General features: G+C 47.6%; 1 protein-coding gene and 1 pseudogene across 1 annotated transcript; both read left to right on the top strand.

Moving 5' to 3' along the window:
• The first annotated feature begins 44828 nt into the window (after positions 1–44828).
• Positions 44829–49618, top strand: LOC134052760 (EF-hand and coiled-coil domain-containing protein 1-like; annotated as a pseudogene).
• A 22983-nt stretch (positions 49619–72601) lies between these two features.
• Positions 72602–110769, top strand: LOC134052759 (uncharacterized). Its single transcript, XM_062507392.1, has 6 exons — positions 72602–72779; positions 104805–104936; positions 107657–109467; positions 109573–109691; positions 109850–109905; positions 110522–110769. The coding sequence occupies exons 1-6, from the start codon at positions 72602–72604 to the stop codon at positions 110767–110769; spliced, it is 2544 nt and encodes an 847-aa protein (XP_062363376.1).
• The last annotated feature ends 33410 nt before the right edge of the window (positions 110770–144179 follow it).

Genomic DNA, 144179 nt, shown 5'->3' with positions numbered 1-144179 from the left:
GTGACAAGGGGGAGGGGACGGGAGGGAAGAGGGAAACCCCGCGAGATTCAAACAGCCAGAAGAGGAAGTGGAAGGCTGGGCCTCGGCCCACTTCCCCAGCGGAGTTCGGACGAGAAGGACGATCGCCGCCTCTCCTCCATCTCCGCCATCCCAGCGTCGGGAAACCACTATTGGACCCTGCCCTGCTGCCTTCTCGCTGTGAACTACCACCATCCAGCATTCTGCTGAGCACTGGGACCGACACCGTGAGCGGAGGGCTCTCTCCGTCTCTCTCTCTCTCCCCCTGGGACAGCGCTGCCATCACCCCCAGCCCTCCTGCGGCTCTGCAGGACCCGCCCGCCCCCAGCATCGGGAACTGCAGCTCAGGCAAAAGGTGCCTGCAGCCAAAAAACACTGGGACTGAGTTACTGTTCTGTTTGTGGGTAATTTCATAGCTGTTGTTGTTCTTGTTTGTCTTGTTAGATACACTAGTAAAGAACTGTTATTCCTACCCCCATATCTTTGCCTGAGAGCTCTCTTAATTCCAAAATTATAATAATGGGAAGAATCACGTTTTTTTCAGTCCAAGGGGAAGCTTCTGCTTTCCTTAGCAAACACCTGTCTTTCAAGCCAGGACACTCTGGATGCCAAGGACAGCATAATATTGTTGTTAATTCTGCTTTGTCTTCTCTGCACAGCCTTCACAGCCTGCAACATGCTTAGAAACAAAACACTACACGGTATAGTGCAGCGTATTCTTGAGGAAGAGGAAAAAAGAAACAAATCTACTGCGTCCATGTCTGCACAGACTGTCACAAAGGAGAAAAGAGCCTAAAGAAAAGCAACAGCATCTGTCTCTACGCAGACTTTTATCCAGGAAGAAGGAACCAAAAGTGCCATCAGCATCTCCACACAAACTGTCACCAAACCAGAACAGCCCAGACCAGTAGCAGTTGCCCCCGTTCAGAAGAAGAAATCAAAGAGCAAATCAGTTCGCATAGTCACTGATGACGACGTGGCAGGACCTTTGCACCCAGCAGAAGAGACAGAGCCAGAAATCATCACTCGCTGTCTATCCCTGGGTGAGCTGCGTGACCTGCGGAGGGAATTCACCCGCCAGGCAAACGAGTCCATCCTGACCTGGCTGCTCCGCATCTGGGACGCTGCAGCCAATGACACAGTTCTGGATGGAATTGAGGCCAGGCAACTGGGATCTCTGTCCCGGGATGTGGTCATTGACCAGGGGATCGGGAAAACCCAAGAAACCCTCAGCCTCTGGCGGTGACTGCTGACAAGTGTGAAGGACAGATACCTTTGTAAAGAAGATCTCCAGGCGCACCAAGGAAAATGGAGCACAATGGAACAAGGTATCCGATGCCTGAGGGAATTGGCTGTGCTGGAGATCATTTTCTCAGAAGATGAGAGATTTCCTAAGAGCCCAGACTGTGTCCGGTGCACATCACAGATGTGGTTGAGATTCGCACGGCTTGGACCAGAGATATACTCCCGTTACCTGGCAACGCTGCAATGGAGGGAAGGTGAGGACATGGTAGGCGTCTTGGCCAATAAACTAAGAATTTATGAGGACACTGTCACTGCCCCATTTCGTACCCATGTCTCAACCATGGAAACAAGTTGAGCAAGTCCGGAGCTTGATTGAAGAGGGCCATCAGAAACTAAAAAAAGAACTTAAGGCAGAAAACTACCAGATCTCACCAGAACCAACAAGAGTCTCTGCCATTAGGAGCCGGTGTTTCCCAGCCAGGGAGAAAGGACACACTCCACGAGGTAACCTCTGGTTTTTCCTTCAGGAGCATGCAGAAGACATGAGGAAGTGGGATAGAAAACCCACCTCCTCCTTAGCAGCCCGGGTACGTGAACTGAAAAGAGGGACACCCAACACGAGAAGCTCATCTAGAGTCAACGCTGCTCCAGTCTCTCGTGCACAGAACTCCAAACAGTATCAGAACGATGATATGACTGATCCTCTTGAAGGGACCTCAAGAACCTATTTACAGGAAGAGAGCAACGTGTACCAAGACCAGGAATAGAGGAGCCCTGCCTCTAGCCAGGTAGAGGAGAGGGACAATCGGATCTACTGGACTGTGTGGATCCGATGGCCTGGCACACCCAACCCACAAAAACATAAGGCTTTGGTTGACACCGGTGCCCAATGTACCCTGATGCCATCAAGGTATGTAGGAGAAGAGTCAATCTCTATTTCTGGGGTAACAGGAGTATCCCAGCAGCTGACTGTAGTAGAAGCTGAAGTGAGTTTAACTGGGAAAGGGTGGCAGAAACACCCCATCGTGACTGGCCCAGAGGCCCCATGCATCCTCGGCATAGACTATCTTCGAAATGGGTATTTCAAAGACCCAAAGGGATATCGCTGGGCTTTTGGGGTAGCTTCTGTAGAGACAGAAGACATCAGAAAACTGAATACCTTACCTAGTCTCTCAGATGACCCCTCTGCTGTGGGACTACTGAGAGTTGAAGAGCAACGGGTACCAATCGCCACAACAACAGTACACCGTCAGCAATACCGTACCGACAGAGACTCTGTGACTCCCATCCTTGAGATGATTCGTAAACTGGAAAGCCACGGGCTGGTCAGCAAAACCCACTCACCCTTCAACAGCCCCATCTGGCCTGTGCGCAAGTCTGATGGAGAATGGAGATTGACTGTGGACTATCGTGCATTGAATGAAGTGACTCCACTGCTAAGCGCTGCTGTGCCGGACATGCTGGAACTCCAGTACGAGCTGGAGTCCAAGGCAGCAAAGTGGTACGCCACCATTGACATTGCCAATGCATTTTTTCTCCATTCCTCTGGCAGCAGAGTGCAGGCCTCAGTTTGCTTTCACCTGGAGGGGCGTGCAGTACACCGGGAACCGACTGCCCCAGGGGTGGAAACACAGCCCCACCATCTGCCATGGACTGATCCAGGCTGCACTGGAAAAGGGTGAAGCTCCAGAACATTTGCAATACATCGATGACATCATTGTGTGGGGGAACACGGCAATGGAAGTATTTGAGAAAGGAGAAAAGATCATCCAGATTCTGCTGGGAGCTGGTTTTGCCATCAAGAGGAGCAAAGTCAAAGGTCCTGCCCGAGAGATCCAGTTCCTGGGAGTAAAGTGGCAAGACGGGCGGCGCCAAATCCCCACTGAGGTCATCAATAAGATCACCGCGATGTCTCCACCAACCAACAAGAAGGAAACACAAGCTTTCCTAAGTGCCATAGGCTTTTGGAGAATGCACATTCCTGAGTACAGCCAGATTGTCAGCCCTCTCTACCTGGTCACCCGGAAGAAGAACAAATTCCACTGGGGCCCTGAGCAGCAGCAAGCCTTTGCCCAAATCAAGCAGGAGATCGCTCATGCTGTAGCCCTCGGCCCAGTCAGGACGGGACCAGAGGTGAAGAATGTGCTCTACTCTGCAGCTGGAAATCATGGTCTATCCTGGAGCCTTTGGCAGAAGGTACCTGGTGAGACTCAGGGTCGACCACTGGGATTCTGGAGCAGAAGCTACAAAGGGTCTGAAAACAACTACACTCCCACAGAGAAAGAAATTTTGGCTGCCTATGAAGGAGTTCAAGCTGCCTCAGAGGTGATTGGCACAGAAGCACAGCTCCTCCTGGCACCCCGACTACCAGTGCTGGGCTGGATGTTCAAGGGAAAGGTTCCTTCTACACATCATGCCACTGACACCACATGGAGTAAATGGATTGCCCTCCTGACTCAGCGCGCCCGTATTGGAAACCCGAATCGCCCTGGGATTCTGGAAATAATTACAAACTGGCCTGAAGGTGAGACTTTTGGGCTATCTTCTGAAGAAGAGGAGCAAGTGGCATGTGCTGAGGAAGCCCCACCATATAATGAGTTACCGGAGACTGAAAGACGATATGCCTTCTTCAATGATGGTTCCTGCCGAGTTGTAGGCACTAACCGAAAATGGAAAGCTGCATTATGGAGCCCCACACAACAAGTTGCATAAGCTACCGAGGGACAAGGTGGATCGAGTCAGGTTGCAGAGTTAAAAGCCATCCAGCTGGCTTTGGATATTGCTGAATGGGAGAAGTGGTCAAAGCTCTATCTCTACACTGACTCATGGATGGTAGCTAATGCTCTGTGGGGATGGTTGGATCGCTGGAAAAAGGCCAACTGGCAGTGCAGAAGGAAACCCATCTGGGCTGCTGAGATTTGGCAGGACATTGCCCAAAGATGGGATTTGGGAGTGTCGTTGTTCAGATTGAGGGGGGATGAACCCCCAAAATACCGGTGGGTGTTTGAGGGTCCCCATTAGGGAAAAAATAAGGTGGGGGAGGTCCCAAACTAGGGGGGGTAGACGAACCCTCCAGCAGCGAGGAGGGGATGGGCCCCCAAAATACTGTGGGCGGGGCATTCCCATCGGTGGCTTCACCCCCAAAATCCTGGGGAGATCCGAAAGCCCTCCCTTAAAATAACCCCACCCCAGAGACCCCCGGGAACCCCCCGCGACGGCTCCAGGTTCGTTAATTATGGATGAGCTTTAACTGGCCTCTGGATCCAGGCAAACACCGAGAGAAGTGGGGGGAGCAGATACTCAAAAAATGGGGGCGCACCCCAAAAATGAGGGGGGGCGGGGAATAAAGGGGTAGTCGGGGAGACTCGAACCCTAGACCTCCGATCTCCCCGCCGCGCGCGGCTTCCGCCGTTCCCGGAGCACGCTAGCACGTTTCTACCGCTCTCGCCAGTTTCCGTCCACATTCACCGCTCCACCGTAAAGGTCGTGTTTTACGGATACCGCAATATGATTGGTTCGCTGAGATTAGTGGGCAGGCTTCCTGGCAGAGCCGCTCTACAATTGGCTGGCGGATGCCTCCCACCTTCGCCCCGCCTCCCTCTGAATCGCTGCGGGAGGAGGGCGGGACAAACGGGGATTCTCCGCGCCTTGATTGGTTAAAATGCTGAGGGCGCCTCTCTCTGATTGGCTGCAGACTGAACTTCGCTCTCTGATTGGCTGGTGCTCTCTGAGGGCTCTGCCGGGCCGCAGCCCCCGCCCGGAGCGTTGTGGGTGAAGCGACGGGGCGGGGGGGGAAGGACGAGAGACCGCCCCCGCCAGGGACACCTCGGTGAGTGCGGGACCCCCGGAGGCCCGGGGACCAGCGCGGCCAAGTGGGCAGAGGGGCCGCTGGAGGGGTATGGGGCTGGGGGTGGGGGGAGAACGGCGGGGTCTCGTGAGGGGGTGGGTGGGGGGGGGGCTGTGGGGGCTGAGGGGCCTTGGGGAACTTGGGGGGGGTTTGGAGGGGTCTTGTGAGGAGATTTGGGGGGGATCTGAGGAGTTTTGTGAGAGGTTTCGGGGGGGCTGAGGGGATTTGGGGGGGTCTGAGGAGTTTTGTGAGGGGATTTGGGGGGATCTGAGGAGTTTTGTGAGGGGATTTGGTGGGACTGAGAGGATCTGGGGGGATCAGAGTTTTGTGAGGGAATTTGAAGGGTTTAGGGGATTTAGGGAGCCTGGTGAGGATTTGAGGGGATCTGAGGAGTTTTGTGAGAGGTTTTGGGGGAGCTGAGTGGATCTGGGGGGATCTGAGGAGTTTTGTGAGGAGATTTGGGGGGACTGAGGGGATTTGGGGGGATCTGAGGAGTTTTGTGAGGGGATTTGGGGGGACTGAGAGGATCTGGAGGGATCAGAGTTTTGTGAGGGGATTTGGAGGGTTTAGGGGATTTAGGGAGCCTGGTGAGGATTTGGGGGGATCTGAGGAGTTTTGTGAGGGGATTTTGTGGTGCTGAGAGGATTTGAGGGGATCTGAGGAGTTTTGTGAGGGGTTTTGGGGGGCATGAGGGGATTTGGGGGATCTGAGGAGTTTTATGAGGGAGTTTTGTGGTGCTGAGAGGATTTGGGGAGATCTGAGGAGTTTTATGAGGGGATTTGGGGGTGCTCAGAGGATCTGGGGGCATTTTAGGAGATTTTTGAGGGCTTTGGGGGGGGAATCTGAGGTAATTTGGAGGGATCTAAGGAGATTTGGGGGGATCTGAGGAGATTTGTCAGGAGTTTTGGAGGATCTGAGGAGTTTTCTGAGGGGATTTGGGGGGATCTGAAGAGTTTTAGGGGATCTGAGAAGTTTTGTGAGGGTATTAGGGGGGACTGAGAGGATCTGGGAGGATCAGAGTTTTGTGAGGGGATTTGGGGGGATCTGAGGAATTTTGTGAGGGGATTTGGGTGGGCCTGAGGGGTCTTTTGAGGGCTTTGAGGGGTTTAATGGGGGGATCTGAGGAGTTTTGGGGCATTTGAGGATTTTAGAGGGTCTTTGGGGAAGTCTGAGGGTTTTTGGGGGGATCTCGGTGGGGTTTTTTGGGGCTCTGAAGGATTTTTGGTGCTTTATTTTTGGGGTCTCAGGGAGTTTTGAGCAGTTTTGGGGGGCTCTGAGCACTCCCAGATGAGCTCTGAGTAGATTTTGGAGGGGTTCAGTGAAATTTTTGAGGGTTCCAGAGGGTCTTGTGAGCTCTGATGGAATTTTGGGGTCTGTGAGGGCTTTTTTGAGGGGGACTCTGAGGAATTTTTGGCATCAAAGTGGGGTTTTTAGGGTCTTTTTGTGATGCCTTAAGGGGTTTTGGGGTGTCTCAGAGCTTTTTTTGGGTTCTCCGAGGAGGTTTCTTTGGGTCTGGTGGGGATTATTGGCGAGTTTGAGGTGGTTTTGGTGTGTTTTGGGGGTTTTGGGGCTCTTTTTGTGGGGTCTGAGAGGTTTTTGTGGGGTCTCTGAGGAGTTTTTGGGGGAATTTGAGGAGATTTTGGTGCCTTTTGGTGTGTTTGGGCTCTTTTTATGGGGTCTGAGGGGCTTCTGGGTCCCTGAGATTTTTTCCGTGGGGACTCTGAGGGGTTTCTTGAAGAGTCTTGAGTAGTTTCTTGGTGTCTGTGTGGGGATTTTTGGGGTCTCTGAGGATTTTTTTGGGGTCTTTGAGGAGTTTTTTTGGGAAGTCTGAGGTGTTTTTGGGCTCTTTTCTGGGGTATGAGAGCTTTTTGTGGGGTCTCTCAGGGGGTTTTTGGGGTCTGTGTGAGGATTTTTGGGGTCTCTGAGGAGTTTTTTGGGAGTTTTAGGAGATTTTGGTGCCTTTTGGGTTTTTTTTTACCCAATTCCTGAACCACCTCCGGGTGGAATTTTTTGTTGTTTGGTCTCCGGGCTCCTTCTCCTCCCTCTGCAATTCCCACCTTGGGTTTTAATCGGAATTTTTAGGGCATTTTGTGCCTTTCTCCTCCCCATCCCCTTAAAATCCCCGGAATTCCCACACAGATTTAACCCCTCTCTCCTCTCCCTTCTCTTTTTTTTCCAGCCTGCCATTCCCAGGGAATTTTTGACCTTTTCGAGGTGAATTCCATGAACTATTAATCAACTCCAATTAAAGAATTCCCCATTTATTTTTCCACTCCCAAAACCCCCAGCTCCCCTTTTATTCTCATTTTTAATTTTTATTCCCATTTTTTTTCTCCACCCTTTAATTCTCATTTTTCCAATACAAAAATTCCCTTTTTTTTATTCCCCCTGCCCCAAACAAAATTTTGGGGATTTCAGCTTCTTTTTTTTTTTTTCCCAAAAATTCCCATTTTTTTATGGATTTGGGATCCCTTTATCCCATTTTTTATTAATTTCTTTTTTTAAAGGATATTCCAGAGGTTTTTGAGGATATTCCATTTTTTGGGGGGACATTCCTGGTTTTTTGGGGATGATCTGGAAGATTTTCAGGATATTTATTTATTTTGATTCAGGATATTTTTATTTATTCCCATGGATTTTTGGGATAATTATTTATTTTTGGAATATTCCAGAGTTTTTATTTTTTTAAGTTCTTCCACAGATTTTTAGGGATATTCCACTTTTTTTTTTAATTATTCCAGACTTTTTAATTACATTTATTTATTTTGGGGATATTCCAGGTTGGTTTCTTTCCTAAATATTCCATTTTTTTTTAGGATATTCCCAAGGTTTTTAAAGATATTTCTTTATCTTTGAGATATTCCAGGAAGGTTTTTTGGGAATATTCCAGAGTTTTTTTTTAGGATACTAATTTTATTTTTTTTAATATTCCAGGATATTTTGGGGGATATTCCAGGTTGGTTTTTTTTAATATTCCAGGGGGTTTTCTTGGGAATTTTTTGGGGATATTCCAGGGTTTTCTGGGGACATTCCAAGGATTTCTTTTAGGGATATTCCTGATGTTTTTAGGGATTTTTTTTTTTTGAGGAGGGTGCGGGGGGGGGGGGGAGGGATATTTTAGGTTTTTTTTTTTTATTCCATAGATTTTTTTTTTTTTTTTTGCGGGGATATTCCAGGCTTTTTTGGGAAATATTCCCGAGGTTTTTTAGGGATATTTATTTATTTATTGGAATATTGATTTATTTCTGGGTATATTTATTTATTTATGGGAATATTGATTTATTTATTGGAATATTCCTAAGGTTTTTTTGGGATATTTATTTATTTGCTGGAATATTTATTTATTTCTGGGAATATTTATTTATTCATTGGAATATTTATTTATTTCTGGGGATATTCCCGAGGTGTTTTTAGGGATATTTATTTATTTTTGGGATGTTTTGGGATTTTTGGGAAACATTCCCGAGGTTTTTCCTTCCCTGGGATCTAATCCCTACCTCCTCCCCCATCCACGGAATTCCAGGAATTCCTTAATTAATGAATCCTAATTAACCCTAGATCCCTGTTAATTATTCCTGCTTTTCCAGGCTCCAAAATCCCAGTTTTTTGGGGGGAATATCCGAAAGTTTTCCTTAAAAAAAAGATTTTTTTTTTTCTGTTGCTCCTTTGTCTGGTTCATCCCAGGGAAATTCCTTAATTAATTACTCCTGATTATTCCTAATTAACCCTGGATCCCTGTGAATTAATCCTGGCTCCCAAATCCCCAGTTTTTTGGGAATTTTCCAGCATTTTTCCATAGGGGAAAAGAAAAAAAAAAAGAAGACCATTCCCCTATTTTTTTTTCCTTGCTCCACTGTTAAATCCATCCCTAAATAATTAATCCTAATTAACCCTGGATCTCTGTTAATTAATCCTGGTTTTTCCTGCCTCCCAAATCCCCAGTTTTTGGGGATTTTCCCATCATTTTTCCATTAAAAAATGGAATTTTCCCCTCTCCTTTGTCTCCTCCCTTTGTTTTTCCAAGCGAATGACATCCAGGAATGACAGCTGGGAATTATGGGAATTCAATCCGGGAATGAGGCTTGGAAGTCAGTCTGGGAATGAAATCTGGGAATTCTGGGAATTCAGGCCGGGAATGACATCTGGGAATGAAATCTGGGAATGAACAGGATGGTGCAGGTCTTCATGGAGAGTAGGAATGAAATGTGGGAATTCAGGGAATGAAATCCGGGAATTCTGGGAATAAAATCTAGGAATTCTGGGGATGGGCAGGGGAGTGCAGGCTTTCATGGAGGGTGGGAATGAAATCTGGGAATTCTGAGAATAAAATCAGAGAATTCTGGGAATGGACAGGGTGTTGCAGGCTTTCATGGAGGGTGGGAATTCTGGGAATTAAATCTGGGAATAACATCTGGGAATAAAATCCAGGAAATAAACCTGGGAATTCTGGGAATTCAAGGCGGGAATGGACAGGGCAGTGCAGGCCTTTGTGGAGGGTGGGAATAACATCTGGGAATAAAATCTGTGAATTATTTGAATAAAATCCAGGAATTCTGAGGATGGACAGGGTGGTGCAGGCCTTCATGGAGGGTGGGAATGAAATTTGGGAATAAAATCTGGGAATTCTGGGAATGCTGGGAGGGGACCAGCGATGCAGGCTTTCATGGAGGGTCAGCAATTCTGGGAATAAAATGTGGGAATTAAATCTGGGAATATAATCTGGGAATAAAATGTGGGAATTAAATCTGGGAATTCTGGGAATGAAATCTGGGAATGGACAGGGTGGTGCAGGCCTTCATGGAGGGTGGGACAGAAATCCAGGAATTCTGAGAGGGAATTTTGGAATTCTGGGGAATTCTGAGAGGGAATTTGGGAATTCTGGGATTTGCAGAGGGAGTTTTGGGATTTGGGCTGGAATTTTTTGGGATTGGGGAGGATTTGGGTTGAAATTTGGGTAAATTTTGGGGTTTGGGCTAGAATTTGGGGAATTTTTAGGAGGGAATTTTTGGGATTTGGGCTGGAATTTTTGGGAATGGGGAGGATTTGGGTTGGAATTTGGGGAATTTTGGGATTTGGGAGGATTTGGGTTGGAATTTGGGAGATTTTTGGGATTTGGGTTGGAATTCTTGGGACTGGGGAGGACTGGGTTGGAATTTGGGGAATTTTTGGGATTGGGGAACATTGGAGGAGATTTGAAATGGAATTTTTGGGATGGAATTTAAGGAATTCTCCATTTCCCCCTCCTCATTCCCAACTTTTCCCAATTTTTTTTTTCCCCGGAAATACCAGTGAGGTGTTCAAGGAGGAAAAAAGAGGTAATTCCCAAAAAAACTCCCCAAAATCCCATTCCCTGAGGAACTAACCGTGGAATTTCAGGATCCACAGGAATCCCAGCAGAACCAACATTCCCAAAATTCCAGGGCCTGGAATTTCCATGGACTTTTCACATCCAGGGCTTGTTTTATTCCTGGGATCATCCAGCTTTAAATCCCAAAATTCCCAGTGGGAATCCCACATAAAAATGGAAAATTTCCCAATTTTTCCCCAATTAAAGCAAAAATTTTTCTATTTTTTTCCCCAGTAAATATGGATTTTGTCCCAATTTTTTTCCCATTTTCCCCCCAATTTTTTCCCAATTAAAATATGGATTTTCCCCATTTTTTTCCCAATTATTTCAATTTTTTCCCAATCAAAATCTGAATTTTACCCATATTTCCCCCTTTTCCTTCCCAATTAAAATTTGGATTTTGCCCATTTTTTTCTCCCAATTATTTTCCCTATTTTTTTTTCCAGTAATAATCTGGATTTTGCCCATTTCCCCCCCCAATTATTTCCCCTTTTTTCCCAATTAAAATGTGGATTTTCCCTATTTTTCCCCCATTTCTTCCCATTTTTTCCTGGTTAAAATCTGGATTTTTTGCTATTTTTTCTCTGAAATTTTCCCTGTTTCCCCCCATTTTTCCAAATTAAAATCTAGATTCCCCCCATTTTTCCCCAATTTTTTCCCCAAGGTTTTTCCCCAAGTTTTCCCCCAGTTTTCCCCAACATTTTCCAAATTGTTTTCCCAATCCTTCCCCATTTTTCCCATTTTCCCCCCATGTTTCCTATTTTTCCCCATTATTTTACATTTTTTCCCTTTCTTTTCCCATTTTTTCTGTTTTTTTCCCCTTTTTCCCTCCATTTTTTCCTATTTTCCCCATTTTTCCCCTTCACCCCCTTTTTCCCTTATCTCTCCTTTTTTTCTTGTTTCCTCATTTCACCAATTTCCCCCACTTTTTCCATTTCTTCCCTTGTTTCCCTTTTCCCCCCATTTCTTACCTTTTCCCATTTCCCCTCCATTTTCTTCCCATTTTCCCATTTTTCCCAATTTTATTTTTCCCATTTCTCCCCCCATTGTTTCAAATTTTCCCCCATTTCCCCCCTTTTTCCCCATTTCTTCCCATTTTCCTCTATTTTTTCCAATTTTTCCATTTTCCCATTCCCCCCCCATTTTCCTTTTTCCCATTTCCCCCAATTTTTTCCCAACTTTTTCCCCATTTTTTTCCCAATTTTTTACCCATCTCCCCATTTTTCCTAATTTTTCCCCCAAATTTTTCCCAATATTTTTCCCAATTCTTCCCCATTTTCCCCCATTTTTTCCCATTTGTTTTCCTTTCCCATTTTCCCTTTTTTTCCCGTTCCCCCATTTCCCCATTTTCCCCATTTTTCCCCTATTACCCACAAGAAGAAGAAAAAAGCCCAGCCCGGCCCCTCCCCCCGCTTCCGGAAATCTAGTAAAAGTTGGGAGGGGAGAAAAGCGGGGAGGGGGATGGGCAGTTGCCACAGCAACCACGGCGGGCGGGAATCGCTGGGAACGCCGCGAGAGCCCGGAGCAGGTCGGGAGGAAATCCGGGAATTGCGGGGGGAAATCTGGGAAAAACGGGAATTACGGGTGAAAATCTGGGAATTTGGGGATTTCGAGAAAAAATAAGGGAATTTGGGGAAAATTTGGGGATTTGGGGGGGAAAAAATCTGGGAATTCATTAAAAAATCTGGGGATTTGGGGTAAAAATCCAGGAATTTGGGGGTTTGGGAGAAAAATGGGAATTCCAGAAAAAATCTGGGGATTTGGGTAAAAATCTGGGGATTTGGGTAAAAATCTGGGGATTTGGGTAAAAAATCTGGGAATTAGGGGGAAAAATCTAGGAAAAGAGTTAGAGAATTTAGACAGCTTGGCTCAGTATTGCTGTGTAGAAACAGAAGAATATCTCTTCTGATTTTTCTCTCATCTTTCTTGCATAGCTGTTTTTGTATTCCTGACTTGTGTTCACATCGGGGCCGTGTGGCTTGGAGCTCAGGAGCTGGATCTGTTACTTAGCCGCATCAGATTGCTCTGCACTGGTGCAGGAGATGAACTACAGGCTGACTTGGGAGCTCAGAAACAAGAAGAAGCTCTTTTGTCTCTCTGCAAAACGATTTGGCTCCATCCGGGCATTAATTCAGGGAACTAACACTTCATTTTTAATGTTCTGTGCTCTGCCATCATCGCTGTGAGCCCTGAAAGCCTCCTGAGCTGTTCTCATACAGACCTAACTTGTTTGGTCAAAAGAAAAAAAAAAAATCTTATTTTTGTTTGTTAAAAAAAATGCTATTACTGTGTGCAAACTCAGGGAGAATATTTTATTCAACACCTCTCATTAAAGGGACATTAAAGCTCCATTTTCCTTTTTCTTGAACAGTCTGAGACACATTATTACTTTATATCATTTTTCTAACAGGCGTTTTTAACTTTTTGAAGAGCCAGAAAGACTGTGCCTATGTGTGTCACTAATATCCATCCTCTCTCCAATGTAGGATGGAAAAAAGCCTGCAGAGCTTCCTGCAAGGGGCTGTAAGTGCAAATCAAGAGGAGCCAGAGGTTTAGTTGCTACGAATTACCATTTCTTAAAAGAACCCTATGGATTTCATTATATGAAAACCAGTATGAATACGAGACAACTCAGGCATCGTGATGGTCTCCTTGGGTTTAAAAAGCTTTAATGGCCTTAAAAGACATATCACACCTGGTTTGTTCTTATTACCCTTTCATTAAATTAAAAAATTAAAAATAAAAAAAGCCCTGATCCATCACTGCTGCTGTGATGTGTGACAAAAGCCCATCTTCCCGCCACTTGGAACAGGTGAGAGATGGAACTAAATCCCAAGGGATTTTCTGCTCCCTGACTGTTAGTTTTATTGGGCGTTCTCTGCCAAATCTGGTCAGTTGTTCTTGAACGTGGCCATGAGGGGAGATGAACAGGCTAGTCCAGATAGGCAAGCATGAAGTGCCAGAAGTAGAACCTTTGAAATGTAAAGTGGGATTTATTCAACTGACTCACAAGTGAGTGCTGTGCCCGGGTCCTCTGTACAAATCCTGGGCAGGGAGAAGCCAGGACTGCACATTCCTAGTGATATGAATTCAGTTTTGGGGAGGTTAAATAAAAATGAGATGCCAGTGAGGGAATGGCTTCTACATGTAAATATTTTTGTCCTAAAGGAGCCCTGCCCAGTTTGACTGCTGCCCAGTGCTGCTCCCTGACTGCACGCTCTCTTGGTGAGCCTCTGTCCTGCTGGCCGTGCCTTTTCTGTCCCCATCCCTGTGCCGCTCCTTGCCCGTCTTTGATTTCCTGAGCACGGGCCGTGGTCGATTCCTCTCTTGGTCCTGGTTTCCCTTTTTGTCTCTGTGTCCCTCCGTCCTTGCTATGTGTTTGGGACTCTGTCTTTTTGTCTGTCCTCGTGCCTCACTCATGTTCCTGTTCTATTCCCTGTGGTTCTGTGGTGCTCCCCGTGCCATTGTTTCCTATGGGATCCTTGTGTCCCGTTCACTGTCCCTGTTCTTTTTTAATCCCTCTCTCATGCTGTCCGTCCCTATTTTTTTGTTTTTGTTTTTTAATTTTTTTTCCTGTCATCCTGCACCCTGATCTTAATTTCCTTCCTGTGTCCTCTCTGCTGCCACTCTCTGCCCTGTGCCGCCTGTGTCTGCAGGGCTGGATAGGAACTTCATCCTTTCTGGGGGCTTCCCCCCCTTCCTTGTGCCAGCAGGGTCCCTTTTTGGGGGCATGTACATGTGGAAAGGGTTCCAGTAAAGTGCTGTACTGCTGTCCAGGGAAGCTGGAGTGGTTCTGTGCCTCCTTTGGGGGTGAAGAAAAAAGGCTGAGGGGGAGGGGATGGAGACTCGAGGACTCTGATGTGGTTTGGGGCAGCCCGAGGTCCCTGGTAGAGGGAGCCACGCTGCGGTGCAGGAGCAGGGGAGTAGGGAATGGTGAGGTCATGCTGGGTGCGGTCTCCCAGAGGGACCCACGGGTGCCAGGACATTCAAAAGGAGGGGTGGGTGCAGAATACATGAAAAACAGAAATATAAAAAAGACCTAAATCTAGGTTAAAAGAAGTGTTTGATTGTTATTTATTTGGTTAGAGGCAGGGTTTTATATAGATAATTTAAATATAAAATACACAGAATAGAATAGAAAAATTTTTAAAATATTTGTATAAATATAAAATATAAACAAGTCACAAATCTATATCTAATATATACTATATAATATAAATGCAAATATCAAAATATATAATGTATAAATATAAGTTATAAAAGGTGAAAATAGAAATCCTATAGTATCCCTAACCTTCAAAGAACTGGCTGTTCTGAATGCGAACTATCATTCCTAGATGAAACAAATGAAGTCCACACTGCCCAGGTCTAAGAAAAGGCATGGGAATTTAATGAAAATATTAATTCTACATATGTAACATGACCTCAAGAGCAATTATCACATAATGCAAGATGCAAGGTTTCAGCAAGGTGTTTGAATTCCTAGCTTTATTAGTGAAACTGGTTTATAAAAGAGGAGATAATGTCAACTTTTATGTTGGTCATTATCTAGTCAATAATCAAGGGAACTTACAGTGATTTTTATTGTACAGTTCTATTTCTTAACTTATTGATTTGTAATACTTTGAAGAAAAGACTACTCCTTTCTCCATCTATTATCATGAAGGTGATATATTAAATCTCACGAGTATTTAGAAGCAGGTCATAATTCATTCTGTAGCAAATGGGTAAACGAAAGTGGACATATTCAGTCTCTCTAGAAAAACAATCTTGTGCTTAGTAAATAGTCCTCCTGAAAAATTCCTTTTTGAAACTCTTTTGGGTTTTTTAAGCCTTTCCATTAGATGACAAATTTTCCTTTTTCTTACCTAAACGACTCTAGCTGTAGTGATTTTCCCCTCCTCTCCAAAGTGGTAGTTCAGTAACCCCTTTTTTTTACTTTCTGAGGTGTAGCAGAAGAAAAACAGACAGCAAGAAGAAAGCAGGTTCTTTTCCAGGATGCTGAAGACTCTTAAGTGGAGGATAAAGGAGTCTGTCAGAAAGAATTCTTTCATATCAATACCACAGTCCTCTTGAGTATGCAAGAAAGAAAAGAAACCAGGGAGCTTGATAATAATTCCTTGTATCTAGCTCTCTGCTGACACGTCTGAGGCAGGACTCACCAGCAGGCAGCGTTTGCACCCTCTGGTGCCTCCTCTGCACTGTTGAGACGTGTGCACAGCAGCTCTGGGAAGGAAACGTCACTGCACAGGGCTTTTTGGCTTTTCACCTTTATGAAATGATGCTTTGGGTAAGTAAACTGCAGCACCTAGGACACTCCTCTTCTGAGGATGAAGCAGCAGCTACGTCTCTTCTTGTTTCCAGCAGATGAAGAGTTGCCATGGAATAACTTATACGGCAGTAAGTCTTTTGGCTTACTTTTAGCTTACACAGTCTTTTAGCTGTACTTAGCTGTTGCTACAGCAGACTTTTCCCATGGTACGATGACATACCTAATGTTCTGGAAAACAATGATCCCTCAGGTGGGACTTACCAGCCAAGGGACCTTTCAGATGCGACCTCCTAGCCGCCAATACCTCGGAAAGAATTCCAGAGTTCTTTGTCTCACGGCAAATTACGCGACAAGCGCCACGGATGGAGGCACTTCAAGTGGTCTGCAGTACAAGGGCGACACCAGGCGGTCGCCGCCGGCACACAGCGAGTACTGCCCGCTCCTTGGATTTCCTGTCCTGTAACAAAAGGATTGCAAAAAATCACTGATCTTCCACTGACAATGGAAAGCGCCTAAGACCCTTAAGTTTAGAAAAGGAAACTGCCCTCGGGGATAATGAAGTTAAGCACCTATTTAAAGACATAAGAACAAGCAGAACCTGTTGAAGCTATCAAGCCTGAGACCTGGTACACAAACGCTAAGCCAGATATTTTACACTAATTATTTTTTGGTTCCCACGTCACTTGAGGACTTTATCCTCTTTCAGAATTTAAGATTGGTTTCTATGCATTGATCTTCGTTTACATAGACAACAGCAGGTAGTATTTACTAACATGCAAACACTTCCTTCTCTAGCCAGCAACTAGTCTCAGGCTGGGGACACTTCTGAGCAGCTGGCTGTGATACCTGGGCCACTTAATGTGAAGCATTATTCACATGAGTTTGCCAGCTCTCCCGGCAACTCCGCAGAAGGTTTTCCTTGGCACAGTTTCCACACAGCCAATACTAATAAGGGGCAACACTTGTGCTGAAGCCATGACAGCCAGTGGTTCAAGCTCAACCCACTTGTCTATATTGCATGAGAGATCTGTGAGGTGCAAGATGGACCACATTGCATAGTTTGCAGTTAATAACAGGATGGATCACAGCCTGAAATAATCAGTTTAGATGTAGAATTCTCTTCACCAAGATGGATGTGTATAGTTGTTGCTTGAGAGGTGAGCCTAAACCTGACAAAGTTCAACTGACTGACTCCTGAAATTCCACCAATTCCATCACTCCAATGAAACAAATCTCTTGGTGGCCTGAAACAGGATAGTGGGTACGAAGCAAAGCTTTTGTTCTGTTTGAACATCCCCTAGCAGCTAAGATGTATGAATTAACAAATGAGAATCCCAGACAGCAAAGACATGGAAAATTAGGCCTAAGAGCAGAAGCCAGAGTATATGTGGGGAGACCTAAAGGTAGCCAACCACTTTCTTAAGTGACCAGCTAGGAAAGATGCAGAATGACAATTTCCAAGACTCCATGGTGTAAAGAAAAAGACAAATGTCTTTCTACTGCAAAATAAGAGCAGGGTGAGAGGGCAAGAATAGCATCTAATAGGAAGGAAAGTAGGTCCTGGCACAGCTTAGCAAGAGAAGCTAAGAAGCTAAGCTGTCCTAGAGTGGGCTTTACATGAGATGGTTGCCCAATTTGTCAAAGTGTCCAAGGACGGAATGGAGAGACGCCACAGCAAACTAACAAAGAACATAGTTATTAGAAAGTAGAAGTAAAAGCCAGCGGACAAGAAGTCAAAGCAACTGCAGGGCAGTACCTTCCGGCTTTGCCCACATAAGTCACATCAGACTACCCCGATTACTGTGTCCTTTCCCTATCCACTGCAACGGCCGAGGTGTTCTCTGCATCTTGGAGCCTAAAGGCAGAGCAATTCCACGTAAGGTTGGAAAATTGGAATTGATTGCAGTAAAGCTAGCTGCTGTTCAACTGCACCTTACCACTTGCCACTCACTTCTAGCCCGTACGATGCACAGAGCAGCCCTTAGTGCTGCAGATTCGCTGGCTGCTGTCTGTGCCTATCTCCTCTGTCCTTCTGGCAGAGGCAAAGCGCCATCTACTTCGCGCACAGAGCACGCTGGTCCTGGGTTTCCCTTCTGCTGCAACAATCCCGCGACATGCGCTTTTCTCCTGAACCCTCATTTCCGGTCCCTTCTGCCTTTTTTGTCGCCTGAATGGAGACGGACATCTTCTTGGCTGCACCTCGCGTAGAACAACTGTGCCTATCCCGTAAGCTTCTGGGAGCTTTCGAATAAAACCTGTCTTGTCGCACCACATTGAAGGGGCAGCTGTCTTTTTTCTGCCACCGGCAAAGCACCCCCACATCGCCCCGCTCATCACACGCCTCTTTTCAGCTTGGCGTACCATGGCGCTGAATACAGCCTCGACAAAGACTAAGCACCCCAGAGAGTTGTCTGGCAGAGAAAAATGTTCCAGCACAGAAATTTGTCCTGCAATGTTCGCTCTTCTTTTCCCACATGCTGATGCTCTGCTGAATGATTTGACAATGGAACGACTAAGCCAGCAAGTAGTGGTCACCAACAACTTATCGCTGAGCAAGAAGAATATAGAACATTTGAACGCTGCCAAGCAAAAAGCACAACAGTGGCCTTAAAAGTGAGGAGAGAGCATGCATGAAGAACAGTAGATCTGTTTAGTGCCCTCCGTGCAGAAAAATGGCAAAGCTAAATGCCGTACCCGAGCTTCACTTCTCGCTGGATCACGGAAAGCCAAGAATGAAGCGGCAGAACACAGCCTTGGTTTCAGCAGCCTCCGGGAGTGCAAAAGTGCAGCAATAGCTCTGTCAAAGCAGAACTGAGCTGAGAATGCTCTCGAAGCTTGGAAAAGTAAGGCGCAGACGTTGACCAGCTCTGCCCATGGCCACAGGCTGCTTCTTCCACCTTCACTGTGGCAGTGCTTTTGCGGAACAGAGACGGCATTCTTCATGTGTGTTCTCCAAGCAGCTCTGAAACACAGCCTAGCATGCTACCTCGCTGAAGCTCGCTTTCTCCCAGCAGGCGTGCTGCGCCGCCTACATTCTGCACTCTCGCAGTCCAAGTTACCAGCTTTCAGCAGCTGCTGTCCAAGCAAGGAAGCACAGGAAGTCAAAGCCAGTAGGGGGGCAGTGCCTTCCTGCTTTGCCTGCCAAAGCGGTGTCACACTCCCACAGATAGTGTGTCCTTTCCCTCTGCACTGCGTCTGCCGACGAGCTCTCTGCATCTCGGAGCATAAGGGCAAAGGACAATGTTTTCCACAGCGGGGTAGAAATGGCATTGCTAGCAGGAAAGCTAGATGCCTTGGAACTGTCCCGTTACCCCTTCGCACTCACTTCAGGCTCATACGCTGAGCAGAACAGCCTGTTGTTCTGCGGCTTCGCTGGCTGTCATTCATGCCCAGCCGCGTTTTCCTTCCGAAGGAGGCAAAGCGCCGTCTACTTCTCGCACCGAGCACACTGCTCCCCGTGGCTTTCGCATCTGCCGCAACAAGCTCGCTACGCGCACTTTTCTTCTCAACCCTGTGTACCATGGCATTCTGCCTTTCTTGTCTCGTGAATGGAGACGGAAAGCTTCTCGGCTTCAACTCGCCTAGAACAACTGCGGCTACGCATTAAGGTCGCCTGGAGCGTCCTGCTGCAACTTGCCTACTCGCACCACATTCACGGGGCAGCCGTCTTTCTTCGGCCACCTGCCAAGTGGCCCCATATCGCCGCGCTCGTTGCACTCCGCTTGTCAGATTGGCTTACCACGGCACTGATTTCAGCCTGGCTAAATACTAGCGCTCCGGAGAGCTGTCTCGCAGACAATAATGTTCCAGCACAGAAATTTGTCCTGCAATGTTCCCTCCGCTTTTCCCATATTGTTTTGCTTGGATGAATGCCTTGACCGTGGAAGGACTAAGCCAGCAAGTATTCCTCGCTGGCTACCTCTCGCTAAGCAAGAGGTACGTGGACCCTTTGAGCGCTGCCAAGCAAAAAGCAGAGCAGTGACCATAAAAGCGAAGAAGAGAGCATGCACGAAGCACAGTAGTTCTGTCTAGTGCTTTCCGTGCAGAAAGACGGCAAAGTTGAATGGCGTGCCCGAGCTTCAGTTCTCGCTGGAGCACAGGAAGGCAAGAATGAAGAGGCAGAACACAGCCTTGGTTTCAGCAGCCTCCGGGACTGCAAAAGTTCAGCAATAGCTCTGTCAAAGCAGAACTCAGCCGAGAGTGCTCTCGCAGCTTGGGAAAGTTAGGTGCAGCTGTTGACCAGCTCTGCCCGTGGCCACAGGCTGCTTCTTCCACCTTCACTGTGGCAGAGCTTTTGTGGAACAGAGACGGCATTCTTCAAGTGCGTGTTCTCCAAGGAGCTGTGAAACAGAGCCTAGCACGCTGTCTCGCTGATACTGGCTTTCGGTAAGCAGGCGTGCCGCACCGCCTACATTCTGCACTCTGGCAGCCTAGTTGCCAGCTTTCGGCAGCTGCTGTCGTAACAAGGAAGCTCAGGAAGTCAGAGCCAGTGCAGGGCGGCGCCTTTCTGCTTTGCCCGCCTAAGCGGTGTCACAGTCCCACGGATAGTGTGTCCTTTCCCTCTGCACTGCGTCTGCCGACGTGCTCTCTGCCTCTCGGAGCATAAGGGCAAAGGACAATGTTTTCCACAGCAGGGTAGAAATGGCATTGCTAGCAAGAAAGCTAGGAGCCTTGGAAGTGCCCGCTTACCCCTTGCCACTCACTTCAGGCTCGTACGCTGAGCAGAACAGCCTGCTGTTCTGAAGCTTCGCTGGCTGCCGTTCGTGCCCAGACGCCATTTCCTTCCCAAGGAGGCGAAGCGCCGTCTACTTCTCGCACCGAGCACGCTGCTCCTGGCTTTCGCTTCTGCCGCAACAAGCTCGCTACGCGCATTTTTCTTCTCAACCCTGTATACCATTGCGTTCTGCTTTTCTTATCTCGTGAATGGAGATGGAAAACTTCTCGGCTTCAACTCGCCTAGAACAACTGCGGCTACACATTAAGCTCGCCTGGAGCGTCCTGCTGAAACTTGCCTTCTGGCATCACATTCACGGGGCAGCCGTCTTTCTTCGGCAACCTGCCAAATGGCCCCATATCGCCACGCTCGTTGCACTCCTCTTGTCAGATTGGCTTCCCATCCTGCTGATTTCATCCTGGCCAAATAGTAGCGCTCCGGAGAGCTGTCTCGCAGACAATAATGTTCCAGCACAAAAAATGATCCTGCAATGTTCCCTCCTCTTATCCCACATTGTGTTGCTCTGATAAATGCCTTGAACGTGGAACGACTAAGCCAGCAAGTATTCCTCGCCGGCCACCTCTCTCTGTTCAAGAGGTAAGCCGTGGACCCTTTGAGCGCTGCCAAGCAAAAAGCAGAGCAGTGACCATAAAAGCGAGGAGAGAGCATGCACGAAGCACACTAGTTCTGTCTAGTGCTTTCCGTGCAGAGAGGCGGCAAAGCTGAATGCCGTGCCCGAGCTTCACTTCTCGCTGGAGCACAGAGAGCCAAGAATGAAGAGGCAGAACACAGCCTTGGTTTCAGCAGCCTCCGGGACTGCAAAAGTTCAGCAATAGCTCTGTCAAAGCAGAACTCAGCCGAGAATGCTCTCGCAGCTTGGGAAAGTTAGGCGCAGCTGTTGACCAGCTCTGCCCGTGGCCACAGGCTGTTTCTTCCACCTTCACTGTGGCAGAGCTTTTGCGGAACAGAGACGGCATTCTTCAAGTGCGTGTTCTCCAAGGAGCTGTGAAACAGAGCCTAGCACGCTGTCTCGCTGATACTGGCTTTCGGCAAGCAGGCGTGCCGCACCGCCTACATTCTGCACTCTGGCAGCCTAGTTGCCAGCTTTCGGCAGCTGCTGTCCTAGCAAGGAAGCTCAGGAAGTCAGAGCCAGTGCAGGGCGGCACCTTTCTGCTTTGCCCGCCTAAGCGGTGTCACGCTCCCACGGATAGTGTGTCCTTTCCCTCTGCACTGCGTCTGCCGACGTGCTCTCTGCCTCTCGGAGCATAAGGGAAAGGACAATGTTTTCCACAGCAGGGTAGAAATGGCATTGCTAGCAGGAAAGCTAGATGCCATGGAACTGTCTCCCCTTAGCCCTTGCCACTCACTTCAGGCTCGTACGCTGAGCAGAACAGCCTGCTGTTCTGAAGCTTTGCTGGCTGCCGTTCGTGCCCAGACGCGATTTCCTTCCCAAGGAGGCGAAGCGCCGTCTACTTCTCGCACCGAGCACGCTGCTCCTGGCTTTCGCTTCTGCCGCAACGAGCTCGCTACGGGCATTTTCTTCTCAACCCTGTATACCATTGCGTTCTGCTTTTCTTGTCTCGTGAATGGAGACTCAAAGCTTCTCGGCTTCAACTCGCCTAGAACAACTGCGGATACACATTAAGCTCGCCCGGGGCGCCCTGCTGAAACTTGCCTTCTCGTACTACATTCATGGGGCAGCCGTCTTTCTTCGGCCACCTGCCAAATGGCCCCATATCGCCGCGCTCGTTGCACTCCGCTTGTCAGATTGGCTTCCCATGGCGCTGATTTCAGCCTGGCCAAATACTAGCGCTCCGGAGAGCTGTCTCGCAGACAATAATGTTCCAGCACAAAAATTGATCCTGCAATGTTCCCTCCTCTTTTCCCACATTGTGTTGCTCTGATAAATGCCTTGGGCATGGAACGACTTAAGCCAGCAAGTATTCCTCGCCGGCCACCTCTCGCTGTGCAAGAGGTATGCCGTGGACCCTTTGAGCGCTGCCAAGCAAAAAGCAGAGCAGTGACCATAAAAGCGAGGAGAGAGCATGCACGAAGCACACTAGTTCTGTCTAGTGCTTTCCGTGCAGAGAGGCGGCAAAGCTGAATGCCGTGCCAGAGCTTCAGTTCTCGCTGGAGCACAGGAAGGCAAGAATGAAGAGGCAGAACACAGCCTTGGTTTCAGCAGCCTCCGGGACTGCAAAAGTTCAGCAATAGCTCTGTCAAAGCAGAACTCAGCCGAGAATGCTCGCGCAGCTTGGGAAAGATAGGCACAGCTGTTGACCAGCTCTGCCCGTGGCCACAGGCTGCTTCTTCCACCTTCACTGTGGCAGAGCTTTTGCGGAACAGAGACGGCATTCTTCAAGTGCGTGTTCTCCAAGGAGCTGTGAAACAGAGCCTAGCACGCTGTCTCGCTGATACTGGCTTTCGGCAAGCAGGTGTGCCAGACCGCCTACATTCTGCACTCTGGCAGCCTAGTTGCCAGCTTTCGGCAGCTGCTGTCCTAGCAAGGAAGCTCAGGAAGTCAGAGCCAGTGCAGGGCGGCACCTTTCTGCTTTGCCCGCCTAAGCGGTGTCACACTCCCACGGATAGTGTGTCCTTTCCCTCTGCACTGCGTCTGCCGACGTGCTCTCTGCCTCTCGGAGCATAAGGGCAAAGGACAATGTTTTCCACAGCAGGGTAGAAATGGCATTGCTAGCAGGAAAGCTAGATGCCTTGGACTGTCTCCCCTTAGCCCTTGCCACTCACTTCAGGCTCGTACGCTGAGCAGAATAGCCTGTTGTTCTGAAGCTTCGCTGGCTGCCGTTCGTGCCCAGACGCGATTTCCTTCCCAAGGAGGCAATGCGCCGTCTACTTCTCGCACCGAGCACGCTGCTCCTGGCTTTCGCTTCTGCCGCAACGAGCTCGCTACGCGCATTTTTCTTCTCAACCCTGTATACCATTGCGTTCTGCTTTTCTTGTCTCGTGAGTGGAGACGGAAAGCTTCTTGGCTTCAACTCGCCTAGAACAACTGCGGCTACACATTAAGATCGCCCGGAGCGTCCTGCTGAAACTCGCCTTCTCGCACGACATTCACGGGGCAGCCGTCTTTCTTCGGCAACCTGCCAAATGGCCCCATATCGCCGCGCTCGTTGCACTCCGCTTGTCAGATTGGCTTCCCATGGCACTGATTTCAGCCTGGCCAAATAGTAGCGCTGCGGAGAGCTGTCTCGCAGACAATAATGTTCCAGCACAAAAATTGATCCTGCAATGTTCCCTCCTCTTTTCCCACATGGTGTTGCTCTGTTGAATGCCTTGAGCATGGAACGACTTAAGCCAGGAAGTATTCCTCACCGGCCACCTCTCGCTGTGCAAGATGTATGCCGTGGACCCTTTGAACGCTGCCAAGCAAAAAGCAGAGCAGTGACCATAAAAGCGAGGAGAGAGCATGCACGAAGCACACTAGTTCTGTCTAGTGCTTTCCGTGCAGAGAGGCGGCAAAGCTGAATGCCGTGCCCGAGCTTCACTTCTCGCTGGAGCACAGAGAGCCAAGAATGAAGAGGCAGAACACAGCCTTGGTTTCAGCAGCCTCCGGGAGTGCAAAAGTTCAGCAATAGCTCTGTCAAAGCAGAACTCAGCCGAGAATGCTCTCGCAGCTTGGGAAAGTTAGGTGCAGCTGTTGACCAGCTCTGCCCGTGGCCACAGGCTGCTTCTTCCACCTTCACTGTGGCAGAGCTTTTGCGGAACAGAGACGGCATTCTTCAAGTGCGTGTTCTCCAAGGAGCTGTGAAACAGAGCCTAGCACGCTGTCTCGCTGATACTGGCTTTCGGCAAGCAGGCGTGCCAGACCGCCTACATTCTGCACTCTGGCAGCCTAGTTGCCAGCTTTCGGCAGCTGCTGTCCTAGCAAGAAAGCTCAGGAAGTCAAAGCCAGTGCAGGGCGGCACCTTTCTGCTTTGCCCGCCTAAGCGGTGTCACACTCCCACGGATAGTGTGTCCTTTCCCTCTGCACTGCGTCTGCCGACGTGCTCTTTGCGTCTCGGAGCATAAGGGCAAAGGACAATGTTTTCCACAGCAGGGTAGAAATGGCATTGCTAGCAGGAAAGCTAGATGCCTTGGAACTGTCCCGTTACGCCTTCCCGCTCCCTTCAGGCTCGTACGCTGAGCAGAACAGCCTGTTGTTCTGAAGATTCGCTGGCTGCCGTTCGTGCCCAGACGCGATATCCTTCCCAAGGAGGCGAAGCGCCGTCTACTTCTCGCACCGAGCACGCTGCTCCTGGCTTTCGCTTCTGCCGCAACGAGCTCGCTACGCGCCCTTTTCTTCTCAACCCTGGGTGCCCTTGTGTTCTGTCTTTCTTGTCTCGTGAATGGAGACGGAAAACTTCTCGGCTACAACTCACCTAGAAAAACTGCGGCTACACATTAAGCTCGCCCGGGGCGTCCTGCTGAAACTCGCCTTCTCGCACTACATTCACGGGGCAGCCGTCTTTCTTCGGCCACCTGCCAAGTGGCCCCATACCGCCGCGCTCGTTGCACTCCGCTTGTCAGATTGGCTTCCCATGGCGCTGATTTCAGCCTGGCCAAATAGTAGCGCTCCGGAGAGCTGTCGCGCAGACAATAATGTTCCAGCATAGAAATTTGATCCTGCAATGTTCCCTCCTCTTATCCCACATTGTGTTGCTCTGATAAATGCCTTGAGCATGGAACGACTTAAGCCAGCAAGTATTCCTCGCCGGCCACCTCTCGCTGTGCAAGATGTATGCCGTGGACCCTTTGAGCGCTGCCAAGCAAAAAGCAGAGCAGTGACCATAAAAGCGAGGAGAGAGCATGCACGAAGCACACTAGTTCTGTCTAGTGCTTTCCGTGCAGAGAGGCGGCAAAGCTGAATGCCGTGCCCGAGCTTCACTTCTCGCTGGAGCACAGAGAGCCAAGAATGAAGAGGCAGAACACAGCCTTGGTTTCAGCAGCCTCCGGGAGTGCAAAAGTTCAGCAATAGCTCTGTCAAAGCAGAATTCAGCCGAGAATGCTCTCGCAGCTTGGGAAAGTTAGGCGCAGCTGTTGACCAGCTCTGCCCGTGGCCACAGGCTGCTTCTTCCACCTTCACTGTGGCAGAGCTTTTGCGGAACAGAGACGGCATTCTTCAAGTGCGTGTTCTCCAAGGAGCTGTGAAACAGAGCCTAGCACGCTGTCTCGCTGATACTGGCTTTCGGCAAGCAGGCGTGCCAGACCGCCTACATTCTGCACTCTGGCAGCCTAGTTGCCAGCTTTCGGCAGCTGCTGTCCTAGCAAGAAAGCTCAGGAAGTCAAAGCCAGTGCAGGGCGGCACCTTTCTGCTTTGCCCGCCTAAGCGGTGTCACACTCCCACGGATACTGTGTCCTTTCCCTCTGCACTGCGTCTGCCGACGTGCTCTTTGCGTCTCGGAGCATAAGGGCAAAGGACAATGTTTTCCACAGCAGGGTAGAAATGGCATTGCTAGCAGGAAAGCTAGATGCCTTGGAACTGTCCCGTTACGCCTTCCCGCTCCCTTCAGGCTCGTACGCTGAGCAGAACAGCCTGTTGTTCTGAAGCTTCACTGGCTGCCGTTCGTGCCCAGACGCGATTTCCTTCCCAAGGAGGCGAAGCGCCGTCTACTTCTCGCACCGAGCACGCTGCTCCTGGCTTTCGCTTCTGCCGCAACGAGCTCGCTTCGCGCATTTTTCTTCTCAACCCTGTATACCATTGCGTTCTGCTTTTCTTGTCTCGTGAATGGAGACGGAAAGCTTCTCGGCTTCAACTCGCCTAGAACAACTGCGGATACACATTAAGCTCGCCCGGAGCGTCCTGCTGAAACTCGCCTTCTTGGACGACATTCACGGGGCAGACGTCTTTCTTCGGCTACCTGCCAAATGGCCCCATATCGCCGCGCTCGTTGCACTCCGCTTGTCAGATTGGCTTCCCATGGCACTGATTTCAGCCTGGCCAAATAGTAGCGCTGCGGAGAGCTGTCTCGCAGACAATAATGTTCCAGCACAAAAATTGATCCTGCAATGTTCCCTCCTCTTTTCCCACATTGTGTTGCTCTGATAAATGCCTTGAGCATGGAACGACTTAAGCCAGCAAGTATTCCTCGCCGGCCACCTCTCGCTGTGCAAGATGTATGCCGTGGACCCTTTGAACGCTGCCAAGCAAAAAGCAGAGCAGTGACCATAAAAGCGAGGAGAGAGCATGCACGAAGCACACTAGTTCTGTCTATTCCTTTCCGTGCAGAGAGGCGGCAAAGCTGAATGCCGTGCCAGAGCTTCACTTCTCGCTGGAGCACAGAGAGCCAAGAATGAAGAGGCAGAACACAGCCTTGGTTTCAGCAGCCTCCGGGAGTGCAAAAGTTCAGCAATAGCTCTGTCAAAGCAGAACTCAGCCGAGAGTGCTCTCGCAGCTTGGGAAAGTTAGGCGCAGCTGTTGACCAGCTCTGCCCGTGGCCACAGGCTGTTTCTTCCACCTTCACTGTGGCAGAGCTTTTGCGGAACAGAGACGGCATTCTTCAAGTGCGTGTTCTCCAAGGAGCTGTGAAACAGAGCCTAGCACGCTGTCTCGCTGATACTGGCTTTCGGCAAGCAGGCGTGCCAGACCGCCTACATTCTGCACTCTGGCAGCCTAGTTGCCAGCTTTCGGCAGCTGCTGTCGTAACAAGGAAGCTCAGGAAGTCAGAGCCAGTGCAGGGCGGCGCCTTTCTGCTTTGCCCGCCTAAGCGGTGTCACAGTCCCACGGATAGTGTGTCCTTTCCCTCTGCACTGCGTCTGCCGACGTGCTCTCTGCCTCTCGGAGCATAAGGGCAAAGGACAATGTTTTCCACAGCAGGGTAGAAATGGCATTGCTAGCAAGAAAGCTAGGAGCCTTGGAAGTGCCCGCTTACCCCTTGCCACTCACTTCAGGCTCGTACGCTGAGCAGAACAGCCTGCTGTTCTGAAGCTTCGCTGGCTGCCGTTCGTGCCCAGACGCGATTTCCTTCCCAAGGAGGCGAAGCGCCGTCTACTTCTCGCACCGAGCACGCTGCTCCTGGCTTTCGCTTCTGCCGCAACAAGCTCGCTACGCGCATTTTTCTTCTCAACCCTGTATACCATTGCGTTCTGCTTTTCTTATCTCGTGAATGGAGATGGAAAACTTCTCGGCTTCAACTCGCCTAGAACAACTGCGGCTACACATTAAGCTCGCCTGGAGCGTCCTGCTGAAACTTGCCTTCTGGCATCACATTCACGGGGCAGCCGTCTTTCTTCGGCAACCTGCCAAATGGCCCCATATCGCCACGCTCGTTGCACTCCTCTTGTCAGATTGGCTTCCCATCCTGCTGATTTCATCCTGGCCAAATAGTAGCGCTCCGGAGAGCTGTCTCGCAGACAATAATGTTCCAGCACAAAAATTGATCCTGCAATGTTCCCTCCTCTTATCCCACATTGTGTTGCTCTGATAAATGCCTTGAACGTGGAACGACTAAGCCAGCAAGTATTCCTCGCCGGCCACCTCTCTCTGTTCAAGAGGTAAGCCGTGGACCCTTTGAGCGCTGCCAAGCAAAAAGCAGAGCAGTGACCATAAAAGCGAGGAGAGAGCATGCACGAAGCACACTAGTTCTGTCTAGTGCTTTCCGTGCAGAGAGGCGGCAAAGCTGAATGCCGTGCCCGAGCTTCACTTCTCGCTGGAGCACAGGAAGGCAAGAATGAAGAGGCAGAACACAGCCTTGGTTTCAGCAGCCTCCGGGACTGCAAAAGTTCAGCAATAGCTCTGTCAAAGCAGAACTCAGCCGAGAATGCTCTCGCAGCTTGGGAAAGTTAGGCGCAGCTGTTGACCAGCTCTGCCCGTGGCCACAGGCTGTTTCTTCCACCTTCACTGTGGCAGAGCTTTTGCGGAACAGAGACGGCATTCTTCAAGTGCGTGTTCTCCAAGGAGCTGTGAAACAGAGCCTAGCACGCTGTCTCGCTGATACTGGCTTTCGGCAAGCAGGCGTGCCAGACCGCCTACATTCTGCACTCTGGCAGCCTAGTTGCCAGCTTTCGGCAGCTGCTGTCCTAGCAAGGAAGCTCAGGAAGTCAAAGCCAGTGCAGGGCGGCACCTTTCTGCTTTGCCCGCCTAAGCGGTGTCACACTCCCACGGATAGTGTGTCCTTTCCCTCTGCACTGCGTCTGCCGACGTGCTCTCTGCCTCTCGGAGCATAAGGGAAAGGACAATGTTTTCCACAGCAGGGTAGAAATGGCATTGCTAGCAGGAAAGCTAGATGCCTTGGACTGTCTCCCCTTAGCCCTTGCCACTCACTTCAGGCTCGTACGCTGAGCAGAATAGCCTGTTGTTCTGAAGCTTCGCTGGCTGCCGTTCGTGCCCAGACGCGATTTCCTTCCCAAGGAGGCGAAGCGCCGTCTACTTCTCGCACTGAGCACGCTGCTCCTGGCTTTCGCTTCTGCCGCAACGAGCTCGCTACGGGCATTTTCTTCTCAACCCTGTATACCATTGCGTTCTGCTTTTCTTGTCTCGTGAGTGGAGACGGAAAGCTTCTTGGCTTCAACTCGCCTACAACAACTGCGGCTACACATTAAGATCGCCCGGAGCGTCCTGCTGAAACTCGCCTTCTCGCACGACATTCACGGGGCAGCCGTCTTTCTTCGGCAACCTGCCAAATGGCCCCATATCGCCGCGCTCGTTGCACTCTGCTTGTCAGATTGGCTTCCCATGGCGCTGATTTCAGCCTGGCCAAATAGTAGCGCTGCGGAGAGCTGTCTCGCAGACAATAATGTTCCAGCACAAAAAATGATCCTGCAATGTTCCCTCCTCTTATCTCACATTGTGTTGCTCTGATAAATGCCTTGAACGTGGAACGACTAAGCCAGCAAGTATTCCTCGCCGGCCCCCTCTCTCTGTTCAAGAGGTAAGCCGTGGACTCTTTGAGCGCTGCCAAGCAAAAAGCAGAGCAGTGACCATAAAAGCGAGGAGAGAGCATGCACGAAGCACAGTAGTTCTGTCTAGTGCTTTCCGTGCAGAGAGGCGGCAAAGCTGAATGCCGTGCCCGAGCTTCACTTCTCGCTGGAGCACAGGAAGGCAAGAATGAAGTGGCAGAACACAGCCTTGGTTTCAGCAGCCTCCGGGACTGCAAAACTTCAGCAATAGCTCTGTCAAAGCAGAACTCAGCCGAGAATGCTCTCGCAGCTTGGGAAAGTTAGGCGCAGCTGTTGACCAGCTCTGCCCGTGGCCACAGGCTGTTTCTTCCACCTTCACTGTGGCAGAGCTTTTGCGGAACAGAGACGGCATTCTTCAAGTGCGTGTTCTCCAAGGAGCTGTGAAACAGAGCCTAGCACGCTGTCTCGCTGATACTGGCTTTCGGCAAGCAGGCGTGCCAGACCGCCTACATTCTGCACTCTGGCAGCCTAGTTGCCAGCTTTCGGCAGCTGCTGTCCTAGCAAGAAAGCTCAGGAAGTCAAAGCCAGTGCAGGGCCGCGCCTTTTTGCTTTTCCCGCCTAAGCGGTGTCACACTCCCACGGATAGTGTGTCCTTTCCCTCTGCACTGCGTCTGCCGACGTGCTCTCTGCCTCTCGGAGCATAAGGGCAAAGGACAATGTTTTCCACAGCAGGGTAGAAATGGCATTGCTAGCAGGAAAGCTAGATGCCTTGGACTGTCTCCCCTTAGCCCTTGCCACTCACTTCAGGCTCGTACGCTGAGCAGAATAGCCTGTTGTTCTGAAGCTTCGCTGGCTGCCGTTCGTGCCCAGACGCGATTTCCTTCCCAAGGAGGCGAAGCGCCGTCTACTTCTCGCACCGAGCACGCTGCTCCTGGCTTTCGCTTCTGCCGCAACGAGCTCGCTACGCGCATTTTTCTTCTCAACCCTGTATACCATTGCGTTCTGCTTTTCTTGTCTCGTGAGTGGAGACGGAAAGCTTCTTGGCTTCAACTCGCCTACAACAACTGCGGCTACACATTAAGATCGCCCGGAGCGTCCTGCTGAAACTCGCCTTCTCGCACGACATTCACGGGGCAGCCGTCTTTCTTCGGCAACCTGCCAAATGGCCCCATATCGCCGCGCTCGTTGCACTCTGCTTGTCAGATTGGCTTCCCATGGCGCTGATTTCAGCCTGGCCAAATAGTAGCGCTGCGGAGAGCTGTCTCGCAGACAATAATGTTCCAGCACAAAAAATGATCCTGCAATGTTCCCTCCTCTTATCTCACATTGTGTTGCTCTGATAAATGCCTTGAACGTGGAACGACTAAGCCAGCAAGTATTCCTCGCCGGCCACCTCTCTCTGTTCAAGAGGTAAGCCGTGGACCCTTTGAGCGCTGCCAAGCAAAAAGCAGAGCAGTGACCATAAAAGCGAGGAGAGAGCATGCACGAAGCACACTAGTTCTGTCTAGTGCTTTCCGTGCAGAGAGGCGGCAAAGCTGAATGCCGTGCCCGAGCTTCACTTCTCGCTGGAGCACAGGAAGGCAAGAATGAAGAGGCAGAACACAGCCTTGGTTTCAGCAGCCTCCGGGACTGCAAAAGTTCAGCAATAGCTCTGTCAAAGCAGAACTCAGCCGAGAATGCTCTCGCAGCTTGGGAAAGTTAGGCGCAGCTGTTGACCAGCTCTGCCCGTGGCCACAGGCTGTTTCTTCCACCTTCACTGTGGCAGAGCTTTTGCGGAACAGAGACGGCATTCTTCAAGTGCGTGTTCTCCAAGGAGCTGTGAAACAGAGCCTAGCACGCTGTCTCGCTGATACTGGCTTTCGGCAAGCAGGCGTGCCGCACCGCCTACATTCTGCACTCTGGCAGCCTAGTTGCCAGCTTTCGGCAGCTGCTGTCCTAGCAAGGAAGCTCAGGAAGTCAAAGCCAGTGCAGGGCGGCACCTTTCTGCTTTGCCCGCCTAAGCGGTGTCACACTCCCACGGATAGTGTGTCCTTTCCCTCTGCACTGCGTCTGCCGACGTGCTCTCTGCCTCTCGGAGCATAAGGGAAAGGACAATGTTTTCCACAGCAGGGTAGAAATGGCATTGCTAGCAGGAAAGCTAGATGCCTTGGACTGTCTCCCCTTAGCCCTTGCCACTCACTTCAGGCTCGTACGCTGAGCAGAATAGCCTGTTGTTCTGAAGCTTCGCTGGCTGCCGTTCGTGCCCAGACGCGATTTCCTTCCCAAGGAGGCGAAGCGCCGTCTACTTCTCGCACTGAGCACGCTGCTCCTGGCTTTCGCTTCTGCCGCAACGAGCTCGCTACGGGCATTTTCTTCTCAACCCTGTATACCATTGCGTTCTGCTTTTCTTGTCTCGTGAGTGGAGACGGAAAGCTTCTTGGCTTCAACTCGCCTACAACAACTGCGGCTACACATTAAGATCGCCCGGAGCGTCCTGCTGAAACTCGCCTTCTCGCACGACATTCACGGGGCAGCCGTCTTTCTTCGGCAACCTGCCAAATGGCCCCATATCGCCGCGCTCGTTGCACTCTGCTTGTCAGATTGGCTTCCCATGGCGCTGATTTCAGCCTGGCCAAATAGTAGCGCTGCGGAGAGCTGTCTCGCAGACAATAATGTTCCAGCACAAAAAATGATCCTGCAATGTTCCCTCCTCTTATCTCACATTGTGTTGCTCTGATAAATGCCTTGAACGTGGAACGACTAAGCCAGCAAGTATTCCTCGCCGGCCCCCTCTCTCTGTTCAAGAGGTAAGCCGTGGACTCTTTGAGCGCTGCCAAGCAAAAAGCAGAGCAGTGACCATAAAAGCGAGGAGAGAGCATGCACGAAGCACAGTAGTTCTGTCTAGTGCTTTCCGTGCAGAGAGGCGGCAAAGCTGAATGCCGTGCCCGAGCTTCACTTCTCGCTGGAGCACAGGAAGGCAAGAATGAAGTGGCAGAACACAGCCTTGGTTTCAGCAGCCTCCGGGACTGCAAAACTTCAGCAATAGCTCTGTCAAAGCAGAACTCAGCCGAGAATGCTCTCGCAGCTTGGGAAAGTTAGGCGCAGCTGTTGACCAGCTCTGCCCGTGGCCACAGGCTGTTTCTTCCACCTTCACTGTGGCAGAGCTTTTGCGGAACAGAGACGGCATTCTTCAAGTGCGTGTTCTCCAAGGAGCTGTGAAACAGAGCCTAGCACGCTGTCTCGCTGATACTGGCTTTCGGCAAGCAGGCGTGCCAGACCGCCTACATTCTGCACTCTGGCAGCCTAGTTGCCAGCTTTCGGCAGCTGCTGTCCTAGCAAGAAAGCTCAGGAAGTCAAAGCCAGTGCAGGGCCGCGCCTTTTTGCTTTTCCCGCCTAAGCGGTGTCACACTCCCACGGATAGTGTGTCCTTTCCCTCTGCACTGCGTCTGCCGACGTGCTCTCTGCCTCTCGGAGCATAAGGGCAAAGGACAATGTTTTCCACAGCAGGGTAGAAATGGCATTGCTAGCAGGAAAGCTAGATGCCTTGGACTGTCTCCCCTTAGCCCTTGCCACTCACTTCAGGCTCGTACGCTGAGCAGAATAGCCTGTTGTTCTGAAGCTTCGCTGGCTGCCGTTCGTGCCCAGACGCGATTTCCTTCCCAAGGAGGCGAAGCGCCGTCTACTTCTCGCACCGAGCACGCTGCTCCTGGCTTTCGCTTCTGCCGCAACGAGCTCGCTACGCGCATTTTTCTTCTCAACCCTGTATACCATTGCGTTCTGCTTTTCTTGTCTCGTGAGTGGAGACGGAAAGCTTCTTGGCTTCAACTCGCCTACAACAACTGCGGCTACACATTAAGATCGCCCGGAGCGTCCTGCTGAAACTCGCCTTCTCGCACGACATTCACGGGGCAGCCGTCTTTCTTCGGCAACCTGCCAAATGGCCCCATATCGCCGCGCTCGTTGCACTCTGCTTGTCAGATTGGCTTCCCATGGCGCTGATTTCAGCCTGGCCAAATAGTAGCGCTGCGGAGAGCTGTCTCGCAGACAATAATGTTCCAGCACAAAAAATGATCCTGCAATGTTCCCTCCTCTTATCTCACATTGTGTTGCTCTGATAAATGCCTTGAACGTGGAACGACTAAGCCAGCAAGTATTCCTCGCCGGCCCCCTCTCTCTGTTCAAGAGGTAAGCCGTGGACTCTTTGAGCGCTGCCAAGCAAAAAGCAGAGCAGTGACCATAAAAGCGAGGAGAGAGCATGCACGAAGCACACTAGTTCTGTCTAGTGCTTTCCGTGCAGAGAGGCGGCAAAGCTGAATGCCGTGCCCGAGCTTCACTTCTCGCTGGAGCACAGGAAGGCAAGAATGAAGTGGCAGAACACAGCCTTGGTTTCAGCAGCCTCCGGGACTGCAAAACTTCAGCAATAGCTCTGTCAAAGCAGAACTCAGCCGAGAATGCTCTCGCAGCTTGGGAGAGTTAGGCGCAGCTGTTGACCAGCTCTGCCCGTGGCCACAGGCTGTTTCTTCCACCTTCACTGTGGCAGAGCTTTTGCGGAACAGAGACGGCATTCTTCAAGTGCGTGTTCTCCAAGGAGCTGTGAAACAGAGCCTAGCACGCTGTCTCGCTGATACTGGCTTTCGGCAAGCAGGCGTGCCAGACCGCCTACATTCTGCACTCTGGCAGCCTAGTTGCCAGCTTTCGGCAGCTGCTGTCCTAGCAAGAAAGCTCAGGAAGTCAAAGCCAGTGCAGGGCCGCGCCTTTTTGCTTTTCCCGCCTAAGCGGTGTCACACTCCCACGGATAGTGTGTCCTTTCCCTCTGCACTGCGTCTGCCGACGTGCTCTCTGCCTCTCGGAGCATAAGGGCAAAGGACAATGTTTTCCACAGCAGGGTAGAAATGGCATTGCTAGCAGGAAAGCTAGATGCCTTGGGACTGTCCCCTTAGCCCTTGCCACTCACTTCAGGCTCGTACGCTGAGCAGAACAGCCTGCTGTTCTGAAGCTTCGCTGGCTGCCGTTCGTGCCCAGACGCGATTTCCTTCCCAAGGAGGCGAAGCGCCGTCTACTTCTCGCACCGAGCACGCTGCTCCTGGCTTTCGCTTCTGCCGCAACGAGCTCGCTACGCGCATTTTTCTTCTCAACCCTGTATACCATTGCGTTCTGCTTTTCTTGTCTCGTGAGTGGAGACGGAAAGCTTCTTGGCTTCAACTCGCCTAGAACAACTGCGGCTACACATTAAGATCGCCCGGAGCGTCCTGCTGAAACTCGCCTTCTCGCACGACATTCACGGGGCAGCCGTCTTTCTTCGGCAACCTGCCAAATGGCCCCATATCGCCGCGCTCGTTGCACTCTGCTTGTCAGATTGGCTTCCCATGGCGCTGATTTCAGCCTGGCCAAATAGTAGCGCTGCGGAGAGCTGTCTCGCAGACAATAATGTTCCAGCACAAAAAATGATCCTGCAATGTTCCCTCCTCTTATCTCACATTGTGTTGCTCTGATAAATGCCTTGAACGTGGAACGACTAAGCCAGCAAGTATTCCTCGCCGGCCCCCTCTCTCTGTTCAAGAGGTAAGCCGTGGACTCTTTGAGCGCTGCCAAGCAAAAAGCAGAGCAGTGACCATAAAAGCGAGGAGAGAGCATGCACGAAGCACAGTAGTTCTGTCTAGTGCTTTCCGTGCAGAGAGGCGGCAAAGCTGAATGCCGTGCCCGAGCTTCACTTCTCGCTGGAGCACAGGAAGGCAAGAATGAAGTGGCAGAACACAGCCTTGGTTTCAGCAGCCTCCGGGACTGCAAAACTTCAGCAATAGCTCTGTCAAAGCAGAACTCAGCCGAGAATGCTCTCGCAGCTTGGGAGAGTTAGGCGCAGCTGTTGACCAGCTCTGCCCGTGGCCACAGGCTGTTTCTTCCACCTTCACTGTGGCAGAGCTTTTGCGGAACAGAGACGGCATTCTTCAAGTGCGTGTTCTCCAAGGAGCTGTGAAACAGAGCCTAGCACGCTGTCTCGCTGATACTGGCTTTCGGCAAGCAGGCGTGCCAGACCGCCTACATTCTGCACTCTGGCAGCCTAGTTGCCAGCTTTCGGCAGCTGCTGTCCTAGCAAGAAAGCTCAGGAAGTCAAAGCCAGTGCAGGGCCGCGCCTTTTTGCTTTTCCCGCCTAAGCGGTGTCACACTCCCACGGATAGTGTGTCCTTTCCCTCTGCACTGCGTCTGCCGACGTGCTCTCTGCCTCTCGGAGCATAAGGGCAAAGGACAATGTTTTCCACAGCAGGGTAGAAATGGCATTGCTAGCAGGAAAGCTAGATGCCTTGGGACTGTCCCCTTAGCCCTTGCCACTCACTTCAGGCTCGTACGCTGAGCAGAACAGCCTGCTGTTCTGAAGCTTCGCTGGCTGCCGTTCGTGCCCAGACGCGATTTCCTTCCCAAGGAGGCGAAGCGCCGTCTACTTCTCGCACCGAGCACGCTGCTCCTGGCTTTCGCTTCTGCCGCAACGAGCTCGCTACGCGCATTTTTTTCTCAACCCTGTATACCATTGCGTTCTGCTTTTCTTGTCTCGTGAATGGAGACGGAAAGCTTCTCGGCTTCAACTCGCCTAGAACAACTGTGGCTACACATTAAGCTCGCCCGGAGCGTCCTGCTGAAACTCGCCTTCTTGGACGACATTCACGGGGCAGACGTCTTTCTTCGGCTACCTGACAAATGGCCCCATATCGCCGCGCTCGTTGCACTCCGCTTGTCAGATTGGCTTCCCATGGCACTGATTTCAGCCTGGCCAAATAGTAGCGCTCCGGAGAGCTGTCTCGCTGACAATAATGTTCCAGCACAAAAATTGATCCTGCAATGTTCCCTCCTCTTTTCCCACATGGTGTTGCTCTGTTGAATGCCTTGAGCATGGAACGACTTAAGCCAGCAAGTATTCCTCACCGGCCACCTCTCGCTGTGCAAGATGTATGCCGTGGACCCTTTGAACGCTGCCAAGCAAAAAGCAGAGCAGTGACCATAAAAGCGAGGAGAGAGCATGCACGAAGCACACTAGTTCTGTCTAGTGCTTTCCGTGCAGAGAGGCGGCAAAGCTGAATGCCGTGCCCGAGCTTCACTTCTCGCTGGAGCACAGGAAGGCAAGAATGAAGAGGCAGAACACAGCCTTGGTTTCAGCAGCCTCCGGGAGTGCAAAAGTTCAGCAATAGCTCTGTCAAAGCAGAACTCAGCCGAGAATGCTCTCGCAGCTTGGGAAAGTTAGGTGCAGCTGTTGACCAGCTCTGCCCGTGGCCACAGGCTGCTTCTTCCACCTTCACTGTGGCAGAGCTTTTGCGGAACAGAGACGGCATTCTTCAAGTGCGTGTTCTCCAAGGAGCTGTGAAACAGAGCCTAGCACGCTGTCTCGCTGATACTGGCTTTCGGCAAGCAGGCGTGCCAGACCGCCTACATTCTGCACTCTGGCAGCCTAGTTGCCAGCTTTCGGCAGCTGCTGTCCTAGCAAGAAAGCTCAGGAAGTCAAAGCCAGTGCAGGGCGGCACCTTTCTGCTTTGCCCGCCTAAGCGGTGTCACACTCCCACGGATAGTGTGTCCTTTCCCTCTGCACTGCGTCTGCCGAGGTGCTCTTTGCGTCTCGGAGCATAAGGGCAAAGGACAATGTTTTCCACAGCAGGGTAGAAATGGCATTGCTAGCAGGAAAGCTAGATGCCTTGGAACTGTCCCGTTACGCCTTCCCGCTCCCTTCAGGCTCGTACGCTGAGCAGAACAGCCTGTTGTTCTGAAGCTTCGCTGGCTGCCGTTCGTGCCCAGACGCGATTTCCTTCCCAAGGAGGTGAAGCGCCGTCTACTTCTCGCACCGAGCACGCTGCTCCTGGCTTTCGCTTCTGCCGCAACGAGCTCGCTACGCGCCCTTTTCTTCTCAACCCTGGGTGCCCTTGTGTTCTGTCTTTCTTGTCTCGTGAATGGAGACGGAAAACTTCTCGGCTACAACTCACCTAGAAAAACTGCGGCTACACATTAAGCTCGCCCGGGGCGTCCTGCTGAAACTCGCCTTCTCGCACTACATTCACGGGGCAGCCGTCTTTCTTCGGCCACCTGCCGAGTGGCCCCATATCGCCGCGCTCGTTGCACTCCGCTTGTCAGATTGGCTTACCGTGGCGCTGATTTCAGCCTGGCCAAATACTAGCGCTCCGGAGAGCTGTCGCGCAGACAATAATGTTCCAGCATAGAAATTTGATCCTGCAATGTTCCCTCCTCTTATCTCACATTGTGTTGCTCTGATGAATGCCTTGAGCATGGAACGACTTAAGCCAGCAAGTATTCCTCGCCGGCCACCTCTCGCTGTGCAAGATGTATGCCGTGGACCCTTTGAGCGCTGCCAAGCAAAAAGCAGAGCAGTGACCATAAAAGCGAGGAGAGAGCATGCACGAAGCACACTAGTTCTGTCTAGTGCTTTCCGTGCAGAGAGGCGGCAAAGCTGAATGCCGTGCCCGAGCTTCACTTCTCGCTGGAGCACAGAGAGCCAAGAATGAAGAGGCAGAACACAGCCTTGGTTTCAGCAGCCTCCGGGAGTGCAAAAGTTCAGCAATAGCTCTGTCAAAGCAGAATTCAGCCGAGAATGCTCTCGCAGCTTGGGAAAGTTAGGCGCAGCTGTTGACCAGCTCTGCCCGTGGCCACAGGCTGCTTCTTCCACCTTCACTGTGGCAGAGCTTTTGCGGAACAGAGACGGCATTCTTCAAGTGCGTGTTCTCCAAGGAGCTGTGAAACAGAGCCTAGCACGCTGTCTCGCTGATACTGGCTTTCGGCAAGCAGGCGTGCCAGACCGCCTACATTCTGCACTCTGGCAGCCTAGTTGCCAGCTTTCGGCAGCTGCTGTCCTAGCAAGGAAGCTCAGGAAGTCAAAGCCAGTGCAGGGCGGCACCTTTCTGCTTTGCCCGCCTAAGCGGTGTCACACTCCCACGGATACTGTGTCCTTTCCCTCTGCACTGCGTCTGCCGACGTGCTCTTTGCGTCTCGGAGCATAAGGGCAAAGGACAATGTTTTCCACAGCAGGGTAGAAATGGCATTGCTAGCAGGAAAGCTAGATGCCTTGGAACTGTCCCGTTACGCCTTCCCGCTCCCTTCAGGCTCGTACGCTGAGCAGAACAGCCTGTTGTTCTGAAGCTTCACTGGCTGCCGTTCGTGCCCAGACGCGATTTCCTTCCCAAGGAGGTGAAGCGCCGTCTACTTCTCGCACCGAGCACGCTGCTCCTGGCTTTCGCTTCTGCCGCAACGAGCTCGCTACGCGCCCTTTTCTTCTCAACCCTGGGTGCCCTTGTGTTCTGTCTTTCTTGTCTCGTGAATGGAGACGGAAAACTTCTCGGCTACAACTCACCTAGAAAAACTGCGGCTACACATTAAGCTCGCCCGGGGCGTCCTGCTGAAACTCGCCTTCTCGCACTACATTCACGGGGCAGCCGTCTTTCTTCGGCCACCTGCCGAGTGGCCCCATATCGCCGCGCTCGTTGCACTCCGCTTGTCAGATTGGCTTCCCGTGGCGCTGATTTCAGCCTGGCCAAATAGTAGCGCTCCGGAGAGCTGTCGCGCAGACAATAATGTTCCAGCATAGAAATTTGATCCTGCAATGTTCCCTCCTCTTATCTCACATTGTGTTGCTCTGATGAATGCCTTGAGCATGGAACGACTTAAGCCAGCAAGTATTCCTCGCCGGCCACCTCTCGCTGTGCAAGATGTATGCCGTGGACCCTTTGAACGCTGCCAAGCAAAAAGCAGAGCAGTGACCATAAAAGCGAGGAGAGAGCATGCACGAAGCACACTAGTTCTGTCTAGTGCTTTCCGTGCAGAGAGGCGGCAAAGCTGAATGCCGTGCCCGAGCTTCACTTCTCGCTGGAGCACAGAGAGCCAAGAATGAAGAGGCAGAACACAGCCTTGGTTTCAGCAGCCTCCGGGAGTGCAAAAGTTCAGCAATAGCTCTGTCAAAGCAGAATTCAGCCGAGAATGCTCTCGCAGCTTGGGAAAGTTAGGCGCAGCTGTTGACCAGCTCTGCCCGTGGCCACAGGCTGCTTCTTCCACCTTCACTGTGGCAGAGCTTTTGCGGAACAGAGACGGCATTCTTCAAGTGCGTGTTCTCCAAGGAGCTGTGAAACAGAGCCTAGCACGCTGTCTCGCTGATACTGGCTTTCGGCAAGCAGGCGTGCCAGACCGCCTACATTCTGCACTCTGGCAGCCTAGTTGCCAGCTTTCGGCAGCTGCTGTCCTAGCAAGGAAGCTCAGGAAGTCAAAGCCAGTGCAGGGCGGCACCTTTCTGCTTTGCCCGCCTAAGCGGTGTCACACTCCCACGGATACTGTGTCCTTTCCCTCTGCACTGCGTCTGCCGACGTGCTCTTTGCGTCTCGGAGCATAAGGGCAAAGGACAATGTTTTCCACAGCAGGGTAGAAATGGCATTGCTAGCAGGAAAGCTAGATGCCTTGGAACTGTCCCGTTACGCCTTCCCGCTCCCTTCAGGCTCGTACGCTGAGCAGAACAGCCTGTTGTTCTGAAGCTTCACTGGCTGCCGTTCGTGCCCAGACGCGATTTCCTTCCCAAGGAGGCGAAGCGCCGTCTACTTCTCGCACCGAGCACGCTGCTCCTGGCTTTCGCTTCTGCCGCAACGAGCTCGCTTCGCGCATTTTTCTTCTCAACCCTGTATACCATTGCGTTCTGCTTTTCTTGTCTCGTGAATGGAGACGGAAAGCTTCTCGGCTTCAACTCGCCTAGAACAACTGTGGCTACACATTAAGCTCGCCCGGAGCGTCCTGCTGAAACTCGCCTTCTTGGACGACATTCACGGGGCAGACGTCTTTCTTCGGCTACCTGACAAATGGCCCCATATCGCCGCGCTCGTTGCACTCCGCTTGTCAGATTGGCTTCCCATGGCACTGATTTCAGCCTGGCCAAATAGTAGCGCTGCGGAGAGCTGTCTCGCAGACAATAATGTTCCAGCACAAAAAATGATCCTGCAATGTTCCCTCCTCTTTTCCCACATTGTGTTGCTCTGATAAATGCCTTGAGCATGGAACGACTTAAGCCAGCAAGTATTCCTCGCCGGCCACCTCTCGCTGTGCAAGATGTATGCCGTGGACCCTTTGAGCGCTGCCAAGCAAAAAGCAGAGCAGTGACCATAAAAGCGAGGAGAGAGCATGCACGAAGCACAGTAGTTCTGTCTAGTGCTTTCCGTGCAGAGAGGCGGCAAAGCTGAATGCCGTGCCCGAGCTTCACTTCTCGCTGGAGCACAGGAAGGCAAGAATGAAGTGGCAGAACACAGCCTTGGTTTCAGCAGCCTCCGGGACTGCAAAACTTCAGCAATAGCTCTGTCAAAGCAGAACTCAGCCGAGAATGCTCTCGCAGCTTGGGAGAGTTAGGCGCAGCTGTTGACCAGCTCTGCCCGTGGCCACAGGCTGTTTCTTCCACCTTCACTGTGGCAGAGCTTTTGCGGAACAGAGACGGCATTCTTCAAGTGCGTGTTCTCCAAGGAGCTGTGAAACAGAGCCTAGCACGCTGTCTCGCTGATACTGGCTTTCGGCAAGCAGGCGTGCCAGACCGCCTACATTCTGCACTCTGGCAGCCTAGTTGCCAGCTTTCGGCAGCTGCTGTCCTAGCAAGAAAGCTCAGGAAGTCAAAGCCAGTGCAGGGCGGCACCTTTCTGCTTTGCCCGCCTAAGCGGCGTCACGCTCCCACGGATACTGTGTCCTTTCCCTCTGCACTGCGTCTGCCGAGGTGCTCTCTGCCTCTCGGAGCATAAGGGCAAAGGACAATGTTTTCCACAGCAGGGTAGAAATGGCATTGCTAGCAGGAAAGCTAGATGCCTTGGACTGTCTCCCCTTAGCCCTTGCCACTCACTTCAGGCTCGTACGCTGAGCAGAACAGCCTGCTGTTCTGAAGCTTCGCTGGCTGCCGTTCGTGCCCAGACGCGATTTTCTTCCCAAGGAGGCAAAGCGCCGTCTACTTCTCGCACCGAGCACGCTGCTCCTGGCTTTCGCTTCTGCCGCAACGAGCTCGCTACGCGCATTTTTCTTCTCAACCCTGTATACCATTGCGTTCTGCTTTTCTTATCTCGTGAATGGAGATGGAAAACTTCTCGGCTTCAACTCGCCTAGAACAACTGCGGCTACACATTAAGCTCGCCCGGGGCGCCCTGCTGAAACTCGCCTTCTCGCACTACATTCACGGGGCAGACGTCTTTCTTCGGCCACCTGCCACGTGGCCCCATATCGCCGTGCTCGTTGCACTCCGCTTGTCAGATTGGCTTACCGTGGCGCTGATTTCAGCCTGGCCAAATACTAGCGCTGCGGAGAGCTGTCGCGCAGACAATAATGTTCCAGCACAAAAATTGATCCTGCAATGTTCCCTCCTCTTATCTCACATTGTGTTGCTCTGATAAATGCCTTGAACGTGGAAAGACTAAGCCAGCAAGTATTCCTCGCCGGCCCCCTCTCTCTGTTCAAGAGGTAAGCCGTGGACTCTTTGAGCGCTGCCTGGCAAAAAGCAGAGCAGTGACCATAAAAGCGAGGAGAGAGCATGCACGAAGCACACTAGTTCTGTCTAGTGCTTTCCGTGCAGAGAGGCGGCAAAGCTGAATGCCGTGCCAGAGCTTCACTTCTCACTGGAGCACAGGAAGGCAAGAATGAAGAGGCAGAACACAGCCTTGGTTTCAGCAGCCTCCGGGACTGCAAAAGTTCAGCAATAGCTCTGTCAAAGCAGAACTCAGCCGAGAGTGCTCTCGCAGCTTGGGAAAGTTAGGCGCAGTTGTTCACCAGCTCTGCCTGTGGCCACAGGCAGCTTCTTCCACCTTCACTGTGGCAGAGCTTTTGCGGAACAGAGACGGCATTCTTCAAGTGCGTGTTCTCCAAGGAGCTGTGAAACAGAGCCTAGCACGCTGTCTCGCTGATACTGGCTTTCGGCAAGCAGGCGTGCCGCACCGCCTACATTCTGCACTCTGGCAGCCTAGTTGCCAGCTTTCGGCAGCTGCTGTCCTAGCAAGAAAGCTCAGGAAGTCAAAGCCAGTGCAGGGCGGCACCTTTCTGCTTTGCCCGCCTAAGCGGCGTCACGCTCCCACGGATAGTGTGTCCTTTCCCTCTGCACTGCGTCTGCCGACGTGCTCTCTGCCTCTCGGAGCATAAGGGCAAAGGACAATGTTTTCCACAGCAGGGTAGAAATGGCATTGCTAGCAGGAAAGCTAGATGCCTTGGGACTGTCCCCTTAGCCCTTGCCACTCACTTCAGGCTCGTACGCTGAGCAGAACAGCCTGTTGTTCTGAAGCTTCGCTGGCTGCCGTTCGTGCCCAGACGCAATTTCCTTCCCAAGGAGGCGAAGCGCCGTCTACTTCTCGCAGCGAGCACGCTGCTCCTGGCTTTCGCTTCTGCCGCAACGAGCTCGCTACGCGCATTTTTCTTCTCAACCCTGTATACCATTGCGTTCTGCTTTTCTTGTCTCGTGAATGGAGACGGAAAGCTTCTCGGCTTCAACTCACCTAGAACAACTGCGGCTACACATTAAGCTCGCCCGGGGCGCCCTGCTGAAACTCGCCTTCTGGCACCACATTCGCGGGGCAGACGTCTTTCTTCGGCCACCTGCCAAGTGGCCCCATATCGCCGCGCTCGTTGCACTCCGCTTGTCAGATTGGCTTACCGTGGCGCTGATTTTAGCCTGGCCAAATACTAGCGCTGCGGAGAGCTGTCGCGCAGACAATCATGTTCCAGCACAAAAATTGATCCTGCAATGTTCCCTCCTCTTTTCCCACATTGTGTTGCTCTGATAAATGCCTTGGGCATGGAACGACTTAAGCCAGCAAGTATTCCTCGCCGGTCACCTCTCGCTGTGCAAGATGTATGCCGTGGACCCTTTGAACGCTGCCAAGCAAAAAGCAGAGCAGTGACCATAAAAGCGAGGAGAGAGCATGCACGAAGCACACTAGTTCTGTCTAGTGCTTTCCGTGCAGAGAGGCGGCAAAGCTGAATGCCGTGCCAGAGCTTCAGTTCTCGCTGGAGCACAGGAAGGCAAGAATGAAGAGGCAGAACACAGCCTTGGTTTCAGCAGCCTCCGGGAGTGCAAAAGTTCAGCAATAGCTCTGTCAAAGCAGAACTCAGCCGAGAGTGCTCTCGCAGCTTGGGAAAGTTAGGCGCAGCTGTTGACCAGCTCTGCCCGTGGCCACAGGCAGCTTTTTCCACCTTCACTGTGGCAGAGCTTTTGCGGAACAGAGACGGCATTCTTCCTGTCCTGAATGTATTATTATTTTCTTTGTGTTGTTAATGAATTTTTTTTCTTTATACCCTTTTAGTTTTAGGCCTGCCTTGCTTTTGCTCCTAACTGTATTTCACAACAGAAAATGAATATATTAAAATTGGCAAACCTAAACTATAACAGTACTGTACAACAAGAAATATTCTGAGGAAAATATAGTGGCAGATGAGGCTTGTGTAACTCTAAGAATACTGAGCCTGCAGAGAAGGCAAACAGCCCTGGCAGTGGCTGAGGGGACTTCTCACAGTCTCCTCTGAAAGTGTGTCACTTCAAGACAAGGAAGACTTTTAAACCTTTGTCCTTCCTCCCTCCTGTGCTAAAATGTAAGGCTCCTCCTGAGAAGATACTGAGCTACAAACAATTCTCCATTCCTCAACAAAGCTACAAGTGCTCGACTTATCTTAAAGAGCAAAACCAAAGGTGGTCAGAAATTTCCCATCAAAGCCTATTTGCAGAGAAATGCCGCCATATGTGAGCAAATTTTTCTTAGCATCAGTTCACTCAAAAGAAACCAAACCCTGTATTAATCAGCATTTTAAATGAACTTGAATTATCTTTCCTCACATATCAGCTGTACTGGTTTGCTCCTGTTTTGTCCTAGAGAGAATATTAGCATGATTTGCTCTTGACAGGAGTCCTTGGATGACCCCCAGACCTGGGCTCCTCCCCACACCTTGCCTGGGCTCTTGAGACAGCCTGTTAGCACCATCTGACTTTGGCACCCTGTTCAGACCTTGGACACGGCTGACGCCACAGTTCTCTCTGGTGCCATGGTCCCCTCTGGCTCCTGGTGTGTCCCTGCTGCTGGAGGAGACCTGTTCTGCTGCTGCCTGCATTCAACAATGCCAGCCAAAGAGAGACTCAAATCACTGCTTTGGGCAGCTCGTCTGAACCAGTTTAACACTTACTCATCTCTAACATACACCTCTTAATACCCACATATCAACAGCAGAAAGTCACCTCATCTCCAGAGGTGAGGAAGCCTGAGTGAACAGAAGGTCAGAATTCAAGCACATTGGGTTTTTAATTTAGTGGAAGCACTCACTCGTTCACAAGCCATACTTGTCAAACGGAATTGTGTGTTGCTATTGTCTTGCTTGTGTTAGAGAGAAAGCAAGGAGAAATTAGCTAAGAAATAAGAACCACACTTGAGGCTCAGGCTTGGCAGACAAACGGAGCAGGGTGTCTGTCACCTGCCCGCTTTGCCCGAGTCCCTGCTCCTGCCGGACAAAGGCGGACGCGGCTCCGTGAGGGGCGTTCCGGGCGCTCCGTGCACAGTGCTGGAGCGGCGGCCGGGCCGGGGCCGAGCGCTCGGGCGGGCGGCGCTCAGGATGCTCGGGCAGCGCCGCGGGCCGGGCGGGCGCGATGGAGCCGCCTGAGGGCTGGGACCCCTACGGGCGGCCGGCCCGGCGCACGCAGTGGCTGGTCAGCACCCTCGCCTACCACTACGGGCTGGACCGCGGCGTGGAGAACGAGATCGTTGGGCTGGCCACCGGCCTGGAGCAGTAGCTACAGGAGATATTCCAGCACCTGAACTGCGCCGGGACGGGCCGCATCCCCGGCCAGGACTTCCGAACGCTTTGCCAGCTGCTGGGGCTGGAGGAGGCGGCGGAGCCCGAGGAGTGCGCGGGGCTGTGGGACGGGCTCTCGGCCGAGCTCACCTTCCGCCAGTTCCACGCGCGGCTCTGCGGCCACTTCAGCAGCCGCGCGGGGCCGCGGCTGCCGCTGGGCCGGGAGAGCGAGCACATCGAGACCCAGATCCGCCTGCGCAGCCCCCGCCACCGCCACCGCCCCGCCGAGCCCGAGCGGCGGCCGCCGGGGCCCTGCTCCCGAGAGTGCTACGAGGAGATCGTGGCGCTGTAGCAGGCCAGGGACAGCATCACCAAGCTGCAGGAGAACGGCAGCCTGCGGGAGCTGCTGGAGGACATGCAGAGCAGCGATGCGCAGTGCCTGGCGCTGCAGGTGCGTCCGGGGAGGCTCGGGTGGTCCCGAGTGCTTCAGGAGAGATGCTGCTCTTGGAAAGTCAGTGTTTATAACCCCTCCACCTCCAGACTGAGGCCCAAGCTGCTCCTTCATCTCGACATTAACCTTTTAGCAAAGTTTACTTACAGGGAGGCTTTTACGAGAAATGTATGGCACCGATGTGACATTAAATATATTTTTGATGAGCACTGTTGAAAGTGTAGGGGAGTTCAACTTAACAAACCCACGTGTACAGTGCTGCTGCTCCTTCTCCTGCGTGTGCAGCCAGGATGTGCTGATACCAGATGCTGGATATGCACCATTGCAGGGTTTTTCCTGAAGTGAGAATGAACTTTTGTATTCTTACCTGCAGAAGCACATGCAGTGCCTCGGAAATATTAGAAGTATGTCTTTTTTAGAGTGTGGTCACAAGGGTTTAGAGTTGGAGCAAGTTCTGCGGGCAGGCAGATGAATAGTCTGGGGCTCCTCTGCAGAGCCCCATTAATTCTGGGGCTGGTTTCTGCTGGTTCTGCTGTGCTGGCTCCAGTTAAACACATACACCCTTAACAGCAGTTAAATGACAGTGGCATGAAATAGTGTGGAACAGGAAGAGAAGTGAAGGGAAGAATGGACCAATTGTTCTGGCAGGTCTGATGAGGTCTGATTTGACACTAACACAGCACTGACAAAACTCTGCTCTACCTGTGACACTTCCACTTGCAGTAGATGACTGTCCCTCTTCACAATGTCTAGCAAGGCAGGTCAAAGACACTTTTACCATTTTTGCTGCCCGATCCCAAAGAGGAAAACACAAATCAACAAAGTTGTTTTGTGCGGTGCTTTATTCAGGGCCCGGGGACCTGAGGACTAGCGTCCAAAGTCAAAGTCCCAACCCGTTACTGAATCTTACACAGTTTTATACCCTTTTACAAGTCTTGCTTCACTAGGCCTACATGCTATGGTCCACATACTTTACATCAAAGGCAGCATTCATCTTCGAGATAACATTTCTAAAGGTTATAACTCTTGCACGCCTGCCTAAGTTAAGACAATAAGATACCTTTCTAATGGTTATAAATCCTACATGCTTGTCTAATCTAAAACTATAGATTAATCCCGCACCTGTTTATTGTACTTCATCAGTAAATTCCCTACTGTTTCTTCAAACAATCAGTTGGTCCTTCTTTGCTCCACTGGCCCTTAACTCATTATTCTGTAGTTCAGCACATTCCCAGGCTTAGTTCCCAGGGCCTACCTTGTACTAGCTACAAACTGCAGCCTTAGCATTACTACCACTAGCTATTAAATCTATATGTATATGCTAACATTTTCATCTTAAAAAGGGAGAGGAAGTCAGCAGCAAACATGAAATCACCAGTCAGAGGTCGCAGGAAGAATCAAAACAACAAAGAGGAGAGCTCCAGAAAACCCCCAGGGGCTCTGCCACCCACAGGTGGCCCTGCAGAAGAGCCATGCCAGCCATACAGAAGAAGGATCCTGCTTCCTAAGGGAATAAGAGACCGTTAACACAGAAGCACTCCCAGACCAAGTGCCTCCAAAGTGTCCTGAAGGAAATGGAGCTCATGCAGAGCTCCAGGGATGGGCAGATTGAAGAAGCCATCAGGTTCAGTCAGGAGCTGGAGAAGGAACTGAGGAGCTCTCAGGAAGCTCTGGTCAGCCTGAAGGATTGCAACTGTAACCTGAAGAGGGAGCAGGCAGAGATGAGGAGGAAGGTGGAAGAGGCCAGACATGTTGTCTTGACACAGTCTTGGCAAAGTGAAGGAGGTGGAAGAGCTAATGAGGTGCCACATCTGCAAGGATACATTCAGCAGCTGCAGCACTGCAGGTAGGTAGGAGTCTGTCAAAAAGTGCCTGTAAAATCACAGTGTTGGGACACAAGGGAGTTTGAGCATCTCTGTTTGTGGCTTATTAAATGTCTCCAAAACACCTTGTAAAATCTAGCCAGAGGGAAATTAGAAGCTGCTTGTCCATTTTCTTCATTGCGGTCCATAGGAGGTCTGGGAACCTTCCAGGCCAAAGTAAGGGTGCAGATCCACAGAGAGCTGAAGTTACTCCTCAGACACACAAGAACAGAACTCAAACTGGTAATGCTTCAAGAAAGCCCCTAAACAAATTCCTGACACTCCTTCAGAAAGCATTTCCAGCGCACTTGTGTTTTTCACTGCATTTCCTAGTTGTTAGGTCCCTTCTCAAGCCAGCTGTAATCAGATGGCTGACACTCCATTTAATAATAAAGCTCTTCAACATGTCCTAGGAACTGGGGAAAAGCACACAAGGACAGTTTCTGGCCAGTGCTTTCAAACTTGCTGTGACTTGATTGCTTCTTCACTGACAGAATAGGCAGTAGAAGAGAGAAGCCAAAATGTTCCTAAACCCACAAAATAATATAGTGGGAATCTCAAACAAAAATCATTATATAGGTGTCTTGGTTTACAATACAAGATACATATTCTATAACCATCTGAGAAGGGTGATCATCCTTATCTCTGTGGGAAGTATCTTCTGTTAATGGGCCATTAAGTCCTACTGTATAACTGATAAGATTACATCATCCCAGTGGGAGATACTCCAACCAGGAGGACGAGCCAAGCCTTTCCTACCTAGATAAAAACTGAGGTTTAGAACACCAAAAGCAGCCTTTTTCCACTGGATTCCAGAGGAAGAACCAGGTTTTTTTCCACATCATCGCTGGACCCTTTGGAGGAAAACTGCATCAGCACCCTGACTGACAGGGTATCAGGTTGTATTCTGAGTCTGTCAGTGGTTTTTATTTTTTTTTTTATTATTGCATGTATTTTGTTTTTCCTTTTTTTTCCCCTTCCCTATTAAAAATTGTATTACTGACTTGAAGTCTCACTGGTTTTGCTTTTCAAACCAGTACAATAGGTAAACCCCACTTTTGTAATAGCATAAACAATTATTTCCAGAAGTCAGAAAGTTGGTCACAAATTTAATAGTCCACTGCTTTTGTTGCTTTTTGTCTTTGTTATAAATGAGAAACAAAGTCTCGATATTTATCAAAATTTAGATTGCTTTATTTGATAGAGACTGAGGAAGCAGCGCTGGGGAACGTGAGGTGTCACCGCTCACTCCACGCTCCCTGGAACCTTGGTTTGCAGCTCTTTTTTATAGTATGGTTTTCCTTGTAGTCTCCAGACAGTTTGTCTTCTGGTCTTGGTAGATAAGGAACAGTAGACCTGGGGGGGGTCTTCTCTTAACAGATAAGTTGCAATTGATTACACCAAGGCAGGAAATTTGGTATTGCAAAATCTTGCAGGCTGCAATTGATTATACAAAGGCAGGTAATCTGATTTTGTAATATCTTTCAGGCTGTGGGAAACCCCTGTTTTACAAACTGGTATCAGATACAATTTACTAAAAAACCCACAATATTCATAATAGGGGAATTTAAACAAAATTATTTAATCATTTATTTTCTCTGTCTAATGTCCATGCTTCATTTCAGACCTGAGTATTCTGGTTTATATAAACCCCACTACTTTTATGATTTACACAAATCTTTTATCAATTATCACATTTTCCCCACTTCTTTTTTTTATCCCATTGATTCATGTTTGAGCCTCAAATTTTGTCAGTACTTCTTGTACTAGATTTAATTCATTTACTGCCACTGATTTTGTTGCCATCTCAGGGTCTATTGGTATTGTAGCAACTTGCATTCCTTGAACTTGAATCCACTGGGTACATTGGATTATTCAAATGAAGCATGGAACAAGGCAAGGGATGAACAGTAGTCCTAATAATGCACATGTTAACATAAAACCTAATTTCTTCCACCAAGCTCCCCCCAACAGGTTATTTCACTAATTATCATTAAGCATAGAGTTCCAGGTTTGTACAGGTACATGAGCTATTAATTTTATTTCTTCCACAATTTTAGTAATTATTTGATCATTATTATCAATCTCTAAGCAGCATTTAGAATTATTAAATTTCCCACATACTTTTCCTTCTTCAGCTAATAGATAATTCAGGGCTAGTCGATTTTGACATGCTGCTGCTTTAGTTTAAGTAAGTTGTTTAGCTATTACTTTCATTGTTTTGGCTTAATCCCTCCTCCCTCTATGGCCACTGTTTAGACATTTGCATTCCTCCACAGATCCAACAGTGAGTAAAGTTCAGTTCAGTAGTATTTTCTTTCATTAATTTCAGAAATAAATTCTTTCCCGAGGTGGGTAAGTCCCGTTCTCTGAGAGTTGTTGTTTCAATTTTTCGTACAAGTTAAAACTTCCCATATGGTTTGTTTTTGTTTCCTTGAACATTTTAGTTATATTCTTTGTCAATTCCTCCTTGTAGTGATCCTGTACTCCTCCCTGAGCTGAGTATCCCCACATAGCTTCTTTTGTGAAGCAGAGGTACGCTTCTCCTACTGGGCAACTTTGGTGTGCTGATGGAGCCCACCCTCCTTTTCCTAAATTGGTGGCTACCCAGTAATTTTTTTCCATGATAGTGCAGGTTTCTAAGTTGTCCTTATTATAGCAGACCAAATTGATATGCGTGTGGAAGGCAAGGGTGGATACCATGCGTCCTCTATACCTGATTGTCTGGTAACACTTGGAACAAGCATCAGCACTATTTCCTTTTATCATAATGAGCAATAGGATGACTCCCAGGACTGTTTTCATCTCTCTGCCTCCCTCAAGGCCTACGGGGCTGCTGCCAGTAGCCGAGGTTTGTTTAATCTTCTCAGCAGCAGGAACTATGCCCTGGGGTCTCCCACTTTGTCCTTTTCTTCTGGTTTTGTTTCTTAATTTTGTTCCAGCTTTTAGCTTTAACATTCCAGTATGAGGTACATCAGTAACAGCATGGTATGCCCAACACTTTCCAGCACTCTTTTGCCAATACCTCTGCTTTGGCTTTAATTTTTTTCCTCGTTCCATTCTCAAATAACTCCCACCAGTTGTGATCATTAATTTCGATTTTTCCTTGTGCTGATAGGGTATTAAGTGCCTTAATAGTTTCCTTATATTCATTTCTTCTACATTAGATACATAATGAGAATGGGAGATACCCACCATAGGACTGACACCACCACAACTCAGCACAATATGAACACCCTATTCTTGATGAACAGACTGCAGTCACACCCAGGTTCAGGAGAGGACTTTCAGTCTTGATTGGGAGACCTTAAAGAGGAATTGATCTGGTACCGACGTCAAGTCCTCCGAATTTGCACTTTGAGGTCTCTGGGCTCAGAAGTCACTGTCCAACCTGTCTTGGCTTAATAATTTTGAAGAGGGTCCTGAACTAAGGCCGGATCAAGGCATACTCTTTTAGGGTAAGGCATACCATACAGCATTTCATATGGTGAACTTCCCATTTTTGAATTTGGTATTTTTCGTATATTAGACAGGGCTAGTGGGAGGCACTGTGTCCATGGCATTTTAGTCTTAATTATTAATTTTAACAGCTGTTGTTTTAAAGTTTGATTCATCATTTCAACTCTCCCAGAGCTCTGAGGGTGCCAGGGTGTATGATACTCCCAGCTGATGCCTAGTGCTGAGGTTAGTAACTTAAGCACTTCTGATGTAAAGTGTGTCCCCTGGTCTGAGTCTATTGCTCCGACCAGGCTATACCTTGGTATTATGTTTTATCAATATTTTGGCTACCACTTGTGATGTGGCTCCAGCTGCAGGGTATGCCTCTACCCAGTGGCTTAATTGGTTTACTATTACTAGTAGATATTTTTATCTTCCTATTTTTGTTAATTCTGTAAAATATATTTGTATTCTTTCAAAGGGTCTGTAAGTACTTTTCCATCCTCCTGACAGACCTTGTTACATACCTATTTTATGAATTTTCTGACAAGTTAAACAACCTTGTCCTTCCACTACTCTGGAAGATCTGTTTATAAGCAATTTTTTCCATCCTTAAGTTTAACTTCTCCCAAGTCAGGTCTAATTTTTGTTTGTAATTCTATAATGTCTATACAATTGTGTTTTAAATTTTCTCATGGTTCCCCATATAGGAATTGTGCAGGACTTTGAGCAGTTGTTGCTTTTAGCTCTAAATTTGTGGAAGTAATTAAAATAGCTTCATATTTTAATATTCGTGCATCAGTTAGCCATTTCTCAGCTTTTTGATTCAGAATTCCCCTTACATTATGAGGGGTGTGTACCACTAGGAGTGCCCCAAAGGTGACTTTTTGGGCTTCCTTAATTAAAAGTGCTGTGGCCACTAGGGCTTGTAGACATGTGGGCCAGCCCCAACTGACAGGGTCTAGCAGTTTAGAATAATATCCCACTGGCCTTTGACTGCTTGCCCATTCCTGAGTGAGTACCCCATATGCTGTTTGATCAGAGGTGTTTACAAATAACTGAAATGGTGTCTCCAAATCCGGGAGACAGTACAGGGGCTTGAATTAAATCATGCTTGACTTCTTCAAGACTTTTATCATTCACCTTTGTCCATTTCCCTAATAAATTATTTTCTGCCTCTGACAGTAACAGCAGATTTTTAATTCAATTCTGCTCTGGGTCTCAATTTGAATATATTTAATAATAAGGACCCAAAATGGTTCACTTTTTGCTCCAACCACGAGTGCTGTTTCTCTACTAGGTTTACACCCTTTTGGTAGGTGTTTAATTGTGGATTTTTTTCGGCTCCTGTATCTACTAAAAATTCCACCTCCTCTCCATGGAGACCGATTTTTTTTTTTTATTTTATTAAGGGCTCTGTAGGTGGTATAGTCCGTAGTACATACAGCCCCTGACACCCTTATTTGTTCTTTTGGAACATTTTTTTCGTCCCGTATCCTCTCTTTACAATTTTTTTTTTAATATGACCTTTCTTGTTACAGTAAAAGCAGGTTCGACTTAGTGAATTATTTCCTGCCTCATTTCCTTGTTTTGGTGGGGGTTTTCATGGTTTCCCTCCCCCTTTCTTCCGTGGTGAATAGGATACTTAACATAGATTGTAATTCTATCTAAGTATACATACTTGGTCCGAGGAATTGATTTAGTCTCTCAGATACCCCTATAGGATCTTCCAATAATTTTCCCATCTCTTTTTTTAAGTTTCTTACCTCCCCTGTGTTCAAGGGAACATTTACAAATTCAGTTAATCCAGCTTGTTGTCCTACTAATGGGACTTCCCTCAGCGGGTAAAAGTGAGCCTTTGTGTCATTATCTCCCTCCTCTCTGCTGATACTATCTATCTCTCCTGGTATTTCTTTGACTCAAGCGAGTCCTTAGAGCTATTGGAGGACCAGGAGGAGAGGGAGCGGAGACGCTGGGAGGGTCTCCTGTACTTTTTGTATTATACGGAGGTGGGACATTATCCAGGGGTTCCCAGGTCACCTTTTTTTTTTTTTTATCCTCATCCTCTTTTTCCTTTAAAGTACATACCGAGAATGGTTTATACTGTTCTGTCCACAGAGCAGCACAGTCACATTCCTCCCTGTTAAATGGTTCTTTACAAGCAACGTATGTGTTTAATGCCCCACAAATTCATTTTTTCTTTAGTTTTTCTTTTGTATAATTCCCTTGTGTCCCAACGTCGTTCCCAAAGCGCTGCCCGGTGGTATTTCTGGCAACCTACGGTTTGTTTTTTTTTTAAGAACTCTGAATCCTTCGTGGGTCGTTTGGACTTAAAACCTTGCTCTTTCTTTGTTCTATTTTTACCTCAAGGGACTGTATTGAGGTATTTGTGCTCGCCCTTGTATTCAGCCCGGATCCTGCCTCTCCTTGGGTCAGGATGGGAAGGAATTCTGCCTCTACCTGGGCTAGGAATGGGAAAAAGCAGGTTTCCCCTCTTCCCCCGTGACTCCAGTGTTGCTCTCCGCCCTTCCCCCCCCCCCCCCCCCCCCCCCGCCCCCCGCCCCCCGAGTCCCACCTCTGCCTGGGTTGGGATGGGAAAAAGCAGCACTCGCTTCGTCCCTTCACCGGCCGGGCCCCTGGCGGGAAACCAGAACCGCGGTTGGAAGGACTCCGCACTCGGTTTGTGGAAAAATCCACGTCTCGTTCAGCAAGCACACAGTCACCTCCACCAAACCAGACAGTCACTTACGGCTTCGACGCTCCTGTCTGGGTCTGCGTGCACAAGAATTGCAGGTGATTTTGCCGCGGTCTTCCGGGGAGCTTTTTTTCCTTGCTCAGTCGATATCGTGAGGTACGTCCATGGGTCCTGAGAACCACTGAGGAACCGGGGCCGCGGGAGCGGGGCGCCTCCCCGAAATGGCAGTGCCTCTCAGGGCTCCGAGGACGTCCAGGGTTTCGGCACCAAATTGTTATAAATGAGAAACAAAGTGTCCATAGTTAGCAAAATTTAGATTGCTTTCTTTGATCTGGAGGAGCAAGCAGTGCTGGGGAACTTGAGGTGTCACCACCCCCTCCACGCTCCGTCAAACCTTGGTTTGCAGCTCCTTTTTATAGGATGGTTTTCCTCATAGTAATCAATAACTGTTTGTTTTTTTTTTTTTGTTATTGTCATAATTCTGCCACGTAAGTGGTGGTGGTCAAAAAAACATCCGTGGGACCGCTTGTGAAATCTCCGGACAATTTGTCAAGTAACCATCTGGTTTTGGTAGATAAAGAACAGCACAAGTGGGAAGTCTGGTCTTAGGAGACAGGTTGCAATTGATTACAGAAAGGCAGGAAATCTGATTTTGCAAAATCTTTCAGGCTGTGGGAAATCCTCGTTTTGCAATCTGGTATTGAATACAATTTACTAAAAAACACAATATTCATAACAGGGGGATTTAAACAGAATGATTTAATCATATATTTTTTTTCTCTATCTAATGTCCATGCTTCATTTCAGACCTAAGTATTCTGGTTTATACAAACCCCATTACTTTTATGATTAACACGAATCTTTTATCAGTTATCACAGGACACTACAAGAAGACTCTGGGAGATACTTGGGGGATATTTGGGGAAGATTCTTGGCTATGTTTTGGGAAGGTTTTGAGAATTCCGGGGGATATTTTGAGAAGATTCTGGGGATATTTTCGGAACATTTTGGGGACATTGCAAGAAATTTTTTTGGGACACTTTGGAGATACTTTGGGGAAGTTATCGGGGTATTTCCATACCACTTTAGGGATGTTTTGAAATTGTCTGGAGAACATTCTGGGGCACATTTCCAGAAGATTCAGGGAGACATTTGGGGAAAATTTTGGAGACACTTCGGGGACATTTTGAGAAGAATCTTGAGGACATTTTGGGAGCATTTTGAGAAGATGCTGGGACTATTTTTGGAATGTTTTGGGGACGCTTCGAGAAGATCGTGGGAATATTTCAGGACTGTTTTGGGGACATTTGGAGAAGGTTCTAGAGGATATTTTGAGAAGATTGTGGCACTATTTCTGGAACATATTGAGGATGTTTCTGGACCAACCCGTGACCCATTTTGTGGATTGTTTGAGGGAAATGTTTTGGGGATCTCATCTCACTGGTGTCTGCCATGGCTCTGCACTGGAGGTGTCCCGGGTTGGGGATGGAGGGTGGGAGTGGGGGTGGGGCGGCCAGGAGCACCTGCATGGAGGGGCGCGGGGGGGTCGCTGGCACACCACGATCTTCACAATCCCCCCACCGTTCACCAGTGGCACCAGCACTGGGGGAGGGGAGAGAAACAGGGTGAGGACCACCTCCCCCATCCCCCACCCTCCCCACTCCAAGTTCCCCCCAGCGGTCTGGGGGCGGGGAGGGGCAGAAATGGGGCTGGGGGGGTCCCAAAATGGTCTGAGGTGGTCCCAAGGGGGTCCTGGGGCATCACTAAATGGGTCTGGGGTCTCTGGGAGGGCCCTTCAATGGGTCTGGGGATGTCCTAGGGGGATTTTGAGGAGTTCCAGTGGGATTTTTGGGAGTACCAGGTCTCCTCAAATTACCCTGAGTAATTACCACCTGGGTCGGGTGGGGGAAGGAGAGCGGGAGGGGCAGAAATGGCTCCGGGGGTGTCCCAGGTTGGTCCCAGGTGTCCCCAAATACATCTGGGGTGTCCCAAGGGGGTCCTGGGGGGTCCCAGATGGGTCTGGGGGGGGTGGGGGGGGTCACAGGTGTGTCCTACGTGTTTCAAAATTGCTCTTGGGGTGTCCCAAGCGATCCTGGGGTCACGGGGAGGTCAAAAAATGGGTTTTGGGGGGGTCCCAGGGGGGTCCCAGATGTCTTCGAAGGGAATTTTGGGGTATCCCATAATCCCAAGTGGGTCTGGAGGGTGTCCCAGGAGGAGTTTGGAGGGTCCCAGGTGTCCCCAAGTGGATCTGCGGTCTCCCAAAGGGATTTTGGGTGTTCCCAGGTGTGTCCCAGGTGTCCCCAAAAGGGTCTGAGGTCTCCTTTCACCCCTCCCCCCGTTACCTTGCACCAACACCAGAGGAAGCCCCAGCCTGGGGGGCGCTGAGGAGGTCCCAGTCCCTCCCCCCTGGCCGAGTGGGCCCCATGTGGGCCAGCAGGGTAACTGGGGCCAGGGGCTTTTTTCTCAATTTTGGAGACCCCATTCCCAACTTTAGGGTTTTTCCCAGATATTTTTATGTTTTCCCATTTTTTTCTCTTTTTTTTCCCCCTTTTCCAATTGGCTCACTTTTTTTTTTTTTTTTAAATTTAATTTCCTTTTTTGGGTATTTTTATCCTCTTTTTATTATTATTATTTTGGTTTTTTTTCCTCATTTTTGGGGGCTCCAGTCCCAGTTTTGGAGTATTTTCCAAATATTTGCATTTTTTTCCATTTCCCCCCATTTTTCCCCAATTTTTCCCCAATTTTTCCCTTTTTTCTGATTTTCACCCATTTTTTGGCACTTTTGCCTATTCTCATTGAGATTTTTTTTTATATTTTTGGGGCTTTTAAAAAAACAGTTTTTGGCATCTTCACTCCCAATTTGTTGTTTTTTGCAGATTTTTGGGGGTTTGCTCATTTTTTTCCTGTATTCCTTCAATTTCCCCTCAATTGTCCCCCAATTTTTCTCTTTTTTTTCCCCCTTCAAGAAATCTTTTTTTCTTGACTTTTTCAGATTTTTGAAATTTTTTGTCTTAATTTTAGATGGTTTCTATTTTGTTTTTTGTTTTTTTCCCCCAGATTTTAGGGATTTTTCCTGATTTCACCCCATTTTTCCCTTATTTCTTCTTTTTTGTTGTTGTTGTTTCTCCCCCATTTTTCCTCATTTTAAGCATTTTTTTGCTCTTTATAAATAACTTTTAGCTATTTTGGTGTTTCTTTTCTTATTTGGGGGTCCGCACCCATTTTTGCTGTCTTCACTCCCAGCTTTGTTTTTTTCCCCCATTTTTGGTGGGTTTTCCCCATTTTTGGGGTCACCTGGACAGGCGGGAGCCAGCAGGTGCACCACATTCCCTGGAGAGAAAATGGGGAGGTGTCAGCACCAACCTGTGGGCTTTTCCCAATTTTTCTTAATTTTACCCATTTTTCCTGCTTTTTCCTCAGATATTCCCACTTTTTCCCCCTGATTTTTCACCAATTCTTTTGCCTTTTTTGCCTCTTTTTAGAGACATATTTTTGTAATGTTGGAGTTTTTTCCCCATTTTTTGGGGAACCTGGGCAGGGGAATAGCCAGAAGTCCCCAAAATTTCCCTAAATTCATAGCTTTTCCCAGAGCTCCCCCCCCCCCAAAATCCCAAGAAAAACCTGCAAAAACACCCACGCCCCAATCCAAAATACCCCCAAAACTCCCCAAAATTTCCCAGATCTTCCCCAAATCCTGAAAACTCCCCAAAAGCCCCCCAGAAACCCTCCAGAAATGCAAAAAAACTCCCTATTTCTTTCAAATCCAAGGTTTTCCCCCAAAATTCCCCAATTTTCTCCAAAAATTCTCCCAAATTCTCCCCAAACCACCCCAAAAACTACCATAAACTGCCCAAAACCCTCTTAAAACCACCCTAAACCCCCTAAAAGTTATTTAAAAAAAACCCCAAAAAATCCCCTGAAATTCCCAAGTTTTCCCCCAAAAGTCCCTGTTTTTTTCCTCAGAATTCCACAAATTTTCCAAAATTTTCCCAGTTTCTTTTTGAATTCCAAAATTTTCCCCTCCAAACCACCCAACTCCCCAATCCCTCTGAAAACACAAAAAAACCCACCCAAAAATAAACATCAAAACCTAAAAACACCTTAAAATTCCCAAATATTTTCCCCAAGTTCCCATTTTTTTTCCCAAAATACCCCCACAATTCTGAAATTTTCCCCAAACCACCCATAAACCTCCAAACCTTCCCCAAAGCCCCATGAAAACACCACAAACACCCCCCAAATAGAAATAAAAAAAACTCCAAATAACACTAACCCCCCCCCCCCCCCCCCCAAATGTTTTACCCCAAACATCCCAGTTTCTTCCAAGATGCCAGCACTGACCCACTGGTGAAGGGATGGGGAAGAGGGTGGGGCCGGGGGCCGCAGCTTTGGCCCCCTCCCCATCCCACCGGCTGGGGTGGGGCTGAGCCAGGGCAGCCAGTTGGGATGAAATTCCTGGATAAGTAAAAATTTGGGGAATTTTGGGCATATTTTGGCAGAGGAATATTCTGTGAATTTTTAGCATTAAAAACACCAACCAAAAAAAAAAAAATTAGTGATTTTTTTGGAAGGATTTTTGGGATTTTTGAAGATTTTCCATACAGGTTTGGATTTGGGATGAAACTCCCAGATAATTAAAAAATTACAGGAATTAATGGGATTTTTGGGAAAAGTTTTGTTGGAATTTTTGGGGATTTCCTTTTAATTTTTAGATTTTCTTTCAAAGTTTTAAAATTTCTTTTTAAAATTTGGGGTTGTTTGGGGGGACTTCTGGGCAGGTTTTGTGTCAGCATGAAACTCTTGCATTGGTGCAAATTTAAAGAATCTGGGGGATTTTTTTTAATTTTTAAAGATTTTTTTTAGGATTTTTTGAGACAGTTTTAGAATTTTGAGGGTGTTTTCAGGGGGTTTTGGGTGAGGATGAAGGCTCTGCACAGGTAAGAAATCTGGGAAAATTTTGGGGAAATTATTTGGGTATTTTTTAGGGTATTTTGGGGGGGAGTTTTATCCATTTTGGGGGCCCTGATCAGTGCCATGCTCACCCCTCCTCCCCACGCCTGCAGCAGATGGAGCTGCTCCTAGAAGGTGAGGAACCTTCCAGAATCTTTTGGATTTTTTTTTTTTTTCAAATTTTTAAGTGATTTTTTGGCAGGGTTTTTGGGATTTTGCAGGATTTTTCATGCATGTTTTGGGTCAGGATGAAACTCCTAGTTACGTAAAAGTTTTGGGAATTTTTAAAACGTGTTTATAATTTTTTCCAAGCATTTAGGGATTTTTTTGGCAGGTCTTGTTTTTATTTTGGGGGGGGGGAGGGTTGGGCAGGTTTTGGGTCAGGATGGAACTTCCAGATAGGTGAAAAATCACAGGATTTTTAAAAATTATTAGTTAAAACAGTTTTTCTAGCATTTCTTTTGGTTTTTTAAGGGATTTTAGGGGTGTTTTTTTAATTTTGGGGGATTTTTTGGGCAGGGGTGAAACTCCTGGACAGGTTAAAAAAAATCAGGAATTTGGGGGGATTTTTGGGCAGGGTTCAAACTCAGGGATAAGTAAAATAGAGTCAGGAATTTTGTGGGATAATTTGGGGAATATTTTTTTATTTTTCTTCAAATTTTTAGCGATTTTTGGGGTATTTTTTGGGGATATTTTGGGATTTTTGGGGAATTTTTTTGGCAAGTGATTTCAGGGGGGGGGATCCAGGAATTTTGAGGCGTTCCACTGTCCTCAGGAGGTTCCAGTGTCCCCAGGAGTGTCCCCAGTGTGCCTGTGAGAGAATCCAAGTGACTTTAGGGGGAGATTCAGGAATTTTGGGATATGCCAATGTCCCTGTGGAGGATCCCAGAACTTCTCCCATACCAAGGCTTCCACCACCTAGAACCCTGGCTGCCATTGGGGTGCCAAACGCCTCCTCCAAACTGCAATCACAAAACTAGGGGGTGAGTTTTGTTGCCCATGGAAAAGGCCACTGTCTGTGTCCAGGGCTAACGTTGCTGTTACCGGTACCTGGTTTATGCCTACAAAAGATTGCTTATGTCAGAGGATTTGTCAAAAACTAAAACTGTCACCTCATAAGAACCTGCCTGCCTATTTGCGTGCGAAATGTATCCTCCTAAATGACATCTGGAAAGTAGGACTTTGTGTTTTATTTCCTCTAGAAAAGTTCCACTGTTCGGATCCAGGGGACAGTTGCTGGTCCTGGGTTATTGCCTACAAAATTCCATATGCTTGTGGATTTCTCCCTGACAAAAACTGCCCCCTCCTAGAAACGTGGATGCCTTTGGAGTGCCAGATGTATCCTCCTAAACAACATCTGGAAACTGGGATCTTGAGTTTTGTTTCCTGTGGCAAAGTGCCGCCATCTGAATCCAAATTACCTGCAGCCCGTTCTGGGTTTTTGCCTATGAAAATTCCATATAGTAGATAATTTTTCCCAGACGAAAGCTGCCGTCGCCTACAAATCTGGCTGCTGTTGGAATGCCAAATGACTCCTCCTAACTGACATCTGGATAACGGCATGTTGAATTTTATTTGCTGTGGAAAAATGCCACGATTCTTGTCCATGTCCCTGTAGCCTGAAAAAGGTCTTTTCTTCAGAGAATGATGCTGAAGCCTGGTGACTGGAGGGAGGCTCTCCATCTCTGTTTACTTTTGTCCCTGGCATTTTTGCATGTAAATCACCCTCTCCTTGTAGACTTGTGTTTTTAATTCTTTTGCTGTTATTGTCTGTTTTCTTATGTCATTGCTGCTTCCAGTACATTTTTCCCAATCGGTTATATTCAGAATTTGTACCTCCAGTGCTCATCTCCATCCTCAGAAAAGGAAGGGGAAGGTGTGTAGCAAAGAAGCAGCATCTGATTTGAGAGAGTCACTGAACTGGAGAATGCAGAAATAGAACAAGGGACAATACTGTTGACTATTTTTTTAAAAACAAATTAATTTTGGTTTTGCGGTGTCTCCTTAACATCATCAGATAAGGGAAATTGAATAAATAGTCAGTCTGAAATAGTTCTAACAGAAGACATCTACTTCATGCTTTTGTATTTCTTTTTTGAGGAAAAGCTAGACCTATCTTCCTGTAGGCCTGTGGACAAGAAATCTCCAATAGATTTGAAGCCAAACAGTGCAGAACTCTGAACTGATGGTGGCTTAAGGCATATGTGGCTGAAATGCTTAGAGCATTGCCACATAGCAGTGTTATGGCTTCATAAATCCCCTGACCACATAGCCAGTTAAATTTGTGTTGCTCTGTTTAATGAGGGTTTTTTGCTGGGATTCAAATTCCACTCAGTTTTACCTACTGACATAAAAAATGTTTCCAAATGCATATGCAGATGTGTGGACAGTAATGTAAAAGAAATGCGGAGTCCCCAAACTCACAATCTGTTTTGAATATTGACTCAGACATTCATGCCCTCAAATTTTGACAGTGAATGTATTTGCTGAAGTGCTTACTGTTGTAGGGAGGTTATTAAATACCAGGTGTTAAATAATGAATGTAGAAACTTAAAATTCACAGGTATCTTGACATTATGGGCTGTAGTTCCCGTTTGAGTGAAATGCTTTATGGGAATAATGTTACTAATATGCTGATCCATTGCAGAAATTTCAGAATCTGAGGATGCCGATTCTAAAGCTATTTTCCCACCAGTCTTGTTAAGACTGCACAGCCACATGCGGATTTTTTTTTTTTTTTAATTTCTTTCTTTGCATAAGAGTAGGGTCAGAATAAATAAGAACTGGAAATCCCAGAAGACACTACAAATCTTAGGAGAAATTTATCCAACTTTTTCAGTCTCAAACCAGTATAACAAACACTCAGATGCCTCTTTGTCCTAGCTTCCAATGTATCTCTTCAGATTTTCTTATAAAGGGATTCTGAAAAATACTTTGCTATTTTATACATTTCTTGTTTAATGTTGTATTCTTAAAATACGTCAACCTTGCTCCATGCTATCTTCTAACAGGTTGAGTTCCCAAATACCTGTACAAATGTGAACTTCCACTCTTCATCATCTCCATCCTCTCTGAGCATAGTGAGGCTAATCCTCCACAACAGTTCTGGGCCAATAAGCATAGGTAATTCTTGCTTGCAATTTGACTTTGCCTACAATTGTCTGGATGTGAAGAAGTAAACATTGTGGGTTGTGGATTTATTTGTGTTATGCTGTAAATGTTAGGATTTATCGTTTGGGATTCGTTATCAGGGCTTCGTTATCTGGGATTTATTGGGATTTATTGGGATTTATTGGGATTTATTATTCAGGATTGGTTATTTGGAATTGGTTATTTGGGATTTATGGGATTGGTTATTTGGGATTTATGATTTGGGATTTATCATTTGGGATTCAGGAATCCCAATCCAACCCCAGTTAGGGCGGGGTGCTCTGCCCAGCGGGGGGTCTTGGGGGGGAATTTAGGATATAGTCTGGGAGATGGATGGGGCTGGCTCAAATCCATGGGCGGCGCTGTTTACTTGGGATGGGCTCACCGAGATTTGGGATTTATCGTTCGGGATTCCTTATCCGGGATTGGTTACCTGGGATTTCTTGGGGTTAATTATTTAGGATTGGTTATGTGGGATTTATTGGGATTTATTATTTGGGATTTGTTATTGGGGATTTCTTATTTGGGATTTGTTACTGGGGATTTGTTATTGGGGATTAGTTATTTGGGACTGGTTATTTGGGATTGGTTATGTGGGATTTATGGGGATTTCTTATTTGGGATTGGTTACCTGGGCTTCATTGGGATTTATTATTTGGGATTTGTCATTTGGAATTTGTTATTTGGGATTTGTTAGTTGGGATTTATTGGGATTTATTATTTGGGATTAGTTATTCGGGATTACTTATTCAGGATTGGTTTATTTGGGATTTATCATTTGGGTTTGGTTATTCGGTATTGGTTTATTTGGGATTTATCAATTGGGATTAGCTATCTGGGATTGGTTATTTGGGATTGCTTATCTGGAATTTATTATTCGGGATTTATTATTTGGGACTTATTTGGGATTGGTAGTCTGGGATTCATTATTTGGGATTTATTATTTGGGATCGGTTATTTCAGATTGGTTATCTGGGATTTATTGGGATTTATTATTTGAGATTGGTTATTTGGGATTTATACTTTGGGATTGGTTATTTGGGATTTATCGTTCGGGATTCGTTATCTGGTATTGGCTACCTGGGATTTATTGGGATTTTATTATTTGGCATTGGTTATTTGGGATTGTTTTTTTGGGATTTGTTATTTGGGATTCAGGAATCCTGATCCAACCTCAATTTAGGAGGGGGGTCCTGGGGGCAGAATTTAAGATTTGTTCTGGGAATAAATCAGGGCTGGGAGATGGATAGGGCTAAAATCCCGATTATTTGGGATTCTTTATTTGGGATTTGTTATTTGGGATTAATTAATTGGGACTGGTTATTTGGGATTGTTTTTTTTTGGGGTTCCAGAGGTGTCAGGAGCTCCGATCTGATGGGGGGAGGGGTCCCGGGGGTTTTTAGGATTTCTGGTTCCCCCCGCAGTCAGGACAAGGTTAAATCCTGTTTATTTGGGATTGATTTGGGATTCAGGATTTATTTGGGATTTGGGATTGATTTGGGATTCGGGGTTCATTATTCAGGATCGATTATTTGGGATTTACTTTTTGGGATTCAATATTCAGGATTTATTTGAGATCCAGCATTTCTTTTGGGGTCCATTATTTATTTGGGATTCATTATTTCTTTGGAATTCATTATTTATTTGTGATCCAGAAGTTGGGATTCAGGATTTATTTAGGATTTGGGATATATTATTTGGGATTCATTATTTCTTTGGGATTTATTATTTCTTTGGGATTAATTTTCTGGGATTTGGGATTCATTATCAATTTGTGATTAATTCTCTGGGATTTGGGGTTCATTTATTCAGGATTTCTTTGGGATCCAGGATGTTTTTGGGGCTCATTCTCGCGGATTTGGGGTTCATTTATGCAGGATTTCTTTGGCATTCATTCATTCAGTTGCGCACAGCTGTGTTCAGACCCCCCCCTCCCCATTTTGGGGACCCCTCCCAGCCCTTCCCTGCCTGTTCCCTCCTCCCCTTCCCCCCTACAGATCAATCCCATGAAGATTCCTGAGATTTTGAAATGTCAACATTTGCCTCGGATCGATCTGGGGGCTGGGGGGGGGGGGGGAAGAAGGGGTGGGGGTGGCGCTGGGCCCTTCCCTTCCCCACCCAGCCCGGAGGGGGTTTGAGAGGATCCCCAGCCCCCCCCCGCCCCCAGCGCTGTTTTTGGGGTGGAATCGAGTGGTGGGGGGAGGGATTTGAGGCCTCTTCCTGGTAATTGTGGAATTTGGGGAATTTTGGGGGGATTTTTGGGGGCATTTGTGGGGTCCAACCTCTGTCCTATTCCCAAATGGGGCTCGGGGGGCTGGGCCCCCCATAAAACGGTCTGGACCCCCCAAAATGGGGTTGGGGAGTTAGGACACCCCCAAATGGGTCAGGACCCCCCCAAATGCTCAGAGCCCCTCCCCAAATTCTCTGCCAGGCTGGAGATGGATGTGCTCCCCCAAAATGGGGCTGGAGCCCCCCAGATTAATCAGGATCCCCCCAAATGTGTCAGGACCCCTCCTAAATGGGGCTGGGGCACATCAGATGAGTCAGGAACCCCCCCAAAGAGTCAGGACCCCCCCAGTCAGGACCTCCCCCCAGAATGGGAGTGGACGCCCCAGATGCTCAGAGCCCCCCCAAATGAGTCAGGACACCTCAAATGAGGTGGACCTCTTTTAGGACTCTCCTAAAATGGGGCTGGAGTCCCCGAGATGGGTCAGGACTCCCCAAATGGGTCAGGACCCCCCAAATGAATCAGGACCACCTGATGCTCTGATGCTCAGAGCCCCCACCAAAAGCTCAGCACCCCCCAAGTCCGTGCCAGGCCGTGGATGGATGTCCCCAAGTGCCCCCCCTCCCCCCCCGCGGTTTTCGGCAGGGGGCAGCGGAGCGTGCTAGGGGTTCCCTGGGGAGGAGCTGTCGGGGAGGGGGGCAGGGGCAATATCCATCTCTGGGCTGGCAGAGAACTGGGACGGGTCTGAGCATCTGGGGGGGGTCCTGGTTCATTTGTGGGAGTCCTGACTCATTTGGGGGGGGTCCTAACCCACTGGGGGGGCGCAGGGACATTTGGGGGGGGTCCTGATTAATTTGGAGGGTGGGAACAGCCATCTCCGGCCTGGTTGAGAATTGGGGGGGGGGAGTGTCAGGGACCTGGGGGAGGACATCAAAAAACAGGGGAATTGCCCCCCAAAAACTGGGAGGGATTGGACCCCAAAAATGGGGGGGGTTTGATCCCAAGGATGGGAGTTGGGAGTGTAATTTTTCAGATCGAGGGGGGATGAAGCTCAAAAATACCCGGGGGGGGGGGGGGGGGGGGGGGGAGGGTTGGGGGTCCCCATTAGGGAAAAAATGGGGTGGGGGAGGTCCCAAACTGGGGGGGGCGGGGGAGGGCGGGAACGAACCCAAAAATCCAGAGGGCCCCTCCAGAGGGCCCCTCCAGCAGCGAGGGGGGGATGGGCCCCCAAAATCCGGTGTGGGGGGGTTCCCATCGGTGGCTTCACCCCCGAAATTCTGGGGAGATCCGAAAGCCCCCCCCCCAAAAATAACCCCATCCCAGAGACCCCCGGGAACCCCCCCCCGACGGCTCCGGGCTCGTTAATTATGCATGAGCTTTAATTGGCCTCTGGATCCAGGCAAACACCGAGAGAAGTGGGGGGGCAGATACCCAAAAAATGGGGGCGCACCCCAAAAATGCGGGCGGACAAAGGGGAATAGGGGGAACTCGAACCCTCGACCTCCCGATCTCCGCGCCATGCGCGGCTTCGACCGTCCCCGGAGCTCGCTCGGACGTTTGGGCGGCTCTCAGCAGTTTCCATCCACGTTCGCCGCCCCACCCATAAAGGGCGTGGTTTACAAATACCGCAATATGATTGGTTCACTGAGACGAGTGGGTGTGGCTTCGTGGTAGAGCCGCTCTACCATTGGCTGGCGTCTGCCGCGCGTCCCCGGCCTGCTTCCCTCCGAGTGGCGGCGGGAGGAGGGCGGGAAAAACGGGGATTCTCCGCGCTTTGATTGGTGAAAACGCTGAGGGCGCCTCTCTCTGATTGGCTGGGGGCTGAAATTCGCTCTCTGATTGGCTGGCGCGCTCTGAGGGCTCTGCCGGGCCGCGGCCCCCGCCTGGATCGTTGCGGGTGAAGCGAGACGGAGGAGGAGGGGGAAGGACGACAGACCGCCCCAGGGATCCCTCGGTGAATGCGGGACCCCCGGAGCCCCGAGAGGCAGCGCGGCCGAGCGGGCAGAGGCACCGCTGGAGGGGATGGGGATGGGGGTAGGGGTAGAACGGCGGGGTCTCGTGAGGGGCGGGGGGAGGGGGGCTGTGGGGCCTGAGGGGCCTTGGGGAACTTTGGGGGGTTTGGAGGGGTCTTGTAAGGAGATTTGGGGGGTGCTAAGGGGATTTATGGGGATCTGAGGAGTTTTGTGATGGTTTTTGGGGGGGCTGAGGGGATTTGGGGAATCTAAGGAATTTTGTGATAGATTTTGGGGGGGGCTGAGGGGATTTGGGGGGATCTGAGGAGTTTTGTGAGGGGATTTGGGGGGCTTAGGGGATTTAGGGGGCCTGGTGAGGATTTGGGGGGATCTGATGAGTTTTGTGAGGGGATTTTGTGGTGCTGAGAGGATCTGGGGGGATCTGAGGAGTTTTGTGAGGGGTTTTGGGTGGCCTGAGGGGATTTGGGGGATCTGAGGAGTTTAGTGAGGGAGTTTTGTGGTGCTGAGAGGATTTGGGGAGATCTGAGGAGTTTTGTGAGGGGATTTGGGGGTGCTCAGAGGATTTGGGGGCATCTGAGGAGATTTTTGAGGGGATTTGGGAGGATCTGAAGGGTTTTGGGGGATCTGAGGAGTTTTGTGAGGAGATTTGGGGGGTTTAGGGGATTTAGGGAGCCTGGTGAGGATTTGGGGGGATCTGAGGAGTTTTGTGAGGGGATTTGGGGGGATTGAGAGGATCTGGGGGGATCAGAATTTTGTGAAGGGATTTGGGGGATCTGAGGAATTTTGTGAGGGGATTTGTGTGGGCCCGAGGGGTCTTTTGAGGGCTTTGAGGGGTTTAATCTGAGGAGTTTTGGGGCATTTGAGGACTTTTAGAGTGTCTTTGGGGAAGTCTGAGGGGTTTTGGGGAGATCTCGGTGGAGGTTTTGGGGGTCTCTGTGGGGTTTTTTTGTCCTCTAAAGGATTGTTGGTGCTTTATTTTTGGGGTCTCAGGGGTTTTTGAGGAGTTTTGGGGGGCTCTGAGCACTGCCAGGTGAGGTCTGAGGAGATTTTGGGAGGGACTCTGAGGAATTTTTGGCATCTAAGTGGGGTTTTTAGGGTCTTTTTGTGATGCCTTAAGGGGTTTTGGGGTCTCTCAGAGCGTCTTTTGGGTTCTCAGAGGAGGTTTCTTTGTGTCTGTGGGGGGATTTTTGGCGAGTTGGAGGTGGTTTTGGTGACTTTTGGGGTTTCTGGGATCTTTTTGTGGGGTCTGAGGGGTATTGGGGTCCCTCAGATTATTTTTGTGGCGACTCTGAGGGCTTTTCTGGGGAGTCTGAGGAGGTTTTTAGGGTGTCTGAGGGGTTTTTGTGGAGTCTCTGAGGAGTTTTTTTGGGGTCTTTGAGGGGTTTTTTGGGGGGAGTCAGGAGTTTTTTAGGGTCTGTGTGGGGATTTTTGGGGTCTCTGAGGTGTTTTTTGGGGAGTTTGAGGGGATTTTGGTGTCTTTTGGGGTTTTTGGGCTCTTTTTGTGGGGTCTGAGAGGCTATTGGGTCCCTGAGAGTTTTTTTGTGGGGACTCTGAGGGCTTTTTTGGGGAGTTTGAGGAGGTTTTGGTGCCTTTTAGGGTTTTTGGGGTCTTTTGTGGGGCCTGAGAGTTTTTTGTGGGATCTCTCAGGGGTTTTTTGGGGTCTGTGTGGGGGTTTTTAGGGTCTCTGAGTGTTTGGTGAGTTTGAGGAGATTTTGGTGCCTTTTGGGTTTTTTTCCCCAATTCCTGAACCACCCCCAGGGGGAATTTTTTGTTTTTTGGTCTCCAGGCTCCTTGTTCTCCCTCTGCAATTCCCATCTTGGGTTTTAATTGGAATTTTTAGGGCATTTTGTGCCTTTTATCCTCCCATTCCCATTAAAATCCCCATAATTCCCACACAGATTTAACCCCTCCCTCCCTTCCCTTCTCCTTTTTTTCCAGCCTGCAGTTCCCAGGCAATTTTTGACCTTCTCCAGGTGAATTCCATGAATTATTCATCAACTGCTATTAAAGAATTCCCCATTTATTTTTCCACTCCCAACATTCCCAGCTCCCCTTCCATTCTCATTTTTAATTTTTATTCCCATTTTTTTCCTCCACCCTTTAGTTCCCATTTTTCCAATACAAAAATTCCCCTTTTTCCCCCCCTGCCCCAGACTAAGTTTTGGGGATTTCAGCTTTTTTTTTTTTTCCCAGAAATTCCCATTTTTGCATGGACTTGGGATCCCTTTATCCCATTATTTATTCATTACTTTATTTTAGGGATATTCCAGAGGTTTTTGAGGATATTCCATTTTTGGGGGGATATTCCAGGTTTTTTAGAGATGGTCTGGAAGACTTTCAGGATATTTATTTATTTTGATTCAAGATATTTATTTTTATTTATTCCAGAGGATTTTTGGGATAATTATTCTTTGAATATTCCAGAGTTTTTATTTTTTTAAGTTATTCCACAGATTTTTTTGGATATTCCACTTTTTTTTAATTATTCCAGAAGTTTTTAATTGCATTTATTTATTTTGGGGATATTCCTGGTTGTTTTTTTCCTAAATATTCAAATTTTTTTTAGGATATTCCCAAGATTTTCAACGATATTTCTTTATCTTTGGAATATTCCAGGAGGGATTTTTGGGGATATGCCACAGGGTTTTTTAGGATACTAATTTTATTTTTTTTTAAATATTCCAGGTTGTTTTGGGGGATATTCAAGGGATTTTTTTTTCTTTTAATATTCCAGGGGGGTTCTTTGGGGAAATTCCAGGGATTTTTTATAGGAATATTCATGAGGTTTTTAGGGATATTTATTTTTTTTTTTTGGGGGGGTGTCTTGGTTTGAAAGACAGGTGTTTGCTAAGGAAAGCAGAAGCCTCCTTTTGAACTGAAAAATGTGATCCTTCTTTCCTACAGATTGTTATGATTTTGAAATTAAGGGATCTTTCAGGCAAAGATATGGGGATAGGAATAACAGTTCTTTACTAGTGTATCTAACAAGACAAACAAGAACAACAGCAGCTATGAAATTACCCACAAACAGAACAGTAACTCAGTCCCAGTCCCTTTCTGGCTGCAGGCACCTTTTCCCTGAGCTGCAGTTCCCGGTGCTGGGGGCGGGCAGGTCCCGCAGAGCTGCAGGAGGGCTGGGGGTGATGGCAGAGCTGTCCCAGGGGGAGAGAGAGATGGAGAGAGAGAGCTCTCCGCTCACGGTGTCGGTCCTGGTGATCAGCAGAGTGCTGGATGGTGGTAGTTCACATCGAGAAGACAGCCGGGCAGGGTCCGATGGTGGTTTCCTGACGCTGGGATGGCAGGGATGGGACACAGGCGGCGATCGTCCTTCTCGTCCGAACTCCGCTGGGGAAATGGGCCGAGGCCCAGCCTTCCAGTTCCTCTTCTGGCTGTTTGAATCTCGCGGGGTTTCTCTCTTCTCTCCCCTCCCCCTTGTCACCAGGGCCCAGTCAACAGGTATCTTAGCATGACAATGGGGAAAATTCCACAGAGGGAAAAGGCAAAGAACTAGCCCCCAACAAGGGGGGGATATTTCTGGGTTTTTTATATTCCAGAGGGTTTTTAGGAATATTCCAGAGGATTTTTTGGAATTTTTTTTAGAGGGGATATTTCAGGTTTTTTTGGCAAATATTCCAGAGGTCTTTTTAGGGATATTTATTTATTTATTGGAATATGTATTAATTTCTGGGAATATTCCCAAGGTTTTTTTGGGATATTTATTTATTTACTGGAATATTTATTTATTTATGGGAATATTCTCAAAGTTTTTAGGGATATTTATTTATTCCTGGGAATTTTTATTTATTTCTGGGAATATTCCCGAGGTTTTTTTAGGGATATTTATTTATTTTTGAGATTTTTGGGAAACATTCCAAAGGTTTTTCCTTCCCTGGGATCCAATCCCTGCCTCCTCCCCCATTTGTGGAATTCCAGGAATTCCTTAATTAATGAATCCTAATTAACCCCAGATCCCTGTTAATTATTCCTGCTTTTCCAGGCTCCAAAATCCCAATTTTTTTGGGGTGAATATCCCAAAGTTTTCCTTAAAAAAAAGAGATATTTTTTTTCTGTTGCTCTGTACTGGTTTGAAAAGCAAAACCAATGAAACTTCAAGTCAGTAATACAATTTTTAATAGGGAAGAGGAAAAAAAAAGGAAAAACAAAATACATGCAATAATAAAAATAAAACCACTGACCGAGTCAGAATACAACCTGATACCCTGTCAGTCAGGGTGCTGGTGCAGTTTTCCTCCAAAGGGTCCAGCGATGATGTGGAAAAAGCCTGGTTCTTACTCTGGAATCCAGTGGAAAAAGGCTGCTTTTGGTGTTCTAAACCTCAGTTTTTATCTAGGTAGGAAAGGCTTGGCTCATCCTCCTGGCTGGAGCATCTCCCAATGGGATGATGTAATCTTATCAGTTATACAGTAGGACTCAATGGCCCATTAACAGAAGATACTTTCCACAGAGATAAGGATGATCACCCTTCTCAGATGGTAATAGAATATGTATGTTGTATTGTAAACCGGGACATGCTCCTTTGTCAGGTTCATCCCAGGGAAATTCCTTAAGTACTCCTAATTAATCTTAATTAACCCTGGATCCCTGTGAATTAGTCATGGCTCCCAAATCCCCATTTTTTTTGGAATTTTCCAGCATTTTTCCTTAGGAGAAAAAAAAAGGATCTTTCCCAGATTTTTTTCCTTGCTCGATTGTTAAATCCATCCCTCATTAATGATTACTAATTAACCCTGGACCTCTGTTAATTAATCCTGTCTTTTCCTGCCTCCCAAACCCCTGGTGTTTGAGGATTTTTCCAGCATTATTCCATTAAAAAATGGAATTTTCCCCTCTCATTTGTCTCCTCCCTTTGTTTGTTTTTCCAAGGGATTTGCACCTCTGGACTGGGCAAAAAATGGCGAAAATTGAGGGGGAAATGGGAAAAAAAAGGGGGGAAATTTGGGGTAAATGTTGTAATAAAAACAACATAAGCATTGTTCATTAAAATAAAAGGACTACCAGGAGTTCAGTAAAATAACAGAAAATAGAACTGCATTTGAGAGGGCACAAGTCATGCACCCGTAGCCCACAAGAATGTCTTGATACGATTCGTTTTAGCTGAGCTAGTTAACCGTATTTAAGTATCCATTGTTCAATGTGTAAAAAGGATCTACTGATAAGGCAGAGGTTCATAGGTCAAGATACATCTGCCAGGAAGAGGAGTCTTCTTCATTCCAATGATCACCGGAGGGCAAAGTGCGACCACCTATCAACAGGCAGCACAAGCGCAGACACGATTGTAAAAGGGACACGTATACCAGAAACAAGGGGTATAAACCCCAAAGGACAGAGAGAGGAAAGCGCGCGCCGTTGGTGGAGTGCTAACTCCCGGCCGCCCAGCGCTGCTTTTGCTTGTTACCACTTGCTTAATAAATTCCACTTGTTGATGTACAATTGGCTCTGAGTCAGTGTGTGTGACAAATACTTAAATGAATTTGGTGCCGTGACTCGGATAAGGGCAACCCGGTGGGAGACCTCCACCAGGGAGGTGCCCTACTTTTAGCGGTCTTGGTGCTGCGCCCACCCTCCTGGACCCTTACCGACGAACCCTAAATTGGTAACAAGCAAAGGAAAACCGGTAACCCCATAATCTTTGTGCACGAAGCTCCGGGCGAAGACGCAGGAAGCGTAAGTATATTTGGGAATCTGCTCAGTCGGGGTTGGATATCCCAGGACACAGCAAATGAGACGCCCAGTGTGGGCGAAGTGAGTGCGGACCTCTGAGTAATGCGTTTCCCAAATCCCGCGAGGGACTGGGCCACAAAAAGAGGGAAACGTGTGTGTGAGTGTTTGTGGGTGTTCTGGAAGATGGGACAGGGGAAAAGCAAGCCCTCTGATCCCATGGGTAAGGGGACCCCGGTAAAGCTCCCCCAGATACCCCCTGACAGTCCGTTAGGGATGATGATTAAATATTGGAATGATTAGCCTTCTAGGAAAGGGAAGGATAAAGTCAAAATGATACATTATTGTATGGAGGTGTGGGGAGGGAAACAGATCCATGGAGATAATCTGTTTTGGCCAATATTCGGAAGTTCAGAAGATTGGATTTGCCAGGCATTAAATATTTATGTAAACTCTAAAGAACCTTTTTGCCTGGAAGAAAGCGAATATGCTGCTCTTTGGATAGTGGGAGAAACTAGGACTAGATTGTTTGCCCTAAACACCTGGGGATGGAAAAAGAAATCTAAACGATCCGAGGAGGTTCCGACAGCTTCCCCCCTGCCATATGTATCTCCTCCTCTCCCAGTTCCCCCACCTCCCCAGGCACAAGTCCTAGAGTCAGAACATGAAGAAGAATCCGGGAAACGAAAATTGGGGAACCACGAGTTAGGATCCGAAGATAACCGACAGATCACTCGCAGCTAGTCTAGAAGGGATAGAAAAGGTTCAACCCTGTATCCATTAAGAGAAGTGGGCCTGGGGATAATCCCTAATCCAAATGCTGGACAACAGGGACAGCCTGCCCAAATACCGGGCATAGGCTATGTAGAAGTGCCCCTTAATTCTGGAGATGTTAGAGAATTCAAGAAGGAGATTGGACATTTGCTAGAAAATCTCCTTGGAGTGGTGGAAAGGGTTGATAAATTTCTGAGTCCCAATATATATATACATGAGATAAAATGCAGTCTATCATAGGAATTTTGTTCTCTTCTGAGGAAAGGAGAATGATCAAAACAGCGGAAATGGGAGTGTGGGACAGGGACCACCAGGGAGGTCCCCAAGTTGATGTGAAGTGGCCATTGCAACGCCCCAACTGGGATAAGCAAAATCCACAGCACCGAGCCCATATGGCAGATTTAAGAACTATCCTAATCCAAGGAATCCAGGAATCTGTCCGTCAGGGACAAAATGTAAATAAAGCCTTCTGTGAAAGCCAAAAGAAGGATGAGGACCCTACTGAATGGATAGAGACGCTCCAGAAGTCATTTCAAGTATGTTCCGGGGTGAACCCCGATACTCCAGAAGGTCAAGTGTTGTTAAAAACCTGATTTGTAGCAAAATCTTGGCCTGGCATCAGAAAAAAGTTAAAAAAAAAAAAAAAAGAAGATTGGCATGATCGTGGTTTAGATGAATTGTTGTGGGAAGCGCAGAAGGTGTATGTCTGGAGAGAGGAAGAAGGATATAAGAAGCAGGCTAGAGTAATGATGGCAGTAGTACGTGAGGGGCAACGGGTAACAACTAGTCGATTCTCCTTGAAGGGGGGGCCCTCCCAGAATGTGCCTAGAGAAAATGAGGGTACCCAGGGGACTTGTTATTGTAGAAAGAGAGGGCATTTTTGGAGAGATTGTCGGAAAAGGATTGCGGATAAGAAAGAATTTAAGGAAGATTAGGGGGGTCAGGGGCTCTATTTGCTGGGGACCCGAGAAAGATCAGAGCCCCTGGTAAAACTGAAAGTAGGTCCCCAACAACAGGAAATTGAGTTTTTTAATTGACACTGGAGTGGAAAGGTGAACAATACAAAACCTCCCTTTAGGATGTAAAATATTTAAAAGAAAAAAAAAATTTCCAAGTTGTGGTCATGAAGGGTGTCCTGGTTTGAAAGACAGGTGTTTGCTAAGGAAAGCAGAAGCTTCCCCTTGGACTGAAAAAAAAATTGTGATTCTTCCGATTATAATAATTTTGGAATTAAGAGAGCTCTCAGGCAAAGATATGGGGGTAGGAATAACAGTTCTTTACTAGTATATCTAACACGACAAACAAGAACAACAACAGCTATGAAATTATCCACAAACAGAACAGTAACTCAGTCCCAGTGTTTTTTGGCTGCAGGCACCTTTTCCCTGAGCTGCAGTTCCCGGTGCTGGGGGCGAGCGGGTCCCGCAGAGCTGCAGGAGGGCTGGGGGTGATGGCAGCGCTGTCCCAGGGGGAGAGAGAGATGGAGAGAGAGAGCTCTCCGCTCACGGTGTCGGTCCTGGTGATCAGCAGAGTGCTGGATGGTGGTAGTTCACATCAAGAAGACAGCCGGGCAGGGTCCGATGGTGGTTTCCTGACGCTGGGATGGCAGGGATGGGACACAGGCGGCGATCGTCCTTCTCGTCCAAACTCCGCTGGGGAAATGGGCCGAGGCCCAGCCTTCCGCTTCCTCTTCTGGCTGTTTGAATCTCGCGGGGCTTACCTCTTCCCTCCCGTCCCCTCCCCCTTGTCACCAGGGCCCAGTCAACAGGTATCTTAGCATGACAGTGGGGAAAATTCCACAGAGGGAACAAGGGAAAGAAACCAGCCCCCAACATTATCCACCCCGAATTTTCCCCTACCATCATGCCAAATCAAATTAAAATCTTCAAATTATAGACATCCATACAGTTACAGATACAGGCACAGTATTATAGGTAGTTCACCCTAAAACAAGGTCTCCTTGGGGTATGCATCTGGTCTTTCCATCCCTTTGCATGATCCACCAGGTACACCCTGGCCCTTGAGCAAAAACCACCCCCCAAATTGGATTGTCTTTGCTGGAGGCACGGTTCACCCAAACAGTTTTTCCTAGCATACCTCTCATATACACCACTGGAACCTTGTCCCCATCTGGTGTTCTCAAGGGCTCAGACTGGGCAGGGCCTGCTCGATTAGTGGAACCTCGGGTGTTCACTAACCATGTGGCCTTTGGTAGATTAATCTCCCAGTTCTTGAAAGTCCCCCCACCCAGTGCCTTCAAGGTGGTTTTAAGCAGCCCATTGCACCGTTCCACTTTCCCAGCCGCTGGTGCGTGATAAGGAATGTGGTACACCCACTCGATGCCGTGTTCTCTGGCCCAGGTGCTTATGGGGCTGTTCTTGAAATGAGTCCCATTGTCTGACTCAATTCTCTCAGGGGTACCATGTCTCCAAAGGACTTGTTTTTCCAGGCCCAGGATGGTGTTGCAGGCAGTGGCATGAGGCACAGGGTAGGTCTCCAACCATCCAGTGGTGGCTTCCACCATGGTCAGCACGTAGCGCTTGCCTTGGCGTGTCTGAGGCAGTGTGATGTAGTCAATCTGCCAGGCCTCCCCATACTTATATTTGGACCACCGCCCCCCATACCAGAGGGGCTTCACTCGCTTGGCTTGCTTGATGGCAGCACACGTCTCACAGTCATGGATAACCTGGGAAATACTGTCCATGGTGAGATCCACCCCTCGGTCTCGTGCCCACTTATAGGTAGCATCTCTACCTTGATGACCTGAAGCATCGTGGGCCCATCGAGCCAGAACAACTCTCCCTTGTGTTGCCAGTCTAAGTCTATCTGTGACACCTCTATCCTTGCAGCCTGATCTACTTGCTCATTGTGTTGGTGCTCCTCATTAGCCCGACTCTTGGGGACATGGGCATCTACATGATGGACCTTTACGGGTAGCTTCTCTACCCGACTGGCAATGTCTTTCCACTCATCAGCAGCCCAGATTGGTTTTCCCCTACGTTGCCAGTTAGCTTTTTTCCATCTTTCCAGCCAGCCCCACAGAGCATTGGCTACCATCCATGAATCAGTGTAAAGGTAAAGCTTTGGCCACTTCTCTCTTTCAGCAATGTCCAGGGCCAGCTGAACAGCTTTGAGTTCAGCAAGTTGACTTGATCCACCTTCTCCTTCAGTAGCTTGTGCAACCTGTCGTGTGGGGCTCCATACGGCTGCTTTCCACTTCCAGTTCATCCCCACGATGCGACAGGAACCATCAGTGAAAAGAGCGTAGCGAGTTTCATCTGCTGGCAGTTGGTTGTATGGCGGGGCTTCATCAGCCCGGGTCACTTGTTCTTGCTCCTCTTCATCGGCAAGACCAAAATTTTCACCTTCTGGCCAGTTTGTAATTATTTCCAAAATCCCAGGGCCATTTGGGTTTCCAATAAGGGCGCGCTGTGTGATGAGGGCGATCCACTTGCTTCATGTGGCATCGGTGGCGTGGTGGGTAGAGGGTACCTTCCCTTTAAACATCCACCCCAGCACTGGTAGTCGGGGTGCCAGGAGGAGCTGTGCTTCTGTGCCAATCACCTCTGAGGCAGCTTGAACTCCTTCATAAGCAGCCAAGATCTCCTTCTCTGTTGGGGTGTAGTTGGCTTCAGACCCTCTGTAACTTCGGCTCCAGAATCCCAGAGGTCGGCCTCGGGTCTCACCAGGTACCTTCTGCCAAAGGCTCCAGGACAAGCCCTTGTTCCTGGCTGCAGAGTAGAGCACATTCTTCACCTCTGGTCCCGTCCTGACTGGGCCAAGGGCTACAGCATGAGCGATCTCCTGCTTGATCTGGGCAAAGGCTTGCTGCTGCTCAGGGCCCCAGTGGAATTCGTTCTTCTTCCGGGTGACCAGGTAGAGAGGGCTGACGATCTGGCTGTACTCAGGAATGTGCATTCTCCAAAAGCCTATGGCACTTAGGAAAGCTTGTGTTTCCTTCTTGTTGGTTGGTGGAGACATCACGGTGATCTTATTGATGACCTCAGTGGGGATTTGGCGCCGCCCGTGTTGCCACTTTACTCCCAGGAACTGGATCTCTCGGGCAGGACCTTTGACTTTGCTCCTCTTGATGGCAAAACCGGCTCCCAGCAGAATCTGGATGATCTTTTCTCCTTTCTCAAATACTTCCATTGCCGTGTTCCCCCACACAATGATGTCATCAATGTATTAAAGATATTCTGGAGCTTCACCCTTCTCCAGTGCAGCCTGGATCAGTCCATGGCAGATGGTGGGGCTGTGTTTCCACCCCTGGGGCAGTCGGTTCCAGGTGTACTGCACGCCCCTCCAGGTGAAAGCAAACTGAGGCCTGCACTCTGCTGCCAGAGGAATGGAGAAAAATGCATTGGCAATGTCAGTGGTGGCGTACCACTTTGCTGCCTTGGACTCCAGCTCGTACTGGAGTTCCAGCATGTCCGGCACGGCAGCGCTCAGCGGTGGAGTCACTTCATTCAATGCACGATAGTCCACAGTCAATCTCCATTCTCCGTCAGACTTGCGCACAGGCCAGATGGGGCTGTTGAAGGGTGAGTGGGTTTTGCTGACCACCCCTTGGCCCTCCGGCTCACGGATCATCTTGTGGATGGGGATCACGGCATCTCGATTTGTCCTGTACTGCCTGTGGTGCACTGTCGAGGTGGCAATTGGCACTTGCTGCTCCTTCACCTTCAGGAGTCCCACTGCAGATGGGCTCTCTGACAGTCCAAGCAAGGTGTTCAATTGCTTAATGTTTTCTGCCTCTACAGCAGCTATTCCCAAAGCCCACCTGAGTCCCTTTGGGTCTTTGTAATAGCCATTCCTCAGGAAGTCTATGCCCAGAATACATGGTGCCTCTGGGCCAGTCACAATTGGATGCTTCTGCCACTCTTTCCCAGTCAGGCTCACCTCAGCCTCCAGCAAAGTCAATTCCTGTGATCCCCCTGTCACCCCAGCAATAGAAACAGGCTCTTTCCCCACAGGTTCTGATGGTATTAGGGTGACCTGTGAACCAGTGTCAACTAATGCCCTATGTTTTTGTGGCTCTGATGTGCCAGGCCATCGGATCCACACCATCCAAAAGACCCGGTTTTCCCGTGCCTCTCCCTGGCTAGAGGCAGGGCCCCTCTAGCACTGGTTATTATTTCCTTCCTGGGCATACATGTTGGAGGTTCCCTCAAGGGGATCTGACAAATCATCCTCCCTTTTGTAATACCCTGCATCTTGGTTATGGGAAGTTGAGTCTACCTTCACTTTAGTGGAGCTCCCTTAGTTAGTGTTTCCCTCCTTGAGTTGACGCACCCGCGCTGCCAGGGCAGAAGTGGGTTTCCCATCCCACCTCCCCATGTCTTCCCCATGGTCACGCAGAAAGAACCACAGGTCAGCTCGTGGGATGTATCCTCTCTCCTTAGCTGGGGGACGTTGGGCTCTAACTCTGGGATCTGTGACTCGCACTGGTGCTGCATTGACCTTCCTCATCTCCTCCCTCACCCCTCTTACCTCCTCCTTGAACTCCTCTCTGAGTTCCCTAATCACGGCAGAGACCTGAGCCTGCATTGGGCCATTCATTATACTCTCAAAATTTCTGAGCTTATTGGCAACAGAACACACTGTCTCGTGGTTGGTGTCATCATTAATGGCTGCAATGAATGTGGTGTATTGAGATGGCCCCAGGTGTGCGAGATTCCACAACATCTGCCCTGTGCACCTGACCTTGTCGGGGTCATTGTCATGTTGTCCACCCCTCCCAAAGAGTACCTCCAGTACTGCCACTTCTCTCAGCTGTTGGATTCCCTCCTCAGCGGTCTTCCAGTGCATTCTATGGTGGTGCTCCTGCATTCTCTCTCTATGGACAAACCTCTCTCTTACACTCATTAAAAGCCTCTCCCAGAGGGAAAGGGGACCTGGTTCCCTTACGAATACATGATCCACACCTGAGTCCTGGGTCAGGGGTCCCAAATTCCTTGCCTCAGTACCATCCAGCTGCACACCTGTACCCATAAGGTCCCAGACCCGCAGTAACCACGTTGTAAAAGCCTCACGGCCCCTTCGTACAATGTCTTTACGCAGATTACGGAGACTCTCGTATGACAGGGACTCTGTGACGATCTCAACCTCTGGCTCCCCTGCTGGTTGTGAGGGCCCTGCATTCTGATCATTATTATCTAGGTGCTTTGTTTTCACCTTAGACTTTCTAGTTTCCACGGGGGCAACTGCTGCTGGCTGTGAGTGCCCTTGCAGTTCAGCTGGAGCCTGGAGAGATGTAACATTTGTGGGTTCCACTGCTGCACCATCAGGTTCTCCCTCATTAAGGCAGAGGGAGAGTTTCTCAAGAGCTGGGGAAAGGTACTCCTTCAGCATTTGGCCCATCTCCTTCACTAGAAACCCCACCCACTCTGGATGGTTCCTTTCTGAGGTGAGCTCTGGGGCAGAATCAGGCTCAGGGGCAACATCCTTAACCTCTGGGGCAGAATCCTTAGTCTCTGGGGCAGAATCCTTAGTCTCTGGGGCAGGGGCAGGGTCAGGCTCTGGGACAGAATCCTTAGTCTCTGGGGCAGAATCCTTAGTCTCTGGGGCAGGGGCAGGGTCAGGCTCTGGGGCAGAGTCCTTAGTCTCTGGGGCAGAGCCAGGCTCTGGGGCAGGGCCAGGCTCTGGGGCAGGATCCCTATTCCTTGGGGGACGTATCAGGGTTGTCATCCAAGTCAATCTCCCCTCATCTCGGAATGTTAAATAGAACAGGTTTACAAGGCCTATTAGCAATGCCAGCCACTGTATGATATCATTACTGCTTAGAAGAGATTTGAACCCCTCAAAAGCTGGTGGAGCAGACCTAAAAAACTGTGTAAGGGGTTGGGACAAAATTTTCCCTGGTGTCATATCCTCACAGTATGTACCATTATTAAAGTAGCCCCAAAAACATACAGTTAGAGTGTGATAGCTCCAAATCCATGTGCCCACCTTCCAGAGGAAGTTAAAAGTCCATGAATTTCTCACGTTATCATCCCACAAAAGGAACTGGATAATAGTTACAGCAGCCTGAGTTATAGGATCCATGTTCAAGTAAGGGATTGCAAATGGGAGAGATAGAGCTGTGGCCACATGGAGCCCAAACCACGGTAAGCTGGACAACATGATGCCACCTAACACAAAACTGAGGTAACTCAAGAACTGTTATTCCTTTTTCACCCTTTTCTCTCAATGCCCTCGGGCCCCACGTTGGGTGGCCAAAATCTGTCCTGGTTTGAAAGACAGGTGTTTGCCAAGGAAAGCAGAAGCTTCCCCTTGGACTGAAAAAAAATGTGATTCTTCCAATTATTATAATTTCGGAATTAAGAGAGCTCTCAGGCAAAGATATGGGGGTAGGAATAACAGTTCTTTACTAGTGTATCTAACACGACAAACAAGAACAACAACAGCTATGAAATTACCCACAAACAGAACAGTAACTCAGTCCCAGTGTTTTTTGGCTGCAGGCACCTTTTCCTTGAGCTGCAGTTCCCGGTGCTGGGGGCGGGCGGCTCCCGCAGAGCCGCAGGAGGGCTGGGGGTGGTGGCAGCGCTGTCCCAGGGTGGGAGACAGATGGAGAGAGCCCTCCACTCACAGTGTGGGTCCCGGTGATCAGCAGAGTGCTGGATGGTGGTAGTTCACATCAAGAAGACAGCCGGGCAGGGTCCGATGGTGGTTTCCCGACGCTGGGATGGCGGAGATGGAGGACAGGCGGCGATCATCCTTCTCGTCCGAACTCCGCGGGAGAAATGGGCCGAGCCCCGCCTTCTGCTTCCTCTTCTGGCTGTTTGAATCTCGCGGGGTTGCCCTCTTCTCTCCCCCCTTCCCCTTGTCACCAGGGTCCAGTCAACAGGTATCTTAGCATGACAATCGGGAAAATTCCACAGAGGGAAAAAAAAAAAAGAAAGAACTAACCTTCAAAAGTTGGCTATTAATCTAAGAAACACTTTTGACACAAGGGGGCGCAAAAGGACCACGGATGAACTGTGACAGCATGGGGACATATAGAAGCAAGGAACCATTATGACACCATGAAGGCCAAGAATCAAATGATTCATTGTGACATCAAATGGCCTAAAAGGGCATGGGATGCATTGTGACAGCACAGGGGTTAAGAGAAGCAAGGATCCATTGTGACCCAATGGAGGCTAACAATCTAATGATACCTTGTGACACCAGGGGGCGTAAAAGGGCCAGGGATGGATTGTGACACCTTGGGGCCCAATAGAAACAAGGAAATAGTATGACACCATGAAGGCCAAGAATCAAATGGTTCATTGTAAGATCAAGTGGCCTAAAAGGTCTTGGAATGCATTGTGACACCATAGGGGGTAAGAGAAGCAAGGATCCACTGTGACCCAATGGAGTCTAACAATCTAATGATCCCTTGTGACACCAATGGGCCTAAAAGGGCCAGGGATGAATTGTGAAAGCATGGGGCCCAATTAAAACCTGGTACAATTATGCCACCATGGAGGCCAAGAATCAAATGATTCATTGTGACATCAAGTGGCCTAAAAGGGCATGGGATGCATTGTGACACCACAGAGGTTAAGAGAAGCATGGAACCATTGAGGCCCAATGCAGGCTAACAATCTAATGATCCCTTGTGACACCAGGGGGCATAAAAGGGCCAGGAATGGATTGTTACAGCATGGGGCCCACGAAAAACATGGAAACATTTTGACAACATAGAGACCAAGAATCAAATGATGCATAGCAACACCAAGTGGCCTAAAAGGGCATGGGATGCATTGTGACACCACAGAGGTTAAGAGAAACAAGGAACCATTGTGACCCAATGCAGGCTAATAGCCTAACGATCCCTTGTGACACCAATGGGCCTAAAATGGCCAGGGATGAATTGTGAAAGCATGGTGCCCAATAGAAGCAAGGAACTCTTATGCCACCATGGAGGCCAAGAATCAAATGATTCATTGTGACAACAATTGGCCTAAAAGGGCTTGGAATGCATTGTGACACCACAGAGGTTAAGAGGAGCAAGGAACCATTGTGACCCCATGCAGGCTAACCATCCAATGATCCCTTGTGGCACCAGGGTGCGTAAAAGGGCCAGGAATGAATTGTGACAGCATGGGGCCCAATAGATACAAGGAACTATTATGACACCATGGAGGCCAAGAATCAAATGATTCATTGTGACATCAAGTGGCCTAAAAGGGCATGGGATGCATTGTGACACCACAGGGGTTAAGAGAAGCAAGGATCCATTGTGACCCAATGGAGTCTACCAAACTAATGATCCATTGTGACACCAGGGGTTGCAATAGGGCCAGGGATGAATTGTGAAAGCATGGGGCCCAATTAAAACATGGAAATATTATGACACAATAGAGGCCAAGACTCAAATGATTCATTGTAACACCAAGTGGCCTAAAAGGGCATGGGATGCATTGTGACACCACAGGGGCTAAGAGAGGCAAGGAACCATTGTGACCCAATGCAGGCTAACAATCTAATGATCCCTTGTGACACCAGGGGGCCTAAAATGGCCAGGGATGGATTATTACAGCACGGGGACCAATAGAAGCAAGGATCTATTATGTCACCATGGCGGCCAAGAATCAAATGATTCATTGTGACATCAAGTGGCCTAAAAGTGCATGGGATGCATTGTGACACCACAGGGGTTAAGAGAAGCAAGGATCCATTGTGACCCAATGGAGGCTTATAATCCCAGGATCCCATTTGACACCAATTGGCCTAAAAGGGCCAGGGATGAATTGTGAAAGCATGGGGCCCAATTAAAACCTGGTACAATTATGCCACCATGGAGGCCAAAACTAAAATGATTCATTGTGACATCAAGTGGCCTAAAAGGGCATGGGATTCATTGTGACACCACAGGGATTAAGAGAAGTAAGGAACCATTGTGACCCAAGGCAGGCTAACAATCTAATGATCCATTGTGACACCAGGGGTTGCAATAGGGCCAGGGATGAATTGTGAAAGCATGGGGCACAATAAAAACATGGAAATATTATGACACAATAGAGGCCAAGACTCAAATGATTCATTGTAACACCAAGTGCCCTAAAAGGGCATGGGATGCATTGTGACACCACAGGGGCTAAGAAAAGCAAGGAACCATTGTGACCCAAGGCAGGCTAACAATCTAATGATCCCTTGTGACACCAGGGGGCCTAAAATGGCCAGGGATGGATTGTTACAGCACGGGGACCAATAGAAGCAAGGATCTCTTATGTCACCATGGAGGCCAAGAATCAAATGATTCATTGTGACATCAAGTGGCCTAAAAGGGCATGGGATGCATTGTGACAGCACAGGGGTTAAGAGAAGCAAGGATCCATTGTGACCCAATGGAGGCTAATAATCCCAGGATCCCATTTGACACCAGGGGGCGTAAAAGGGCCAGGGATGAATTGTGACAGCATGGGGCCCAATAGAAGCAAGGAACCATTATGACACCATGAGGGCCAAGAATCAAATGATTCATTGTGACATCAAGTGGCCTAAAATGGCATGGAATGCATTGTGACACCACAGAGGTTAGGAGAAGCAAGGAACCATTGTTACCCAATGGAGGCTAACAATCTAATGGTCCCTTGTGACACCAATGGGCCTAAAAGGGCCAGGGGTGAATTGTGAAAGCATGGGGCCCAATTAAAACCTGGTACAATTATGCCACCATGGAGGCCAAAACTAAAATGATTCATTGTGACATCAAGTGGCCTAAAAGGGCATGGGATGCATTGTGACACCACAGGGGTTAAGAGAAGCAAGGAACCATTGTGACCCAAGGCAGGCTAACAATCTTAGAATCCCTTTTGACACCAGGGGGCGCAAAAGGACCACGGATGAACTCTGACAGCATGGGGACCTATAGAAGCAAGGAACCATTATGACACCATGAGGGCCAAGAATCAAATGGTTCATTGTATGACCAAGTGGCCTAAACAGGCTTGGAATGCATTGTGACACCACAGAGGTTAAGAGAAGCAAGGAACCATTGTGACCCAAGGCAGGCTAACAATCTAATGATCCCTTGTGACACCAGGGGGCCTAAAATGGCCAGGGATGGATTGTTACAGCACGGGGACCAATAGAAGCAAGGATCTATTATGTCACCATGGAGGCCAAGAATCAAATGGTTCATTGTAAGACCAAGTGGCCTAAAAGGGATTGGAATGCATTGTGACACCACAGAGGTTAAGAGAAGCAAGGATCCATTGTGACCCAATGGAGGCTAATAATCCCAGGATCCCATTTGACACCAGGGGGCGTAAAAGGGCCAGGGATGAATTGTGACAGCATGGGGCCCAATAGAAACAAGGAACCATTATGACACCATGGAGGCCAAGAATCAAATGATTCATTGTGACATCAAGTGGCCTAAAAGGGCATGGAATGCATTGTGACACCACAGAGGTTAAGAGAAGCAAGGAACCATTGTGACCTAATGCAGGCTAAACATCTAATGATGCCTTGTGACACCATTGGGTCTAAAAGGTCCAGGGATGAATTGTTACAGCACGGGGACCAATAGAATCAAGGATCTATTATGCCACCATGAAGGCCAAGAATCAAATAATTCATTGTGACATCAAGTGGCCTAAAAGGGCATGGGATGCATTGTGACAGCACAGGGGTTAAGAGAATCAAGGATCCATTGTGACCCAATGGAGGCTAACAATCTAATGATCCCTTTTGACACCAATGGGCCTAAAAGGGGCAGGGATGTATTGTGAAAGCATGGGGCCCAATTAAAACCTGGTACAATTATGCCACCATGGAGGCCAAGAATCAAATGATTCATTGTGACATCAAGTGGCCTAAAAGGGCATGGGATGCATTGTGACACCACAGGGGCTAAGAGAAGCAAGGAACCATTGTGACCCAAGGCAGGCTAACAATCTAATGATCCCTTGTGACACCAGGGGGCCTAAAATGGCCAGGGATGGATTGTTACAGCACGGGGACCAATAGAAGCAAGGATCTATTATGTCACCATGGAGGCCAAGAATCAAATGATTCATTGTGACATCAAGTGGCCTAAAAGGGCATGGGATGCATTGTGACACCACAGGGGTTAAGAGAAGCAAGGATCCATTGTGACCCAATAGAGGCTAATAATCCCAGGATCCCATTTGACACCAGGGGGCGTAAAAGGGCCAGGGATGAATTGTGACAGCATGGGGCCCAATAGAAACAAGGAACCATTATGACACCATGGAGGCCAAGAATCAAATGATTCATTGTGACATCAAGTGGCCTAAAATGGCATGGAATGCATTGTGACACCACAGAGGTTAAGAGAAGCAAGGATCCATTGTTACCCAATGGAGGCTAACAATCTAATTGTCCCTTCGGACACCAATGGGCCTAAAAGGGCCAGGGATGAATTGTGAAAGCATGGGGCCCAATTAAAACCTGGTACAATTATGCCACCATGGAGGCCAAAACTAAAATGATTCATTGTGACATCAAGTGGCCTAAAAGGGCATGGGTTGCATTGTGACACCACAGGGGTTAAGAGAAGCAAGGAACCATTGTGACCCAAGGCAGGCTAACAATCTAATGATCCCTTGTGACACCAGGGGTTGCAATAGGGCCAGGGATGAATTTTGAAAGCATGGGGCACCATAAAAACATGGAAATATTATGACACAATTGAGGCCAAAAATAAAATGATTCATTGTGACATCAAGTGGCCTAAAAGGGCATGGGATGCATTGTGACACCACAGGGGTTAAGAGAAGCAAGGAACCATTGTGACCCAAGGCAGGCTAACAATCTAATGATCCCTTGTGACACCAGGGGGCCTAAAATGGCCAGGGATGGATTGTTACAGCACGGGGACCAATAGAAGCAAGGATCTATTATGTCACCATGGAGGCCAAGAATCAAATGATTCATTGTGACATCAAGTGGCCTAAAAGGGCATGGGATGCATTGTGACACCACAGGGGTTAAGAGAAGCAAGGATCCATTGTGACCCAATGGAGGCTAATAATCCCAGGATCCCATTTGACACCAGGGGGCGTAAAAGGGCCAGGGATGAATTGTGACAGCATGGGGCCCAATAGAAACAAGGAACCATTATGACACCATGGAGGCCAAGAATCAAATGATTCATTGTGACATCAAGTGGCCTAAAATGGCATGGAATGCATTGTGACACCACAGAGGTTAGGAGAAGCAAGGAACCATTGTTACCCAATGGAGGCTAACAATCTAATGGTCCCTTGTGACACCAATGGGCCTAAAAGGGCCAGGGATGAATTGTGAAAGCATGGGGCACAATAAAAACATGGAAATATTATGATACAATAGAGGCCAAGACTCAAATGATTCATTGTGACACCAAGTGGCCTAAAAGGGCATGGGATGCATTGTGACACCACAGGGGTTAAGAGAAGCAAGGAACAATTGTGACCCAAGGCAGGCTAACAATCTTAGAATCCCTTTTGACACCAGGGGGCGCAAAAGGACCACGGATGAACTCTGACAGCATGGGGACCTATAGAAGCAAGGAACCATTATGACACCATGAAGGCCAAGAATCAAGTGGTTCATTGTAAGACCAAGTGGCCATAAAGGGCTTGGAATGCATTGTGACACCACAGAGGTAAAGAGAAGCAAGGAACGATTGTGACCCAATGCAGGCTAACAATCTAATGATCCATTGTGACACCAGGGGTTGCAATAGGGCCAGGGATGAATTGTGAAAGCATGGGGCACAATAAAAACATGGAAATATTATGATACAATAGAGGCCAAGACTCAAATGATTCATTGTAACACCAAGTGGCCTAAAAGGGCATGGGATGCATTGTGACACCACAGGGGCTAAGAGAAGCAAGGAACCATTGTGACCCAAGGCAGGCTAACAATCTAATGATCCCTTGTGACACCAGGGGGCCTAAAATGGCCAGGGATGGATTGTTACAGCATGGGGACCAATAGAAGCAAGGATCTATTATGTCACCATGGAGGCCAAGAATCAAATGATTCATTGTGACATCAAGTGGCCTAAAAGGGCATGGGATGCATTGTGACAGCACAGGGGTTAAGAGAAGCAAGGATCCATTGTGACCCAATGGAGGCTAATAATCCCAGGATCCCATTTGACACCAGGGGGCGTAAAAGGGCCAGGGATGAATTGTGACAGCATGGGGCCCAATAGAAACAAGGAACCATTATGACACCATGGAGGCCAAGAATCATATGATTCATTGTGACATCAAGTGGCCTAAAATGGCATGGAATGCATTGTGACACCACAGAGGTTAGGAGAAGCAAGGAACCATTGTTACCTAATGGAGGCTAACAATCTAATGGTCCCTTGTGACACCAATGGGCCTAAAAGGGCCAGGGATGAATTGTGAAAGCATGGGGCCCAATTAAAACCTGGTACAATTATGCCACCATGGAGGCCAAAAATAAAATGATTCATTGTGACATCAAGTGGCCTAAAAGGGCATGGGATGCATTGTGACACCACAGGGGTTAAGAGAAGCAAGGAACCATTGTTACCCAATGGAGGCTAACAATCTAATTGTCCCTTAGGACACCAATGGGCCTAAAAGGGCCAGGGATGAATTGTGACAGCATGGGGCCCAATAGAAACAAGGAACCATTATGACACCATGGAGGCCAAGAATCAAATGATTCACTGTGACATCAAGTGGCCTAAAATGGCATGGAATGCATTGTGACACCACAGAGGTTAAGAGAAGCAAGGAACCATTGTGACCCAAGGCAGGCTAACAATCTAATGGTCCCTTGTGATACCAATGGGCCTAAAAGGGCCAGGGATGAATTGTGAAAGCATGGGGCCCAATTAAAACCTGGTACAATTACGCCACCATGGAGGCCAAAAATAAAATGATTCATTGTGACATCAAGTGGCCTAAAAGGGCATGGGTTGCATTGTGACACCACAGGGTTTAAGAGAAGCAAGGAACCATTGTGACCCAAGGCAGGCTAACAATCTTAGAATCCCTTTTGACACCAGGGGGCGCAAAAGGACCACGGATGAACTCTGACAGCATGGGGACCTATAGAAGCAAGGAACCATTATGACACCATGAGGGCCAAGAATCAAATGGTTCATTGTATGACCAAGTGGCCTAAAAGGGCTTGGAATGCATTGTGACACCACAGAGGTTAAGAGAAGCAAGGAACCATTGTGACCCAATGCAGGCTAACAATCTAATGATCCATTGTGACACCAGGGGTTGCAATAGGGCCAGGGATGAATTGTGAAAGCATGGGGCACAATAAAAACATGGAAATATTATGACACAATAGAGGCCAAGACTCAAATGATTCATTGTAACACCAAGTGGCCTAAAAGGGCATGGGATGCATTGTGACACCACAGGGGCTAAGAGAAGCAAGGAACCATTGTGACCCAAGGCAGGCTAACAATCTAATGATCCCTTGTGACACCAGGGGGCCTAAAATGGCCAGGAATGGATTCTTACAGCACGGGGACCAATAGAAGCAAGGATCTATTATGTCACCATGGAGGCCAAGAATCAAATGATTCATTGTGACATCAAGTGGCCTAAAAGGGCATGGGATGCATTGTGACACCACAGGGGTTAAGAGAAGCAAGGATCCATTGTGACCCAATGGAGGCTAATAATCCCAGGCTCCCATTTGACACCAGGGGGCGTAAAAGGGCCAGGGATGAATTGTGACAGCATGGGGCCCAATAGAAACAAGGAACCATTATGACACCATGGAGGCCAAGAATCAAATGATTCACTGTGACATCAAGTGGCCTAAAATGGCATGGAATGCATTGTGACACCACAGAGGTTAAGAGAAGCAAGGAACCATTGTTACCCAATGGAGGCTAACAATCTAATGGTCCCTTGTGATACCAATGGGCCTAAAAGGGCCAGGGATGAATTGTGAAAGCATGGGGCCCAATTAAAACCTGGTACAATTATGCCACCATGGAGGCCAAAAATAAAATGATTCATTGTGACATCAAGTGGCCTAAAAGGGCATGGGTTGCATTGTGACACCACAGGGTTTAAGAGAAGCAAGGAACCATTGTGACCCAAGGCAGGCTAACAATCTTAGAATCCCTTTTGACACCAGGGGGCGCAAAAGGACCACGGATGAACTCTGACAGCATGGGGACCTATAGAAGCAAGGAACCATTATGACACCATGAAGGCCAAGAATCAAATGGTTCATTGTAAGACCAAGTGGCCTAAAAGGGCTTGGAATGCATTGTGACACCACAGAGGTTAAGAGAAGCAAGGAACCATTGTGACCCAATGCAGGCTAACAATCTAATGATCCATTGTGACACCAGGGGTTGCAATAGGGCCAGGGATGAATTGTGAAAGCATGGGGCACAATAAAAACATGGAAATATTATGACACTATAGAGGCCAAGACTCAAATGATTCATTGTAAACACCAAGTGGCCTAAAAGGGCATGGGATGCATTGTGACACCACAGGGGCTAAGAGAAGCAAGGAACCATTGTGACCCAATGCAGGCTAGCAATCTAATGATCCCTTGTGACACCAGGGGGCCTAAAATGGCCAGGGATGGATTGTTACAGCACGGGGACCAATAGAAGCAAGGATCTATTTTGTCACCTTGGAGGCCAAGAATCAAATGATTCATTGTGACATCAAGTGGCCTAAAAGGGCATGGGATGCATTGTGACACCACAGGGGTTAGGAGAAGCAAGGATCCATTGTGACCCAATGGAGGCTAATAATTCCAGGATCCCATTTGACACCAGGGGGCGTAAAAGGGCCAGGGATGAATTGTGACAGCATGGGGCCCAATAGAAACAAGGAACCATTATGACACCATGGAGGCCCAGAATCAAATGATTCATTGTGACATCAAGTGGCCTAAAAGGGCATGGGATGCATTGTGACACCACAGGGGTTAAGAGAATCAAGGATCCATTGTTACCCAATGGAGGCTAATAATCCCAGGATCCCATTTGACACCAGGGGGCGTAAAAGGGCCAGGGATGAATTGTGACAGCATGGGGCCCAATAGAAACAAGGAACCATTATGACACCATGGAGGCCAAGAATCAAATGAATCATTGTGACATCAAGTGGCCTAAAATGGCATGGAATGCATTGTGACACCACAGAGGTTAAGAGAAGCAAGGAACCATTGTGACCCAATGCAGGCTAACAATCTAATGATCCCTTGTGACACCAGGGGTTGCAATAGGGCCAGGGATGAATTGTGAAAGCATGGGGCACAATAAAAACATGGAAATATTATGACACAAGAGAGGCCAAGACTCAAATGATTCATTGTAACACCAAATGGCCTAAAAGGGCATGGGATGCATTGTGACACCACAGGGGCTAAGAGAAGCAAGGAACCATTGTGACCCAAGGCAGGCTAACAATCTTAGAATTCCTTTTGACACCAGGGGGCGCAAAAGGACCACGGATGAACTGTGACAGCATGGGGATCTATAGAAACAAGGAACCATTATGACACCATGAGGGCCAAGAATCAAATGGTTCATTGTATGACCAAGTGGCCTAAAAGGGCTTGGAATGCATTGTGACACCACAGAGGTTAAGAGAAGCAAGGAACCATTGTGACCCAATGCAGGCTAACAATCTAATGATCCCTTGTGACACCAGGGGTTGCAATAGGGCCAGGGATGAATTGTGAAAGCATGGGGCACAATAAAAACATGGAAATATTATGACACAATAGAGGCCAAGACTCAAATGATTCATTGTAACACCAAGTGGCCTAAAAGGGCATGGGATGCATTGTGACACCACAGGGGCTAAGAGAAGCAAGGAACCATTGTGACCCAAGGCAGGCTAACAATCTAATGGTCCCTTGTGACACCAATGGGCCTAAAAGGGCCAGGGATGAATTGTGAAAGTATGGGGCCCAATTAAAACCTGGTACAATTATGCCACCATGGAGGCCAAAAATAAAATGATTCATTGTGACATCAAGTGGCCTAAAAGGGCATGGGATGCATTGTGACAGCACAGGGGTTAAGAGAAGCAAGGAACCATTGTGACCCAAGGCAGGCTAACAATCTTAGAATCCCTTTTGACACCAGGGGGCGCAAAAGGACCACGGATGAACTCTGACAGCATGGGGACCTATAGAAGCAAGGAACCATTATGACACCATGAAGGCCAAGAATCAAATAGTTCATTGTAAGACTAAGTGGCCTAAAAGGGCTTGGAATGCATTGTGACACCACAGAGGTTAAGAGAAGCAAGGAACCATTGTGACCCAATGCAGGCTAACAATCTAATGATCCCTTGTGACACCAGGGGTTGCAATAGGGCCAGGGATGAATTGTGAAAGCATGGGGCACAATAAAAACATGGAAATATTATGACACTATAGAGGCCAAGACTCAAATGATTCATTGTAAACACCAAGTGGCCTAAAAGGGCATGGGATGCATTGTGACACCACAGGGGTTAAGAGAAGCAAGGAACCATTGTGACCCAATGCAGGCTAACAATCTAATGATCCCTTGTGACACCAGGGGGCCTAAAATGGCCAGGGATGGATTGTTACAGCACGGGGACCAATAGAAGCAAGGATCTATTATGTCACCATGGAGGCCAAGAATCAAATGATTCATTGTGACATCATGTGGCCTAAAAGGGCCTGGGATGCATTGTGACACCACAGGGGTTAAGAGAAGCAAGGAACCATTGTGACCCAAGGCAGGCTAACAATCTTAGAATCCCTTTTGACACCAGGGGGCGCAAAAGGACCACGGATGAACTGTGACAGCATGGGGACCTATAGAAGCAAGGAACCATTATGACAGCATGGAGGCCAAGAATCAAATGGTTCATTGTAAGACCAATTGGCCTAAAAGGGATTGGAATGCATTGTGACACCACAGAGGTTAAGAGAAGCAAGGATCCATTGTGACCCAATGGAGGCTAATAATCCAAGCATCCGATTTGACACCAGGGGCCGTAAAAGGGCCAGGGATGAATTGTGACAGCATGGGGACCTATAGAAGCAAGGAAACATTATGACACCATGAAGGCCAAGAATCAAATGATTCATTGTAAGACCAAGTGGCCATAAAGTGCTTGGAATGCATTGTGACACCACAGAGGTAAAGAGAAGCAAGGATCCATTGTGACGCAATGCAGGATAACCATCTAATGATCCCTTGTGGCACCAGGAGGTATAAAATGGCCAGGGATGGATTGTTACAGCACGGGGACCTATAGAAGCAAGGATCTATTATGCCACCATGAAGGCCAAGAATCAAATGATTCATTGTGACATCAAGTTGCCTAAAATGTCATGGAATGCATTGTGACACCACAGAGGTTAAGAGAAGCAAGGAACCATTGTTACCCAATGGAGGCTTACAATCTAATGGTCCCTTGTGACACCAATGGGCCTAAAAGGGCCAGGGATGAATTGTGAAAGCATGGGGCACAATAAAAACATGGAAATATTATCCCACCATGGAGGCCAAAAATGAAATGATTCATTGTGACATCACGTGGCCTAAAATAGCATGGAATGCATTGTGACACCACAGGGTTTAAGAGAAGCAAGGAACCATTGTAACCCAAGGCAGGCTAACAATCTTAGAATTCCTTTTGACACCAGGGGGCGCAAAAGGACCACGGATGAACTCTGACAGCATGGGGATCTATAGAAACAAGGAACCATTATGACACCATGAGGGCCAAGAATCAAATGGTTCATTGTATGACCAAGTGGCCTAAAAGGGTTTGGAATGCATTGTGACACCACAGAGGTTAAGAGAAGCAAGGAACCATTGTGACCCAATGCAGGCTAACAATCTAATGATCCCTTGTGACACCAGGGGTTGCAATAGGGCCAGGGATGAATTGTGAAAGCATGGGGCACAATAAAAACATGGAAATATTATGACACAATAGAGGCCAAGACTCAAATGATTCATTGTAACACCAAGTGGCCTAAAAGGGCATGGGATGCATTGTGACACCACAGGGGATAAGAGAAGCAAGGAACCATTGTGACCCAAGGCAGGCTAACAATCTAATGGTCCCTTGTGACACCAATGGGCCTAAAGGGCCAGGGATGAATTGTGAAAGTATGGGGCCCAATTAAAACCTGGTACAATTATGCCACCATGGAGGCCAAAAATAAAATGATTCATTGTGACATCAAGTGGCCTAAAAGGGCATGGGATGCATTGTGACACCACAGGGGTTAAGAGAAGCAAGGAACCATTGTGACCCAAGGCAGGCTAACAATCTTAGAATCCCTTTTGACACCAGGGGGCGCAAAAGGACCACGGATGAACTCTGACAGCATGGGGACCTATAGAAGCAAGGAACCATTATGACACCATGAAGGCCAAGAATCAAATAGTTCATTGTAAGACTAAGTGGCCTAAAAGGGCTTGGAATGCATTGTGACACCACAGAGGTTAAGAGAAGCAAGGAACCATTGTGACCCAATGCAGGCTAACAATCTAATGATCCCTTGTGACACCAGGGGGCCTAAAATGGCCAGGGATGGATTGTTACAGCATGGGGACCAATAGAAACAAGGAACCATTATGACACCATGGAGGCCAAGAATCATATGATTCATTGTGACATCAAGTGGCCTAAAATGGCATGGAATGCATTGTGACACCACAGAGGTTAGGAGAAGCAAGGAACCATTGTTACCCAATGGAGGCTAACAATCTAATGGTCCCTTGTGACACCAATGGGCCTAAAAGGGCCAGGGATGAATTGTGAAAGCATGGGGCCCAATTAAAACCTGGTACAATTATGCCACCATGGAGGCCAAAAATAAAATGATTCATTGTGACATCAAGTGGCCTAAAAGGGCATGGGATGCATTGTGACACCACAGGGGTTAAGAGAAGCAAGGAACCATTGTGACCCAAGGCAGGCTAACAATCTTAGAATCCCTTTTGACACCAGGGGGCGCAAAAGGACCACGGATGAACTCTGACAGCATGGGGACCTATAGAAGCAAGGAACCATTATGACACCATGAAGGCCAAGAATCAAATGGTTCATTGTAAGACCAAGTGGCCTAAAAGGGCTTGGAATGCATTGTGACACCACAGAGGTTAAGAGAAGCAAGGAACCATTGTGACCCAATGCAGGCTAACAATCTAATGATCCATTGTGACACCAGGGGGCGTAAAAGGGCCAGGGATGAATTGTGAAAGCATGGGGCACAATAAAAACATGGAAATATTATGACACTATAGAGGCCAAGACGCAAATGATTCATTGTAAACACCAAGTGGCCTAAAAGGGCATGGGATGCATTGTGACACCACAGGGGCTAAGAGAAGCAAGGAACCATTGTGACCCAATGCAGGCTAACAATCTAATGATCCCTTGTGACACCAGGGGGCCTAAAAGGGCCAGGGATGGATTGTTACAGCACGGGGACCAATAGAAGCAAGGATCTATTATGTCACCATGGAGGCCAAGAATCAAATGATTCATTGTGACATCTAGTGGCCTAAAAGGGCATGGGATGCATTGTGACACCACAGGGGTTAAGAGAAGCAAGGATCCATTGTGACCCAATGGAGGCTAATAATCCCAGGATCCCATTTGACACCAGGGGGCGTAAAAGGGCCAGGGATGAATTGTGACAGCATGGGGCCCAATAGAAACAAGGAACCATTATGACACCATGGAGGCCCAGAATCAAATGATTCATTGTGACATCAAGTGGCCTAAAAGGGCATGGGATGCATTGTGACACCACAGGGGTTAAGAGAAGCAAGGAACCATTGTTACCCAATGGAGGCTAACAATCTAATGGTCCCTTGTGACACCAATGGGCCTAAAAGGGCCAGGGGTGAATTGTGAAATCATGGGGCCCAATTAAAACCTGGTACAATTATGCCACCATGGAGGCCAAAAATGAAATGATTCATTGTGACATCAAGTGGCCTAAAAGGGCATGGGATGCATTGTGACACCACAGGGATTAAGAGAAGTAAGGAAGCATTGTGACCCAAGGCAGGCTAACAATCTTAGAATCCCTTTTGACACCGGGGGGCGCAAAAGGACCACGGATGAACTCTGACAGCATGGGGACCTATAGAAGCAAGGAACCATTATGACACCATGAAGGCCAAGAATCAAATGGTTCATTGTAAGACCAAGTGGCCTAAAAGGGCTTGGAATGCATTGTGACACCACAGAGGTTAAGAGAAGCAAGGAACCATTGTGACCCAATGCAGGCTAACAATCTAATGATCCATTGTGACACCAGGGGTTGCAATAGGGCCAGGGATGAATTGTGAAAGCATGGGGCACAATAAAAACATGGAAATATTATGACACAATAGAGGCCAAGACTCAAATGATTCATTGTAACACCAAGTGGCCTAAAAGGGCATGGGATGCATTGTGACACCACAGGGGCTAAGAGAAGCAAGGAACCATTGTGACCCAATGCAGGCTAACAATCTAATGATCCCTTGTGACACCAGGGGGCCTAAAATGGCCAGGGATGGATTGTTACAGCACGGGGACCAATAGAAGCAAGGATCTATTATGTCACCATGGAGGCCAACAATCAAATGATTCATTGTGACATCATGTGGCCTAAAAGGGCATGGGATGCATTGTGACACCACAGGGGTTAAGAGAATCAAGGATCCATTGTTACCCAATGGAGGCTAATAATCCCAGGATCCCATTTGACACCAGGGGGCGTAAAAGGGCCAGGGATGAATTGTGACAGCATGGGGCCCAATAGAAACAAGGAACCATTATGACACCATGGAGGCCAAGAATCAAATGATTCATTGTGACATCAAGTGGCCTAAAATGGCATGGAATGCATTGTGACACCACAGAGGTTAAGAGAAGCAAGGAACCATTGTGACCCAATGCAGGCTAACAATCTAATGATCCATTGTGACACCAGGGGTTGCAATAGGGCCAGGGATGAATTGTGAAAGCATGGGGCACAATAAAAACATGGAAATATTATGACACAATAGAGGCCAAGACTCAAATGATTCATTGTAACACCAAGTGGCCTAAAAGGGCATGGGATGCATTGTGACACCACAGGGGCTAAGAGAAGCAAGGAACCATTGTGACCCAAGGCAGGCTAACAATCTAATGATCCCTTGTGACACCAGGGGGCCTAAAATGGCCAGGGATGGATTGTTACAGCATGGGGACCAATAGAAGCAAGGATCTATTATGTCACCATGGAGGCCAAGAATCAAATGATTCATTGTGACATCAAGTGGCCTAAAAGGGCATGGGATGCATTGTGACACCACAGGGGTTAAGAGAAGCAAGGATCCATTGTGACCCAATGGAGGCTAATAATCCCAGGATCCCATTTGACACCAGGGGGCGTAAAAGGGCCAGGGATGAATTGTGACAGCATGGGGCCCAATAGAAACAAGGAACCATTATGACACCATGGAGGCCAAGAATCATATGATTCATTGTGACATCAAGTGGCCTAAAATGGCATGGAATGCATTGTGACACCACAGAGGTTAGGAGAAGCAAGGAACCATTGTTACCTAATGGAGGCTAACAATCTAATGGTCCCTTGTGACACCAATGGGCGTAAAAGGGCCAGGGATGAATTGTGAAAGCATGGGGCCCAATTAAAACCTGGTACAATTATGCCACCATGGAGGCCAAAAATAAAATGATTCATTGTGACATCAAGTGGCCTAAAAGGGCATGGGATGCATTGTGACACCACAGGGGTTAAGAGAAGCAAGGAACCATTGTTACCCAATGGAGGCTAACAATCTAATTGTCCCTTAGGACGCCAACGGGCCTAAAAGGGCCAGGGATGAATTGTGACAGCATGGGGCCCAATAGAAACAAGGAACCATTATGACACCATGGAGGCCAAGAATCAAATGATTCACTGTGACATCAAGTGGCCTAAAATGGCATGGAATGCATTGTGACACCACAGAGGTTAAGAGAAGCAAGGAACCATTGTTACCCAATGGAGGCTAACAATCTAATGGTCCCTTGTGATACCAATGGGCCTAAAAGGGCCAGGGATGAATTGTGAAAGCATGGGGCCCAATTAAAACCTGGTACAATTATGCCACCATGGAGGCCAAAAATGAAATGATTCATTGTGACATCAAGTGGCCTAAAAGGGCATGGGTTGCATTGTGACACCACAGGGTTTAAGAGAAGCAAGGAACCATTGTGACCCAAGGCAGGCTAACAATCTTAGAATCCCTTTTGACACCAGGGGGCGCAAAAGGACCACGGATGAACTCTGACAGCATGGGGACCTATAGAAGCAAGGAACCATTATGACACCATGAGGGCCAAGAATCAAATGGTTCATTGTATGACCAAGTGGCCTAAAAGGGCTTGGAATGCATTGTGACACCACAGAGGTTAAGAGAAGCAAGGAACCATTGTGACCCAATGCAGGCTAACAATCTAATGATCCCTTGTGACACCAGGGGTTGCAATAGGGCCAGGGATGAATTGTGAAAGCATGGGGCACAATAAAAACATGGAAATATTATGACACAATAGAGGCCAAGACTCAAATGATTCATTGTAACACCAAGTGGCCTAAAAGGGCATGGGATGCATTGTGACACCACAGGGGCTAAGAGAAGCAAGGAACCATTGTGACCCAAGGCAGGCTAACAATCTAATGATCCCTTGTGACACCAGGGGGCCTAAAATGGCCAGGAATGGATTCTTACAGCACGGGGACCAATAGAAGCAAGGATCTATTATGTCACCATGGAGGCCAAGAATCAAATGATTCATTGTGACATCAAGTGGCCTAAAAGGGCATGGGATGCATTGTGACACCACAGGGGTTAAGAGAAGCAAGGATCCATTGTGACCCAATGGAGGCTAATAATCCCAGGCTCCCATTTGACACCAGGGGGCGTAAAAGGGCCAGGGATGAATTGTGAAAGCATGGGGCCCAATAGAAACAAGGAAACATTATGACACCATGGAGGCCAAGAATCAAATGATTCACTGTGACATCAAGTGGCCTAAAATGGCATGGAATGCATTGTGACACCACAGAGGTTAAGAGAAGCAAGGAACCATTGTGACCCAATGCAGGCTAACAATCTAATGGTCCCTTGTGACACCAATGGGCGTAAAAGGGCCAGGGATGAATTGTGAAAGCATGGGGCACAATAATAACATGGAAATATTATGACACAATAGAGGCCAAGACTCAAATGATTCATTGTAACACCAAGTGGCCTAAAAGGGCATGGGATGCATTGTGACACCACAGGGGCTAAGAGAAGCAAGGAACCATTGTGACCCAAGGCAGGCTAACAATCTTAGAATCCCTTTTGACACCAGGGGGCGCAAAAGGACCACGGATGAACTCTGACAGCATGGGGATCTATAGAAACAAGGAACCATTATGACACCATGAGGGCCAAGAATCAAATGGTTCATTGTATGACCAAGTGGCCTAAAAGGGCTTGGAATGCATTGTGACACCACAGAGGTTAAGAGAAGCAAGGAACCACTGTGACCCAATGCAGGCTAACAATCTAATGATCCCTTGTGACACCAGGGGTTGCAATAGGGCCAGGGATGAATTGTGAAAGCATGGGGCACAATAAAAACATGGAAATATTATGACACAATAGAGGCCAAGACTCAAATGATTCATTGTAACACCAAGTGGCCTAAAAGGGCATGGGATGCATTGTGACACCACAGGGGCTAAGAGAAGCAAGGAACCATTGTGACCCAAGGCAGGCTAACAATCTAATGATCCCTTGTGACACCAGGGGGCCTAAAATGGCCAGGGATGGATTGTTACAGCATGGGGACCAATAGAAGCAAGGATCTATTATGTCACCATGGAGGCCAAGAATCAAATGATTCATTGTGACATCAAGTGGCCTAAAAGGGCATGGGATGCATTGTGACACCACAGGGGTTAAGAGAAGCAAGGATCCATTGTGACCCAATGGAGGCTAATAATCCCAGGATCCCATTTGACACCAGGGGGCGTAAAAGGGCCAGGGATGAATTGTGACAGCATGGGGCCCAATAGAAACAAGGAACCATTATGACACCATGGAGGCCAAGAATCATATGATTCATTGTGACATCAAGTGGCCTAAAATGGCATGGAATGCATTGTGACACCACAGAGGTTAGGAGAAGCAAGGAACCATTGTTACCCAATGGAGGCTAACAATCTAATGGTCCCTTGTGACACCAATGGGCCTAAAAGGGCCAGGGATGAATTGTGAAAGCATGGGGCCCAATTAAAACCTGGTACAATTATGCCACCATGGAGGCCAAAAATAAAATGATTCATTGTGACATCAAGTGGCCTAAAAGGGCATGGGATGCATTGTGACACCACAGGGGTTAAGAGAAGCAAGGAACCATTGTGACCCAAGGCAGGCTAACAATCTTAGAATCCCTTTTGACACCAGGGGGCGCAAAAGGACCACGGATGAACTCTGACAGCATGGGGACCTATAGAAGCAAGGAACCATTATGACACCATGAAGGCCAAGAATCAAATGGTTCATTGTAAGACCAAGTGGCCTAAAAGGGCTTGGAATGCATTGTGACACCACAGAGGTTAAGAGAAGCAAGGAACCATTGTGACCCAATGCAGGCTAACAATCTAATGATCCATTGTGACACCAGGGGTTGCAATAGGGCCAGGGATGAATTGTGAAAGCATGGGGCACAATAAAAACATGGAAATATTATGACACTATAGAGGCCAAGACTCAAATGATTCATTGTAAACACCAAGTGGCCTAAAAGGGCATGGGATGCATTGTGACACCACAGGGGCTAAGAGAAGCAAGGAACCATTGTGACCCAATGCAGGCTAGCAATCTAATGATCCCTTGTGACACCAGGGGGCCTAAAAGCGCCAGGGATGGATTGTTACAGCACGGGGACCAATAGAAGCAAGGATCTATTTTGTCACCTTGGAGGCCAAGAATCAAATGATTCATTGTGACATCAAGTGGCCTAAAAGGGCATGGGATGCATTGTGACACCACAGGGGTTAAGAGAAGCAAGGATCCATTGTGACCCAATGGAGGCTAATAATTCCAGGATCCCATTTGACACCAGGGGGCGTAAAAGGGCCAGGGATGAATTGTGACAGCATGGGGCCCAATAGAAACAAGGAACCATTATGACACCATGGAGGCCCAGAATCAAATGATTCATTGTGACATCAAGTGGCCTAAAAGGGCATGGGATGCATTGTGACACCACAGGGGTTGAGAGAATCAAGGATCCATTGTTACCCAATGGAGGCTAATAATCCCAGGATCCCATTTGACACCAGGGGGCGTAAAAGGGCCAGGGATGAATTGTGACAGCATGGGGCCCAATAGAAACAAGGAACCATTATGACACCATGGAGGCCAAGAATCAAATGAATCATTGTGACATCAAGTGGCCTAAAATGGCATGGAATGCATTGTGACACCACAGAGGTTAAGAGAAGCAAGGAACCATTGTGACCCAATGCAGGCTAACAATCTAATGATCCCTTGTGACACCAGGGGTTGCAATAGGGCCAGGGATGAATTGTGAAAGCATGGGGCACAATAAAAACATGGAAATATTATGACACAATAGAGGCCAAGACTCAAATGATTCATTGTAACACCAAGTGGCCTAAAAGGGCATGGGATGCATTGTGACACCACAGGGGCTAAGAGAAGCAAGGAACCATTGTGACCCAAGGCAGGCTAACAATCTAATGATCCCTTGTGACACCAGGGGGCCTAAAATGGCCAGGGATGGATTGTTACAGCACGGGGACCAATAGAAGCAAGGATCTATTATGTCACCATGGAGGCCAAGAATCAAATGATTCATTGTGACATCAAGTGGCCTAAAAGGGCATGGGATGCATTGTGACACCACAGGGGTTAAGAGAAGCAAGGAACCATTGTGACCCAATGCAGGCTAACAATCTAATGGTCCCTTGTGACACCAATGGGCGTAAAAGGGCCAGGGATGAATTGTGAAAGCATGGGGCACAATAATAACATGGAAATATTATGACACAATAGAGGCCAAGACTCAAATGATTCATTGTAACACCAAGTGGCCTAAAAGGGCATGGGATGCATTGTGACACCACAGGGGCTAAGAGAAGCAAGGAACCATTGTGACCCAAGGCAGGCTAACAATCTTAGAATCCCTTTTGACACCAGGGGGCGCAAAAGGACCACGGATGAACTCTGACAGCATGGGGATCTATAGAAACAAGGAACCATTATGACACCATGAGGGCCAAGAATCAAATGGTTCATTGTAAGACCAAGTGGCCTAAAAGGGCTTGGAATGCATTGTGACACCACAGAGGTTAAGAGAAGCAAGGAACCACTGTGACCCAATGCAGGCTAACAATCTAATGATCCCTTGTGACACCAGGGGTTGCAATAGGGCCAGGGATGAATTGTGAAAGCATGGGGCACAATAAAAACATGGAAATATTATGACACAATAGAGGCCAAGACTCAAATGATTCATTGTAACACCAAGTGGCCTAAAAGGGCATGGGATGCATTGTGACACCACAGGGGCTAAGAGAAGCAAGGAACCATTGTGACCCAAGGCAGGCTAACAATCTAATGATCCCTTGTGACACCAGGGGGCCTAAAATGGCCAGGGATGGATTGTTACAGCATGGGGACCAATAGAAGCAAGGATCTATTATGTCACCATGGAGGCCAAGAATCAAATGATTCATTGTGACATCAAGTGGCCTAAAAGGGCATGGGATGCATTGTGACACCACAGGGGTTAAGAGAAGCAAGGATCCATTGTGACCCAATGGAGGCTAATAATCCCAGGATCCCATTTGACACCAGGGGGCGTAAAAGGGCCAGGGATGAATTGTGACAGCATGGGGCCCAATAGAAACAAGGAACCATTATGACACCATGGAGGCCAAGAATCATATGATTCATTGTGACATCAAGTGGCCTAAAATGGCATGGAATGCATTGTGACACCACAGAGGTTAGGAGAAGCAAGGAACCATTGTTACCCAATGGAGGCTAACAATCTAATGGTCCCTTGTGACACCAATGGGCCTAAAAGGGCCAGGGATGAATTGTGAAAGCATGGGGCCCAATTAAAACCTGGTACAATTATGCCACCATGGAGGCCAAAAATAAAATGATTCATTGTGACATCAAGTGGCCTAAAAGGGCATGGGATGCATTGTGACAGCACAGGGGTTAAGAGAAGCAAGGAACCATTGTGACCCAAGGCAGGCTAACAATCTTAGAATCCCTTTTGACACCAGGGGGCGCAAAAGGACCACGGATGAACTCTGACAGCATGGGGACCTATAGAAGCAAGGAACCATTATGACACCATGAAGGCCAAGAATCAAATGGTTCATTGTAAGACCAAGTGGCCTAAAAGGGCTTGGAATGCATTGTGACACCACAGAGGTTAAGAGAAGCAAGGAACCATTGTGACCCAATGCAGGCTAACAATCTAATGATCCATTGTGACACCAGGGGTTGCAATAGGGCCAGGGATGAATTGTGAAAGCATGGGGCACAATAAAAACATGGAAATATTATGACACTATAGAGGCCAAGACTCAAATGATTCATTGTAAACACCAAGTGGCCTAAAAGGGCATGGGATGCATTGTGACACCACAGGGGCTAAGAGAAGCAAGGAACCATTGTGACCCAATGCAGGCTAGCAATCTAATGATCCCTTGTGACACCAGGGGGCCTAAAAGCGCCAGGGATGGATTGTTACAGCACGGGGACCAATAGAAGCAAGGATCTATTTTGTCACCTTGGAGGCCAAGAATCAAATGATTCATTGTGACATCAAGTGGCCTAAAAGGGCATGGGATGCATTGTGACACCACAGGGGTTAAGAGAAGCAAGGAACCATTGTTACCCAATGGAGGCTAACAATCTAATGGTCCCTTGTGACACCAATGGGCCTAAAAGGGCCAGGGATGAATTGTGAAAGCATGGGGCCCAATTAAAACCTGGTACAATTATGCCACCATGGAGGCCAAAAATAAAATGATTCATTGTGACATCAAGTGGCCTAAAAGGGCATGGGTTGCATTGTGACACCACAGGGGTTAAGAGAAGCAAGGAACCATTGTGACCCAAGGCAGGCTAACAATCTTAGAATCCCTTTTGACACCAGGGGGCGCAAAAGGACCACGGATGAACTCTGACAGCATGGGGACCTATAGAAGCAAGGAACCATTATGACACCATGAGGGCCAAGAATCAAATGGTTCATTGTATGACCAAGTGGCCTAAAAGGGCTTGGAATGCATTGTGACACCACAGAGGTTAAGAGAAGCAAGGAACCATTGTGACCCAATGCAGGCTAACAATCTAATGATCCATTGTGACACCAGGGGTTGCAATAGGGCCAGGGATGAATTGTGAAAGCATGGGGTACAATAAAAACATGGAAATATTATGACACAATAGAGGCCAAGACTCAAATGATTCATTGTAACACCAAGTGGCCTAAAAGGGCATGGGATGCATTGTGACACCACAGGGGCTAAGAGAAGCAAGGAACCATTGTGACCCAAGGCAGGCTAACAATCTAATGATCCCTTGTGACACCAGGGGGCCTAAAATGGCCAGGGATGGATTGTTACAGCATGGGGACCAATAGAAGCAAGGATCTATTATGTCACCATGGAGGCCAAGAATCAAATGATTCATTGTGACATCAAGTGGCCTAAAAGGGCATGGGATGCATTGTGACACCACAGGGGTTAAGAGAATCAAGGATCCATTGTGACCCAATGGAGGCTAATAATCCCAGGATCCCATTTGACACCAGGGGGCGTAAAAGGGCCAGGGATGAATTGTGACAGCATGGGGCCCAATAGAAACAAGGAACCATTATGACACCATGGAGGCCAAGAATCAAATAATTCATTGTGACGTCATGTGGCCTAAAAGGGCATGGGATGCATTGTGACAGCACAGAGGTTAAGAGAAGCAAGGAACCATTGTTACCCAATGGAGGCTAACAATCTAATTGTCCCTTAGGACACCAATGGGCCTAAAAGGGCCAGGGATGAATTGTGAAAGCATGGGGCCCAATTAAAACCTGGTACAATTATGCCACCATGGAGGCCAAAAATAAAATGATTCATTGTGACATCAAGTGGCCTAAAAGGGCATGGGTTGCATTGTGACACCACAGGGGTTAAGAGAAGCAAGGAACCATTGTGACCCAAGGCAGGCTAACAATCTTAGAATCCCTTTTGACACCAGGGGGCGCAAAAGGGCCACGGATGAACTCTGACAGCATGGGGACCTATAGAAGCAAGGAACCATTATGACACCATGAGGGCCAAGAATCAAATGGTTCATTGTATGACCATGTGGCCTAAAAGGGCTTGGAATGCATTGTGACACCACAGAGGTTAAGAGAAGCAAGGAACCATTGTGACCCAATGCAGGCTAACAATCTAATGATCCATTGTGACACCAGGGGTTGCAATAGGGCCAGGGATGAATTGTGAAAGCATGGGGTACAATAAAAACATGGAAATATTATGACACAATAGAGGCCAAGACTCAAATGATTCATTGTAACACCAAGTGGCCTAAAAGGGCATGGGATGCATTGTGACACCACAGGGGCTAAGAGAAGCAAGGAACCATTGTGACCCAAGGCAGGCTAACAATCTAATGATCCCTTGTGACACCAGGGGGCCTAAAATGGCCAGGGATGGATTGTTACAGCATGGGGACCAATAGAAGCAAGGATCTATTATGTCACCATGGAGGCCAAGAATCAAATGATTCATTGTGACATCAAGTGGCCTAAAAGGGCATGGGATGCATTGTGACACCACAGGGGTTAAGAGAAGCAAGGATCCATTGTGACCCAATGGAGGCTAATAATCCCAGGCTCCCATTTGACACCAGGGGGCGTAAAAGGGCCAGGGATGAATTGTGACAGCATGGGGCCCAATAGAAACAAGGAACCATTATGACACCATGGAGGCCAAGAATCAAATGATTCATTGTGACATCAAGTTGTTAGCATATACATATACATTTAATAGTTAGTGGTAGTAATGCTAAGGCTGCAGTTTGTAGCTAGTGCAAGGTAGGCCCTGGGAACTAAGCCAGGGAATGTGCTGAGCTACAGAATAATGAGTTAAGGGCCAGTGGGGCGAAGAAGGACCAACTGGTTATTTATAGGAACAGTAGGGAATTTACTGATGAAGTACAATAAACAGGTGTGGGATTAATCTATAGTTCTAGTTTAGACAAGCATGTAGGATTTATAACCGTTAGAAAGGTATCTTATTGTCTTAACTTAGGCAGGCGTGCAAGAGTTATAACCTTTAGAAATGTTATCTCGAAAATGACTGCTGCCTTTGATGTGAAGTATGTGGACCATAGCATGTAGCCATGGTGAAGCAAGATTTGTAAAAGGGTATAAAACTGTGTAAGATTCACTAAGGGGTTGGGACTTTGACTTTGGACGCTAGTCCTCAGGTCCCCGGGCCCTGAATAAAGCACCGCACAAAACAACTTTGTTGATTTGTGTTTTACTCTTTGGGATCGGGCAGCAGTTTTTGGCGACCGCGGCAGGACTCCGGAGGTGGCTGGGGCGGTTCGCGAGCTGATCCACTCCACGCCGGCACCAGGTGATTCCTGGGGAGTCATCGACCCGCGCCCGACCCCGCGCCTGACGGACAACTGTAACAGGTAAGCCCGAAGGTGCTTTATTATTTGGTTTAGGTGCCTGCCTGATAAGTCGAGGCGGCGATCCTCGCAGGGTTGGGCAGAAGACGTCTCTGGTTGGTAAAGCCTAGGCCCCGACCGTTAGACGCGGCGAAAGCTGCGCAGGATCGGCACTTGCCCCTCGCGGCGTCGAGAAGTGGCAAGTTTGGTTGATTATTGGTTTATTGGTTAATAATTTGATAATTACTGTCTGTTGGTTTGTTGGTTAAATAATTTGATAATTAGTGTCTGTTGGTTTATTGGTTAATAATTTGATAATCACTGTCTGTTGGTTTGTTGGTTAAATAATTTGATAATTAGTGTCTGTTGGTTTATTGGTTAGTAATTTGATAATCACTGTCTGTTGGTTTGTTGGTTGATAATTTGATAATCAGTGTCTGTTAGTTTGTTGGTTGATGATTTGATAATCAGTGTCTGTTGGTTTGTTGGTTAATAATTCGATAATCAGTATCCGTTGGTTTATTGGTTAATAATTTGATAATCAATATCTGTTGTAGCCGTGACTGTTGGAAGTGTGTTTGTGAGATAGTATTGTGTGATTGTGTTATTATGATGCCATTTAAAACGTTTAAAGCTTTGGTTCAATCTAATGAAAAGGTTCCGGAAAATACTCCGTTAGGATGTTTGTTGGGGCGTTGGAAAAGAGAAGGGTTCCATCAAGAGTTAAAAAGGGAAAGGATGATTGATTATTGTAATCATTGGTGGCCACAATATGAAACTGGAAGTTCGGGGTGGCCCCTTAATGGGTCTATTGACCCTGGTGTGATATCCCCGTTAATGCAGTTTTTACGGGAAAATGAAAAATGGGATGAGATTCCTTATTTGGATTTGTTTTATACCCTAAAAGGCAAACCCGAATGGCAGAAAGAATGTGGTATTATGGTATTACAGGTAGAGGAACAAAATTGTCAAGGTTGTAGGCAAAGGAATAGGTGTAATGGTTGTTTGACAAAGCTGACAAGCCAGGAAGAGGACCTATCTTTGCTTGTAGCTCCTAGTGCCCCTCCTGCAGAATTAGCTTCGGAAGAGGAAGATAGTGATAAAGAAGAAAGAGAAATAATACAAACCCCAGAAATGGGGAAGGGCTCCCAGGAATCGATAATACCTTGTCCTGGGGAGCCATCTCCCGGTCATACCCGTAATATACCGAGAACCCCTATTGCAGAAAGAACTAGACAAGGGAGGAAAAATAGGGAAAAACCCCAACTGATAGCCCCTTTAAGGGAAGCTATGGGACCTCAGGGTGAGAAGGTGTTTATTAAAGTCCCGTTCTCACCTGGGGATCTGATAATTTGGAAACAAGCAGCAGGGTCATACCGGGAGGATCCGGACAAGGTTGCTCGAGTGGTAAAAATGATAATAAAAACACAAAATCCTGATTGGAATGATTTACAGGTGTTACTAGATACCTTGATGGATTCAACTGAGAAAGAGATGGTGTTACGGGCAATGACAGAACGAGCCAGGGAAATGTTGAGGGTACAAATGATGGATGGAACTCTAAATGACTTGGTCCCGAGAGAGGACCCCGGGTGGGATCCTAACACCAGTCGGGGTTGGAAAAGACTTCAAGTTTATCAAGAATTAATAATAGAAGGGATTAGAACGGGGATGCCAAAAACAATGAATTGGTCAAAACTGTATTCCATAAGACAGGATAAAAGTGAGTCCCCGTCAGCATTCCTGGAGCGGCTGAAGGAAACTGCACGAAGATTTACTAATTTAGAGGTTGATGGGGAGGCAGGGAAATTACAGTTGGCTTTGATTTTTATGGGGCAATCTCAGGATGATATTAGGAAAAAGCTGCAAAAGTTAGAAGGGGAGGACACTCGGAACCTAGAGAAAATGCTAGAAGTGGCATGGAAGGTATATAATAATAGAGAAAAAGAGACAGCAAAGAGACATCAGGCAAATATTTTAGCAGTATTGCAACACGCTACGGGAGGAAGCCCAAGAGGACGAGGACGGGGCCGGGGTGGTATGGGTCGAGGAAGGGGCATAATTCAGCAGAATTTGGGAAGGGGAGCAATGGGAGGATTGGGAAATCCCTTCGGGGGGCAAGGAAAATTGGGTCCTAATCAATGCGCCTTCTGCAGACAGTTAGGTCACTGGAAAAATGAATGTCCAGTCAAATGGGGAATGGGTAATGTGGGAAATGTAAATCCTATGGGAAATGCAGGAGCTACCACGGGGCCGGTAGATGTCGCTCAGGCATTTGTGTTAGGCAACTATCAAAATCAGAGCTGACTAGATCAGGATCTGAAGGTAGTATTGGAGGTAGGGGGACAAGAACGAGAATTTAGAGTTGATACGGGAGCAACACATTCGGTTTTGAATACAAAATTAGGGTTATTAAGTGATGCAAAAATTCAAGTAATAGGGGCAACTGGGCAAGTAGAAGAGAGGACATTTTTGCAGCCGTTAGACATAAAATTCGGGGGAAAAGAATTTGATCATCAATTCCTGTATATGCCTAATTGCCCAGAGTCACTGTTTGGAAGGGATCTGTTATCTCTTCTAAATGTGAGAATATTATTTGAAGGAGGACGAGTGAAATTAGAAATTCCTGATAAAGAAATATCTAGACTATTTGTGATTAAGGAGGTAGAGCCCACCCCAATTCCTGAAGAGGTTGAACAGGCAGTGGTACCTTGGGTTTGGGAAACCGGCACTCCAGGTAAGTCTAAGGCAGCTCAACCAGTAGTGGTTGAGCTAAAGGAGGGAGTCCAACCGGTAAGGATTAGACAATATCCGATTAAGTTAGAAGCTAGGAAAGGAGTAGCCCCCATGATTGCTCAATTCTTAATCCAAGGTATTTTGCAAGAATGTGACTCAGAATTTAATACCCCAATTTTTCCAGTACGAAAACCCAATGGTAAATATAGGTTAGTTCAGGATCTGAGAGCTATAAATAATATAACCAAGGATATCCACCCAGTGGTGGCAAACCCCTATACTTTGTTAACATCTGTGTCTGAAAGATTTCAATGGTTTACAGTAATTGATTTAAAAGATGCTTTCTTCTGCATCCCTCTGGCATTTGAAAGTAGGAAATATTTTGCATTCGAGTGGGAAGACCCTGACTCTGGCCGGAAGAAACAGCTTACTTGGACACGACTTCCGCAAGGATTCAAGAATTCCCCCACAATATTTGGGAACCAGTTAGCCAAGGAATTGGAGGAATGGAAAACAACACAGGTAAAAGAATCTCCCTTTTCTCATGTAATACTTCAATATGTAGATGACATTTTTCTGGCCACAGAAGAAAGGGACATTTGCCTAAATTTAACTATAAGCTTATTGAACATGCTAGGCCAGGCTGGATATCGGGTCTCGAAAGAAAAGGCCCAACTCATCCGGACAAGTGTGTTATATTTGGGCTGTGAAATAACACAAGGAGTAAGGCGATTAGGAGCAAATAGAATTGAAGCCATCTGCACCATACCTATTCCCCGAAATCATCAGGAACTAAGATCCTTTCTAGGAATGGTAGGATGGTGCCGGCTGTGGATACCGAATTTCGGACTCCTGGCCAAACCCTTATATGAGGCACTAAAAGAGACACAGTTACGGTGGGACAAGCCACAGCAGAATGCGTTCCAAGGGCTAAAGCAAGCACTAAAAGAAGCCCCGGCATTGGGACTACCTGATTTAACTAAGGACTTTCAATTATATGTAAATGAGAGACAGAGACTGGCTTTAGGAGTACTCACGCAAAAGTTGGGATCATGGAAGCGTCCGGTCGGCTATTTTTCGAAACAACTAGATGCAGTCAGCTCTGGATGGCCGTCCTGTTTGCGAGCCGTGGCAGCTACTGTACTATTGATTCAGGAATCAAGAAAATTGACTTTGGGTAAGAAAATAGAAGTGTTTGTGCCTCACATGGTGATAACAGTTCTGGAACAAAAAGGGGGGCATTGGCTGTCCTCCAGCAGAATGTTGCAATATCAAGCAATATTAAGGGAACAAGATGATGTTGAGCTAAAAGTAACTAACCATATCAATCCAGCAGAATTTCTCCGCAGTGAGCAGGAAGAAGGCGAATTGACCCACGACTGTGTGGAAGTCATTGAACAAGTCTTCGCTAGCCGCACTGACCTGAAAGACGTGCCATTGGAGTCTCCGGACTGGGAACTGTTTACAGATGGATCCAGTTTCGTCGAGAATGGGACCAGGTATGCGGGTTATGCGGTGGTAACGCTTCTCCAGGTCGTGGAAGCTAAAGCCCTCACCCCGGGAACATCAGCGCAGAAAGCAGAGATTGTGGCTTTGATTCGCGCCTTGGTTTTGAGTCAAGGAAAGAAGGTAAATATATGGACTGACTCTAAATATGCATTTGGAGTTCTGCATGTCCATGGAGCATTATGGAAAGAAAGAGGACTGTTAAGTTCTCAAGGGACATCTATAAAACATCGAAACGAAATCCTATCTCTTTTGGATGCTGTGCATAAACCAGCTGCAGTAGCAGTAATGCATGTGAGAGGACATCAGAAGGAAGAAGGAAAAATTTTCCAAGGAAATAATCTAGCAGATGCTACTGCTCGGAAAGTGGCACGTGAGGTTTGGACACAATTGGCATTGATTCCGACAAAGGTAAGCCCAGTCACTCCTCACCTAGAGCAGAAGCCCGATTACTCCTTAGAAGATGAAAGACTGGCCAGACTTGTGAATGACCAGAAGAACGCGTTAGGGTGGTATGTGACCGACATAGGGCAAGTATTAGTACCTGTCAAGATCATGAAAATAATTTTAGAAGCAGAACACAACAAATGCCACTGGGGGGCAGAGGTATTGGTTAAATTTTTAAAGAAAGAAATCATTTCTAACCAGATGTTGACTTTAGCTAAACGAGTTAATGCAATGTGCCCAGTCTGTATAAAGAACAATCCTGTAGTGAGGAAGCAGATTCAATTAGGAAAATTACAGGTAGGACCAGAGCCAGGTGATTATTGGCAAGTTGACTTTTCAGAGTTGCCCAGGGCTCAAGGGTACAGATACCTTCTGGTATATGTATGTACTTTTTCGGGATGGCCCGAGGCTTTTCCGTGCAGAACTAACCAGGCTAAGGAGGTGGTCAAAACCTTATTAAGGGAAATTATTCCTAGGTTTGGAGTACCCCTGGGAATTTCATCAGATAGGGGACCACATTTTGTGGCCGGAATAGTACAAAACATAGCACGAGTGCTCGATGTTAAATGGAATTTACATACCCCATGGAGACCTCAATCAAGTGGGCAGGTAGAAAGAATGAATCAGACATTGAAAGGTCAGATTAAGAAAATCTGTCAAGAAGCTAAGATTCAATGGCCGCAAGCATTACCATTGGCTTTGTTAAGAATCAGGATTAAACCCAGGGAAAAGGTAGGAGTAAGTCCATATGAAATACTATATGGCAGACCATATCATGCAACAACATTAAAAGGTGATCCTCACGTGGTTGGGGACCAAATGCTCTTTAACTATGTTCTATCTCTTAACAAGACTCTTACAGCTTTGAGAGGTGCTTTGCAGTGGAATCGCCCTCTGCCGCTGGAAAATCCAGTCCATGACATCCAACCAGGAGACCGGGTGTATGTAAAGAACTGGAGCACGGACCCCTTGAAGGAATCATGGGAGGGTCCACGTCAGGTGATTATGACAACCTTCACGGCGGCAAAAGTCGAGGGCATCAACAACTGGATCCACTACACCCGGATCAAGAAAGTCCCTACTCATTGGGAAGTGCAGCCACTGTCTTCCACCAAGATGGTTATTCGAGCCAAACCCACCGACCCAAGGCCTACATCTTAATCATTGGACTGATCATGTCATGTCAAGTAACTTTAACTCATGAATCTGTTGTGATTACTGTTCTAGAGCCGGTGACTATGGCGGTTGAAGGAATGAATGTAAATCTGACTTGTTCATTCACCAATGACCAGGGAGCTGGATCCGAAGAAGTCAATGTAAGATGGAAAAAGGATATGGATTGGGTAGACACAGGTATTGTCACAACTTGGGATATGAAAACACAAATGGGAAACACTACCCTACAATTGATAAATGTAACTTCGGGATCTGAAGACAAGTATTTATGTGGAGTCTGGATCAGAGATAGTTTCGACTACGGTAACTTGAAATTACGGGTAATGTCATTATTAGGGGATGGTACCAAGAAGGGGGATGTTGAGGTCATTCCAACCTCAACCTATGTAGACATGTGGGACAGTCCTCCTTTGCGAATGAATTGTACTTTCCGATTGAAAAACGAGTGTGAATATGGGATACAAGTTAAGTGGTGGAGGGAAAATTCTCAGGGAATGTGGAATCAAATCAGCGAAGGAGTTAGCTGGTGGTCCGAAGGAACCGTGGGAGGAGGATGGTTAAATATTACTGATCTGAAGATTGGGAAATTCGGAAGTAGATACTTGTGTATAGTCTCATGTGGAGAAATGGGTGACTTTGGAATACGAAACGTCAGGGCTTGGTCGCATTTGAGAGGTGGAATCACTGGCCAACGTGGGGTCTATAGTGGGCGGGGACATGCAATAACTGCAGTTTATCTTAATAGCATCAGAGGAACTCACAGAAGAACTCGAGCCATAGATGTAACATTTCCCCGCAGTCAGGAACAGGAAAATTTGATAGTAGGATTAATTCGGGACTTTGGTAAAGTGCAGAATGTTTCCTCGATTACAGCCTGTTTACCTTTGCCACAGGCAGCCGGGGAGCCGATACCGTGGGGAATCATCCCAGTAAAAACTTTACCCAGGGCATTCGTGGATTTTACTTGGAGTTGTAAATTGATACCAAAGGAGTATGTAGAAAAGAAGGAAGGATGCCAATTAATTAGGAATATGTTGGAAAAAGATTGCCAGCAAATGCCAGGCTACTATGCGTGGGTTAGTAAAATGAACAAATGCATTGTGGAAGGACCAATAAGGGAACCCTGTAATAAGGTTTGGATGCAGGTAAAACGCACAAGAAATGAAGAAGTATGTCAAAACATTACGCAATCACAGTCTTTAGAAGACGATTGGGGAGCAATTTGGGGACCAAGTTTATTAGAGACATATAGTTACCTAGGAACTGTGAATTGGTGCATTGAATGGACAGGAAATAAGAACCAGACCTATACTAGAGTATTAACAACAGAGACAGCTCAGAGGACATCAACTGGGACAACAGAGACATGGAATTGTTCACGAGTTATTACTTGTGATACTCCAGAAGCAGAAATAGGTTTGGTACCAGTAAGAGTGTTACTCAAGTGGGGATGTGAATGTAGAGGGTACAATCATACAATTAGGGGAGAGATGGCCGGTAACAAACAAGTAGATTGCAAAACTACCACTATCAGAAGCCCTGGTAACTTGGTCTGGGTAATGGGACATGGGAAATGGACCACTCATATACCGATCGATGGGATGGTAACTCAAATAACTTTAGGAGTTCCTACCTTATGTCCATTCTGGAAACAATCTAAACTTAATAAACAAGAAATACAGGCCAGGCAAAGGAGAGACATAGGAGATGACATTATTGAAGAAAATGAGTGGCATGAACCGTCAGGGGGAGTAAAATTCGGATGGGCACTAGAATCTTTATTTGCACCTATCTCCACATATCGAAATAGGGAAATGTTGTATAGACTCCTGGGACAGACCGAAAGATTAGCAGCAGCCACCAAGAAGGGATTTAAAGATTTAAATTCACAATTACAGGCAACCACTCGGATGACATTGCAAAACCGGATGGCATTAGATATGCTGTTACTAAGAGAGCATGGAGTTTGTGGATATCTGCATGGGAAGACAGATCATTGCTGTATTCATATCCCAAATGTGACAAAGGAAGTAGAAAAAGATATAGATCAATTGGAGAATATTGAATCTAAAACTAGGGAAATAGCAAAAGATGCGGAATATAACTGGATTGGAGCAATATTCAGCTCTCTAGGGATCCAGGTCTCTGGTTGGATATCCTCAATTGTTCAATATGCAATAATATTGTTGATATTAATTGGAGTTGTGTATGGAGTTTACAGATGTCTTCTAGGAGTAATCACCAGAGAAGGAATTCATACCCGGAGAATAATGAAGGCTATGACCAGGAACGGACAACCGGCTGGGAACACACCGCCTCCTTCGTGCTTAGAGACGGTTACATGAAGAATGGAGGGAAGAAGTTGAGCATCCTTGCAGAAGATTGAAGGATGCTCAAAAGGGGGGAGTTGTTAGCATATACATATACATTTAATAGTTAGTGGTAGTAATGCTAAGGCTGCAGTTTGTAGCTAGTGCAAGGTAGGCCCTGGGAACTAAGCCAGGGAATGTGCTGAGCTACAGAATAATGAGTTAAGGGCCAGTGGGGCGAAGAAGGACCAACTGGTTATTTATAGGAACAGTAGGGAATTTACTGATGAAGTACAATAAACAGGTGTGGGATTAATCTATAGTTCTAGTTTAGACAAGCATGTAGGATTTATAACCGTTAGAAAGGTATCTTATTGTCTTAACTTAGGCAGGCGTGCAAGAGTTATAACCTTTAGAAGTGTTATCTCGAAAATGACTGCTGCCTTTGATGTGAAGTATGTGGACCATAGCATGTAGCCATGGTGAAGCAAGATTTGTAAAAGGGTATAAAACTGTGTAAGATTCACTAAGGGGTTGGGACTTTGACTTTGGACGCTAGTCCTCAGGTCCCCGGGCCCTGAATAAAGCACCGCACAAAACAACTTTGTTGATTTGTGTTTTACTCTTTGGGATCGGGCAGCAAAGTGGCCTAAAATGGCATGGAATGCATTGTGACACCACAGAGGTTAGGAGAAGCAAGGAACCATTGTTACCCAATGGAGGCTAACAATCTAATGGTCCCTTGTGACACCAATGGGACTAAAAGGGCCAGGGATGAATTGTGAAAGCATGGGGCACAATAAAAACATGGAAATATTATGACACAATAGAGGCCAAGACTCAAATGATTCATTGTAACACCAAGTGGCCTAAAAGGGCATGGGATGCATTGTGACACCACAGAGGTTAAGAGAAGCAAGGAACCATTGTGACCCAATGCAGGCTAACAATCTAATGATCCATTGTGACACCAGGGGTTGCAATAGGGCCAGGGATGAATTGTGAAAGCATGGGGCACAATAAAAACATGGAAATATTATGACACAATAGAGGCCAAGACTCAAATGATTCATTGTAACACCAAGTGGCCTAAAAGGGCATGGGATGCATTGTGACACCACAGGGGCTAAGAGAAGCAAGGAACCATTGTGACCCATGGCAGGCTAACAATCTAATGATCCCTTGTGACACCAGGGGGCCTAAAATGGCCAGGGATGGATTGTTACAGCACGGGGACCAATAGAAGCAAGGATCTATTATGTCACCATGGAGGCCAAGAATCAAATGATTCATTGTGACATCAAGTGGCCTAAAAGGGCATGGGATGCATTGTGACACCACAGGGGTTAAGAGAAGCAAGGATCCATTGTGACCCAATGGAGGCTAATAATCCCAGGCTCCCATTTGACACCAGGGGGCGTAAAAGGGCCAGGGATGAATTGTGACAGCATGGGGCCCAATAGAAACAAGGAACCATTATGACACCATGGAGGCCAAGAATCAAATGATTCATTGTGACATCAAGTGGCCTAAAATGGCATGGAATGCATTGTGACACCACAGAGGTTAGGAGAAGCAAGGAACCATTGTTACCCAATGGAGGCTAACAATCTAATGGTCCCTTGTGACACCAATGGGCCTAAAAGGGCCAGGGATGAATTGTGAAAGCATGGGGCCCAATTAAAACCTGGTACAATTATGCCACCATGGAGGCCAAAAATAAAATGATTCATTGTGACATCAAGTGGCCTAAAAGGGCATGGGATGCATTGTGACAGCACAGGGGTTAAGAGAAGCAAGGAACCATTGTGACCCAAGGCAGGCTAACAATCTTAGAATCCCTTTTGACACCAATGGGCCTAAAAGGGGCAGGGATGTATTGTGAAAGCATGGGGCCCAATTAAAACCTGGTACAATTATGCCACCATGGAGGCCAAGAATCAAATAATTCATTGTGACATCAAGTGGCCTAAAAGGGCATGGGATGCATTGTGACACCACAGGGGTTAAGAGAAGCAAGGATCCATTGTGACCCAATGCAGGCTAACAATCTAATGATCCCTTGTGTCACAAATGGGCCTAAAAGGGGCAGGGATGAATTGTGAAATCATGGAGCCCAAGTAAAACCTGGTATAATTATGACACCATGGAGGCCAAGAATCAAATGATTCATTGTGACATCAAGTGGCCTAAAAGGGCATGGGATGCATTGTGACACCACAGTGTTTAAGAGAAGCAAGGAACCATTGTGACCCAATGCAGGCTAACAATCTAGTGATCCATTGTCACGCCAGGGGTTTTAATAGGGCCAGGGATGAATTGTGAAAGCATGGGGGGCAATAAAAACATGGAAATATTGTGACACCATAGAGGCCATGAATCAAATGATTCATTGTAACACCAAGTGGCCTAAAAGGGCATGGGATGCATTGTGACACCACAGGGGCTAAGAGAAGCAAGGAACCATTGTGACCCAAGGCAGGCTAACAATCTTAGAATTCCTTTTGACACCAGGGGGCGCAAAAAGACCACGGATGAACTCTGACAGCATGGGGATCTATAGAAACAAGGAACCATTATGACACCATGAGGGCCAAGAATCAAATGGTTCATTGTATGACCAAGTGGCCTAAAAGGGCTTGGAATGCATTGTGACACCACAGAGGTTAAGAGAAGCAAGGAACCATTGTGACCCAATGCAGGCTAACAATCTAATGATCCATTGTGACACCAGGGGTTTTAATAGGGCCAGGGATGAATTGTGAAAGCATGAGGCACAATAAAAACATGGAAATATTATGACACAATAGAGGCCAAGACTCAAATGATTCATTGTGACATCAAGTGGCCTAAAAGGGCATGGGATGCATTGTGACACCACAGGGGCTAAGAGAAGCAAGGAACCATTGTGACCCAAGGCAGGCTAACAATCTAATGATCCCTTGTGACACCAGGGGGCCTAAAATGGCCAGGAATGGATTCTTACAGCACGGGGACCAATAGAAGCAAGGATCTATTATGTCACCATGGAGGCCAAGAATCAAATGATTCATTGTGACATCAAGTGGCCTAAAATGGCATGGAATGCATTGTGACACCACAGAGGTTAAGAGAAGCAAGGAACCATTGTTACCCAATGGAGGCTAACAATCTAATAGTCCCTTCGGACACCAATGGGCCTAAAAGGGCCAGGGATGAATTGTGAAAGCATGGGGCCCAATTAAAACCTGGTACAATTATGCCACCATGGAGGCCAAAAATAAAATGATTCATTGTGACATCAAGTGGCCTAAAAGGGCACGGGATGCATTGTGACACCACAGAGGTTAAGAGAAGCAAGGAACCATTGTGACCCAAGGCAGGCTAACAATCTTAGAATCCCTTTTGACACCAGGGGGCGCAAAAGGACCACGGATGAACTCTGACAGCATGGGGACCTATAGAAGCAAGGAACCATTATGACACCATGAGGGCCAAGAATCAAATGGTTCATTGTATGACCAAGTGGCCTAAAAGGGCTTGGAATGCATTGTGACACCACAGAGGTTAAGAGAAGCAAGGAACCATTGTGACCCAATGCAGGCTAACAATCTAATGATCCATTGTGACACCAGGGGTTGCAATAGGGCCAGGGATGAATTGTGAAAGCATGGGGCACAATAAAAACATGGAAATATTATGACACAATAGAGGGCAAGACTCAAATGATTCATTGTAACACCAAGTGGCCTAAAAGGGCATGGGATGCATTGTGACACCACAGGGGCTAAGAGAAGCAAGGAACCATTGTGACCCAATGGAGGCTAACAATCTAATGGTCCCTTGTGACACCAATGGGCCTAAAATGGCCAGAGATGAATTGTGAAAGCATGGGGCACAATTAAAACCTGGTACAATTATGCCACCATGGAGGCCAAAAATATAATCATTCATTGTGACATCAAGTGGCCTAAAAGGGCATGGGATGCATTGTGACACCACAGGGGTTAAGAGAAGCAAGGAACCATTGTGACCCAAGGCAGGCTAACAATCTAATGATCCCTTGTGACACCAGGGGTTGCAATAGGGCCAGGGATGAATTTTGAAAGCATGGGGCACAATAAAAACATGGAAATATTATGACACAATTGAGGCCAAAAATAAAATGATTCATTGTGACATCAAGTGGCCTAAAAGGGCATGGGATGCATTGTGACACCACAGGGGTTAAGAGAAGCAAGGATCCATTGTGACCCAATGGAGGCTAATAATCCCAGGATCCCATTTGACACCAGGGGGCGCAAAAGGGCCAGGGATGAATTGTGACAGCATGGGGCCCAATAGAAACAAGGAACCATTATGACACCATGGAGGCCAAGAATCAAATGATTCATTGTGACATCAAGTGGCCTAAAATGGCATGGAATGCATTGTGACACCACAGAGGTTAGGAGAAGCAAGGAACCATTGTTACCCAATGGAGGCTAACAATCTAATGGTCCCTTGTGACACCAATGGGCCTAAAAGGGCCAGGGATGAATTGTGAAAGTATGGGGCCCAATTAAAACCTGGTACAATTATGCCACCATAGAGGCCATGAATCAAATGATTCATTGTAACACCAAGTGGCCTAAAAGGGCATGGGATGCATTGTGACACCACAGGGGCTAAGAGAAGCAAGGAACCATTGTGACCCAAGGCAGGCGAACAATCTTAGAATCCCTTTTGACACCAGGGGGCGCAAAAGGACCACGGATGAACTCTGACAGCATGGGGACCTATAGAAGCAAGGAACCATTATGACACCATGAAGGCCAAGAATCAAATAGTTCATTGTAAGACTAAGTGGCCTAAAAGGGCTTGGAATGCATTGTGACACCACAGAGGTTAAGAGAAGCAAGGAACCATTGTGACCCAATGCAGGCTAACAATCTAATGATCCCTTGTGACACCAGGGGTTGCAATAGGGCCAGGGATGAATTGTGAAAGCATGGGGCACAATAAAAACATGGAAATATTATGACACAATAGAGGCCAAGACTCAAATGATTCATTGTAACACCAAGTGGCCTAAAAGGGCATGGGATGCATTATGACACCACAGGGGCTAAGAGAAGCAAGGAACCATTGTGACCCAATGCAGGCTAACAATCTAATGATCCCTTGTGACACCAGGGGGCCTAAAATGGCCAGGGATGGATTGTTACAGCACGGGGACCAATAGAAGCAAGGATCTATTATGTCACCATGGAGGCCAAGAATCAAATGATTCATTGTGACATCAAGTGGCCTAAAAGGGCATGGGATGCATTGTGACACCACAGGGGTTAAGAGAAGCAAGGATCCATTGTGACCCAATGGAGGCTAATAATCCCAGGCTCCCATTTGACACCAGGGGGCGTAAAAGGGCCAGGGATGAATTGTGACAGCATGGGGACCTATAGAAGCAAGGAACCATTATGACACCATGAAGGCCAAGAATCAAATAGTTCATTGTAAGACTAAGTGGCCTAAAAGGGCTTGGAATGCATTGTGACACCACAGAGGTTAAGAGAAGCAAGGAACCATTGTGACCCAATGCAGGCTAACAATCTAATGATCCCTTGTGACACCAATGGGCCTAAAAGGTCCAGGGATGAATTGTGAAAGTATGGGGCCCAATTAAAACCTGGTACAATTATGCCACCATGGAGGCCAAAAATAAAATGATTCATTGTGACATCAAGTGGCCTAAAAGGGCATGGGATGCATTGTGACACCACAGGGGTTAAGAGAAGCAAGGAACCATTGTGACCCAAGGCAGGCGAACAATCTTAGAATCCCTTTTGACACCAGGGGGCGCAAAAGGGCCAGGGATGAATTGTGACAGCATGGGGCCCAATAGAAACAAGGAACCATTATGACACCATGGAGGCCAAGAATCAAATGATTCATTGTGACATCAAGTGGCCTAAAATGGCATGGAATGCATTGTGACACCACAGAGGTTAGGAGAAGCAAGGAACCATTGTTACCCAATGGAGGCTAACAATCTAATGGTCCCTTGTGACACCAATGGGCCTAAAAGGGCCAGGGATGAATTGTGAAAGTATGGGGCCCAATTAAAACCTGGTACAATTATGCCACCATGGAGGCCAAGAATCAAATGATTCATTGTGACATCAAGTGGCCTAAAAGGGCATGGGATGCATTGTGACACCACAGGGGTTAAGAGAAGCAAGGAACCATTGTGACCCAAGGCAGGCGAACAATCTTAGAATCCCTTTTGACACCAGGGGGCGCAAAAGGACCACGGATGAACTCTGACAGCATGGGGACCTATAGAAGCAAGGAACCATTATGACACCATGAAGGCCAAGAATCAAATAGTTCATTGTAAGACTAAGTGGCCTAAAAGGGCTTGGAATGCATTGTGACACCACAGAGGTTAAGAGAAGCAAGGAACCATTGTGACCCAATGCAGGCTAACAATCTAATGATCCCTTGTGACACCAGGGGTTGCAATAGGGCCAGGGATGAATTGTGAAAGCATGGGGCACAATAAAAACATGGAAATATTATGACACAATAGAGGCCAAGACTCAAATGATTCATTGTAACACCAAGTGGCCTAAAAGGGCATGGGATGCATTATGACACCACAGGGGCTAAGAGAAGCAAGGAACCATTGTGACCCAATGCAGGCTAACAATCTAATGATCCCTTGTGACACCAGGGGGCCTAAAATGGCCAGGGATGGATTGTTACAGCACGGGGACCAATAGAAGCAAGGATCTATTATGTCACCATGGAGGCCAAGAATCAAATGATTCATTGTGACATCAAGTGGCCTAAAAGGGCATGGGATGCATTGTGACACCACAGGGGTTAAGAGAAGCAAGGATCCATTGTGACCCAATGGAGGCTAATAATCCCAGGCTCCCATTTGACACCAGGGGGCGTAAAAGGGCCAGGGATGAATTGTGACAGCATGGGGACCTATAGAAGCAAGGAACCATTATGACACCATGAAGGCCAAGAATCAAATAGTTCATTGTAAGACTAAGTGGCCTAAAAGGGCTTGGAATGCATTGTGACACCACAGAGGTTAAGAGAAGCAAGGAACCATTGTGACCCAATGCAGGCTAACAATCTAATGATCCCTTGTGACACCAGGGGTTGCAATAGGGCCAGAGATGAATTGTGAAAGCATGGGGCACAATAAAAACATGGAAATATTATGACACTATAGAGGCCAAGACTCAAATGATTCATTGTAACACCAAGTGGCCTAAGAGGGCATGGGATGCATTGTGACACCACAGGGGCTAAGAGAAGCAAGGAACCATTGTGACCCAATGCAGGCTAACAATCTAATGATCCCTTGTGACACCAGGGGGCCTAAAATGGCCAGGGATGGATTGTTACAGCACGGGGACCAATAGAAGCAAGGATCTATTATGTCACCATGGAGGCCAAGAATCAAATGATTCATTGTGACATCAAGTGGCCTAAAAGGGCATGGGATGCATTGTGACACCACAGGGGTTAAGAGAAGCAAGGATCCATTGTGACCCAATGGAGGCTAATAATCCCAGGCTCCCATTTGACACCAGGGGGCGTAAAAGGGCCAGGGATGAATTGTGACAGCATGGGGCCCAATAGAAACAAGGAACCATTATGACACCATGGAGGCCAAGAATCAAATGATTCATTGTGACATCAAGTGGCCTAAAAGGGCATGGGATGCATTGTGACACCACAGGGGTTAAGAGAAGCAAGGAACCATTGTTACCCAATGGAGGCTAACAATCTAATGGTCCCTTGTGACACCAATGGGCCTAAAAGGGCCAGGGGTGAATTGTGAAAGCATGGGGCCCAATTAAAACCTGGTACAATTATGCCACCATGGAGGCCAAAAATAAAATGATTCATTGTGACATCAAGTGGCCTAAAAGGGCATGGGATGCATTGTGACACCACAGAGGTTAAGAGAAGCAAGGAACCATTGTGACCCAATGCAGGCTAACAATCTAATGATCCCTTGTGACACCAGGGGTTGCAATAGGGCCAGGGATGAATTGTGAAAGCATGGGGCCCAAGTAAAACCTGGTACAATTATGCCACCATGGAGCCCAAGAATCAAATGATTCATTGTGACATCAAGTGGCCTAAAAGGGCATGGGATGCATTGTGACAGCACAGGGGTTAAGAGAAGCAAGGATCCATTGTGACCCAATGCAGGCTAACAATCTAAGAATCCCTTTTGACACCGGGGGGCGCAAAAGGACCACGGATGAACTCTGACAGCATGGGGACCTATAGAAGCAAGGAACCATTATGACACCATGAAGGACAAGAATCAAATGGTTCATTGTAAGACCAAGTGGCCTAAAAGGTCTTGGAATGCATTGTGACACCACAGAGGTTAAGAGAAGCAAGGAACCATTGTGACCCAATGCAGGCTAACAATCTAATTATCCCTTGTGGCACCAGGGGGTATAAAAAGGGCCAGGGATGGATTGTTACAGCACGGGGACCAATAGAAGCAAGGATCTATTATGCCGCCATGGAGGCCAAGAATCAAATAATTCATTGTGACGTCATGTGGCCTAAAAGGGCATGGGATGCCTTGTGACAGCACAGGGGTTAAGAGAAGCAAGGATCCATTGTGACCCAATGGAGGCTAATAATCCCAGGATCCCATTTGACACCAGGGGGCGTAAAAGGGCCAGGGATGAATTGTGACAGCATGGGGCCCAATAGAAACAAGGAACCATTATGACATCATGGAGGCCAAGAATCAAATGATTCATTGTGACATCAAGTGGCCTAAAAGGGCATGGGATGCATTGTGACACCACAGAGGTTAAGAGAAGCAAGGAACCATTGTGACCCAATGCAGGCTAACAATCTAATGATCTCTTGTGGCACCAGGGGGTATAAAAAGGGCCAGGGATGGATTGTTACAGCACGGGGACCAATAGAAGCAAGGATCTATTATGCCACCGTGGAGGCCAAGAATCAAATGATTCATTGTGACATCAAGTGGCCTAAAAGGGCATGGGATGCATTGTGACACCACAGAGGTTAAGAGAAGCAAGGAACCATTGTGACCCAATGCAGGCTAACAATCTAATGATCCCTTGTGACTCCAATGAGCCTAAAAGGGGCAGGGATGAATTGTGAAAGCATGGGGCCCAAGTAAAACCTGGTACAATTCTGCCACCATGGAGGCCAAGAATCAAATGATTCATTGTGACATCAAGGGGCACAAAAGGGCATGGGATGCATTGTGACACCACAGGGGTTAGGAGAATCTAGGATCCATTGTGACCCAATGCAGGCTAACAATCTAATGATCCCTTGTGGCACCAGGGGGTATAAAAAGGGCCAGGGATGGATTGTAACAGCACGGGGACCAATAGAAGCAAGGGTATATTATGCCACCGTGGAGGCCAAGAATCAAATGATTCATTGTGACGTCATGTGGCCTAAAAGGGCATGGGATGCATTGTGACAGCACAGGGGTTAAGAGAAGCAAGGATCCATTGTGACCCAAGGCAGGCTAACAATCTAATGATCCCTTTTAACACCAATGGGCCTAAAAGAGGCAGGGATGAATTGTGAAAGCATGGGGCCCAACTAAAACCTGGTACAATTACGCCACCATGGAGGCCAAGATTTAAATGATTCATTGTGACATCAAGTGGCCTAAAAGGGCATGGGATGCATTGTGACACCACAGAGGTTAAGAGAAGCAAGGAACCATTGTGACCCAATGCAGGCTAACAATCTAATGATCCCTTGTGACACCAATGGGCCTAAAAGGGGCAGGGATGAATTGTGAAAGCATGGGGCCCAAGTAAAACCTGGTACAATTCTGCCAATATGGAGGCCAAGAATCAAATGATTCATTGTGACATCATGTGGCCTAAAAGGGCATGGGATGCATTGTGACAGCACAGGGGTTAAGAGAAGGAAGGATCCATCGTGACCCAATGGATGCTAACAATCTAATGATCCCTTTTGACACCAATGGGCCTAAAAGGGGCAGGGATATATTGTGAAAGCATGGGGCCCACTTAAAACCTGGTACAATTACGCCACCATGGAGGCCAACAATTAAATGATTCATTGTGACATCAAGTGGCCTAAAAGGGCATGGGATGCATTGTGACAGCACAGGGGTAAAGAGAAGTAAGGAACCATTGTGACCCAATGCAGGCTAACAATCTAAGAATCCCTTTTGACACCAGGGGGCGCAAAAGGACCACGGATGAACTCTGACAGCATGGGGACCTATAGAAGCAAGGAACCATTATGACACCATGAAGGCCAAGAATCAAATGGTTCATTGTAAGACCAAGTGGCCTAAAAGGGCTTGGAATGCATTGTGACACCACAGAGGTTAAGAGAAGCAAGGAACCATTGTGACCCAATGCAGGCTAACAATCTAATGATCCCTTGTGGCACCAGGGGGTATAAAAAGGGCCAGGGATGGATTGTTACAGTACGGGGACCAATAGAAGCAAGGATCTATTATGCCACCGTGGAGGCCAAGAATCAAATAATTCATTGTGACATCAAGTGGCCTAAAAGGGCATGGGATGCATTGTGACAGCACAGGGGTTAAGAGAAGCAAGGATCCATTGTGACCCAATGGAGGCTAATAATCCCAAGATCCCATTTGACACCAGGGGGCGTAAAAGGGCCAGGGATGAATTGTGACAGCATGGGGCCCAATAGAAACAAGGAACCATTATGACACCATGGAGGCCAAGAATCAAATGATTCATTGTGACATCAAGTGGCCTAAAAGGGCATGGGATGCATTGTGACACCACAGAGGTTAAGAGAAGCAAGGATCCATTGTGACCCAATGCAGGCTAACAATCTAATCATCCCTTGTGACACCAATGGGCCTAAAAGGGGCAGGGATGAATTGTTACAGCACGGGGACCAATAGATGCAAGGATCTATTATGCCACCATGGAGGCCAAGAATCAAACAATTCATTGTGACATCAAGTGGCCTAAAAGGGCATGGGATGCATTGTGACAGCACAGGGGTTAAGAGAAGCAAGGAACCATTGTGACCCAATGCAGGCTAACAATCTAATGATCCCTTGTGACACCAATGGGCCTAAAAGGGGCAGGGATGAATTGTGAAAGCATGGGGCCCAAGTAAAACCTGGTACAATTATGCCACCATGGAGGCCAAGAATCAAATGATTCATTGTGACATCAAGTGGCCTAAAAGGGCATGGGATGCATTGTGACACCACAGGGGTTAAGAGAAGCAAGGAACCATTGTGACCCAATGCAGGCTAACAATCTAAGAATCCCTTTTGACACCGGGGGGCGCAAAAGGACCACGGATGAACTTTGACAGCATGGGGACCTATAGAAGCAAGGAACCATTATGACACCATGAAGGCCAAGAATCAAATGGTTCATTGTAAGACCAAGTGGCCTAAAAGGGCTTGGAATGCATTATGACACCACAGAGGTTAAGAGAAGCAAGGAACCATTGTGACCCAATGCAGGCTAACAATCTAATGATCCCTTGTGGCACCAGGGGGTATAAAAAGGGCCAGGGATGGATTGTTACAGCACGGGGACCAATAGAAGCAAGGATCTATTATGCCGCCATGGAGGCCAAGAATCAAATAATTCATTGTGACGTCATGTGGCCTAAAAGGGCATGGGATGCATTGTGACAGCACAGGGGTTAAGAGAAGCAAGGATCCATTGTGACCCAATGGAGGCTAACAATCTAATGATCCCTTTTGACACCAATGGTCCTAAAAGTGGCAGGGATGTATTGTGAAAACATGGGCCCCAATTAAAACCTGGTACAATTACGCCACCATGGAGGCCAAGAATCAAATGATTCATTGTGACATCAAGTGGCCTAAAAGGGCATGGGATGCATTGTGACAGCACAGAGGTTAAGAGAAGCAAGGATCCATTGTGACCCAATGGAGGCTAATAATCCCAGGATCCAATTTGACACCAGGGGGCGTAAAAGGGCCAGGGATGAATTGTGACAGCATGGAGCCCAATAGAAACAAGGAACCATTATGACACCATGGAGGCCAAGAATCAAATGATTCATTGTGACATCAAGTGGCCTAAAAGGGCATGGGATGCATTGTGACAGCACAGGGGTTAAGAGAAGCAAGGAACCATTGTGACCCAGTGCAGGCTAACAATCTAATCATCCCTTGTGACACCAATGGGCCTAACAGGGGCAGGGATGAATTGTGAAAGCATGGGGACCAATAGAATCAAGGATCTATTATGCCACGGTGGAGGCCAAGAATCAAATGATTCATTGTGACATCATGTGGCCTAAAAGGGCATGGGATGCATTGTGACAGCACAGGGGTTAAGAGAAGCAAGGATCCATTGTGACCCAATGGAGGCTAACAATCTAATGATCCCTATTCACACCAATGGGCCTAAAAGGGGCAGTGATATATTGTGAAAGCATGGGGCCCAATTAAAACCTGGTACAATTACGCCACCATGGAGGACAAGAATCAAATGATTCATTGTGACATCAAGTGCCCTAAAAGGGCATGGGACGCATTGTGACAGCACAGGGGTTAAGAGAAGCTAGCATCCATTGTGACCCAATGCAGGCTAACAATCTAATGATCCCTTGTGACACCAATGGGCCTATAAAGGGCCAGGGATGAATTGTTACAGCACGGGGACCAATAGAAGCAAGGAACTATTATGCCACCGTGGAGGCCAAGGATCAAATAATTCATTGTGACATCAAGTGGCCTAAAAGGGCATGGGATGCATTGTGACAGCACAGGGGTTAAGAGAAGCTAGCATCCATTGTGACCCAATGCAGGCTAACAAGCTAATGATCCCTTGTGACACCAATGGGCCTAAAAGGGCCAGGGATGAATTGTGACAGCATGGGGCCCAAGTAAAACCTGGTACAATTATGCCACCATGGAGGCCAAGAATCAAATGATTCATTGTGACATCAAGTGGCCTAAAAGGGCTTGGAATGCATTGTGACACCACAGAGGTTAAGAGAAGCAAGGAACCATTGTGACCCAATGCAGGCTAACAATCTAAGAATCCCTTTTGACACCAGGGGGCGCAAAAGGACCACGGATGAACCTTGACAGCGTGGGGACCTATAGAAGCAAGGAACCATTATGACACCATGAAGGCCAAGAATCAAATGGTTCATTGTGACATCTAGTGGCCTAAAAGGGCTTGGAATGCATTGTGACACCACAGAGGTTAAGAGAAGCAAGGAACCATTGTGACCCAATGCAGGCTAACAATCTAATGATCCCTTGTGGCACCAGGGGGTATAAAAAGGGACAGGGATGGATTGTTACAGCACGGGGACCAATAGAAGCAAGGATCTATTATGCCACCGTGGAGGCCAAGAATCAAATAATTCATTGTGACGTCATGTGGCCTAAAAGGGCATGGGATGCATTGTGACAGCACAGGGGTTAAGAGAAGCAAGGATCCATTGTGACCCAATGGAGGCTAACAATCTAATGATCTCTTTTGACACCAATGGGCCTAAAAGGGGCAGGGATGTATTGTGAAAGCATGGGGCCCAATTAAAACCTGGTACAATTACACCACCATGGAGGCCAAGAATCAAATGATTCATTGTGACATCAAGTGGCCTAAAAGGGCATGGGATGCATTGTGACAGCAGAGGGGTTAAGAGAAGCAAGGATCCATTGTGACCCAATGGAGACTAATAATCCCAGGATCCCATTTGACACCAGGGGGCGTAAAAGGGCCAGGGATGAATTGTGACAGCATGGGGCCCAATATAAACAAGGAACCATTATGACACCATGGAGGCCAAGAATCAAATGATTCATTGTGACATCATGTGGCCTAAAAGGGCATGGGATGCATTGTGACAGCACAGAGGTTAAGAGAAGCAAGGATCCATCGTGACCCAATGGATGCTAACAATCTAATGATCCCTTTTGACACCAATGGTCCTAAAAGGGGCAGGGATATATTGTGAAAGCATGGGGCCCACTTAAAACCTGGTACAATTACGCCACCATGGAGGCCAACAATTAAATGATTCATTGTGACATCAAGTGGCCTAAAAGGGCATGGGATGCATTGTGACAGCACAGGGGTTAAGAGAAGTAAGGAACCATTGTGACCCAATGCAGGCTAACAATCTAAGAATCCCTTTTGACACCAGGGGGCGCAAAAGGACCACGGATGGACTCTGACAGCATGGGGACCTATAGAAGCAAGGAACCATTATGACACCATGAAGGCCAAGAATCAAATGGTTCATTGTAAGACCAAGTGGCCTAAAAGGGCTTGGAATGCATTGTGACACCACAGAGGTTAAGAGAAGCAAGGAACCATTGTGACCCAATGCAGGCTAACAATCTAATGATCCCTTGTGGCACCAGGGGGTATAAAAAGGGCCAGGGATGGATTGTTACAGTACGGGGACCAATAGAAGCAAGGATCTATTATGCCACCGTGGAGGCCAAGAATCAAATAATTCATTGTGACATCAAGTGGCCTAAAAGGGCATGGGATGCATTGTGACAGCACAGGGGTTAAGAGAAGCAAGGATCCATTGTGACCCAATGGAGGCTAATAATCCCAGGATCCCATTTGACACCAGGGGGCGTAAAAGGGCCAGGGATGAATTGTGACAGCATGGGGCCCAATAGAAACAAGGAACCATTATGACACCATGGAGGCCAAGAATCAAATGATTCATTGTGACATCAAGTGGCCTAAAAGGGCATGGGATGCATTGTGACACCACAGAGGTTAAGAGAAGCAAGGAACCATTGTGACCCAATGCAGGCTAGCAATCTAATCATCCCTTGTGACACCAATGGGCCTAAAAGGGGCAGGGATGAATTGTTACAGCACGGGGACCAATAGATGCAAGGATCTATTATGCCGCCATGGAGGCCAAGAATCAAATAATTCATTGTGACGTCATGTGGCCTAAAAGGGCATGGGATGCATTGTGACAGCACAGGGGTTAAGAGAAGCAGGGATCCATTGTGACCCAATGGAGGCTAACAATCTAATGATCCCTTGTGACACCAATGGGCCTAAAAGGGGCAGGGATATATTGTGAAAACATGGGCCCCAATTAAAACCTGGTACAATTACGCCACCATGGAGGCCAAGAATCAAATGATTCATTGTGACGTCATGTGGCCTAAAAGGGCATGGGATGCATTGTGACAGCACAGGGGTTAAGAGAAGCAAGGATCCATTGTGACCCAATGGAGGCTAATAATCCCAGGATCCCATTTGACACCAGGGGGCGTAAAAGGGCCAGGGATGAATTGTGACAGCATGGGGCCCAATAGAAACAAGGAACCATTATGACACCATGGAGGCCAAGAATCAAATGATTCATTGTGACATCAAGTGGTCTAAAAGGGCATGGGATGCATTGTGACAGCACAGGGGTTAAGAGAAGCAAGGAACCATTGTGACCCAGTGCAGGCTAACAATCTAATGATCCCTTGTGACACCAATGGGCCTAAAAGGGGCAGGGATGAATTGTGAAAGCATGGGGACCAATAGAATCAAGGATCTATTATGCCACGGTGGAGGCCAAGAATCAAATGATTCATTGTGACATCATGTGGCCTAAAAGGGCATGGGATGCATTGTGACAGCACAGGGGTTAAGAGAAGCAAGGATCCATTGTGACCCAATGGAGGCTAACAATCTAATGATCCCTATTCACACCAATGGGCCTAAAAGGGGCAGTGATATATTGTGAAAGCATGGGGCCCAATTAAAACCTGGTACAATTACGCCACCATGGAGGACAAGAATCAAATGATTCATTGTGACATCAAGTGGCCTAAAAGGGCATGGGACGCATTGTGACACCACAGGGGTTAAGAGAAGCTAGCATCCATTGTGACCCAATGGAGGCTAATAATCCCAGGATCCCATTTGACACCAGGGGGCGTAAAAGGGCCAGGGATGAATTGTGACAGCATGGGGCCCAAGTAAAACCTGGTACAATTATGCCACCATGGAGGCCAAGAATCAAATGATTCATTGTGACATCAAGTGGCCTAAAAGGGCACGGGATGCATTGTGACACCACAGAGGTTAAGAGAAGCAAGGAACCATTGTGACCCAATGCAGGCTAACAATCTAAGAATCCCTTTTGACACCAGGGGGCGCAAAAGGACCACGGATGAACCTTGACAGCGTGGGGACCTATAGAAGCAAGGAACCATTATGACACCATGAAGGCCAAGAATCAAATGGTTCATTGTGACATCTAGTGGCCTAAAAGGGCTTGGAATGCATTGTGACACCACAGAGGTTAAGAGAAGCAAGGAACCATTGTGACCCAATGCAGGCTAACAATCTAATGATCCCTTGTGGCACCAGGGGGTATAAAAAGGGACAGGGATGGATTGTTACAGCACGGGGACCAATAGAAGCAAGGATCTATTATGCCACCGTGGAGGCCAAGAATCAAATAATTCATTGTGACGTCATGTGGCCTAAAAGGGCATGGGATGCATTGTGACAGCACAGGGGTTAAGAGAAGCAAGGATCCATTGTGACCCAATGGAGGCTAACAATCTAATGATCTCTTTTGACACCAATGGGCCTAAAAGGGGCAGGGATGTATTGTGAAAGCATGGGGCCCAATTAAAACCTGGTACAATTACACCACCATGGAGGCCAAGAATCAAATGATTCATTGTGACATCAAGTGGCCTAAAAGGGCATGGGATGCATTGTGACAGCAGAGGGGTTAAGAGAAGCAAGGATCCATTGTGACCCAATGGAGACTAATAATCCCAGGATCCCATTTGACACCAGGGGGCGTAAAAGGGCCAGGGATGAATTGTGACAGCATGGGGCCCAATATAAACAAGGAACCATTATGACACCATGGAGGCCAAGAATCAAATGATTCATTGTGACATCAAGTGGCCTAAAAGGGCATGGGATGCATTGTGACACCACAGAGGTTAAGAGAAGCAAGGAACCATTGTGACCCAATGCAGGCTAACAATCTAATGATCCCTTGTGACACCAATGGGCCTAAAAGGGGCAGGGATGAATTGTTACAGCACGGGGACCAATAGATGCAAGGATCTATTATGCCACCATGGAGGCCAAGAATCAAACAATTCATTGTGACATCAAGTGGCCTAAAAGGGCATGGGATGCATTGTGACAGCACAGGGGTTAAGAGAAGCAAGGAACCATTTTGACCCAATGCAGGCTAACAATCTAGTGATCCCTTGTGACACCAATGGGCCTAAAAGGGGCAGGGATGAATTGTGAAAGCATGGGGCCCAAGTAAAACCTGGTACAATTCTGCCACCATGGAGGCCAAGAATCAAATGATTCATTGTGACATCAAGTGGCCTAAAAGGGCATGGGATGCATTGTGACACCACAGGGGTTAAGAGAAGCAAGGAACCATTGTGACCCAATGCAGGCTAACAATCTAAGAATCCCTTTTGACACCGGGGGGCGCAAAAGGACCACGGATGAACTCTGACAGCATGGGGACCTATAGAAGCAAGGAACCATTATGACACCATGAAGGCCAAGAATCAAATGGTTCATTGTAAGACCAAGTGGCCTAAAAGGGCTTGGAATGCATTGTGACACCACAGAGGTTAAGAGAAGCAAGGAACCATTGTGACCCAATGCAGGCTAACAATCTAATGATCCCTTGTGGCACCAGGGGGTATAAAAAGGGCCAGGGATGGATTGATACAGCACGGGGACCAATAGAAGCACGGATCTATTATGGCACCGTGGAGGCCAAGAATCAAATGATTCATTGTGACATCAAGTGGCCTAAAAGGGCATGGGATGCATTGTGACAGCACAGGGGTTAAGAGAAGCAAGGATCCATTGTGACCCAATGCAGGCTAATAATCCCAGGATCCCATTTGACACCAGGGGGCGTAAAAGGGCCAGGGATGAATTGTGACAGCATGGGGCCCAATAGAAACAAGGAACCATTATGACACCATGGAGGCCAAGAATCAAATGATTCATTGTGACATCAAGTGGCCTAAAAGGGCATGGGATGCATTGTGACACCACAGAGGTTAAGAGAAGCAAGGAACCATTGTGACCCAATGCAGGCTAACAATCTAATGATCCCTTGTGACACCAATGGGCCTAAAAGGGGCAGGGTTGAATTGTTACAGCACGGGGACCAATAGATGCAAGGATCTATTATGCCACCATGGAGGCCAAGAATCAAACAATTCATTGTGACATCAAGTGGCCTAAAAGGGCATGGGATGCATTGTGACAGCACAGGGGTTAAGAGAAGCAAGGAACCATTGTGACCCAATGCAGGCTAACAATCTAATGATCCCTTGTGACACCAATGGGCCTAAAAGGGGCAGGGATGAATTGTGAAAGCATGGGGCCCAAGTAAAACCTGGTACAATTCTGCCACCATGGAGGCCAAGAATCAAATGATTCATTGTGACATCAAGTGGCCTAAAAGGGCATGGGATGCATTGTGACACCACAGGGGTTAAGAGAAGCAAGGAACCATTGTGACCCAATGCAGGCTAACAATCTAAGAATCCCTTTTGACACCGGGGGGCGCAAAAGGACCACGGATGAACTCTGACAGCATGGGGACCTATAGAAGCAAGGAACCATTATGACACCATGAAGGCCAAGAATCAAATGGTTCATTGTAAGACCAAGTGGCCTAAAAGGGCTTGGAATGCATTGTGACACCACAGAGGTTAAGAGAAGCAAGGAACCATTGTGACCCAATGCAGGCTAACAATCTAATGATCCCTTGTGGCACCAGGGGGTATAAAAAGGGCCAGGGATGGATTGTTACAGCACGGGGACCAATAGAAGCAAGGATCTATTATGCCGCCATGGAGGCCAAGAATCAAATAATTCATTGTGACGTCATGTGGCCTAAAAGGGCATGGGATGCATTGTGACAGCACAGGGGTTAAGAGAAGCAAGGATCCATTGTGACCCAATGGAGGCTAACAATCTAATGATCCCTTTTGACACCAATGGGCCTAAAAGGGGCAGGGATGTATTGTGAAAACATGGGCCCCAATTAAAACCTGGTGCAATTACGCCACCATGGAGGCCAAGAATCAAATGATTCATTGTGACATCAAGTGGCCTAAAAGGGCATGGGATGCATTGTGACAGCACAGAGGTTAAGAGAAGCAAGGATCCATTGTGACCCAATGGAGGCTAATAATCCCAGGATCCCATTTGACACCAGGGGGCGTAAAAGGGCCAGGGATGAATTGTGACAGCATGGGGCCCAATAGAAACAAGGAACCATTATGACACCATGGAGGCCAAGAATCAAATGATTCATTGTGACATCAAGTGGCCTAAAAGGGCATGGGATGCATTGTGACAGCACAGGGGTTAAGAGAAGCAAGGAACCATTGTGACCCAGTGCAGGCTAACAATCTAATGATCCCTTGTGACACCAATGGGCCTAACAGGGGCAGGGATGAATTGTGAAAGCATGGGAACCAATAGAATCAAGGATCTATTATGCCACGGTGGAGGTCAAGAATCAAATGATTCATTGTGACATCATGTGGCCTAAAAGGGCATGGGATGCATTGTGACAGCACAGGGGTTAAGAGAAGCAAGGATCCATTGTGACCCAATGGAGGCTAACAATCTAATGATCCCTATTCACACCAATGGGCCTAAAAGGGGCAGTGATATATTGTGAAAGCATGGGGCCCAATTAAAACCTGGTACAATTACGCCACCATGGAGGACAAGAATCAAATGATTCATTGTGACATCAAGTGCCCTAAAAGGGCATGGGACGCATTGTGACAGCACAGGGGTTAAGAGAAGCTAGCATCCATTGTGACCCAATGCAGGCTAACAATCTAATGATCCCTTGTGACACCAATGGGCCTAAAAGGGGCAGGGATGAATTGTTACAGCACGGGGACCAATAGATGCAAGGATCTATTATGCCACCATGGAGGCCAAGAATCAAACAATTCATTGTGACATCAAGTGGCCTAAAAGGGCATGGGATGCATTGTGACAGCACAGGGGTTAAGAGAAGCAAGGAACCATTTTTACCCAATGGATGCTAACAATCTAATGATCCCTTTTGACACCAATGGGCCTAAAAGGGGCAGGGATATATTGTGAAAGCATGGGGCCCACTTAAAACCTGGTACAATTACGCCACCATGGAGGCCAACAATTAAATGATTCATTGTGACATCAAGTGGCCTAAAAGGGCATGGGATGCATTGTGACAGCACAGGGGTAAAGAGAAGTAAGGAACCATTGTGACCCAATGCAGGCTAACAATCTAATGATCCCTTGTGGCACCAGGGGGTATAAAAAGGGACAGGGATGGATTGTTACAGCACGGGGACCAATAGAAGCAAGGATCTATTATGCCACCGTGGAGGCCAAGAATCAAATAATTCATTGTGACGTCATGTGGCCTAAAAGGGCATGGGATGCATTGTGACAGCACAGGGGTTAAGAGAAGCAAGGATCCATTGTGACCCAATGGAGGCTAACAATCTAATGATCTCTTTTGACACCAATGGGCCTAAAACGGGCAGGGATGTATTGTGAAAGCATGGGGCCCAATTAAAACCTGGTACAATTACACCACCATGGAGGCCAAGAATCAAATGATTCATTGTGACATCAAGTGGCCTAAAAGGGCATGGGATGCATTGTGACAGCAGAGGGGTTAAGAGAAGCAAGGATCCATTGTGACCCAATGGAGACTAATAATCCCAGGATCCCATTTGACACCAGGGGGCGTAAAAGGGCCAGGGATGAATTGTGACAGCATGGGGCCCAATATAAACAAGGAACCATTATGACACCATGGAGGCCAAGAATCAAATGATTCATTGTGACATCAAGTGGCCTAAAAGGGCATGGGATGCATTGTGACACCACAGAGGTTAAGAGAAGCAAGGAACCATTGTGACCCAATGGATGCTAACAATCTAATGATCCCTTGTGACACCAATGGGCCTAAAAGGGGCAGGGATGAATTGTTACAGCACGGGGACCAATAGATGCAAGGATCTATTATGCCACCATGGAGGCCAAGAATCAAATGATTCATTGTGACATCAAGTGGCCTAAAAGGGCATGGGATGCATTGTGACAGCACAGGGGTTAAGAGAAGCAAGGAACCATTTTGACCCAATGCAGGCTAACAATCTAATGATCCCTTGTGACACCAATGGGCCTAAAAGGGGCAGGGATGAATTGTGAAAGCATGGGGCCCAAGTAAAACCTGGTACAATTATGCCACCATGGAGGCCAAGAATCAAATGATTCATTGTGACATCAAGTGGCCTAAAAGGGCATGGGATGCATTGTGACACCACAGGGGTTAAGAGAAGCAAGGAACCATTGTGACCCAATGCAGGCTAACAATCTAAGAATCCCTTTTGACACCGGGGGGCGCAAAAGGACCACGGATGAACTCTGACAGCATGGGGACCTATAGAAGCAAGGAACCATTATGACACCATGAAGGCCAAGAATCAAATGGTTCATTGTAAGACCAAGTGGCCTAAAAGGGCTTGGAATGCATTGTGACACCACAGAGGTTAAGAGAAGCAAGGAACCATTGTGACCCAATGCAGGCTAACAATCTAATGATCCCTTGTGGCACCAGGGGGTATAAAAAGGGCCAGGGATGGATTGATACAGCACGGGGACCAATAGAAGCACGGATCTATTATGGCACCGTGGAGGCCAAGAATCAAATGATTCATTGTGACATCAAGTGGCCTAAAAGGGCATGGGATGCATTGTGACAGCACAGGGGTTAAGAGAAGCAAGGATCCATTGTGACCCAATGCAGGCTAATAATCCCAGGATCCCATTTGACACCAGGGGGCGTAAAAGGGCCAGGGATGAATTGTGACAGCATGGGGCCCAATAGAAACAAGGAACCATTATGACACCATGGAGGCCAAGAATCAAATGATTCATTGTGACATCAAGTGGCCTAAAAGGGCATGGGATGCATTGTGACACCACAGAGGTTAAGAGAAGCAAGGAACCATTGTGACCCAATGCAGGCTAACAATCTAATGATCCCTTGTGACACCAATGGGCCTAAAAGGGGCAGGGTTGAATTGTTACAGCACGGGGACCAATAGATGCAAGGATCTATTATGCCACCATGGAGGCCAAGAATCAAACAATTCATTGTGACATCAAGTGGCCTAAAAGGGCATGGGATGCATTGTGACAGCACAGGGGTTAAGAGAAGCAAGGAACCATTGTGACCCAATGCAGGCTAACAATCTAATGATCCCTTGTGACACCAATGGGCCTAAAAGGGGCAGGGATGAATTGTGAAAGCATGGGGCCCAAGTAAAACCTGGTACAATTCTGCCACCATGGAGGCCAAGAATCAAATGATTCATTGTGACATCAAGTGGCCTAAAAGGGCATGGGATGCATTGTGACACCACAGGGGTTAAGAGAAGCAAGGAACCATTGTGACCCAATGCAGGCTAACAATCTAAGAATCCCTTTTGACACCGGGGGGCGCAAAAGGACCACGGATGAACTCTGACAGCATGGGGACCTATAGAAGCAAGGAACCATTATGACACCATGAAGGCCAAGAATCAAATGGTTCATTGTGACATCTAGTGGCCTAAAAGGGCTTGGAATGCATTGTGACACCACAGAGGTTAAGAGAAGCAAGGAACCATTGTGACCCAATGCAGGCTAACAATCTAATGATCCCTTGTGGCACCAGGGGGTATAAAAAGGGACAGGGATGGATTGTTACAGCACGGGGACCAATAGAAGCAAGGATCTATTATGCCACCGTGGAGGCCAAGAATCAAATAATTCATTGTGACGTCATGTGGCCTAAAAGGGCATGGGATGCATTGTGACAGCACAGGGGTTAAGAGAAGCAAGGATCCATTGTGACCCAATGGAGGCTAACAATCTAATGATCCCTTTTGACACCAATGGGCCTAAAAGGGGCAGGGATGTATTGTGAAAGCATGGGGCCCAATTAAAACCTGGTACAATTACACCACCATGGAGGCCAAGAATCAAATGATTCATTGTGACATCAAGTGGCCTAAAAGGGCATGGGATGCATTGTGACAGCAGAGGGGTTAAGAGAAGCAAGGATCCATTGTGACCCAATGGAGACTAATAATCCCAGGATCCCATTTGACACCAGGGGGCGTAAAAGGGCCAGGGATGAATTGTGACAGCATGGGGCCCAATATAAACAAGGAACCATTATGACACCATGGAGGCCAAGAATCAAATGATTCATTGTGACATCAAGTGGCCTAAAAGGGCATGGGATGCATTGTGACACCACAGAGGTTAAGAGAAGCAAGGAACCATTGTGACCCAATGCAGGCTAACAATCTAATGATCCCTTGTGACACCAATGGGCCTAAAAGGGGCAGGGATGAATTGTTACAGCACGGGGACCAATAGATGCAAGGATCTATTATGCCACCATGGAGGCCAAGAATCAAACAATTCATTGTGACATCAAGTGGCCTAAAAGGGCATGGGATGCATTGTGACAGCACAGGGGTTAAGAGAAGCAAGGAACCATTTTGACCCAATGCAGGCTAACAATCTAGTGATCCCTTGTGACACCAATGGGCCTAAAAGGGGCAGGGATGAATTGTGAAAGCATGGGGCCCAAGTAAAACCTGGTACAATTATGCCACCATGGAGGCCAAGAATCAAATGATTCATTGTGACATCAAGTGGCCTAAAAGGGCATGGGATGCATTGTGACACCACAGGGGTTAAGAGAAGCAAGGAACCATTGTGACCCAATGCAGGCTAACAATCTAAGAATCCCTTTTGACACCGGGGGGCGCAAAAGGACCACGGATGAACTCTGACAGCATGGGGACCTATAGAAGCAAGGAACCATTATGACACCATGAAGGCCAAGAATCAAATGGTTCATTGTAAGACCAAGTGGCCTAAAAGGGCTTGGAATGCATTGTGACACCACAGAGGTTAAGAGAAGCAAGGAACCATTGTGACCCAATGCAGGCTAACAATCTAATGATCCCTTGTGGCACCAGGGGGTATAAAAAGGGCCAGGGATGGATTGATACAGCACGGGGACCAATAGAAGCACGGATCTATTATGGCACCGTGGAGGCCAAGAATCAAATGATTCATTGTGACATCAAGTGGCCTAAAAGGGCATGGGATGCATTGTGACAGCACAGGGGTTAAGAGAAGCAAGGATCCATTGTGACCCAATGCAGGCTAATAATCCCAGGATCCCATTTGACACCAGGGGGCGTAAAAGGGCCAGGGATGAATTGTGACAGCATGGGGCCCAATAGAAACAAGGAACCATTATGACACCATGGAGGCCAAGAATCAAATGATTCATTGTGACATCAAGTGGCCTAAAAGGGCATGGGATGCATTGTGACACCACAGAGGTTAAGAGAAGCAAGGAACCATTGTGACCCAATGCAGGCTAACAATCTAATGATCCCTTGTGACACCAATGGGCCTAAAAGGGGCAGGGTTGAATTGTTACAGCACGGGGACCAATAGATGCAAGGATCTATTATGCCACCATGGAGGCCAAGAATCAAACAATTCATTGTGACATCAAGTGGCCTAAAAGGGCATGGGATGCATTGTGACAGCACAGGGGTTAAGAGAAGCAAGGAACCATTGTGACCCAATGCAGGCTAACAATCTAATGATCCCTTGTGACACCAATGGGCCTAAAAGGGGCAGGGATGAATTGTGAAAGCATGGGGCCCAAGTAAAACCTGGTACAATTCTGCCACCATGGAGGCCAAGAATCAAATGATTCATTGTGACATCAAGTGGCCTAAAAGGGCATGGGATGCATTGTGACACCACAGGGGTTAAGAGAAGCAAGGAACCATTGTGACCCAATGCAGGCTAACAATCTAAGAATCCCTTTTGACACCGGGGGGCGCAAAAGGACCACGGATGAACTCTGACAGCATGGGGACCTATAGAAGCAAGGAACCATTATGACACCATGAAGGCCAAGAATCAAATGGTTCATTGTAAGACCAAGTGGCCTAAAAGGGCTTGGAATGCATTGTGACACCACAGAGGTTAAGAGAAGCAAGGAACCATTGTGACCCAATGCAGGCTAACAATCTAATGATCCCTTGTGGCACCAGGGGGTATAAAAAGGGCCAGGGATGGATTGTTACAGCACGGGGACCAATAGAAGCAAGGATCTATTATGCCGCCATGGAGGCCAAGAATCAAATAATTCATTGTGACGTCATGTGGCCTAAAAGGGCATGGGATGCATTGTGACAGCACAGGGGTTAAGAGAAGCAAGGATCCATTGTGACCCAATGGAGGCTAACAATCTAATGATCCCTTTTGACACCAATGGGCCTAAAAGGGGCAGGGATGTATTGTGAAAACATGGGCCCCAATTAAAACCTGGTGCAATTACGCCACCATGGAGGCCAAGAATCAAATGATTCATTGTGACATCAAGTGGCCTAAAAGGGCATGGGATGCATTGTGACAGCACAGAGGTTAAGAGAAGCAAGGATCCATTGTGACCCAATGGAGGCTAATAATCCCAGGATCCCATTTGACACCAGGGGGCGTAAAAGGGCCAGGGATGAATTGTGACAGCATGGGGCCCAATAGAAACAAGGAACCATTATGACACCATGGAGGCCAAGAATCAAATGATTCATTGTGACATCAAGTGGCCTAAAAGGGCATGGGATGCATTGTGACAGCACAGGGGTTAAGAGAAGCAAGGAACCATTGTGACCCAGTGCAGGCTAACAATCTAATGATCCCTTGTGACACCAATGGGCCTAACAGGGGCAGGGATGAATTGTGAAAGCATGGGAACCAATAGAATCAAGGATCTATTATGCCACGGTGGAGGCCAAGAATCAAATGATTCATTGTGACATCATGTGGCCTAAAAGGGCATGGGATGCATTGTGACAGCACAGGGGTTAAGAGAAGCAAGGATCCATTGTGACCCAATGGAGGCTAACAATCTAATGATCCCTATTCACACCAATGGGCCTAAAAGGGGCAGTGATATATTGTGAAAGCATGGGGCCCAATTAAAACCTGGTACAATTACGCCACCATGGAGGACAAGAATCAAATGATTCATTGTGACATCAAGTGCCCTAAAAGGGCATGGGACGCATTGTGACAGCACAGGGGTTAAGAGAAGCTAGCATCCATTGTGACCCAATGCAGGCTAACAATCTAATGATCCCTTGTGACACCAATGGGCCTAAAAGGGGCAGGGATGAATTGTTACAGCACGGGGACCAATAGATGCAAGGATCTATTATGCCACCATGGAGGCCAAGAATCAAACAATTCATTGTGACATCAAGTGGCCTAAAAGGGCATGGGATGCATTGTGACAGCACAGGGGTTAAGAGAAGCAAGGAACCATTTTTACCCAATGGATGCTAACAATCTAATGATCCCTTTTGACACCAATGGGCCTAAAAGGGGCAGGGATATATTGTGAAAGCATGGGGCCCACTTAAAACCTGGTACAATTACGCCACCATGGAGGCCAACAATTAAATGATTCATTGTGACATCAAGTGGCCTAAAAGGGCATGGGATGCATTGTGACAGCACAGGGGTAAAGAGAAGTAAGGAACCATTGTGACCCAATGCAGGCTAACAATCTAATGATCCCTTGTGGCACCAGGGGGTATAAAAAGGGACAGGGATGGATTGTTACAGCACGGGGACCAATAGAAGCAAGGATCTATTATGCCACCGTGGAGGCCAAGAATCAAATAATTCATTGTGACGTCATGTGGCCTAAAAGGGCATGGGATGCATTGTGACAGCACAGGGGTTAAGAGAAGCAAGGATCCATTGTGACCCAATGGAGGCTAACAATCTAATGATCTCTTTTGACACCAATGGGCCTAAAACGGGCAGGGATGTATTGTGAAAGCATGGGGCCCAATTAAAACCTGGTACAATTACACCACCATGGAGGCCAAGAATCAAATGATTCATTGTGACATCAAGTGGCCTAAAAGGGCATGGGATGCATTGTGACAGCAGAGGGGTTAAGAGAAGCAAGGATCCATTGTGACCCAATGGAGACTAATAATCCCAGGATCCCATTTGACACCAGGGGGCGTAAAAGGGCCAGGGATGAATTGTGACAGCATGGGGCCCAATATAAACAAGGAACCATTATGACACCATGGAGGCCAAGAATCAAATGATTCATTGTGACATCAAGTGGCCTAAAAGGGCATGGGATGCATTGTGACACCACAGAGGTTAAGAGAAGCAAGGAACCATTGTGACCCAATGGATGCTAACAATCTAATGATCCCTTGTGACACCAATGGGCCTAAAAGGGGCAGGGATGAATTGTTACAGCACGGGGACCAATAGATGCAAGGATCTATTATGCCACCATGGAGGCCAAGAATCAAACGATTCATTGTGACATCAAGTGGCCTAAAAGGGCATGGGATGCATTGTGACAGCACAGGGGTTAAGAGAAGCAAGGAACCATTTTGACCCAATGCAGGCTAACAATCTAGTGATCCCTTGTGACACCAATGGGCCTAAAAGGGGCAGGGATGAATTGTGAAAGCATGGGGCCCAAGTAAAACCTGGTACAATTATGCCACCATGGAGGCCAAGAATCAAATGATTCATTGTGACATCAAGTGGCCTAAAAGGGCATGGGATGCATTGTGACACCACAGGGGTTAAGAGAAGCAAGGAACCATTGTGACCCAATGCAGGCTAACAATCTAAGAATCCCTTTTGACACCGGGGGGCGCAAAAGGACCACGGATGAACTCTGACAGCATGGGGACCTATAGAAGCAAGGAACCATTATGACACCATGAAGGCCAAGAATCAAATGGTTCATTGTAAGACCAAGTGGCCTAAAAGGGCTTGGAATGCATTGTGACACCACAGAGGTTAAGAGAAGCAAGGAACCATTGTGACCCAATGCAGGCTAACAATCTAATGATCCCTTGTGGCACCAGGGGGTATAAAAAGGGCCAGGGATGGATTGATACAGCACGGGGACCAATAGAAGCACGGATCTATTATGGCACCGTGGAGGCCAAGAATCAAATGATTCATTGTGACATCAAGTGGCCTAAAAGGGCATGGGATGCATTGTGACAGCACAGGGGTTAAGAGAAGCAAGGATCCATTGTGACCCAATGCAGGCTAATAATCCCAGGATCCCATTTGACACCAGGGGGCGTAAAAGGGCCAGGGATGAATTGTGACAGCATGGGGCCCAATAGAAACAAGGAACCATTATGACACCATGGAGGCCAAGAATCAAATGATTCATTGTGACATCAAGTGGCCTAAAAGGGCATGGGATGCATTGTGACACCACAGAGGTTAAGAGAAGCAAGGAACCATTGTGACCCAATGCAGGCTAACAATCTAATGATCCCTTGTGACACCAATGGGCCTAAAAGGGGCAGGGTTGAATTGTTACAGCACGGGGACCAATAGATGCAAGGATCTATTATGCCACCATGGAGGCCAAGAATCAAACAATTCATTGTGACATCAAGTGGCCTAAAAGGGCATGGGATGCATTGTGACAGCACAGGGGTTAAGAGAAGCAAGGAACCATTGTGACCCAATGCAGGCTAACAATCTAATGATCCCTTGTGACACCAATGGGCCTAAAAGGGGCAGGGATGAATTGTGAAAGCATGGGGCCCAAGTAAAACCTGGTACAATTCTGCCACCATGGAGGCCAAGAATCAAATGATTCATTGTGACATCAAGTGGCCTAAAAGGGCATGGGATGCATTGTGACACCACAGGGGTTAAGAGAAGCAAGGAACCATTGTGACCCAATGCAGGCTAACAATCTAAGAATCCCTTTTGACACCGGGGGGCGCAAAAGGACCACGGATGAACTCTGACAGCATGGGGACCTATAGAAGCAAGGAACCATTATGACACCATGAAGGCCAAGAATCAAATGGTTCATTGTAAGACCAAGTGGCCTAAAAGGGCTTGGAATGCATTGTGACACCACAGAGGTTAAGAGAAGCAAGGAACCATTGTGACCCAATGCAGGCTAACAATCTAATGATCCCTTGTGGCACCAGGGGGTATAAAAAGGGCCAGGGATGGATTGTTACAGCACGGGGACCAATAGAAGCAAGGATCTATTATGCCGCCATGGAGGCCAAGAATCAAATAATTCATTGTGACGTCATGTGGCCTAAAAGGGCATGGGATGCATTGTGACAGCACAGGGGTTAAGAGAAGCAAGGATCCATTGTGACCCAATGGAGGCTAACAATCTAATGATCCCTTTTGACACCAATGGGCCTAAAAGGGGCAGGGATGTATTGTGAAAACATGGGCCCCAATTAAAACCTGGTGCAATTACGCCACCATGGAGGCCAAGAATCAAATGATTCATTGTGACATCAAGTGGCCTAAAAGGGCATGGGATGCATTGTGACAGCACAGAGGTTAAGAGAAGCAAGGATCCATTGTGACCCAATGGAGGCTAATAATCCCAGGATCCCATTTGACACCAGGGGGCGTAAAAGGGCCAGGGATGAATTGTGACAGCATGGGGCCCAATAGAAACAAGGAACCATTATGACACCATGGAGGCCAAGAATCAAATGATTCATTGTGACATCAAGTGGCCTAAAAGGGCATGGGATGCATTGTGACAGCACAGGGGTTAAGAGAAGCAAGGAACCATTGTGACCCAGTGCAGGCTAACAATCTAATGATCCCTTGTGACACCAATGGGCCTAACAGGGGCAGGGATGAATTGTGAAAGCATGGGAACCAATAGAATCAAGGATCTATTATGCCACGGTGGAGGCCAAGAATCAAATGATTCATTGTGACATCATGTGGCCTAAAAGGGCATGGGATGCATTGTGACAGCACAGGGGTTAAGAGAAGCAAGGATCCATTGTGACCCAATGGAGGCTAACAATCTAATGATCCCTATTCACACCAATGGGCCTAAAAGGGGCAGTGATATATTGTGAAAGCATGGGGCCCAATTAAAACCTGGTACAATTACGCCACCATGGAGGACAAGAATCAAATGATTCATTGTGACATCAAGTGCCCTAAAAGGGCATGGGACGCATTGTGACAGCACAGGGGTTAAGAGAAGCTAGCATCCATTGTGACCCAATGCAGGCTAACAATCTAATGATCCCTTGTGACACCAATGGGCCTAAAAGGGGCAGGGATGAATTGTTACAGCACGGGGACCAATAGATGCAAGGATCTATTATGCCACCATGGAGGCCAAGAATCAAACAATTCATTGTGACATCAAGTGGCCTAAAAGGGCATGGGATGCATTGTGACAGCACAGGGGTTAAGAGAAGCAAGGAACCATTTTTACCCAATGGATGCTAACAATCTAATGATCCCTTTTGACACCAATGGGCCTAAAAGGGGCAGGGATATATTGTGAAAGCATGGGGCCCACTTAAAACCTGGTACAATTACGCCACCATGGAGGCCAACAATTAAATGATTCATTGTGACATCAAGTGGCCTAAAAGGGCATGGGATGCATTGTGACAGCACAGGGGTAAAGAGAAGTAAGGAACCATTGTGACCCAATGCAGGCTAACAATCTAAGAATCCCTTTTGACACCAGGGGGCGCAAAAGGACCACGGATGAACTCTGACAGCATGGGGACCTATAGAAGCAAGGAACCATTATGACACCATGAAGGCCAAGAATCAAATGGTTCATTGTAAGACCAAGTGGCCTAAAAGGGCTTGGAATGCATTGTGACACCACAGAGGTTAAGAGAAGCAAGGAACCATTGTGACCCAATGCAGGCTAACAATCTAATGATCCCTTGTGGCACCAGGGGGTATAAAAAGGGCCAGGGATTGATTGTTACAGTACGGGGACAAATAGAAGCAAGGATCTATTATGGCACCGTGGAGGCCAAGAATCAAATGATTCATTGTGACATGAAGTGGCCTAAAAGGGCATGGGATGCATTGTGACAGCACAGGGGTTAAGAGAAGCAAGGATCCA

Source organism: Cinclus cinclus, chromosome 23, assembly GCF_963662255.1.
Source record: "Cinclus cinclus chromosome 23, bCinCin1.1, whole genome shotgun sequence".
In the NCBI taxonomy this organism is placed as follows: Eukaryota; Metazoa; Chordata; class Aves; order Passeriformes; family Cinclidae; genus Cinclus; species Cinclus cinclus.
Note: the sequence above shows the minus strand (reverse complement) of the source record. Positions and strands in the feature narration are given on the sequence as shown.

Excerpts from the sequence above, each read along its gene's own strand:
- LOC134052759 (XM_062507392.1), top strand. The coding sequence starts at position 72,602 with ATGGCAGATTTAAGAACTATCCTAATCCAAGGAATCCAGGAATCTGTC. Across the intron at positions 104,937-107,656 it reads CCCGCGCCTGACGGACAACT|GTAAGTCTAAGGCAGCTCAA; the intron begins GTAACAGGTAAG and ends CCGGCACTCCAG. Across the intron at positions 109,468-109,572 it reads TAATGCATGTGAGAGGACAT|GTAAGCCCAGTCACTCCTCA; the intron begins CAGAAGGAAGAA and ends ATTCCGACAAAG.